Genomic DNA, 144,179 nt, shown 5'->3' with positions numbered 1-144,179 from the left:
ATACCTGATTTTCTAACTATGGTTTAAACTTGACTCTTACATGGAAAAATATCTTATTTGAAGATGGTAATCTAGTAAATACATTTCATACCTTTAATTCAACTCAAGCTGAAGAGATTTATTCAATTGTCACTGCTAACCACTTTTGGTCCCAAATCTCCATTGAATTTTGATTCAAATTGGTCGGAATTCTCTGAATTTAGAAAGTATCGGACAGAATTGGTTATGAAGAATTTGGGTTATAATTGGTATCAAGTTCTTTTGATTCCAAGTGAAATAGGGTCGAATATGATCCTGATTTTAAAAACTTCGATCCAAACCATAACCTATTTCATTTCCCCTTTATTTTTTTAAAGATTATGGAAAAGGGGTAGCCAGGAAGTGCAACTTTTTCTTTTTCTGTTTTTGGGACATGTGGGTTAGGCAAGATCCTCTCTAATTCTTTAATCTGTCAATTCCTGACAATACCACCTCCGTTGTGCGACATGTAGCACACAAAAATCGTGTGGTGAAAATTAATTTGTTCCATTTCATGAGACCCAACCGCAGTTGACTTCAGGATCATATCAACCCGATGAGATTCTAAACCCAAAACCGATGAGATTCTAAACCCAAAACGCAGAAAGTAGGAAAAAAAAAAAGAAAAAGAAAACAGGGTACACACTTTCAAACCTCGACTTTCCCTCTCCCTCTCTCTCGGTTCATCACTTCATCGCCTTCCCTCCCCCCCTTTCTAATTCTGAACAGAAAAAAAAAGATTAAATAGTAAATAGAACCAGATTCACCAGATCTATTGTTGTGTTTGTGTTTGTTTTTGTTTTTGGAAGTACAGTTGATGATTTGAGATTTGCTGTCTTCTTTGATCGGTTGTAAAGTTGATTGAAGGAGTTGAGAACCTGAGGTGGATTTTAGAAAGGAAAAAAATGAAGCGACTGAAGCAAGTAATGTAAACGAAGTCCTGATCAGTGCAGGATTGTTGGCCTTACGAGTTTTGTTGAACACGTTTGTGGTGTTTGACTTTCTCTCTTTTTATTTTCTCCCTCTTTTGGGTTTTGGTTCTTTGTGAAAATCCAAGATTGATGAGGAAAGGTCCAACGTCTATTGGCTGTTGCTTGAGGGTATTCATCTGATGGGATAGAGATCCAGGCGTGCGTCAGTTGAATCTATGAGCTTCAAGTTGCAGAAAGCTCCTTGAAGTTTCAGGGGAATGAGGGATTTCTCAGCTTTGTGTTGCCACGTTAATTTAGATTGGAGGAGGAGATATGGGTAGATGAAGATTATGAGTTTGCTTAGAGAGGGTATCTAAGGATTCTAAGCTCACTCGACAATGGTTTCTGTAGAATAACCGGATATCGTTTTTGCAGAGCCACGACTCTGGCTTCACCAAGAAAACGGTTTTCGACTATGGCCGCATTTCCATAGGTGCTTTCCTCCATTGCAGTTGCAGCGGTAGTATTGGGTTTTGGTTTCACACCTTGAAGCTCTCCAATGGTGGGAAGGAGGGAAGGAGATGAACAGAGGGAGAGAGGGAGAGGGAAAGTCGCTGCTTGAAACTAATCTCCCACTTTCTTCGTTTTTTTTCTTCTAATTTTCTCTGTTTTGGGTTTGGGTGCTACCCGGGTTAGTGGTTGCCAAATTGGGTTGTAGTTCATGAAATGGTGCAAATCAATCCCTACCATACGATCTTAATGTGCCACATGTCGCACAATGAAGGTGGTATTGCCAGAAATTGCCAGATTAAAGAATTGGAGAGGATCTTTATCCAAGTGAAATAGGGTTGAATATGATCCTGATTTTAAAAACTTCGATCCAAACCCTAACCTGTTTCATTTCCCCTTTATTTTTTTAAGGATTCCGGAAAGGGAGTAGCTAGGAAGTGCCACTTTTTCTTTTCATGTTTTTGGGTAGAAGCTAGGAAGTGCAACTCATGTGGGTTAGGCAAGGTTTTTGAAAAAACAGGCCCAATCCATGGTCACAATATGCCTAATCCAAGCCTAGTTCGGTTATGGAGAGACAACTTGGTCGGTAAATTATGACCCATGTTTACCCTGACGCCATGAATAGCTAACTTCCAGGAAAACACTTTACTTGTGGGGACTTGAACCTGGGACCCGTGACCAAAACACATCGTCCTAAACCAGGCAGGCAAATGTAGGGCTAGGGAGGGTTAGGGTTTGGTTTAACAAGTTCTTTAAGAAGTGCATATTCACTTGAGCGAATTCTGGGGAAGTTCCTGCCTGGAGAAACTCCACTTCCATTGCTGAATGCAATAAAACCTTATCATCCCATATCCTGATGATCTCCTGGAGGGGCATTCAGCTAACGAGGGCCCAGATGTCAATATCTCCCTCTCCCTAATATCTCCCTCTCCACTTATTTTTCAGGTATGCGTGGAGATTTAATTATATCAGTGGTAGATAAACAACTCTTGGTTCTTGCATTGCATGGCCCACTTAGGAATAGGGGTGTAAATGAATAGCTGAAATCCGTTTCTGTATCCGTGTCTGTATCCGTTTAGCACTATCCGAATCCGTCCGAAAGCTAATCGGATGCTGATACGGATAGGCTATAGCTATTCGAAAAGCTATATTTACATGTAAACGGATAAAATATTCGATCCGTATCCGTTTAGCACTATCCGAATTCGTCCGAAAGCTAATCGGATACAGATGCGAATATAGCACTATCCGAGCCAAATCCGATCCATTTACATCCCTACTTAGGAAGGGTTTCCTATATACATATGCAGCTTCAACTCACTATCTATCAATTACATGGTCGTTCGTGTAGGGCACAACTTTTTTTAACAAATAGACCATATGATTCCTTAGAGCGAAAAAAAAATCCTCTCCAGCACGCCAATGAGTGTAGTGCGCATCGAACAGTTGAAGCTGTCCTTGGGCTTAAGGATTCTTACAGATCAAATTTCAATCTGAATGGATTTTCCCAAGTGAAAACTAGAAGAATGTACAATAACGGATAGAGAATCAATAAGCATGCAAGGACAGACAAGAGGATGCCTCCCAAGATACGTAAGAGCATGGTTTAGGATTCGGTAATAATAATATTGATCGACATCGATACCAATAGTTGGTTGATACAGGATCAATGATACAACAGGGGAAAGGGGTAAAATGGTCAAAATACAATATGATATCAATATCTTTGAGGGTAAAAATGTTTGATACAACCTGTTGCGTCAAGAACCGTATCAGAGCATCCTGTTCCTGCAAGACAGAATTAGCAAGAGAAGGTCGGGCTATGCCAGTGACTCCACTCCGATGCCTAAGTCAGAACTCTTAGCAACAGATGAAGATAATGGAAATCAGATGATCATGGAAGAATTTTACCTCCTTATTTATAGATGATGGTGGGCAGAATCGTGCCCTAGTAGGAATGTAGAGTCCTCGGAGTGGAGTGAGAGATTTTAGGAGTGATTTTAGGGATGGCGTTGATCTCTTGATTTTCTTAGCGCTTTATTAGGCGTTGTATGGGCAATAATCTCGGGCCATGGTAGTTCATGGCTGGCTCAGCGTTAATAGGTTGAAGTATTAAGGTCGTCCCTTCCCAGTAGGGGTCAGGTAGCCCTTACTAGGATGTCAACCTAGCGACTCCTCGCAATGACACGAGATCCGTCCTTGCGCATGCGCCTTGTGAGGTCCGTCGTTTACCAAAACCTCGTTCTTTATGAGCCTGGTCAACTCGCCTCTGGCCTACATGGCCTTAGCTCGTTCCATATACACGTGTCGAGTCCTCATTGAGGGGCGACATCTTCTAACATATCACGAGCCCCCCACTCCTTGGGCGTTCTCGCTCAGGGGAATTGAATCAATTTTGGGTTTTCATGTCTGGTCTCGCACGTGCGGATGAGATGGTTGGCAGTTGGGAGATGACTTGATGTTCCATCTCCTACCTGACGCGTGGCAGTAGTTATGATGGTGCCTCAATCAGGGCTACCGTCGTTTGAACTCGACGACGTTTGATGTTCCATATGTCTTTCGACGAGTGGCTCTAGGCATTATGTTATCTAGGGCAGAGCTACGGTAGCTCGAGTTCTGTCGCCTCCAATGCTCCACTTGTTAGCTGACGCATGGCCCATCTTTATGATGCTTCAGGCATATCCACCGTGGCTCGTTTCTAGTCCTTTGATGGGTTTTGCCTTCGACCGTTGGATTTTGGCGGTTCTTCTTCTTCTCTTGGTTATAAATTTGGGGCACCTGCACCTTTACCTTTTCTATTGTTGTCTCTGAGTTTCCTAGCCTTCGTCTTCTTCCTGCTACTTTATTCTCCTGCGTTCTTGTGTTCTCTTCTGTGCTTCGTCAGTGCCTTCAACAAGTTTTGGTTTCCTTCGCTCGCATTGCTCCCTTCGTTCGACCATCGTCTTTTGCTTCAGCGTGCTAGCTTTACCTCCCGTTCTTGTGCATTTCTCTTCCCAGTAAGTTCTTTGCAACCATGTCTTCATCTTCTTCCCGGCCAAAGCCCAATAGGGGTTCTGGTGACATTTCTGGTATGAGTGGGGGTTCTGACCCCGAGGTGAGTTCTGAAAGGACTCACGATGAGTAGTCTGTACTCTTTGGGTCTAAGCGTTTTACTGCCCAGTACGGCCATTTGGCCAGTTCTTCTTCTGTCCCTCCTAGTGGGAGTATTCCAAACCCAGCCCAGGCCTTAGAGAAGCGGGCTGCCGATGGCGGTGATGCCCTTGATGAGGAGGAGGAGGATGGCGACTCCGCTTCTGAGGCCCCTGAAGAGGGTACCACGAGGGTGGAGTCCCATGAGAGTGTTCTGACCGAACGATCTCTGACTGCTTTGAGGGATCAGTTCAGTTTCCCTAAAGAAGTGCGTGCCTGGGTCCCAAAACCAGGGGAGAGGGCGAATGCCCCGCCCCAGGGGACCGTAAGTCTGTATGAGGTCGCATTCACTTGCGACCTCCATCTACCTGTCTTGCCTTTCGTGGCGGAAGTCTTTCGCCACTACACCCTTTCTCTGGGTCAGCTGGTGGCGAACTCGTGGAGGCAGATCTTTGGCTTCTACCTCTTCTTTGCCCAGCTCGATCGTAGGCCATCTGGGGCCCTTTTCGCCTATTTCTTCATGTTAAAGAAGGCATCGGATGAGTGGTACTACTTGGCGTTGCGCGGCCAGAAGGAGTTGCTGAGGGCCGTGCGATTTATAAGCCACATGCCCTAGTCTGCAAAGAAGTGGAAGGACCGCCTTTTCTTCGCGCGGATAGTTGGGAATCCCTTTAAAGCAGAATGGGAGAAGATCCGGCTGAGGACTGTGAACATCATCCCCAAGCTGAGCTGGTACGATCGAGATTCTCTCAACTTGTGCCTGAATGGCAAGGCCTTCGACATGCGCGATTTGAAGAACGAGGGTCTGCTGGTCTAGTACGGCTTGAGCTTAGCTCGGGGTGAGTGTCCTTGTTTTAAGTTACCGATCTTTTCCTGCATATTTTTCACGAGTTGAGCTTCTGACTTGTGTTTTATGTTTCCTGCAGTGGATTTCAAGGTTGACGTGAGGTCGCTCCAATCAAATGCTTCGGACCAAAAGAAGAAGGCGACCGAGGAGCAGACTCAGCGCTCCAAGGTCCCAACCATGGGCGGCCCTTCCAAGGTCCCTCCAAAGGAGAAGGTCGCTCCTCCTCCCCCTTCGAAGGTCCCTCCCAAAGACCAACACGTTCCTCCCAAGAGAACTTGGGATGATATCATCAATCTCGAGAAGGGGGTGCCATCGAAGAAGACCACCCTCGAGAAAGCCCCTCTCACCGCCACCCAGGGTGCCAGCGGCAGCAGCTCGTCCCAGGTTTCTGGGAAGGGGGCACGATGCCAGATAAACTTTCGCTGGAACATTTTTTAGGGTGACTCAACTTTTGAGGACCCCAAGGTCGCCAAGGAGTGGATGGACCACGGCCTGCCCCCGGATCTGGGGGTCATCCGGGGGCTATCGAACGAGGAGTTGGTCAACTAGTTTGCTTCTAATTTCGCACGGGTAAGCTTTGACGCTTTCTGTATTATCTCTCTTTTCTCTATAGTATGCATATTTCCTGACTTGGGTTTTCTTTTCAGGTCTCTGGTAAGGCCAGCGAGATCCGACAGAGGATGGAGGTCCTCATTGACCTCTATGAGGAGGAGAAGAGGAAGCACAAGGCTGCAGAGGAGCAGCTGCTGGATGGCGGGACTCAGGTCTCGAACCTTGACTTCAAGGTCAAGAATCAGGAGGGGACGCTCAAGACGCCGATAGAGCGTAAGGACGAGCTGGAGTAGGAGGTCCTCACAGAGAGGAAGAAGGTCCAGGGTTTCCAGAAGGCCCTGGTCGATCAAAAGGCGAGGGAGAGCACGGCCTGTCTAGAGGCTGTTGAAGCTTTCAAAAGGTCGAAGGAGCTGAAGGACTTTGTGGATGGGAAGGTGAAGGAGGGCTACAACTTCGATGTAAGCGACACGGTTGGTTCCGTCCTCAAGGAGACCCCTGGCTATAATTTTGCCAAGTTTGATTACTACGTCCCTCCTCCTCCGTCGTCTCCAGACCAGGTCATCATCGTCGACGTCGCCCCTCCTCCTCTCGAAGAACCTACAGCTCCAGTTGACCCTCCAGCTCTGGTCGATTCTCCTATTCCTGATCCTGCTCTTCCTGCTGAGATTGCCGCTCCTACAGATCCCCCACCAGCTGAGAACTAAAGATGTTTATTTATTTTTATACTTGTACCTCTCCTTCTTTTTTTTTTTGATGTAAGTATTCTGGATTTCATTTAATGAAGAGATCTTTTGTCCCCGGCTTTGGTGTCGCGAATACTATTTCCTTCTAAATTTGGCAACTTCATAGGTCGTTCTCTTTTAAGTATGGAGGTTGTGTAGCCTGCTAGGGTCACCGTATTGACCTGTTAGGTCACTTTTTAGTGCCAACTATTGGAGTTGGTCTTTTGTGTCGATCATAGGGGTCTATCTTTAGTGCCAAATATTGGAGTTGGTCTTTCGCGTTGATCACAGAGGTCGGTCTTTATTGCCAACTACTAGAGTTGGTCTTTCTTGCAGACTACAGAGGTTGGGCTTTGGCGCCAACTTTAGGTGATTGGTCTTTTAGTATAGAGACTCAGACTGTGACAGAGACTTTGCTCAAATCATAGCTTTTTATTGAAGGAAGTCGTTCTTACAATAGCTTTACTAAAAAAATTTTCTCAAATTCTCTGAGTTCCACGGTCGGGGTACCTTGTTGCCCCCTGGGGTCTTCAAATGATATGTGTCTGGCCTTATCTGCTTGAAGATCACATACGGGTCTTCCCAGTTCGCGTTCGATTTTTCTTAGTGTTGAGGCTGTGAGGCACTGGTTTTCCTTAGCACTAAGTCTCCAGCTCTGAATACCCTTTCCTTCACTTTTGAGTTGTAGAAGCAAGCCATCCTTTGTTGGTAGGCTATGTTCCTCATTAGGACATCTTCTCTTATCTCGTCCAAAAAGTCTAGGTTCACCCTCAGTCCGTCCTGGTATGTTCTCTCATTGAAGCTGAGGTTCCTCAGCGACCCTGCTAGTATCTCGACAGGTGCTAAGGCTTCTATTCCGTAGGTCAACCGAAATGGGCTCTCCCCCATTGGAGTTCGAATGGTAGTTCGATACGACCACAAGACACTTAGCAGCTCGTCCACCCATTTTTCTTTTGCTTCGATCAACCTTCTTTTTATCCCCGCTAGTAGTGTGCGGTTGGTGACCTCTACTTGGCCATTTACTTGTGGGTATGATATCGACGTCGTCCTCAGTACTATATGATAGCGCGCACAGAATCCTCAAAATTTTGGGTTGTTGAACTGAAGTCCATTGTCTGTTACCAGTACCTTAGGTAGTCCGAACCGATAGATGACCTTATCTCTAAAGAATTTCTCCATCTGTTGTCGCGTGATCTTTGCCAGCGGTTCTGTTTCTACACATTTGGTGAAGTAATCAATCGCGACAACTAGGTATTTCCTTCCTCCAAAGGTTGGGGTGAAGTTGCCTAGTGTGTCCATTCCCCACATGGCGAATGGAATGGGGCTAAGTACTAAGGTCAGCTCGGTGGCCGGTTGGTGAGGTATGGGCACGAATTTTTGGCATTGTTCGCACGTCTTCACATACTGGATCGTGTCCTTCTGCATGTTTGGCCAATAGAAGCCCAATCGGAGTACTTTGTATGCTAGATTGCGACCTCCTAGGTGACTGCCACAAATCCCCCTTTGTACTTCAGCCAGAGTATATTGGGCGCGACTAGGCGTTAAGCATTTTAGCAAAGGGGATGACACTGACCTTTTATATAATTCCCCTTCAATTAGGGTATATCTCGCTGCCCGTCCTTGTACCTTTCGTGCCTCGATCCTATCCTCAGGCAAGGTGTCATCCCTTAGGTAGGTGATGATTAGGTCCATCCAGCTTGGCTCTATCTCGATCGGCAAGACCTCTTTAGTTTGGTGGGAGGGCTCAGATAAGTTTTCAATGTACACCGATTCGTCCAACTGCGCTACTGTCACGCCCCCATCCCAACAAGGGATAAAATACATTATAAGGGGTGACTAGGACGACGCTTGTCATCCTACTAAGCTGCCAGGATCACTGACACAGTGTCCCAATGCACAGTTATAACTAATATTAAAACAATATAATATCAGAGTGCGGAAAGGGAAATATTACATTCCAAATGATCAATAGTTTTGCGGAAGCGTATAAAATCAATAGTTACAAGATGATCAAAGCCTAGATGATAAATACTGTAGTTAATCTATTTTTCATTACCATCTAATAATGATCAATAAGGTTATAACAGTAAATGTTTATACATGGGCCTACGCCCTAAAATAAACAAAAGGGGAACAAGTCCCTAGAATTCTCACGGCCCGTAGGCACAATTGTCACAAGGACACCCGTTGCCATGTTCCTCTAACACAGCTTCTGGCTCCTCCGTACCTGCATCATAATCTAAAAATTGTGTACACGAGGGGGTTAGCTCTCCACTGAGCCAGTGAGGGGATGGGGATGCACAAACACACAATTCACATAGTCCAATGATGCATACATATGTTAAGTAAATTTTCCACCTAACATCACAACTAAGTCAGAGGTATATGCTACTGTGACAACTCGGGAGACACTGTGGGTCACTTAACTTATCGCCACAATAAAACCTCAATTATCACCTGGGACCTACGCCGATCGAAGCCTCCAAGACCACTCAGTGGCAGACCCCTGATAACCAATACTACCATGACTTGCCTCTCCCACCTCCATAGAATCCGGTGTACTGATTACCCAACACCTAAACCCCTGTTGGTAAGGGTCGTAGCATAAGGGTATAAAATCCTAGCCACAGTTACATGCAAGTCCTATCGTCCCGAGAGGTAATTCGGGATCAACAACTTTTCATCTGGTTTAGTGCCCGGTTACCAGCACGGCACGGCGCATACAGTTCAGTATGACATTCAGCATAATTTCTTCATAAATGTATATAGTATCCGGGGTTCCGGCACCGAGACCCATCAAAGTAAAGCATCTCCAATTAACATCATAACATTAATATATAAAAGTATGCAATATGCGCAAGCATGCTTAAAAATTTATAATGATGACATAATATACAATGCAATAATAATATCAAGCCCAAACAACCAAACCCACTCACAATATGTGTTATGTCCCGATGTTATGAGTTGTCGCCGAAATCAAGTAACACGTCACAAGATGAAAACTTTAAACCTAAATAAAGAGTGAAAATAGGGTTAATTAAGTAAAGGGACGGATCCCCAAAAGGTCTCCCATAAATCATTTAAGTATAAAGTTTCAGAGGCAGGGTGGTTTTATGGGTGGTTTCATGCCCAATTCCTGCAACCACATGTAAATCCTAGCTAACCAGTGGCTTAGGAAGGTCTCTGCCAAGGGCGGTTGCAGGTGTGGTTTCATGCCCAAATGCTGCAACCACAGGTAAATCCTAGGAAACCAGGGGCTCAGGACAGTCTCAGTCAAGGGCGGTTGCAGGAGTGGTTTCTCAGGAAATGAAACCACACATAAATCCTAGCTTTTCAGGGGCCTTCTCAGGGAGGTAATCTCAGGGTGGTTTCTTGCAGGTCTGAAACCACATGTAAAACCACATGTAAAACCACATACCTGCAGAACCGAAATTAAAAGGTTTCTCACCCGGGATTCCTTTTCCAAGGGATTTAAAGGTAGGAGAACATCGAAGAAGCTTCCCCTTTAGGTCTATTAGGGTTCTAAGACCTCATTAGGTCCATATAATCCCAAGGATTCAAGAGGGAAAGCAAATATAACCTAATTTATGACATAATAGGGTAGAAACCTTAAATTTCTCAAATGGAAAGAGATTGCTTAGGCTTAGAGCTTGTAATGGAGTGAAATAACTCCACCATAGTCTAGGTTTAGAGGTTCCATCGATTCCTTGGGTTCCAAGAGAACCCTAGGTCGAATCTCTCCCATTTTCCAATCCCCAAAACCCAAAATAGATGTAGAGAGGTGGGTTTTAATGGCTTACCTTCCCCAAGGAAGTGGTGCTCCACGTTGAGGGCTCCAAGAAGTGGTCTTCAAGCCTCCAACCAAGATTCTCCACCCTTCTTCCTCCTTTTCTCCTTCCTTCTCCTTTCCTTCTTTCTTCTCTCTTCTTTCTCCTTTCTCTCATCCACGATTTAGGTTAGATGGGAGAAATAAAGAGAAAGAAAGCTTCTCCCCCCCATTTGTCTTATTTATAGAAAATGGACCTTGGGTCCTTTAAGTTAAATGGGTCAAGAGTTAAATGGGTGGATCCAAGATAAATGGATCAATAGGCCAAATGGGTACTTTAAGTTAAATGGGTCAAGAGGGCTTAATGGGTTGACCCATTAGTTGTACTTGGTTAGAGAAAGGAATACCCAACCTTGGGTCAAATAGAGTTAGATGGACCCTTAGGTTAAATTACCACTTAAGCCCAATGGGCCTCTTAAGCTAATGGCCTGCCCACTAGTTATAATTAGGAAAGAACCCAATTAAAAGATGAGCCCACATGATATGGGTATAATTGCTCTTCACACGTTTTCCCAGGATAAGTGGGACCACAAATAAAATATTTCCAACTCAACTAAAATAGCCCAGGCGATCCAAATCTTGACCCGTACTTCGAGGGCATCGAGGAAAAGGGTAAATAAGTAAAATTAAGGGCTAGAACTTACTATTTTCTTGTCATGGTTTGTCCCCCATGACCCCAAATAGTTTCCTCCACAGGTAAACCCGCACTGTGGTCAATAATTTTGTAGATGGGTTTGACCACCAATGAAAACAGCTCACCAGCATATGTGGCAGTGATAACCACACGTCACGGGGAAGAAATAATAAATAAATTTTGATCCGGGGTGCGAGTATAACAGCTAGCTCCTCACTCGAGAGGCGTGAGAGCGCATCAGCTTTGGGATTCTTGTTCCTCGGTACTCTTCGCATCTCGAATGCCTCGAACGAGCTTACCAGTTCTCTTACTTTGGTCAGGTATGCTGCCATGCGGTCGTCCTTTGCTTCATAATCCCCATTCATCTGGTTCACGATCAACTGAGAGTCACTCTTTACTGTCAATCTCTTGACCTGGATGGCCTTGGCAGTTTTAAGTCCTGTTATTAGCGCTTCGTACTCGGCCTCGTTATTGGATGCTGGGAATCCAAAGTGCAGCGCGAACTGTATTTTGAAGCCTTTTAGACTTGTCAGTATGAGGCCCGCTCCGCTGCCCCCTGAGTTACTCAAGGCATCTACGAACATAGTCCAGGATGGTTCAAAATCGGTTTCTTCTTCGTCTCGGTCCTCTGGACCTCGCTCGGTCTCGCCCAGCGTACACTCGACCATGAAATCGGCCAAGGCTTGGCCTTTGCTGGTCTTCTGTGGTTTGTATTTGATCTGGTACTCGTTCTGTTCTACCGCCTATGCTATAAGTCTTCCTGACACATCAGGTTTGTGCAGTACCTTTTTCAAGGGTTGACCTGTCATTACCGAAATGGGGTAGGCCTGGAAGTATGGCCTCAGTTTCCTTGCCGCTTTGACCAACGTAAACATGAGCTTTTCAATCTTCGGGTAGCGGCTCTCCTCCTCTAGTAGGACATGGCTAAGTAGATCAGTTTTAGTGACCCGTTCTCCTCCTTTACTAAGGTCATGCTCACCGCTATGGGCGATGTTGCCAAATACACCAGTAATTCCCCCTTGGGGTTAGGTCGTGCCAATAGAGGTGGATTGGCCAAATATTTCTTCAAATCTTCAACGGCCCTTCGACAGTCGTCAGTCCAGGTGAAGTCCTTTATCTCCTTCAGATACTTTAGAGTCTTGAAGAAGGGTAAACACTTGTCTCCAGATAGTGATACAAATCTGGCTAGGGCCGCTATTCTTCCATTTAGCCTCTGCACTTCACGAATCGTCCTGGGTGGGCTCATCTCCTGGATGGCTCGTATCTTGGCGGGGTTGGCCTCGATCCCCCTCTGGGATACCATGTATCTGAGGAACTTTCCTGAACTTACTCCGAAGGTGTACTTGGATGGGTTCAGCTTTATTTAGTGGGCGCGCAACACTTGAAATACCTCATCGAGGTCGGCTAAGTGATTCTCGGCCCGTACGCTCTTGACTAGCATATCGTCCACTTACACCTCCATATTTTTTTCGATTTGGGTTTTGAACATCTTATTGACCATCCTCTGATAGGTCGCCCCTGCATTCTTCAAGCCAAAGGGCATAACTAGATAGCAAAAATTCTCTTGGTCTGAACGGAATGTTGTGTACTTCTCGTCCCTTTCTTTCATCAGGATTTGATTATATCCTGAGTACATGTCCATAAAACTTAGCCTTTCATGTCCCGCCGTCGCGTCTATCAGGAGGTCTATTTTGGGGAGAGGGTACTCATCTTTGGGGCAGGCCTTGTTGAGGTCGGTGTAATCTACACACATCCTCCACTTCCCGTTCAGCTTTGGTACAATTACCACATTGGCCAGCCAGGTTGGGAACTGCTCTTCTCAGATGAAGCCCGATGCTCTCAGCTTTTCTATCTCTTCCTGCATCGCGGCCTGTCGATCCGGGGTGAAACTTCTTCTCTTTTGTTGGACAGGATTTCTAGTAGGGTCCACGTGCAGGGCGTGCTCTACTATGTGGCACAGGATGCCTGGCATGTCGACAGTCGTCCAGGCGAATACATCAACATTCTTTCGAAGGAAAGACTTGAGCTCTTTCGCTTCTTCTTCTTTTAGTAGGGCCCCAATCTTCACATTCTTCGTGGGGTCGTGATCGTCGATTAAAATTCGACGAGTTCTTCGACTGGCTCGCCCTGCTGATAGCGCTGATCACCTTCGCAATTGTCACTGACTTCTACTGCGAAGGCCATCCCTCTACAGTTGCCTTTAATTTGCTTCAGGAAGGCAGTGTGGCATTCTCGCACTTTTTCTACTCGGTTCGGCACTCTCCTACATCGTTTGGAGTAGAGAACTTGACCTTTAGATGCTTAGTAGAGACCACGGTCCCCAACTTGTTCAAACTCGGCCTACCCGGTATGACATTATAGGCTGTCGCGACCCGAACTACCATAAAGTTAACCTTTATGGTTTTTTGGCAGGGGGCAGTTCCCACTGTCGTTAGGAGTTCGACCGACCCCTCGATTGGGGTGGGTGCTCCTGAGAACCCATACAAGGGCGCAGTCTCGGGCTTCAACGTTCTGGGCTCGAACCCAAACTGTAGGTAGGCATCATATGACAACATGTCTACTGACGCCCCCGTATCCACCAGAATTCTATGCACTGGTCAGTTGGCTATAACTGCCTGAACCACGACAGCATCATAGTGTGGCCAGCTTAGGCCCTTGAGGTCTTCATCAGAGAAGGTGATTATGGGGTCCGTTCGTGATTTCTTCTCGGGTACTTCCGCTACAGCCACAAACCGTGCCTTAGACTTTGCTTTTCGGGACGACTCCTATCCTGGGCCTCATAGAATGGTAAGGATAGCTGGTGCATTGGAGGTATTGGCCTCGGTGCTAGTTCCTCTATTATCTTTTTGGTCCTCCCAGCGATCTCGCTCATCTCTTCCTCTGGGTCGATCGTCCCTCTTGGGATCACTTTCTGCGGACCTCGAGGATTATCCTTTCTATCCTCCTTGACATATCACCGTAGATGGCCCTTCTGGATCACGTCCTTGATCTCTCCCTTCAGCTACCGGCAGTCCTTAGTGTCATGGCAGACGTCCCGATGGAACTTGCAGTATTTCTTCTTGTTCCTCTCCTCGGGCTTTGAGAACATTGGTCTAGGCCACTGCAGTAGGCCCTGATCATAGACTTCCATCAAGATCTTAGTCCTACTAGTATTCAAGGGCGTGTAGTCCGGGCTCTGACCTCGGTCCAAGTATCGATCCGACCTCTACTTCTTGGTGTCCTTCTTTTCCTCTTTCTCGCTCGTCCTCTTCTTCTCTGTTGCCTTAGGGTCAGCCGTTCTTCGCACTTTCATGATGTCAAACATGTTGGCAAACTGATAACATCGATCGAGTAGTTGGGACATGGTGGTGACTGGTTCGAGGGTGAACGACTTCACCAAGTCATGATTGGTTACTCCGTTGTGCAGGGCATTGAAGGACATGGCATCGTCCAGATCCTTGATCTCTAGAGGTTCTCCATTAAAGTGGGTGATGTAGTCCCTTATGGACTCATCGGGTCGCTGTTTCATCGCCAACAAGTTAGTGGCCGTCTTCTTTTGCTTGACACTGCTTTGGAAGCGACTCACAAATGCTCTGGCCAACTCCATGAAGCTTCTTATAGAGTTGGGTTTTAGCTTGGCGAACTAGAGCGTTGCTGGTCCCTTCAAGGAGGTTGGAAAAGAACGACACGACACGACGTCGGACCCGCCATATACTATCATCATCGTATTGAAGTAACTGATATGATCGTTGGGGTTGGTCTTCCTGTCATAGGCCTCGAAAGAAGGAGGTTTGAAGCCTCGGGGGAGTTCGGCCCTCATAATCTCGGCTGTGAAGGGGTGCTGGCCAGGCCTGAAATTCTCCTCGGGGATGCTCCCTTTCTCCAAGGCCTCCAACTTGGTGTTGATCTCTCTGAGCTTACAGTCAAGCTCGCTTTCCACGACCTGATTTGCTATCAGCTTGACCTGTCTATTGCGTTCATTCACTTCTTGTCGGTGGTCTTGCCTGACCGACCTTTGTTGGCTGACCCGCTCAGTGCGTGTGTTTGAGTTCTTAGTATGGCTTTGCTCTGTTCTACCATAGGTCCCTCTGGGTATTAAAACGGACGGCTCCATTACGCGAGAAGGATTGTTCCTCGTGAGTAGGTCTCCGGTGCAAACGATCCTTGGAGGGGGAATGTTCCCTCGGGAGGGGTGAGATGACCCGACCCAGCTTCTGGTTCTATGTACCTCTTCTCTCGGAGCCCTCTCATCTTCTCGCACCGGTCTTGGGAGAACCGGTGGTGGGGGTAAGACCTGTGCTGCAACGGGAGTAGGATTAGCCGTTCTCACAGCTTGCAATTCTCTGACCACTTCCATGAGGAACTCATTTTGCTGAAGAACTTGTCGCTGCAGGTAGTGTATCTGACTCACCGTAGTCGGTGCATCTGGGTTCATGCTCACTGGGATGAATCCCTTCGGCAATGGAGGTGGGGGTGGTAGAGCTCTCGCGCTTTGGTTGGCCTGAACACCTTCTGGGACTGTGCTTGGTCTAGCCGCCATTGCTGCTGATGGCTGGGACCCAGCTACGGCCGTTGCGGCTACCTGCGGCCGGGATCTAGTCGCTGCTATTGTCGCCTGGCGTGCAGTTTATTTCCCTACCTATCCTCCTCCGCGAGTGTTCTTCATTGTTCGGTGGACTGCTGGATTCTCAACAGGCTGGGGAACTTCGGGATTGGTGGGAACCACGTTCTGTTCATCGACCATTGTTCTTGGTTAGTTTGTAGGACTTTGTGAGGCATGCGATTGTTGTTCCCATTGACGGCGCCAATCTGTTGCGTCAAGAACCATATCGGAGCGTCCTGTTCCCGCAAGACAGAATTAGCAAGAGAAGGTCGGGCTATGCCGGTGACTCCACTCCGATGCCTAAGTCAGAACTTGTAGCAACAGATGAAGATTATGGAAATCAGATGATCATGGAAGAATTTACCTCCTTATTTATAGATGATGGCGGGCAGAATTGTGCCCTAGTAGGAATGTAGAGTCCTCGGAGTGGAGTGAGAGATTTTAGGAGTGATTTTGGGGATGGCGTTGATCTCTTGATTTTCTTGGCGCTTTATTAGGCGTCGTATGGGTGATAATCTCGGGTCATGGTAGTTCATGGCAAGCTCAGCGTTAATAGGTTGAAGTATTCAGGTCGTCCCTTCCCAGTAGGGGTCAGGTCGCCCTTACCAGGATGTCAACCTAGTGCCTCCTCGCAATGACACGAGATCCTTCCTTGCGCATGCCCCCTGTGAGGTCCGCCGTTTACCAAAACCTTGTTCTTTATGAGCCTGGTCAGCTTGCGTCTGGCCAACATGGCCTCAGCTCGTTCCATATACACATGTTGGGTCCTCATTGAGGGGCGACATCTTCTGACATATCACAACCAATACATATTAGATACGATATTGGTTTTGGAACTGGTTGATACCCATTTTGATATCGTGCATTAAAAACTATGCATAAGAGTATTTGATTAAATTAGACTCTAAAATTTGACATATCATTAACCTAAACCATTTTCCTCTCTGTACGACTATAAGGATAGCCACATTATCTCTCCGTGTGGCAAAATAAAAGAGGGGTGTACAAAAACCTTTTTTGCTCAGTTGAGAAAACAAAGAGGATTCAAAAAGAAATATGGTGTTGGAGAAGACCAAAATCCACGTAAGGGTGTAAAAGGTTTGGAATCGATTATTTGGTTCAGTTCCAGAGAATGTTGGTGTTATCTCGAGAATTGAATCAGTTCTGAAATTCGATACTTAAACTGAACTTTGATTCTATTTGGTCTTTACACGGTTTAAAGCTGGTTTCTGTATTTGGTCCATATACTATAATATAGTATAATATAATAATCGATTATATTATAATATAATATAGTATAATAATCGAAGTATAGGCAAGAGGAAGTGTGCGTCTCTTAGGGGTTTTTTTTCCTCTTTTTTCCACCGAAGTGTGCGACTGCTCTACTTCCGCCGCCGAGTGTGTTCAATCCTCCGCCTTAGTGCTTGTTTAGATCTCTGCCTCAGTGCGTGTTTTCGTTTCCTTTCCTGTTCTATCTCCACCCCCGTCCGTCATGATCATGGGAAGCGACAGAGCAGAAGACGCCAATGAAGACGACGATTCAGACGCTGATAAACCTGCCTGGGGAAGATGCCTGATCCCTTGCTTCTACTATCCTCACTGTTGTATCGCCCCCCACCTTCGCCTCAAGGAGGAACAAGCCAGGTTGAACTTAGCTTCGTCGGAAACCATCAACGACCTCCTTCCAAGCTCCGCTCTCTCAGATGTGACAAAGCTCGAGCTGCCGGCGGCTTCTCTGAAGGTGGAGTTGCAGCTGAATCGGTGCTTCCCGTGCCGGATTCGTATGGGGCTGACTAGTCTCAAGTGTCGTTGTCGCTGCTGCGGAGATCACCGGTACCCCGACTGCAGCTGGATTTGGTCTGTCAAAGAAGGTTTGTCGCCGCTGCAACTTTGTGGGATCTCCAAATCTCAGGCCAGTGCACTCCTAGCTGCCCCTAGAAGATGGATTTGGTTTGTCGAAGCTGGTTTGTCGCCGCTGCAGCTTTGTGGGTTCTCCAAGGCTAAGGCCAACGCCCTCCTTGCTGCTGAATCCCTGAAGCAGAAGGAGAAGCTCATCAATCGGCAGGGGCTCTCTATTCGTGTCTAGTTTGTTGGGGGGTTTTCAGCAAAAGTGGCCTTGACTTCAGCTGGACTTTGTTTGTCCTACTTGGGTGGTCGCCGTTGCCATTTAGTGAGATCTCTGCGTCTCAGGGTGCGCACTTCGAGAGGACAACTCCAAAGGGGGGCTCCCACACGGAGGAACGTCCGCAGATGCATCCCTAGTCCACATTGCTCCCCCTCCCCCTGCCTCCATACCATTTCCACCCACCCCCTTACCCTTGTGGTTGTGTAGTTTTTGCAGGTTCCGGCGGTAATGGCGCCTTGGATTTGGCTGGAATCGAAGCCCTTCTCCTTTTCGATTGGGCGGTCACCGTCGCCGGCGATGGTGAAGCTAATCGGAATGTGCGCCCTAGAATCAATGCAACGACCATCAAGAACTTCATTGGGCCTCGTGCATACTGTGACTTTCCCTGTCTCCCAGGGGCGAGTCTGGCATGTGGCATAAGAAATGATGTTTTCTTTTTGTTTATTGTTGATGTATTCAATTTTTATGGCACGTTCGTGCATGCACTCTATTATGTATGGTGTGTCTACAACGAGTTTTCTTGGGATGTAGTTGTTACCCATTCCCTCCCCCCGACTGGTCCCGCCTATAACATGTATGTCAGGACCATATGTCTCTCCGTGGTTTCTGAACCTTGTCAATTTCGAAACCTTGTGTATCACATGTCAATTATCTGCCTTATGTTTCTTGTTTTCTTTCCTTTGGCGTTGGGCGCGCATGAATGAATAACCCTGCTTTCTATCCAAAAAATATATATATAATAATAATAATAATAATAATATAATAAAATCTAAAACGAAAATTAGTAATATATACTATGATATATTAGTATGATAATGTATTAATATTCAAATTTAGTTTTGAAATTCAGTTTGTATGCTGGATGCGAAACCTAACCGTGAACTGAGATATTCAAACCTAAATGGAAATTTATTAGGTCCGGTTCCAGTTGGGTTTTCGGTTTGAATTTGACACTCTTTCATCCAGGATCCGAAACTCAAACAGAGTCGATGCGCACTAAGCACATAGAGTTGGAGAAGGCTCACCTTCTGCGCAGGACCGTTTGATCCAGCGACAGTAGATCTGCGCGTCGGAAATCCAGGAAGAAGCGGTCCAGCCGTCCAGGTGTGTATCCCAAATTCCAATCCGCCGCGTGTCAGAATATCAACGACCCAGGAATGGGGATGTACGGATTGCGTCCTCACCCAGTATCGCATCGAACTAACAAGACACGTAGCGGTCAAAGGAAGGATCCGCGTTTACTGGGGAGTACTGGGCGAGTGGCGAGAGCCGCGACACTGACGACTTGGGGGGAGGGGGGCGCACTGTCGTGGTTTCGTACTCACACTGACCGGATAATGGCGGTTTCCTTCTTGCGGGGCCCATGGGTGTGAAAAGGTTGCGCTTTTTGAGTTTTTATTTTTTGTGTTTTTAACTTTTAAGGGCTACTTTTCTCCAGCAAGTTTTGTGGTGGAGAATTGAGATGGAGGGACTCTGGGACTCTCTCTCTTCCTAAGAGGAAAGCAAAAGAGAGGCCAAGGAGACTCTAGAGTCGTTCGAAGCGAAAAAGCGCATTATCTGCTTCTGCTAACTTGCAACCCACCACTACGGAGATGCCATTTGGCATCATCCAGTGAAGCCCCTCCCAGTCGACGTCGACTCCCCATCTGTGTCCCCCCTCCCCAGCGCGGTGACATTTCCTTCCATTCCAGCCTCAAATTTAAGCCTCAACCCGTTTTCCTTAGAAAATATTAAAAAGGCAAATCCACGAGTGAAAAAATAAAATTGTGGCTGAGGTTGCCTTTCGCTCTTCTTCTCACTCTCTTGATGGTGTCAGCTGGTTTTAGGTCTCACCACCGAAACGCGAAACGCGAAACGCGAAACTCGTCTTCTAATTCCTGTTGCTCTCTCTCTCTAGCATACTGTGCCGCTACCTCGTCTTCAGCTCAGTTCCTGTACTAGTGGACATAGATCTTTTCAAAATCGTGTCTATAGCATTGCCTGCACATCTTTCTCTCGCGGCGTGTCTCCGAACGAATTGTATTGAACCTCCTCCCCCATGCGTGATCGGGTTCGAGGTCTGAGTAACGTCCGTTTCGACTTGGCGATGGCGGCCTTGCAAGGTAATTTCTTCTTCTTAAATGGTATGTCCAGTATTTTAATTGCGATTTGGGGACGGAGATGATTTCATAGATTAATGATGGTTCCTTCTAAGGATTGTTATTTATTACTGATTCAGGTTCTTTCACGTTCTAAGGTTTCGGCGACCTCCGGTTCGTTTTGGTGAGAATTCTGATAAATAGAATTTTCTTTTAGTGGATTTATTACACTAGTTTCGGATTCGAAGAGGCTTCTCTACCGCGGTGTATTCTGAAAAACAATTGAGAAAAAATGATTTTTTTCTCGGATTGATAGTGGTGTCGTCTTCCTTCTTTTCTTTGATGTTCTTATGCGCAGACACAGACCCCCATCGCGGTCTTTTTTTCTTTTTCTCTTCTTTGCAGTAAGATGAAGTAATGAGCTTTTCTTCACGACAACGAGAGTTCATTACTTCCAGAGAGATGGGACGAGGAGACTGTACCCCCTGCTTCTCACTGAGGATTTGAAGCAGCGATACGCTACCAGCGTCCAGTAATGGACGTATATTCTTCTGGAGAAGAGCTCATTATAAAGGTGATTTCTGTATCTTGCCTATTCACCCTACTTCGCTTTTTTATTTACCATCCAACGAGAAGAGAATTCCCGTTTTTTGCTGTACGTTTCTGCTTTCTGATGTCTCTTTCTCTCTGTCCGAACGCCCCCCCAAGAGCAGACGAGAAAACCATATACTATTACTAAGCAACGTGAAAGATGGACAGAGGACGAACACACCAGATTCATAGAAGCTCTGAAGCTGTATGGCCGAGCTTGGCAGCGTATAGAAGGTTATATTTTGATTGGACTTTATGATCCTCTTCTACTTTATTTTGGTATGGTGCCGGAAGTTATGTAATAGATACAGATTCGGCTTCAGATGAATTGTTTGTGTATGCCACCCGTGGTTACTAAGATCGTTCATTCATTTATTTTATTTATTTATCTTCTTGTTGTTTTGAGCCTTGGATTTGGATCAATGCGAGCCTTTGTGTTTATGTAGGAATGACATGACTCAGTACATGCTGTTCATTTTCATTTTTCTCATACTTGGAGACATGCTCCTTCTCTCCTCTTTTGATTCTTGTGGTGTGCAGAACACATTGGAACAAAGACTGCCGTGCAGATTAGAAGTCACGCACAAAAGTTCTTCTCAAAGGTCTTTCAGTAGCCTCTCACCATTATGCCAATCTAACCATATTATCTCTCTGCTTCGTATTAACTAGTTTTTTACCAATTACCAAGATGGTGGAACAAAATTGTTGCTTTGACCTGCATCCCTCAAGGGTTCTGAATTTCTGAGGAGTGTTTGCACTGATAGAGAAGGTCCAAATTAAAATGAATACAAACCACTGTTATTGAGCCATGTGTTTGCTAACCTCGCAATTAGCTCATTGCCCAATTTGAACATGTCAAATAGGATATTGGGATCGGAAAGCCCATAAAATAAGAGGTGGGGGGGGGGGGGTAGGGGGGTTGAAGAAATATCACAGTTATATATGTCATAAGATTGTGATCTCATAGGATCTGTGTGGTTAGCTCCTGGGATCAAGGTTTCAAGTCCTGGTTTCAAGCTTTATTTTGACAATATTTACATTGTTTCAAATCATAATTTAATTGGAAATTTCCAGTTCCAGTTAAAATTTGAAACAGATCAAAGATATAAATAACAAATGCTAGTTTATCATTCCTGCATTTTCTCCATGCATCATACCTTATTCTTTGATCCTTCCCATGTTTACCTACTTCTCTTCTCCGCTTCTCCTTATCCCCCCCTTCTCTTACCAATTCATATTACTGCTTGATGTGACCAATCACACTCACCCTTGATCAATACAGAACCTCACATTTCAAGATTTGTCATTATTTAAATCCTCTCTTGTGGTGTTTGTATGATTTTGATATCCCTTGATAGAACTTTTGCTTCTTTTTTTTTTTTTAATAGATATCATTTTATAAAACTTTTGCACACTCTTAAGAGCCTGCGATGCCATTAATTTTAACTTTAAGAAATTCATTTTAAATGTTATAATGGATAAGTTTTTGTAAATTTAGTTCTGTACAATAATTGGCAACTAAGAGAAAGGCCAGCAGAGTTTGTTTTCATTTTCTTCTTGATTTGTTTTAGTTGCTCTCAAAAGAATAGAATTTCTTTTGTTCTGCAAGATAGGTTTGCTTGCTTTTTATCCCATGTTTCGCATGTGTGGAAAGATTTTCTGTCTTCTATTTTCAAAACAAATGTAGCTGAAGGGTACATAAAAAGTCTGGAACATACCATGTCTCTTCCTAGGAGCCTTGCTTACTGGAGAAAAAAGATAAAGAAAGGCAAAAATGTGTAGTATCATGATTGGATGTTGCTATATCATGTTATCTTTTTACAGTGAGCAGTTTCATTGTTAACTTTCTGATAAATAGTCTGGGGCAAAAAGATCCCCATGCCGACAGTGTGGAGATGCTTTCTCATGTTCTTTCACATCGGTACCATGTGGGTGCCGCATTGACACTCTTTCTCCTCCTTGACCATGTGGGACCTCCTATTGGACGAAACTGTTTCCCGTGCCTTGAGTGAATCTAGTCCAATCACCAATCCATAAACAAAGGAAGCCAATGGGTCACTCTATTTGGTAATCCATCCTCTCCTGGCAACAATAATGGAACAGGTTTAGTATGGCCTTGATAGTAGTAGAAGAGGTTTTGTTTGACGAAAACTAACCCAAGTTAGGTTCAGGGTACATTAAGATGTCCCAAAATCTTGCTATACCCATAGCCCCCAGGGTTCTCTCAGTTTGGTGGATTATATATAGAAAACCTAATGGTAGAATAAAAACATCTTGTTTTCTTTTCCTACTCTCAATGTGAAGCCTTGAACAACAGAGCCCACATGCTCTTCTTGAAAAAGTATTCGTAAACACCTTATGCCTCCCTCTCTCTCTCTCTCTCTCTCTCTCTCTCTTACCACACATGCATGTGGACTTGCCTACATGTACATGAGAAAAGATGAAAAAGTTATCTCAAGGTTGCCTTCTTTCTTTGCCCCCTGGCCCTTTTCGTGGTAAGATTTAAGGTTTCTTTCTCTGTGTACAGCTTTAAGAAGCTTGGTTCTTTGTTAATTAATGTAGCATTTCAAGTGTTTATAACCATACCTCCATCTCTGGGAGACGAATGACCGGGGATGGCCAATGCCAGTTTTGATATCCATTGTTCTTCCTGCCAAGCTGCTGGGTCTCTCCATCTCTCCTAAACTTCCCCCGGTCTTCGGCCCGAGCTGTATGAGGCAGAAACTCGTCCCACGTTCGGTTCGGAGGCCGAGCCCCACCCCAGCAGTAATGGTGCGGCTTAGGTCAACTGACACGGACATTATTTTCCCTTTTTAAGCCTTTTCTTCAGCTCTGAATTGTGATATTTTTCTTCTCCTAGTATTTTCTTTCTTAATCTTATGCATTTTATGTTTTTCTCTTAAGAGTTCAATTCAGTATGTAGAGCCTGTAAGTTCCAATCCAATGGTTTTAACAGGCCAACAACAGCACAGGGCACACAGTAATATTTCTTCTTTTAAGTTCATGTCCTACTGAATGAAGATGCATCGCTGACTGTCTTTACACAGGCTCAGAGTGAAGATGGTGGAACGGAAAATGAATCTTATCAGACCCGTTATTTAGTTCAGTCCAAACTCCAAAGATCTTTTGATTAGACATCAATCTGATCAGCTGATCCAGACCTTGAAGTATGAACAATTAATGGAATAGATGAGATTTCATAACCTGATTTCATGATCATTTTGTGTAACGGATCTCCTCTTTTTCCTGCCCAGTTTAGTTTCTCCAGATCTCTTCTTGCTCTTTTCTGATCTGCCTCTCATTCATGGTGCTAACTGGGCTAGTGCTAAATTTTGATTCAATTCAGTCAGCTTCAGAGGTTGCCCGCCCTGAACCTGACCCATTGTGATTCTTGAACATATAAATCCTTGGGTTTCAAAAGACTCCCCCCCACCCCCCACCCCCAAAAAAAAAAAAAAATTAGAAATTGTTAGCAACCTTTTCACTAATTTAGGGATTTCGCTGTTAGTTCAAAGGACTTGCACCTAAATCCAGTTTTGAAGCAGTGGAAATCCAAATTTGGCTTTTTTTTTTTTTTGGTTTATAAATGAAAATTTTGTTGAGGCTCCGTTTGTTTCGGCGTAAAAGTTTACTTGGAAAATTTTAAAGTAAAATTTTCACTTAAAAAAAAATTAGATGTAAAATTTTAAATATTGGAAAGTGTTGCAAATTTTATTTTTTTTATGGAAACAAACATTAGAAAACTTTTCAACATGTAAAATTTGCTGTGGGAAATTTTCCAGGTAAAATGTTACGCCAAAACAAATGGAGCTTGAGGGGAAAAAAACCACTGAATATGGCGATCTTAGGCTATACATAATTGTACTGGTTACTGAGGAAGTTGTTTGAGCAGGAGCTACTATCAGTGGAAGAGATCCCAGAAAGTTTTTCACAAGCTGGTGACCTAAAAATTATCAGATCCTTAGCTTTCCTGGACATCCTATTTGCTGGTTCTCAGTGAAGTTCTAGCATCATGTTAGTCCTTTTGTTGTATACACCACTACAACATATAAGATCCTGAGTTGCCCATGCCTTGTCGAATTGATGAGTCTCAATCTAACTTGTTTTTGTTCATAACGATGCACACAAATTTGGCCAAGTCATGTATCAACGATTAAGCATGTGGTGAAGGATCTGTTTGCCATGTTATATACGTAATTGGAGCATTTTTATTCCTCAAAATTCAAAATTCGAAAATGGAGAAATGGAACACTTAAACTTATTTCTAGAGTTGCAAATCTAACCTCTCTCCATAACAAACGCTATGTTCCGTTGACTACCCCAAAAAATTAAACTGGTCGACAAGACCTTCATTTGTTCTCTTCTCCTAATCTCTCCCTTCCTTTGTGCACTTTCTAGTTTTGTCATTTTGTATCAATTGTTGGTGACCATTTATGCCTTTTTGGGGTGTTGGATGACTGATGCATGCCTAAGTTGAGCTCTACCAGCAAGTCTGTTGCCTTACTGCAACTAGACAATGGCTGAGTCAAGTTGCTAGGTCTGACTAGTTGATGACTTTTGTGGGTTCATCATTTCGACCCTTGACTTCATTATTTGATTGATACTTAATATTTGTTTTGTGTTAGGCATTTCCCCACTGAACACATGATTGTTATTGGCTCCCATTAAATTATATAACCTAAATACTTTTCAGTGATGAAAATCTGTTGCTGGTCAACAAAAATAATAAAAGAATGGAGGGAGAAAAAAGCATAGTGGACTAATATTTATTAAATTTATTTGAAAATAGTTGTTCATTGAATAAAGATATACAATAAGTTTTGCATGCCAACTAACCAAATAATGTGATGCCAATTTCTATGGATGTTTCTAGCCGTGATCTTAGTAAAAGTGCATCTTCTGTTTTCACATACTTGAAGTAGCAAGGATATCATACGCAAAAGTGGAAAGCTTAGAACTTTTTTCTTAGTTTTTTTTTTTTTTTTTTTTTTTTTTTTGTGTGTGTGTGTGTGGGTGGGGGGGCATTGTCTTCATAAATTAATTGGTTGAAGGGTTTTTGAACAGTGAAACAGATGAATGATTACTACTTCTGCACATGAATCTATGAAGATTCCTTCAAAATTTCTCATCTTTTGAGGCCTAGCTTTGAAGCATGTAGAACACCCAATCCCCCTTCTTACATACATATTTATTTATGTGCATATGTATGTGTTTTGTCAAGATAATAGATATGCTAAAGAGGTAATACATATAAATGTTTCTTTGAGAATCTTTATCATTGCATGTACCCATTGGAAGGAGCTCTTGGGGCATCGATCTTTTTGGGGAGAAAGGATTAGAGTACTTCGTGGAGACTTATGAGTAACTGATTCATGAAGTATGAACTAGCTCAACTGTCAGTTGGATTAGTAAAGTCTACTTTGTAGAGATAGTTAATGATGGGTGCAATAAAAAAACTGAAATTCTACACATGAAAAATTCAGTACTTCTATGGAAGGTTCCAACTGAAAGTGCTGCTCTCTGTAGATACAAGGCCTTCATTTTAGAATAGATGATAATGAGGTGCTAGTCATTGGCACTCTATTCTCTTAAAGGAATCAATGACTCTTATTCGACCGATAATCAGCTAGCAACATGTCGATTACACACTGGAGGTTGGTAAGAGCTGAGGGACAATCCCCCCCTAACCTAAGTGGGCCTACCAGTGAAGCCACTGGTACTTGATCGGGCGAACCCTCATACAACTCTATGCAAAAATCTGTAATTTCTTGGAACGGGTACTGCTGATTATTCGGTCTTCAAACCTTACTCCCCCCATAAATACTCTCTCGATGCTGAAAATCTGTAATTTCCACTTGGATTGGATGAATACACTTTCGTCCAATTAGTTGTGAAACGAAATGGGGGAATTTTTTTTATTTGGGTCAAGGATGGATCAATATCACTTGCAGGCTTGCAGCCTGTTTTTTGTTTTCTTTTTGCAGTTGATGAAGTTGATAGGGGTTAGAGTAAGTATCCTTCCTGTAGATCCTTCTTTTCCTTATTGAAAAACAGGTCTTCTGTTTTGGCTAGAAACAAAAGGGAGCTGTTTGGCCCAGCCAGAGGATACAGGTTCATGGACAAACATGTGCTCTTTGTGTAGTATACCTGCAGCCTTTATTTTACCTGAAGCGCTTTGTTTTGGACATAACATGATCTGGTGTTGGTGAGGGATTCATTTCAGATCTTTGAAATTCTTTTATGGGAGAGGGTTCTCTGACCAAGCAGGGTACTCTCTACACTCTCACATAGACATTGTTTATTCATTAATTGAAGGAAAGAGAAAAAAACAATAAAAAAATGGGATGTGAGGAGGCGCAGTGTATGCCTTAGGCTCAGAGAGCCTTTTCCCTTCTTTTATTTATTCCTTTAAGTTATGGATTGGGTACTTTATTATTTGGATACACATCCAACATAAGCTATGAACTAGGATACTACAATTAGAAGTCAAATCTTGAATATATGGATTGTCCTCATAGTTACATCATAAGTCCTTTTATTAATTTTATGCCATAAGTTCTTATTACATCATTTTGTTACTTAATGTTTTTTTTTGGCTATCTTGCCTACTTGGAAATTGCATATTGTTTTATGCATGATTTGTCCATGTACCTATGAACAAATCATAAGCGGAAAAAAGACACATGACCTAAAAAATTAACCGCATGAAATAACCTAATAAATTTACTACATATCACAGTAAGAGCTACTCCTACTTAATTCATGTCTTGAGTTCTCAAATCACCCTGAGTATCAATGTTACGGTGAGCCAATTTATTGAAATATGTATGGAGGCAGCTGCAGGGATGGTTTTGAGAATTCATTGGATTTGTTTGTGACACCTGTGAGTATCACTAGGAAATGTCTAGCAGTGTGTACATGATACATGCATTATAGTATGGGCCAAGGGGTTACGTGCATGGCAGACATCATGGTGCATTACCTTCTTACTTCAGTTATTTTTTTCAGTTTCCTTTAGTTAGAGTCCATGAACGCATGTGGGAACATGTCATGTGTAATTTTTGAAGGAGCGAAGCATTATGTGGGCAGTTATAGGGGAGAGGTAGTGTGGTGTTTGGTTGATTATTTGATTTGGTTATTCTATCTTGTAGTAGGATAAATATGGAATGGTGTTAATAGCATCGTATCTTTTGAACCTAAATTAATCTACTCTTAAGTAGGGTGGTCAGGCTTCCTCAGTAAAGCCATTGTTCTTGTGTAATTGCTTGATTTCTCCACTCTTACCTTCTTCTACCAGCAACATAGGTAAGAAAGGCAAAGGTTCTGCTCAGTATATACCAGCATGGTACTAAATCTCATTTCGTTTTGGTGTTTCGGTCTGACCGAAATTTCCGAGATACCGAAATTTCGATGAAATATGGTATTTTTCTGTCGGTGTAAAATGCAAAAAATGACCGAGATTTCCGAAATTTTCGAAACGAGATTACTGAAATTACCGAGATTTCCGAAATTTCCGAAACGAGATGACCGAAATTTCCGAAATATTCGAAATATTGCATTTTTTCATATTGGACTTGCGTTTCGTTTTGGACAGGTCGAGATACTCGAAATATTCGATATCTCGACCGAAATATACCAGTACTTTTGTCAGTTTTCCGCCATGTGATTTTTGCTAGATTTCTGATTAGCTGCTTTTTAAACTGAATGCTCATTGCATAATTGAAAATCCAGGGTTTCAGTTCTCACAGTTGATTACTTAATTTCAGATGGAAAAAGAGGCTCTTATCAAAGGCATTCCACTTGGAAAAGCTCTTGACATAGAGATACCTCCTCCACGTCCTAAAAGAAAACCAAGCAATCCATATCCTCGAAAGACCAGCACAGGGGCTCCTCAGTCTTCTCCTGTCAAGGACGGAAAACTCTTAACACCAGCTTCGCATCTGCATACCAGTAAACAACCATTGGACTTGCAGAATGACTCATCTGCTGAGGTATATATCTTAGTTCTTCAACTCCGTTCTGGTTATGCTTCAAGTTTCCTTATTTCCTTTCTGATGCACTGTCAGAAACCTGCTCAAAGTGTGAACTCTGCTAGAACAAAAGAAATTCTGAATGAGAACAATCGCTCAGAAGCCCTTACTCTTTTCCAAGAGGTTCCCTGCACTTCCTACTCTTCTGTAAGCAAAATACCAGCATCTTCTGCACCCAAATGCTCATCTACCTTCAGGGAGTTTGTACCCTCAATGAAAGATATAGAGGACCAGGGTGCAAGTGATGAATCCCATCTCACAGTCAAAACCAAAGTGAATCAGAAATTGGACAGAACCAATGCCGACTGTAAAGACATGAATAATGGTGTAATTGGGACCCTGAACTTACAGACATCGAGCCCGAGTTCACATGATGAACTGGTCCAAGGAGTAAGAACAGATGAACCGAAGAAGCCTGAAATGCTTGGCCTGTTCTCAACAGATGAAATGCAAATAAATCAGAATTTCCCAAGGCATGTCCCTTTGCAATTTGTAGATGGAATCTCAGGAACATGCATGCAAACTGTGGGCCCTGACATGACATACCCTGCATCCATCATGCACGAACATGGGGGAGCTCATGGAAATCCAAATATGTTCACAAACCCAACCGCTTCTGCAAGTAGTGAACACTATAGTAACATGTCAAGGTCTTCTGTTCACCAATCCGTGCCAACTTTTCCTTCCCCCTTCACCCCAGTGTGCAACAATCAAGACAATTACCAATCCTTTCTCAACTTCTCTGCTACTTTTTCAAGTCTTGTTGTATCTGCTCTGTTGCAAAACCCCGCAGCCCATGCTGCAGCAAGCCTGGCTGCTTCATTCTGGTCATGTACTAATGTGGAAGCTTTGGTAGATTCTTCTTCTGGTACTCTCGGAGGGTTTCCATTAAGACAGATGAGCCCACCTCCTAGTATGGCAGCAGTTGCTGCTGCTACAGTTGCAGCTGCATCTGCATGGTGGGCAGCTCATGGGCTGTTGCCATTGTGCCCCCCTCTTCACACTGGCATTAATTGTGTTCCTTCACCCACCGCTGCAATTCCATCCACAGATACTGGTCAATTTACTGTAGTCAACAAAGGTAAAAAGGACAATAATTCTCAGGTTCCACCTTGGGAAGATGAACAACTGGATCCAAAATTCTCCGAGGCTCTGAAAAGAGACTCGGCTTCCAAGTCTCCCCCTGTGTCATCAGTAGATTCTGAGAGTGGAGCTACAATGTCGAATAGCAGCAAATTGAAAGATCATATGCAGAAGCCCATGCAGGTTCCCGGGTTCCACGACTCCAACAAGGCTAAGACAAGAAAACAGGTTGACCGTTCCTCATGTGGTTCCAACACAGCTTCCAGCAGTGAAGTAGAGATGGATGCATTAGAGAAGCATGTGAAAGGTGAGGAAGAGTCAAAAGAAATTGATTTAAGCCATGCATCTGGTGAGACTAATTACCGTTGCAGTAGAAGTGCCAGCAATGTGACCGAGTCATGGAAGGAGGTCTCAGAAGAGGTGATCAGACAATTCTTTCTGGACATAGATTTCTGATTTGTATCATCTTGAATATTTACTCTCTTAAGTTATTTTTACTTTTGTCAGGGTCGGATTGCCTTTCAAGCACTCTTCTCTAGACAAGTACTGCCACAGAGCTTTTCACGTCTAAATGATCTGAGCAATGGGCATCCAAAGTCAAGTGATGAAGAAAGAAATGAGAAAGGTGAAGAGGCCACTTTGCAGCTAGACCTTAGTAGCAAGAAGACATGGGGTACTTGTCCAGATCATCCAGGGGCAGAAAAACCTGAATCACTGAAAAGCAGTAATAATCTTGAGTTAGGGTCGTTGATGATGGGGTTCGGACATGCAAGGCTGAAAGCTCGTCGAACTGGATTTAAACCGTACAAAAGGTGTTCAATTGAATCCAAGGAAAACAGGGTGGGAAATGGTAGTGACCCAGGGGAAGAGAAAGGTCACAAGAGGATACGTGTGGAAGGGGAAGCGTCAGCTTGGTAATGCATGCAATCCTGCAGCAAGGGGAACCTTTGCTCATTGCATATAATTCTTAGTTTTTCCCATTTTTCTTATTCTTATTTTAAGTTGTGAAGTAAACGGTTCGTGTCATTGTGTACTCTGTGTCTACTTTTGCTTGATTTAAATATGCAAATGCAGGGAGAGGGACTCCGTTGAAGATATTTAGAATGGCTTGCCCACACACCTTCCTGTCTTTGAGTTTTGGTGAAGTTTGTTTCAGAAGAAAAGCTTTTTTGCCAAATCACAGAAATGATGCTTGGTGGGAGTATACAGTGGTTGAAATGGCTAAATCATCCCTTTACGTAATGAGTTGCCTCAAATCCTTTTCCCAAATATAAAGGCAAAATAAGTTACGAGGTTGGCAAAAGCTGCTTTGGCACGCACGACACCTTAAGTGGAAGGTGTGCCTTATTTAGGATGCCATCCATAGTTGTGTGAGGAAGGATGCATGTTACCCCGGGTTTGCACCAATTATGTCAGTAAGGATCATGTTAGAGACCCCCTGCATCAGCAGATCTGGTCCCCAAGTACCAGCCCTAAATCCTAGCAAAGGATCCACAGATGTGCACATTTCTGGTTGCATGTCTTTTGAGCCCGTCCAATGATACGAACATAAATTAGCAGCTAAACGTTAGGCTTCCAAATGCCAAATTTACAAATAGGAGGGGAGAAATAAGAAACCAACTGAAAAAACTTTATAATTCTCGTCTTTCTTTAAAGATCAAGTTCACTCCTTGTGATTACCTGCAAAATTGATTGATATCTGAATCGCTGTAGAAAAATCAGGGGTCGATAGGTTGACTGAGGGCTAATTCCAGTTTCAGGAATTGGATTTTGAAGGTTAATTATGGAGGCTAAAATATGGAGAGCTAAAAAAATTCCTGAGTTAGCAGACCTAGGACCCCCTTTTATCTTTCTTTCTTTTTTTGGGAAAGAGGGGGCTGGGAAACTGCCAAAGGGAAGAAGAGCTACCAGCGCATCATAGAAAAAAAAAACAAAACTTATACTTTCATTAAAATTCCAGATTCAGTAAACATATAGCGACGTTCTGTTCAGATTTACATCTAAAGAATAGACAACATTATCTACAAGAGCTCATATACAGTCAGTCATCAGGTCACTTTAGATCGTCAGTAATATGCTTCAGTTTGAGCTATTTCAAAGTCACTTTAGTCTCATCTCTACATGAAGTTAGAATATCAATTATGCTTGTGACCATATTCCAGAGACGGCCTGTACTATTTGACAGCTGTCCATGAAACTGAAATAGAAAAGAGCCCCCAGGATATTTTTGGGGTCATTGCAGTGTTTGGGAGTTGGTCTGATGGCCTTTCAGGATGAAAATGTATCTCCGTATTCGCTGTTCATCAACTGCAGTTAGTGAAAATGGTGGATTCAATGGCAGTGACATCGCTTCCTCCACAATAAATGAAAGCAGGACCATTGCTTTCACGTACAAAACCACAGCACTGCTCCTGTTCCCCATAAGTTCATCAACCTGAACAAAAGACAGGCCCATTGAAGCAAATCCCAAGATCAGGCGTACAAATTCTTGTTGTTGGAGGGGGAGGAAGATAAAATTAGTATCATAGAATGGTTAACTTACAGCACCACTTTTTCCGGCAGCAAGAGCTGATTGAAATATTATTTCCATAGCATCTGGCATTTCCACACCACCTGAAATTGATAAAAAGTTTTGACATTTTCTGTGCACAGCAACCATGAAATTTTCTGTGCAAAACTATCTTACCATGTGATGAACAAGTAAACAATCAGAATAGGTGAAAATGATCAACTAATACACTCACCATCTATATCACAAAGTCGATTTGATAAATTCTCTGCACGATCCAATGCAACAATGAACCCTCGTTCAGCCCACTCGGAAACAGAGGAAGGACAGCTGCAGTCAATACTGTCCTCCAAGAAGAGAGATAGGCAGGCAGTTGTCTCATCAGGCATACATGTAGCTGAACAACTCCCAGGGTAATCTCCCTCTGCAGTGGAGGCTACGCAATAGCCGCACAACCCAATAGCTTCCTTCCACAGAGCTAAAGCTACCAGTTCAATAGCAAAAGATTCAAGAAGCATACCTGCATTAAGCTGCAAATAACCATGCAATTAAAATTTCAATTACTAGGTCCACTTAATAATGGAAAATGCAAGATAGCCTTTCAAAACTCTTCTGTTCTTTTGAGTCGGTCAATTCCGAGTCAAATCACCCAATTTCTATCCAATTTTTGAAACTTTGGTTTGCATAAATCTGACCCAGAGAAAATGCTTATAGCAAAGGACGGTCAGAACATCAAACCTGTGGCCACACATATTCAACAGAGACAAACTTAAGTACAATCAAGATAATCTGAAGGTATGTTTCCTTTCTCATTTTCAAGAAAGCTCTCTGAGGAAGGACAGCATCCTTCCCTTAGGACAAAAACTACCTTACCTTCTATTCCTGTTTTGAGCCTATTTTTTGTTTGTTTTGCTAGAGTCCTAGGAGAGGTATCATGGTCTGTTTTAATTTCTTTATTTTCTCGTCCTGTCCAGGAATGGCTCTAGCCTTTCCTAAATAGAGAGTTCAAGGGCACAGCCCATTCCCATAGATTTTTTTAAGTAAAGAGAAGCTGTTGCTTTGCTGGTCTGTGGATTTCAGGCTTAGACATCTGTGGATTCAGGGGTGGTGCTCAGTGGATTATGAGTGGGGTTGCTATGGATTCAGCGTTGGAGAATACCAGGACAGGTTCTGGAGGATTCCAAACCTTCCGTTTGGGTAGATTTCCTGAACTGGACCTTCTATTCTTTCTTCTATCTATTAATTCTATTCTTCTTTCCAATTTAAGGTCAGGTTTTCTGAATTTCTCATACCTTGTGGCTTCTAGTTTTCTCATTCCCTTTGATTCAGTATTGCTTGCTGATATAATATCCTGCTAGATATGTTTCTGCTTTTCTCAACTTCTGCTCACTACTATGACCCTAAACTTAAAATCATTTCAGAACTCTTACTTCAAATCTGCTTCTTCAAATTCTGGTTTCCTTAAATCTGATTTTCTGTTTCTGATTTCTGGTTCAGTTTATTGTTTAATCCTTGATATCAGTTAACCATTGATTTCTGATCTAGAACCTTAAATCCCTGCCATCGATTCTGCTATTTTGGGTTTCTACTCAAGAATCCTAGTTCCAGTAGGATTCCTCAAAAACTTGGAATCTGATTGTCAGAATGCCTTAGAACTCTGCAGTCCTATTTATCCATTCAAACTGAACACTCAACCAGAAATTCAGACCTTCCTGAACTGTTTTTTCTAAGCTTCTGAATGTAAAACTGGTTTCTTTCCTTACCAGCGGTTCTGGATTTTCTTGGGTTTTCTAAACCTTAATCAGTTAGGTAACAAGAAATCCCATTAACGGGCAAACAAGGGTCTGGATCTGCCAGATGATCAAGCAGCATTTGGAAGGTCAAGACAGGCATACTGCCATATAAACTTTAAACTGCTGGACTTCGACAATGGTATTGTGTTGCTGGTCCCAATTGCAATGGGCAACTCTGAGATGGAAAAGTGACAAAGGTGATGAATGAATTAGAGTATAATTCTCGCACATTATTTTTTTACAAAATAAGGGCATTTTCATCCAAAGAAAGAAGAGGATGAAGCAATCCTCTTGGACGAGAGATAAGCATTCAATACACAATTGAAGGAGCATGAGATTACCTTTTCTTGTGCTAATTCTGAAAGAGCATGAACATACTGATGTAATAGCCGTAGCCTGGTTGAAGGATGCAACTTAGATGATCCTTGGACATCCCTTAATTCAGTTGATGCATGTGATCCTCCTGCTAATGGAAGTGAGGCATGGATCCCTTGACTTGTTGCACACCCAGCAGAACTAGTAGCCAGCTTCCCAGTTTGCATTGCAACAGAAACATTCTTGCCAATCTTCTTTGTTGGCATGCAAAATCCTCTTGGAGCTGAATGATCTTGCAGAGATTCCTCGAGGGAAGAAGAGAGAGTCTCCATAGAAGCGAAATGAGAATTAACAAGCACATAATCTTTCTCAATAGACTCCAGTGAATCAGCAACTGGATGGGTATATGCCAAATGAGTCATCGTCTACAAAAGAAAGAGCATAACAACATGCAACTAACTAAACAACAAATCCTGACCCTTTGAAACATTTAAGGCACAAAGCTGCCGGTCCAGACTTCCAGAATTCAAGCTGCACAAATCTGATGAATTTGAGCCATCAGCAACAACAGCTACTTTTGAGACACTGATGGCACAAAGCTGTTGGTCCAGACTTCCAACCTTCAAGCTGCACAAATCTGATGAATTTAAGCCATCAGCATCTACAGATACTTTTACACCATCACATGTAGAATTTAGCTCAAAACCACAAATATCTTCAATACCACTAGATGATGATGCTTTGCAAATGCTATCTTTTCTAGATAATAGTTTCTTGACCTCAGATGAAAAGGTTGACTTTGGATTTCTGTTAGATGTATTCAGCAAATGTCTTGAATGCAAATGAGACCTTGTATCATAGGCAAAGGGTACTCTGTCATTTGTAAAGTACTCAGATTTCCCAACTGGAGGTTTCATTTCTGGAAGTAGAGAGGCATGATCAACATCCATCGTCGGCCTACAGATTGCAGCTGAAGAAGTTCATTGAAGTACACAATTTACAATACCCTAAATTATGTAGAGAGAGAGAAGTAGAATGACTGAAGAACTGTAGCATGCCAAATGCAGCAGCAAATTTAAAGAGAAAAGAGGGACTAGAGCCATTAGCACCTTGTCATTGCCATAAACCTGTGATTGAAGAACTCCTCAAATGTTAGTCGTTCAACTGCAAAACACTTTAAGGCTCAGTGAGCTTGAAGCACTGCATTCCAAAAATTCATATCATATTTCAGTAAAATATTTTGTTTTGCCTCCAGATCAATAGAATCCTTTTGCTTTTAGGTAATTCCTGTAATATATTTTCCGTTGAAACAAATGGAGTCTAAAAGAAATAGTTTGTTAAGGATGATTGTGTATCAGATACCAGACCACAGTGAATGGGAAAACCAAAGACATGACAGAGTCAAAATAATTGATTCACCTGGGTTTTGGCGTAAAAGGCTTTTACAGAGGTCTACACAATCAGGATGTAGTTCTACTAAAGCTCCTTGAGGAAACCGCAGCTCATTAGATGTCAAAATATTCTGGAAAAGCTGTGGATAATAGAGGAACAAAATAAGGGCAACAGTAGCAACTAAATTTAGAGATCTTTCAAAATTGGAACTTTCAACACCCCGATGTTTGATAAGAACCTGGAACTGATTATTGCCATCAAATGGTGGTTTTCCAGTCACCAGCTGGAACAGAATTGCTCCAACACTCCATAAGTCAGCCTGCAAGAAACCATCGATAGAACTGAAAGACATAACTATTCCGCAGACTGCTACAATAACCATTGTGCTAACAACTAAGACATGTTTTATCACCTTCGCATCATACTTTTGATTCTGAATGATCTCAGGAGCCATATATAATGGTGAACCACATAATGTGTCCGCCAACCCTTGAGGTGTTAGGTACCTTCGAATAAATATGAAACACAGATGTATGCACAAATGAAGAGAAACCCACTCAACCAGTGTAATTGTCATAAGCACTATAAACCACATCAACAATAATGAAGCTGGTTTAGTAAAATACTTTTGTATGCAAGAATTGTTGACAGGGTTCACATATGGGATACTTATATGATGGATCTTACCTAGCAAAACCAAAATCTCCAATCTTTAAAACTGGAGTTTCCTCATTGGTTGACAAAAGAAGGTTCTGCAATTAACACAATTTACCAAATAGATGCAATTGAATAAAAAAAGGAAGTTTACCTTGGGCATCAAATAATGATTTCAGAGATGTAGAAAGTAAAACGTCAATCAAGAAATGCTGGCTTCAGCTAAATCAAACCACCAATGCCAAACACTAAGAGCATTAGAAGATTCTAAAGATTTCAAATAGAGTGTTTAATGCACCTCCACAAATTGTAATGGTGTTCTACTAACTCTATTTTAAGTACTCGTAGTTTAAACCCATTCGGTGTTTCCTCTCATAAGCATAAGAAGGAGGTAGCCCAATAAATACAAAAGCAACCCACAAATAGAAGGCTGTGAAAAAATACCTGTGGTTTCAAATCTCTATGTATGAGATTGTTTTCTCGGAGCACTTTCAATCCAGAAGCTGAACAATATAATCAAAACAAAAGAATTCCTCACCTTTTCTGAAGATGCATAATGGAAAGAAGGCCCCGGGGTGGGGGATGGGGGAGATAGGAGCTAAATTGAACGGGCACAAATTATATGAGATACCCAAATGCGTAAATCGAGAAAGTACTCGTATAAAAACCTCTACATCGGTGGTGAAGTTTACCATACCCAATTGCCTCATAAAATGCCTCGCCAGGGCTTCCGAAACTTTTCCGTGACGATGAATGTAAGCAGAAAGATCACCACCACCACAGTACTCCAGAACAAAATAAACTTTGTCATCAGCCTGAAGATCAAACAATTTCTCCAATCACTGCCATGCGAAATACGGAGGAGGGCACTCAAATATCACCATAGAAACAGAGCGGAAACTAAGTCAAATGAAAAAGGAGGAAAAAAGAGAGGAGAGCGACCCACAGTCCCAGATACCTCGATGACTTCATGAAGACGAATAATGTTGGGGTGCCTGATGTTGCTGAGAATGTAAACCTCCTTGAGCAGATTATCGTTCACCTTGTGGGAGAGGTGCTTTCTGTTGATCTCCTTCACGGCGACCTCCAAACCCAGATACCGATGTCTGGAGCGCCACACGACGGCGAAAGAACCCGACCCAATTTTGGGGCCGAGGATATAATCGCCGATCACACGGCAACGTTCAACCTCTCCTAGATCCATAACATATCCAGTTTTTTTTTTTGGATAAACCAAAAGTAAAGTAGCTGGTATTGTTGAGAAGAAGAGAATCTGTTGCTGCTCAACGTCGTCCGATTCTGTCACTAATGGGTTTATTGTTCTTTTGACAATTTCTTCGCCTCCTCCTTCTTCTTCCTCTTCTTTTTCTCATAGAGCATAGCTAGCATAGGCCGAGGCTCAACATTACCCATGACGCTATGCTCTGTAGGGCCTAAGCTTGCTTTCTTCTTACATTATTAATTGGATTTAAGATGGGTAGTGGACTGATGGAGAAAATTATCCTCTTCAATTCTTTTAAGTTTGGCATGCCATAGGGTTAGGTGGAGATATCGACACTTGGCAGTTATCGCATCCAATCAAACATATCAATGAGTTCAGATCATTGGATGCAACGGCTGTTAATATCTCTACCTAGCATGACCTCATTTTAGGAATTGAAGAGGATAATAATCCGGACTGATGGTGGACTGTCGAATGGTCCGCTACAAACCCTGTGGCACTACTGAGGAGCCCAACGCCTCCAACCGTTCTACTTTAAGTATCGTTTAATCCTATATTAAGGGGATGGAAGGTTGTTACAATTTCATGAATGCTTCACCATAAACTCTTTCTTGGGATCTTTATCACCTCCAGTTGGCTGCCCGGCCCAGTTCCCTAGTTTCTCTAACAAAGAGGGGCTGAAATGACCTCTCTACCCATGCCCAAACCCTCTGTCCGGGTGGGGTCCACCATCCCCCTATTAGAGGAACTGGGAAACTGGGCCGGTCAGCAAACTGGAGGTGATAATTTTCCCTTTCTTGCGTAGAAAACGGCGCCGAACTCACTCTGCACAGTAACAATAACGACAACTTACACGTATCAAGCATGCGCTTTTCTCGTTTTTAATAATATATAGATTTAATCGTATATTAGATTCATGATCAACGGGTGGAAGGGGAGGGGTTGCCGGGTTGGGGACCAAGGAGAGAAACTGTTGGGGGATTTTGAGACCTTCCCTCCTTTATCTCACCCTATTGATTTCGTTTCCTTTCAGACTTTACAAAACACTAAGATAGAGATTGGAGAAGGAAGCCTATTTTTTGTTGTTGTTGGATATAATCAAAATCGAGGAGGAGAGAGGAGGAAGAAGACGATGACGAGGAGGAAATGATGTTAACAGGATTGAATATTTGGTCCATCAGTCAATCCCCGCCAAACAATCCAAAGCTGTGACCCTCGGAAAATATTTTGTTGCTATTTGTATGGTTGTACCCTTGCTGGCAGCTAAGGAAATAGAATAATTCACTTTCTCTGGGTTCGTAAATTCCCTCTTAGGTCTTAGGTTTTAGTTTTTTAAAAGTACCCTTTAAGATTCCATTTCCTTGGCTGCCAACAAAGTAGTAGGAATGCTACTCAGGTAGTAGTAAAATTTTGTTTGTGACCCTCCCTCTCTCCGGAGTCCGGACTCCGGGGTTAGTGAGACTTTTATTTAATCACAATGAATGAGAATCCATTTGCCACGGGCCGAAGGATGGGCATTAGGGCTACAACAGGATCGGGTTGGGCCTAGTTTTATAGAACCCTAGCCCAAACCTAAGTCCCCTTAGCTGGGCCCAGGCCCGACCCAACCCTGACTCAAGGCTAAAAAAATCCAACCTTGACCCGCCCTCAAGGCCGGGTCGGGCTGACCCTGAGTGGCCCTGATCATGGGGAAGGGGAAAGAAATGCATGGGCTGGAATGGACTGGGAACACTATAATAAAAAGTATTATATCACTTATTGTCTTCATTTATAAGATATTATATAAAAAAATGTGGGTGACATTTAAAGTTTATAATGTATATATTATATCAATATATATTTTATAGTATAACTTAAACCAGGGTCGGGCCGGGCCGAGTCAAGCTTAACCAGAGCCCTCAACCCTAACTCAACTCGATCCTGACTCAGGGCCAGAAATTTCTAGCCCTGACCCGCACTCAGGGCCAAATATCTTAGCCCAGGCCTTATTCGGGCTCAGGGCGGGTTCGGGCCGACAGGGCCAAACTTACACCCCTAATGGGCATGAATAGGATTGGAAGGGCACTTTGGGAATTATACTAAAATCCTATAGGGGTTTGTGAACTTTAAGATACGGTGGTGGGACCTTTATCTGCTCCAATTCCTGGGTAGGTCCATTTTCCCAAGTTCCTCTAATAAAGGGGGCGGAAATGACCACCCTACCCCTACCCAAACACACTACCTGGGTGGGATCCACCCCCCTCTATTAGAGGAACTTGAAGAAATGGAGCAGATAAAAATACTATGGGGGTGAAGGTTCACCCCTTAGTGAAAGAAAACGTTCTTTTCTTTTCTTCTTTTTGGATGCTCATTTTGCACAGAAAGTGCTTGTCTTGTACAAAAAGTAGAGGTAGAGATTTCTTTGTTCAACAAAGAGTAAAAATGATAACCATTTTAAGCTCTATTTGGTTAGAGGGGACTTAGGTGGGGTGGGAGAATTGAGGTGAAAAATTACTGATGTAGCATTTCAAAATCCCACCCCAACCTTGTTTGGTTATCCTGGGGTGGTGAATTTACAAAAGCTCAGTGAGCATCATTAAATGGTTTCTTTGTTGATGTGACATTTCAAAATTCCACCATTTTCCTATTCAAAGTCCCACCAAATTGGTGGAACTTTGATTACTGATCATGGAAAAAGTAACTTTACCTCAACATTTCCACCCCCAACAGAACTCTATCAACATGTGGATCTCATCTTCCCAACAATTCCACCCCAATCTCCCCACTAAACAAATGGGGCCTTAAGGAAAAGTCTGGCAATGCTAGCGGCATATTACTCGATTTCAATTGACCTTTGTTAAATGGATTTTTTTTATTGACACCCTTCAAGTGTCAAATGTCAATAAGTTCGTAACCTCTATTTTTAGCCCATACTCATCCTCGTATTGTTGGGGAAATAGAATCTGTTGAAGGGGTAAAATGATGTTTCTACTTGAATACATTTTTTTGTCGAATAAGACTTTATTCATGAATTGCGTGTGAAACTCATGGCAGAAGTATAACAAATCTTCTAAATCCATGGTTTGGAATTGGGCTAGACCATTGTACACATCACCGATAGTGTCTTCTTAGCCAAGCTGTTAATTTCCCTTGGAACATAGTTGAAATTAAAACTTTCAAAAGAAGAAAAAAGAAACACAATATCCTCAAGAATATATCTGATTATCAGAGGAGAAGATATTATTCCCTTTTAGAGATAGGAAATTATGAGGTCAGTGAATACGTTTCATGATATTATCTGCTTTAAGCTGCACATCAAAATTGGCTTAATGTCTATGTCGCCCTCACAGTTTTAAAAGGCCTCATGAGGGAGCGAAGACTCCAATCCTTAGTCACCCCTGAGGCTAGTTTTTACCCACAATAGAGGCCTCCCAATGAAGGGAAGAGTCTGTGGCTAATTTTTATCTGCCCAAGTAGGGGTTCCCACATACGGCGCCCATGATGAGGATAGGGATAAGTCTCATGATATTATCCACTCTAAGCTGCCCACTGAAGCTAGCTTAATATCGTCTTCATTGTTTTAAAAGGCATCATGAGGGAGTGGACTCCAATCCTTATAAGGACCACGGTCTTTCCTTCACTCACCAATGTGGGACTATCTTTAGTCGCTCCTAAGACTTGTTTTTACCCATAATAGAAGAGAAGAAACCCAGTTACATCATTAGATAAGTCCATCTTTTGTTTAGTACTCCTAGTATTAACTGCTAACTGATGAGCTAGTGTTATAAGAAGTCTGTCCTTTTTATTTAAATACAAAACAAAGTAAAAGATTTCAAAACGGATTTGATATCCAATAAAACCAAAAAGAGGTCCCATAGCCATTGGTGAAAGTCATGTGTCACCCAGTGAACCAAATTCTCACAATCAATCCAAACGTCGATGTTGTCAATATTTAAGTCTCAAGCTTTTTGCAGTCCCTGGAGCAACACTTGCTTCGGCTTCTTGTGCATTTCCTGTAAATCCAAAATCCATACAAGCTGATATGAAAGCATTATTATCAACAAAAATTAAGGACCAACCCACCTCACAGAAATCTTTATCAAAACTCCCATCACATATAATTGTAATAAAGGCAGGTGTTGAGTGCTCCAAAAAGACAGCTACTGATAATTTGGGCAATACAGGATGGATCTGGATCCTCTCCAATGAAGGCATCGCCCAATGAGCATCTAATGGTTGGGCTGCCTGGGGTGTACATCGGGATGTGTGCCAAGCAACCCAGTCGTTAAATGTCTCATTGAACACTCATTGGAGAGGATTCCGATCCATACATGAGGGGGAAGATAATGGACATTAGAAGGAAAAAGGAGGAGATTTAAATCCGCAACCCATTTAGAAATATTGGACATTTTCCTATAAGGATTAGGGGGACAGCTAGATGCCAAACATTGGTTCCTTGTTTGCCACAAGAAATAACGAGTAATAGAAAAGACTTCAATAAAGAATGGCTTATAAAAATTGGGCTAGAAAGAAAAACAACCAGAATTGAAAAGAGATCAAGGAGATAAGAAGCACAGAGGTATTCCGATTGAAGCCCCAGTATACCTACTGTTAGAGCCTTTTAGAAAAAGGACAAGCAATGAAAAGGTGACATTTAGTCTTATTTATTATGACAAAATACACAAGAGCTATCAATTCTCAGAAATTGTTCAAAATAAACTTTTGTCATCACTCCACCATTAAGCAATTTCCAAAGAAAAAGTTGAAACTTAGGATGGACTTTGGTTTTCTAAAGAATTTTCCACAAGCAACCTCTCATAGCCTTCAGAAATTGCCTCAAAGCAAAGCAAATCGAATCGCTAAAGCTTCACCTTAAACTAGTTCTTGAAAAGTGAATGGACTAGAAATAGCAATCAGTGGATTACCATTTGAATCCTGAAAGATAAACCCGATTCCACCTTTGTCGGAACCCGCAGTCAAACTCACGTCACAATTGAATTTGATAAAATCAGATGGTGCAACACTTGAACTTCTGCAACTACAAGTCATAGGAGCTGAGGCATCTTGACTTAGACACATTGTACCTTGGAACTCTAGGAAAGCATGTTTAGAGACTCTAATCACCTCTTCTAGCGTCCATTGGTGTTCCTTGTCAACCAAAGGTACCAACACATTAAAGAACAATGGGACTTTAATTGTTTACTTATAACCTTACCATGAGCATAAATATATCCCATCTTTTAATCCAAGAAGAGAAGCAAGTGTAGGTACCATGGCCTTCGGATGCAGGTTCCTTCGCCTTGTAGGTGGGATCCGTTAGGTTTTCGTGGCTCCTTGGCGACGAGGGCTTGTGGATGGCATCACATTTCGATGTATCAACATAAGGGATTGAGATCATGTTTCAAAAATTAAAATAAATGGAGTCGCCACCTAGAGTTCGGGCCTGGGACTCAATGGGTGTAGGTCCATCCGGGGTGAGCGGAAAGAACTATGTGATTCCATATGGTCTGGTCAAAAATTCTGGGTAAATGGTCAGGTTACAAGCTTGGGAAGGTATTAGCACTCCATCTTGCCTAGTTAGACCGGTCTTTCTACTAGATGTTAGATTTCGAAAATTCCCCCTTAATAACACGTCCTATACCAACATGCAAGGCTATATTATGAGGCATCAAACATAAGAAAAAAAGAACAAAAATAATTTACTATGTACACCAAAGGGAACTACTTTAATGGTCTACATTGTGTCAGAAATAATGAGAAATAAAGAGACAAATACCTATCAAGAAACAAAAGAAATAAAGAAAAATGTACTAAATATGAAATATACGATGTCCCACGGCTCAGGTGGAGACGGACGATCGGCTTGTCTCTCTCTTGTCGGACAGAGTAATGGCTATGTAAAAAGGGATTTTGTTACTCAAATTTCGAACAGAGTAATGGTTGTATATGAGATTTCGCTATTTGTACTTGGAAAGAGCAACGACTATATATGGGCTAAATGTGGGTCAAAAAAGATTGAGGGAAAGCAAGACTTTGAGCCTGAACAACTTTAGGTAGGGTAATCGAAGGATCTACCCATGGGGAATGATGATCGAAGCTAGCAAAGGGGAATTAAAAGGGATGTGAGAAGGCTCAAAAAGAGCAAAAATGGAAGAAAAATGGGGGTGGAACATGTCCTTGGGGCTTTCTAGCTTGAAAAATGAGGGTGGGGGTCATCCCTATTTATAGGGTTAATCTGGTCATTCACGGCACCGCATAGGCCTACCGCGGCGCCATGAGCAAAAAATGTCGCGGCACCGCAGTCGATGTCACTTGGCTGATGAAGGCCTGCAGCACTGTACTTTCTGCGGTGTGGTACGACTTTGTGTGGCATCGTAGCTTAGCCATCCACGGCACCGCGGTTATGGCATCCCCTCAGCCCTTGGGTTTTTGACTTTTTTGGGTTTTCAAGGGTTTTTTCTGGATTTTTCCCTCCCTTCTAACTCTTCATAAAATTTTCTGTCAGGGGCTCTGCCCCCTACACCCCCAACAGGGGGGCTGCCTGTCCCCCTACAACCCCCACGGCTCGCTAACTGGCTAACAAGACCACTGTGGTCAAGGAAGGTGAGCAATACTTCCTTCAGTATTTGGTAAAAAGGTCTTATAAATCATTTTTAGGGATGTGCGGGTAATATGGCTTGGGTGCAGGGGCAAGAGTCCTTCTTGAGAAAGATACCGATGTCTGTGCGTGTCCTATTGTCATCATCACCTGGAGTGACAAAATTTAGTGTCTACAACAAGCATCGCCATGTTTAGGTGTCGGATATCCTGAAGAGCTCCTGAATCATACCGCCCGAGCAAAGGAACAATCCAATAAGATATAGGAAATGGATTCCTTACATCCAGACCTGCTAAATAGAAGATCTACATGAAGATTTCTGCAGTGGAGGTCTTCACAACTTGCAACCCCCAAAGCATAGCAAAACTAGAGGAAACGTTGAATCTTCGGTATAGTTGGGCAGAACGAGATATACTTCTACACATACATATATTCCCCCCCCCTCTTAATTAACACATTAATTTTGGTAGTAAGGGGTGGTAGGCTGTATAGGGGTGCCAACCGATCGTGCTCGATTGACTGGGCTTATCCATTTTCAAACCCTACACCATGACTACCCATTTAGCTAATTGGGCTCACCTTGGATGAGCATGGTATGGTTTACATACGGTTGGTCAGTATCAGGCTACTAGAATCGGGCCTTAACCGGGCCTCAAGCAGGCTATAGGCCTTTTAACAATGGACTTTAAATGGTGCAACCCTAAAATTGGCCTCTAGAGTGCGCTTGAAGGGGATACCAATAAAATGAGGGCCATAAATTTCATTGAGATCCACCCATCATTAGATCTTAAGGTTTTTAAGGAGTGTAAGATTGTACAATTGTTTGGTATTTTGATAAATACCATGACAGATCTATGAAATATTAATGAACACTGAAAGAGAGTATTTCTCCATTGTCAAGCATTGCAACATAATGATGGGTTGCATCAAAGATTAGCAACCATAGTTGCACATGCCATGCATTTTTGGTGCTTGGAATCTTTAGTTTATGGGCACTGGAGAAAAAAAAAAGGGAATTTCAGATAATATTAAAGGACCAGGCTAGGTCAAGCTAAAAAGGTTGGTTTAGGTCGGGCATATAATTGGTTAGTTTGGTTGGGCACTTGACAGGCTAGGATCCGACACCGGGAATGATCAGCCCGACACGTTTAATAATCAGGTTGGTCCGGGCCAAGCTATAATCGGTTGGGCGCAGTCGAGCTTGCTAGGCCGGGCCTGGAATTAACATCCCTAAGGCTATAGGCCAAACTCAAAATAGTTCAAAAGGGCCTCCAATGGTTTATCACCGCAAGATACAACCTCCTTAAAATAATAAGAGTAAATTACTTGTACCCCCTGAAACTAGCCCAAAACTCACGTAACCAACATGTTTTGAAAAATTACAATCACACCTAGCTTGAATAACAGTGTTAACTTAAAAGCTTTGGACAAAAATAAAAAGACCATTTTAAACCTGTTAGATCCCTCCATATAAACCTATTCCCCTTGTTTCATCTCTCTTTAATTTTTTAATCAAAAGAATGGGGAAAATTTGGCTGCAACCCATGTTCCTGCTACCCCCAATTGTAGGCTCCAACTTGGAATAATTCCCTTCCCCTTTGGGTTCACAAATACTCCCTTAAGTTTTAGTATTTTCTAAAATACGCTAAGGCTCCGTTTGTCTAGAGGGGTTTGATGGGGTGGGATTGTTTAGAGAGGGTAAGGTTGTGGTGCAAGGTGAAGGCGTTGGGGAGAGGGATGGAGGGAGGAATAGGAGTGCGATAGGAGTGGTTGCAGGGGGTTGGGTGGAAGAAGAGTGTTGCAGGGGATGAGGCGACGGAGTATTGCAAGGAATGGGGGATGGTTTGGTGCTAGATGGAGAAGCAGAAGAAGAAAAACAAGGAGGTGGGTCCCACTATTTGATTTAAAAAATTAAAACGATAACTTTACTCTTCTTCAAGGGTAGTTTGGTCATTTAGTGAAATCTAACTTGTTGACGTCATCACTTAATGGGAATCAACTAATAGAGTGGATCACTCTGATATTAATTTGTAAAAATTGGGGAGATACGCACATTTGTTTCAAAACATGGGGGTTACATGAGTTATGGGCTAGTTCTAGGGGTACAGGTAATTTACTCAAGTAATAATGATGATCTTCCCAAGGTATATGTTGCATTTGATTCTAAAATTTGGTAAGAGTCCTTCAAGTATAAGCCATTCCTTCTACTCTGCTAAAGTACAACCCTCCACTCCTTCCCTCCCAAAAAGAAAGGAAAAAAAAAAATGAAGCCATAAGTATTATGTATCTCACATTCAAAGGATGATCAAAACCACCTTTTGGATGTTTGGATGGGTTGTATGATGTATCCATAGTTTTAAAAGCCAAGCTGAGCGGCTGAGCCAATGGTTGACCTAGAAAAAAAAGATTTGAGGACCTTTTAGAATTCGTTGAGTTGGGCTCACGTTCAAACAAGAATGGCTCTGAGCCGTTCAGATGGAATCCACCTTATGGGACCCACATGGGGTGGATTCATGGGGTGGATTCCATCTGAATGGCTCAGAGCCATTCTCGTACGTTCACGCATGTGAACGTGAACCTGGCTTGAATTCTAGCTCTAATCTAGTTTTAAATTTTAAAAAGGAATGATGCTTGGTAGCGTGGCTCTTGCGCCCAGATACAGGAGTATGCAAAATTACCATCCAGCCCCTCTTGAAATAAAAATGCCATTTGTGTTGATGCCCATGCACACACTCTTAATGGTCCTCGCACTGGTGTAGGCACTACATGACCAAGCAGCAATCTCTTACCCCTTTTAAAATATGAACTTGCCCCAATGCCTTAGTCATTCCATATGAATGGTTGGGTAGCAGTCCTCCCCACACCCCCTCCCCCCTGAAAGGATAAATTGCATTTGGGGTTGTGAGATTCAAAGCAGTACCTTGATCTCTAAATAGTGATCCTACACAGATATGGAAAACTAACAAATAAAAGAGAAATAGATTCATACCTTTTTTGTTGAAACTTGTAGTAGATCCCCAAGCTTGAACTTCTCCCCAAAAGCCTTCCACAACCTTTCACCTTTCTCTCCCGTGAGTAGGAATAATAGAATAATCAGAATGACGGTTGTGGGGACCTTGGGTTGAATATATAGCATATTCCCTGACCCTAATCATATCCCCACAATGCGTTAGGTCAGTTATGCCCCTGATTAACTAGAGTGGGTTAATAACCTTTATGGGCCCAATCAAAAATATTTGTGTTAATGAGGCCCAAAACCCAACAATCTCCCACTTGGGCAAAATAAACAAACATGTATCTTCATTGGAATTGGCCAGAGTCCCATTCTCCACTCATATAACTTTGATTCTGTCAATATCCATTTGTGTCGAACGACAATAGAAGATATACCTCAATATACGGCATACGACTTTCTATCATCATAGCCACAATTGATCTATCAACGCGAACCACTTTGGGCATATGTATAAACAAGGAAACTAGAGCATGACGAGTGATCAACAAGTGATGCTCTTTCCCTGTAGGTCCTCTACCTTGAAAATCCTCATAGGTAGCATACTTTGACATTAACTCATATTTGGGCTAAACTGCCATAAACTTGAGTTAATACCATGCTTTGGCTAACTGCTTGTGGCTTATCCGCCACTTAAGAAATTTTGGCTAAATACCGCCTATGGCTAATTGCCATTTTGAAAACTTCTGCTAATTACCACCTATGGCTAATCGCCATCTCGCAAGACATCTCAAATAAGAAAACATAACCAGTAAATATATTAAAATAGCAAGGAATACAGAAACCACTGGTTTGAATAAATGAGCTCAAAACAAACTTTCATTTAAACAAGTACATCAAAAAGTCTCCCACTAGACAAGCATATCAAAACACTCTGCAAGTCCCATGCTAGCAACATGACCTCTGAAAACTCCCACTGAAAGAGCCTTAGTGAGAGGATCTGCCACCATCTTCTCTGTAGGGATGTGTACCACATCAACCTCTCCCTCAGTCACTTTCTCTCTGACAAGAAGATACTTTATTTCAATGTGCTTTGAACTGTTGGACTTCTTGTTGTTCTTTGAGAAGATGATTGTTGAGTTGTTGTCACACCATAGTCGCAACGGTTTGGAGATAGAGTCAACAACCTTCAGTTCTGCAATGAAGTTTCTCAGCCAAACTGCCTGCTTGGTTGCCTCAAACATTGCCACAAACTCTACCTGCATGGTGGATGAAGCAATAATTCTTTTCCACGAAATTGTGCCTCCACCCATCAGGAAGACATATCCAGAAGTTGACTTCATGTCATCAGTACAACCACTCAAATTAGAGTCTGATTATCCGACCACCTCTAGTCTCTCACTTCTTCTGTAAACAAGCCTGAAATCTCTGGTCCTCTATAAGTACCACATTACCTTCTTAGCTACCGTCCAATGGGCCAATCTAGCATCAGATTGGAACCTCCTGAGCATGCTAACTGCGAAGGCAATGTCTGGTCGAGTACACACCTGTGCATACATCAAACTACCAACAGCTGAGGCATATGACTTGTCCTTCATGGAGTTTCTCTCAAGGTTATTCTTTGGGCACTGTTGCTTGTTCAACTTGTCTCCTTTACTAATAGGTGCATCATTCCCTGAACATTGAGACATGTTGAATCTCTTCAAGATTCTGTCAATGTAAGCCCTCTGTGACAGACCAAGAAGACCTCTCTTTCTATCCCGACTTATCTCGATGCCAAGTACATAGGTGCTCTCTCCCATGTCCTTTATCTCAAAGTTACTGGATAAAAACCGCTTGGTTTCCTGAAGTAAACCAAGATCACTGCTAGCAAGAAGGATATCATCAACAGAAAGTACCAAGAAAATAAACTTGCCCTTGGTAGACTTCATGTAGATGCAATTATCAATCGCATTCTCAGCAAAACCAAAAGAAGTCACTATTTGATCAAACTTTAAATACCATTGCCTCGAAGCCTGCTTCAGTCCATATAGTGATTTCTTCAGTTTGCAAACTTGATGCTCCTTCTGTCACGCCCCCATCCCAACAAGGGATAAAATACATTATAAGGGGTGACTAGGATAACGCTTGTCATCCTACTAAGCTGCCAGGATCACTGACACAGTGTCCCAACGCACAGTCATAACTAATATTAAAATAATATAATATCAGAGTGCGGAAAGGGAAATATTACATTCCAAATGATCAGTAGTTTTGCGGAAGCGTATAAAATCAATAGTTACAAGATGATCAAAGCCTAGATGATAAATGCTGTAGTTAATCCATTTTTCATTACCATCTAATAATGATTAACAAGGGTATAACAGTAAATGTTTTTACATGGGCCTACGCCCTAAAATAAATAAAAGGGGAACAAGTCCCTAGAATTCTCACGGCCCGTAGGCGCAATCGTCACAAGGACACCCGTTGCCATGTTCCTCTAACACGACTTTCGGCTCCTCCGTGCACCGCATCATAATCTAAAAATTGTGTACACGAGGGGGTTAGCTCTCCACTAAGCCAGTGAGGGGATGGGGATGCACAAACACACAATTCACATAGTCCAATGATGCATGCATATGTTAAGTAAATTTTCCACCTAACATCACAACTAAGTCAGAGGTATATGCTACTGTGACAACTCGGGAGACACTATGGGTCACTTAACTTATCGCCACAATGAAACCTCAATTGTCACCTGGGACCTACGCCGATCGAAGCCTCCAAGACCACTCAGTGGCAGACCCCTAATAACCAATACTACCATGACTGGCCTCTCCCACCTCCACAGAATCCGGTGTACTGATTACCCAACACCTAAACCCCTGTTGGTAAGGGTCGTAGCATAAGGGTGTAAAATCCTAGCCACAGCTACATGCAAGTCCTATCGTCCCGAGAGGTAATCCGGGCGCGTCAACTTTTCATCGGTTTAGTGCCCGGTTACGCAGGGCCGACGGCGCATACAGTTCAACATGACATTCAACATAATTTCTTCATAAATGTATATAGTGTTCGGGGTTCCGGCACCGATACCCACCGGCACCGAGACCCATCAAGGTACAACATTACCAATCAACATCATAACATTCATATATAAAAATATGCAATATGCGCAAGCATGCTTAATAATTTATAATGATGACATAATATACAATGCAATAATAATATCAAGCCCAAACAACCAAACCCACTCACAACGTATACGCCACGCACCAAGATTATCAGTTGTCGCCTCGATCAAGCAATAAGCCACAAGATGAATATATTAACCTAAACAAAGAGTGAAATAAGGTTAAACGAGCGAAGGGAAAGGATCCCCAAAAGGTCTCCCATAAATCATTTAAGTATAAGGTTTCAGAAGTAGAGTGGTTGCAGGAGTGGTTTCATGCCCAAATTCTGCAACCACATGTAAATCCTAGGAAACCAGGGGTTCAGGACAGTTTTAGTCAAGGTCGGTTGCAGATGTGGTTTCAGAAAACTGAAACCGAGTGTAAATCCTAAGAAACCAGGGGTTCGGGACAGCTTTTAGTCAAGGTCGGTTGCAGATGTGGTTTTGAAAATCAAACCGAGTGTAAATCCGAGCTTCACAGGGGCCTTCTCGGGAAGGTAATTTCGGGGTGGTTTCTTGCAGTGCCGAAACCACATATAATTCCTAGCTAACTAGGGGCTTAGGAAGGTCTCTGCCAAGGGTGGTTGCAGGTGTGGTTTCTCAGGTCTGAAACCACATGTAAAACCACATACCTGCAGAATCGAAAATTGAAGGGTTTCTTACTAGGGATTCATTTTCCAAGGGGTTTAAAGGTAGGGGGGCTTCAAGAAAGCTTCCTCCTAGGTCCATTAGGGTTCTAAGACCTCATTAGGTCCATGTAATCCCATGGATTTAAGAGGAAAAATAAAGATAATCTAATTTATGACATAATAGGGTAGAAACCTTAAATTTCTCAAATGGAAAGAGATTGCTTAGGCTTAGAGCTTGTAATGGAGTGAAATAACTCCACCATAGTCTAGGTTTAGAGGTTCCAAGAGAACCCTAGGTCGAATCTCTCCCATTTTCCAAACCTCAAAACTCAAAATAGATGAAGAGATGTGGGTTTCAATGGCTTACCTTCCCCAATGTAGAAAAACTCCACGTAGAGGGCTCCACAAGGTGAGGTTCCAAGCCTTCAACCAAGCTTTTCCATTCCTCCTTCTCCTTTTCTCCTTCCTTCTTTCTTCTTTCCTTCTTTCTTCTTTCTTCTTTCTCCTTTCTCTCCTCTTTCTCTCCTCCACGATTTAGGTTAGATGGGAGAAGAAATGAAAATGAATGCTTCTCCCCCCCCCCTTTGTCTTATTTATAGAAAATGGGCTTGGGTCCTTTAAGTTAAATGGGTCAAATAGCTAAATGGGTACTTTAAGTTAAATGGGTCAAATAGCTAAATGGGTGGATCCAAGATAAATGGGTCATTAGGCCAAATGGATAGTTTAAGTTAAATGGGTCAAGAGGGCTTAATGGGTTGACCCATGGTCTTATTTAGGGTAAAGGAATGGGTTAACCCATCTTTGGGTCAAATAGAGTTAGATGGACCCTCAGGTTAAATTGCCACTTAAGCCCAATGGGCCTCTTAAGCTAATGGGCCTGCCCACTAGTTATAATTAGGAAAGAACCTAATTAAAAGATGAGCCCACATGATATGGGTATAATTGCTCTTCACGCGTTTCCCCAGGGCAAGTGGGACCCACAAATAGAATATTCCCAACTCAACTAAAATAGCCCGGGCGGTCCAAATCTTGACCCGCACTTCGAAGGCATCGAGGGAAAGGGATAAATAAATAAGCCAAGGGCTAGAACTTACTTCTCCATTGCCATGGTGTGTCAATGGTAAGCCCGTATCATGGTCAATAATTTGTAACTGGGTTAGACCACCAGTGAGAACAGCTCACCAGCACGTGGCAGTGATAACCACACGTCACGGGGAAGAAATAATAATTAATTATGATCCGGGGTGCGGGTATAACATCCTCCCCACCTTACAAGAAATTTCGTCCCCGAAATTTAAGGCAGCTAAGGTCTCAAGTGATAAGGACTGTTGGATAACAACATCCCAAGTCACCCACATCTTGAACTAAGTCAAAGGTCGGGTCAAGATGAGGCGGTGCCTACGTGGCACAAGCAAGTCAGTTCCACAATTCTCTTTTCCTTACAGGGTCACATTACCACAGGGGTGTGGTTCACAATAACCCTAGAAAACAGGGGTTCCAACTACTAAGTTAAGTCTCAAGGAACAGAGTTCCCTAAATCTTCCGGATCGTGTGATACCATTCTAGCCTTCACTACTCATCGGTCTTGGGTTACAGGATTTAACTTGTCCATGTCCCAACATAGGGTTCACATTCTAAAGGCTTTCACATCTGGTTGTCTCATTACCTAACCCAACTTTAGAATGATTTGGAATATTGATGGAATCTCCTATTGTTCACTCCCAGATCAGGAGGAACGCATTTGGTGATCCATTACCCCATTCATATCTGTCGTTGGAGAAGGTTTTGTTACATCCTTCGTTTTAGCTTTCACAACCTTTAAACCTATAACACGCTTATCCCACAGGAAAGAGTCCACATCAGTCCTCTCTTTCGAGAACCAACAACCTTTACTAGCTTTTGTCCAAGTCAACTCTTCAAGCAGTCTCCATAATTCAACCTATCCGGTCATTAAATTCATTATTCATTACCCTAAGGTTTGGTCAACCAAGGTCGGGCTCCAACTAGTTTCACAAAGAAGGTCGAGGTAAGTCATACTTGTAGTACCGGAGAATCACTCTAGTCACACAAGTCCAGGGTTCTAAGGGATATCTATATATATTTATCACACCAATATGTAGGCATAGATTCAATAATTACATTCAAATCCCTATGGATATATCTGTCATTTAGGTCAATCCACAAGAACAAGAAGTTCTCAGGTACGGTTCACTAAGCCTTTTTTTTTTTTTTTTTTTGGAAAGTCAAATCACGGTGTAGGACTTTCTCTATGAGTCTAAACAAGGTTTGGATGGACCAAGTAAAGTTCAAATAGAGTCGTCACTAGCTTGAGGTGTTATGAATGACTTCCAAATACACGTGACCTTCATGGCTTACTCAAATAAACCAGTCTATTACTTTCCTTTCCTACGCACCCCATTGAGGGTCTCTACCCGTATAGGTTTAGGTTTCTCCATCCATAAGGTTCGGGTCTTTAAATTCATAGGATCGAAGGTCTTTATCCTCAAAGGTAACTCTTCTTCCTTTATGTAAGAGAGGAGTCACAGCGGTTACCAATGCCTGCTACTTTTTATTAGCTGGCCCAGTCGGGTACAAGTCCTAACCTCTTTCAATTCAAGGTATTGACTAGACTTAGGTGGTTCCCACAAATGGGTCACACAACGGGGTGTCCGATCTAGGGTATAGGCACATAATCATCACATATAAGTGTAGTCAAAGGTCTCCAAAACAAGCTAAAAAATCCTAAAAGAAATCGGGTGGACTCACGAGCGGTGTCAGTACTCTGGGTCCGTTCGTGGCTCCTCCGCGAAAATAGGGAGAGCAGACTAACGGGCGGATGTGGAACGCGAATCCGTTCGTTTGTCCAATCTCAAAAGTCTCAATGGCCAAGAGGGTTTAAGTCAAACGGATTTACGGACGGATGCATGAGTGTGGATCTGTTCGTTGATCCTCACAGATTTATAATGATAATTTCAAGTTTTATGCGGAGCGGATTCACGATAAGTGGATTCGCTCGTTCGTTTATTTGCAGAAATTTAACATAACAGATCCGCGAGTTTTAAAACTCACTTTTGGCTCCAAAGAAAGGAACATAACCGCAGGGAGAAAAAGCTCTACAGGGACTTCCGTTCAAGCTTCCCTCGGGTGGTTTTCTTGTAATCTTAAGCCTCAAGATTTAACTCTCACTTGTTCAAGATATGACTTTCTTCCCATTTCCAATTTTTCTTTTCTTAGATTTGGGATGAATCATCTCAAGTTGTGATCATGTCTTGATTTTGCTTGTAATCCCATAGCCATGTACACCAAATCCATACCAAAATTGATTGGCCGAAACTAGGGTTTTTGGGTGTAATCAAGTCCTATTTGATCGATGGCACTAAGTTGTTGGATCCTTGTTTGATTATTGCATCTTTTATAAATTTCAAGTCTTTGCAAGTATTTTAGAGATTACCACTATACTGTCATGTCTAGTTAAATTTTACTTGGATTATGCCCAGGTTTTGGTTGTGGTAAAATCCTCAATTCATAATATTTTGGAGAAACTCTTCAAGTTCAAATCTAATTCTTTTACATGCCATAAAATTTCATAGAAATTTATCACGTTGTCTTATCTTCAAGCATATTCTCTTGTATACATAATTATTGATAAAATCCTTAGAATCTTTCTTCTTTTCCTCAAATAAATAATTCTTGTCTCTTGTTGGGGTATTTTCATCCAATAACTTGCTTGTTTGATATTGGTTGGGATGTAAAGTAGCCAAAAGTATATGTTGTTCACATTGATCTCATTATTCACATCCACGCATTAGGAATCTCACATGGATTTTTACATGTGCATTGATCTTATTCATTTCTCTTCACTCCAAACATCTTCCTATGGTTATCGTGTCTCATTTTCCCTTATATGCTCTTGTCACAATATAATTTTCACATCTTGTAGACATTTCACTTCTATACTTTTATTTGCCAAGATAAAGCTTAAGTTACCGGGGTAAGATATGCCACAAGAGGGGCGAGGGAAACATCAAATAGAGGTAATAAAAGCCTAACATAGGTTGGTTCATCAAGACAGGGCAAGAAAATCCTTTCTGGCTTGGGCGGTTTTAGGTGTGGTTTCAGTAAGTTGCAACCACAGGTAAATCCGAGCTTTTACAGAACCAAATTTTGTTCTCAGAAATTCGTGGATTCTCAATGGGTTTCACAAAATTGAATCCGCGGGTGAAACCGCATGGCCCAAAAATTAAAATTTTAAAACCCGCAACTTAGGGGTTTATTTCCCTCCTTCGAAACACAATCCTAATACATTTGAAGAACCAAAAGCCGTGATCGTTCTTGCTCTCTCTTCCCTCCTCGGTGGATTTTAGTGCTCCAATTTACCCCTTAACTACATCCAATCGCATTCACGTAAGATCTCTCTCTCTCCCATCGATTTCTCTCAAGGAGAAACCCCAAACTCGATTTCAGGTTTTGAAAACTTGGGGTTTTACTTCCTTTTGCTCAGTAGGCTGTTCACAACCTAATCTTAACCATTTTCTCACCATAAGCAACCTATACAAGGGCTTGCATACAATCTTGGCATCTAACTCAAGGATTTAGGTTGGATTTTGGAAAAACCAAAACCTACTCAAATTTTCCTCTTCTCTTTTGCCATATTTGATTTGGTCTTACTTGATAGGGCTTAGTTTACATTCTCAGAGTTGTCACAAATCATATTTACTTGTTCCTTACGATTCAATCTCCCAACCACAAAATCTGAAAATTCTTTTTGAAGCCCAAGGCATGCTCCATGATCGAACAAGTCTACTTCTTGTTTGAACTTACTACTTTGTATAAAATATCATGTCCTAGGCATAATATGACCATGAATCTTCATTATTTATCATGTCCTTCACATAATGGCCATGCCTTTCCTTTTTTTCCCCAACTTCTTAGATCACAATTGGATAAAATCAAAATTTTCTAGCCTAAGAATCCTACTGAAATTTAATTTGCTTTGGAAGGAAAATCAAGGGCTAGGTTTTGAACTTCACAACCTTACATTGATCATCTACTTAGGCCTTAGCATTCAAGGTACAGATTTGCTATCAATCTTGGCTTTTAGCTGCAGGTTAAAACAATCAATGGCTCCAAGCACATGGCGTGCATGCGTTGAACAAGTTGCACCAACTGTCCTAGATCCACTATGGTTTCAAAAGATAGAGGACCAAGAGCTTTACCAAGATTACTGCCGCTTCAAAAATATAGTGGAAGGGCGGGATGTAGTGTTGGATGATCTCAAAGCTTACATGGTGGGGCAGAGATTCGAGGCATTGGGGTGGATCAACATTCTCAACCTTCCTGAACCATACTACCCAAAACTCATTCTCTATTTCTATGCAAATCTGAACACCGGGAACCCGGGCACACAAAACTATTGGGTTGTTTCATATGTCAAGGGGATTCCTATAGCCTTCATTGCAGCACAATTGGCCGGTGTTATCAACTTGTCCATTGGAGGAGCAAGGACCTATTGTTCACTTAGAAGGAATCCCTATACCTTAATCAAGTGGGAGGTATTGACATTCTGACGACCATCAGGCGGCTAAACCTGCGAGTGGTGGATGGCTTCGATGAGGTCACGAAGCAACTCTCTAATCAGACTTGGCGCCTAGAGGGTATTGAGAGAGGGGTAGATGACATCGACAGCTTTCTTGGTCGCGATGGTGGCGGTGGTGCAATGTCTAGCTCAGCTTTCTCTCAACAATTAAAGTTATCCCGGATCAGTTCTTATAGTTCTTATCTTAGGATGAACAACTGGGAGCTTTTAGAAATGGTAGACTTGTATATTTAATCTGAGATGAACAGAATCAATTGTTTTGAGTTGGAACAGATGAGATCTTGCATTTTGAGTTGGGAAAGACACAGTTATGCCGAAGCAGAGAATCTGGAACAATCATGGTGTTTAGATTAGTATCTTTTGATTGAGCAGGATAGAATCATATGTCTTTGTTGGAATAGATGAAATCATGAATGTTGAAATGGGAAGGATATGATTGCCTCCCAAGAAGATTTGGAATAATTGAATATTTGTAATTAATCTTATATGTATCTCTATGTATTTGCTTAATTCTCTCTTATTTAAATCATTGTTGATAATTGTGCTTGATTATGATTGATTCATTATTGTTTATGAATTATAACATATAGTTACCCATTTATGACCTACTTAAGGCTCAACCAAGCAATTATATAGTTGTAGCTTAACAGCCTATGGTTCAAGTCCTAAGTTCCATGTTACCTATTATCTTCTAAGTTCTTGTTTCACCACAATCAGTCTTCTCCTATGTCTGCACACAATCATTTATGTTCTTGAAGATTTTTAGTTTAGAACCTAATTGTGGAGAGTAAATCAAGAGTCCGCGAGGCGTGGTCGGTGCGAGCATCATTGCTCGATACCACTCATCACGCCCCATCCCAACAAGGGATAAAATACATTATAAGGGGTGACTAGGATAACGCTTGTCATCCTACTAAGCTGCCAGGATCACTGACACAGTGTCCCAACGTACAGTCATAACTAATATTAAAATAATATAATATCGAGTGTGGAAAGGGAAATATTACATTCCAAATGATCGGTAGTTTTGCGGAGCGTATAAAATCAATAGTTACAAGATGATCAAAGCCTAGATGATAAATACGTATTTAATCCATTTTTCATTACCATCTAATAATGATTAACAAGGGTATAACGAGTAAATGTTTTTACATGGGCCTACGCCCTAAAATAAATAAAAGGGGAACAAGTCCCTAGAATTCTCACGGCCCGTAGGCGCAATCGTCACAAGGACACCCGTTGCCATGTTCCTCTAACACAGCTTCCGGCTCCTCCGTACCTGCATCATAATCTAAAAATTGTGTACACGAGGGGTTAGCTCTCCACTGAGCCAGTGAGGGGATGGGGATGCACAAACACACAATTCACATAGTCCAATGATGCATGCATATGTTAAGTAAATTTTCCACCTAACATCACAACTAAGTCAGAGGTATATGCTACTGTGACAACTCGGGAGACACTGTGGGTCACTTAACTTATCGCCACAATGAAACCTCAATTGTCACCTGGGACCTACGCCGATCGAAGCCTCCAAGACCACTCGGTGGCGGACCACGATAACCAATACTACCATGATGGCCTCTCCCACCTCCACGAGAATCCGGTGTCTTGATTACCCAACACCTAAACCCCTGTTGGTAAGGGTAGTAGCATAAGGGTGTAAAATCCTAGCCACGACTACATGCAAGTCCTATCGTCCCGAGAGGTAATCCGGGCGCATCAACTTTCATCCGGTTTAGTGCTTACCGACGCGCCGGCGCATCTGATTCAACATGACATTCAACATAATTTCTTCATAAATGTATATAGTGTTCGGGGTTCTGGCACCGATACCCACCGGCACCGAGACCCATCAAGGTACAACATTACCAATCAACATCATAACATTCATATATAAAAATATGCAATATGCACAAGCATGCTTAAAAATTTATAATGATGACATAATATACAATGCAATAATAATATCAAGCCCAAACAACCAAACCCACTCACAACGTATACGCCACGCACCAAGATTATCAGTTGTCGCCTCGATCAAGCAATAAGCCACAAGATGAATATATTAACCTAAACAAAGAGTGAAATAAGGTTAAACGAGCGAAGGGAAAGGATCCCCAAAAGGTCTCCCATAAATCATTTAAGTATAAGGTTTCAGAAGTAGAGTGGTTGCAGGAGTGGTTTCATGCCCAAATTCTGCAACCACATGTAAATCCTAGGAAACCAGGGGTTCAGGACAGTTTTAGTCAAGGTCGGTTGCAGATGTGGTTTCAGAAAACTGAAACCGAGTGTAAATCCTAGGAAACCAGGGGTTCAGGACAGTTTTAGTCAAGGTCGGTTGCAGATGTGGTTTCAGAAAACTGAAACCGAGTGTAAATCCGAGCTTCACAGGGGCCTTCTCGGGAAGGTAATTTCAGGGTGGTTTCTTGCAGGTCTGAAACCACATATAAATCCTAGCTAACTAGGGGCTTAGGAAGGTCTCTGCCAAGGGTGGTTGCAGGTGTGGTTTCTCAGGTCTGAAACCACATGTAAAACCACATACCTGCAGAATCGAAAATTGAAGGGTTTCTTACTAGGGATTCATTTTCCAAGGGGTTTAAAGGTAGGGGGGCTTCAAGAAAGCTTCCTCCTAGGTCCATTAGGGTTCTAAGACCTCATTAGGTCCATGTAATCCCATGGATTTAAGAGGAAAAACAAAGATAATCTAATTTATGACATAATAGGGTAGAAACCTTAAATTTCTCAAATGGAAAGAGATTGCTTAGGCTTAGAGCTTGTAATGGAGTGAAATAACTCCAGCATAGTCTAGGTTTAGAGGTTCCAAGAGAACCCTAGGTCGAATCTCTCCCATTTTCCAAACCTCAAAACTCAAAATAGATGAAGAGATGTGGGTTTCAATGGCTTACCTTCCCCAATGTAGAAAAACTCCACGTAGAGAGCTCCACAAGGTGAGGTTCCAAGCCTTCAACCAAGCTTTTCCATTCCTCCTTCTCCTTTTCTCCTTCCTTCTTTCTTCTTTCCTTCTTTCTTCTTTCTTCTTTCTCCTTTCTCTCCTCTTTCTCTCCTCCACGATTTAGGTTAGATGGGAGAAGAAATGAAAATGAATGCTTCTCCCCCCCCTTTGTCTTATTTATAGAAAATGGGCTTGGGTCCTTTAAGTTAAATGGGTCAAATAGCTAAATGGGTACTTTAAGTTAAATGGGTCAAATAGCTAAATGGGTGGATCCAAGATAAATGGGTCATTAGGCCAAATGGATAGTTTAAGTTAAATGGGTCAAGAGGGCTTAATGGGTTGACCCATGGTCTTATTTAGGGTAAAGGAATGGGTTAACCCATCTTTGGGTCAAATAGAGTTAGATGGACCCTCAGGTTAAATTGCCACTTAAGCCCAATGGGCCTCTTAAGCTAATGGGCCTGCCCACTAGTTATAATTAGGAAAGAACCTAATTAAAAGATGAGCCCACATGATATGGGTATAATTGCTCTTCACGCGTTTCCCCAGGGCAAGTGGGACCCATAAATAGAATATTCCCAACTCAACTAAAATAGCCCGGGCGGTCCAAATCTTGACCCGCACTTCGAAGGCATCGAGGGAAAGGGATAAATAAATAAGCCAAGGGCTAGAACTTACTTCTCCATTGCCATGGTGTGTCAATGGTAAGCCCGTATCATGGTCAATAATTTGTAACTGGGTTAGACCACCAGTGAGAATAGCTCACCAGCACGTGGCAGTGATAACCACACGTCACGGGGAAGAAATAATAATTAATTATGATCCGGGGTGCGGGTATAACACCTTCCCTTTCTCCTCGAAACCCTCGGGTTGTCGCTTGTAAACCTGTTCAGCCAAATCACCATTCAGAAAAATCGTCTTCACATCCATTTGATGTAGTTCAAGGTCAAAATGAGCTACTATGGTCATGATGATTTTGAATGAGTCTTTTGAAGATACTGAGGAGAAAGTCTCTTTAAAATCTATGCCCTCTCTCTGTGTGAAGCCCTTTGCCACAAGTCTGGCCTTGTAGAGCTCTATGTTACCCTGAGAGTCAGTCTTGGTCTTGAAGACCCATTTTGATGCAACGGCTTTGTAACCCTATGGAATCTCAACCAGCTCCCACAAACCATTGTTGTGCATGGATTGTAACTCCTCCTTCATAGCTTCCACCCATTTATCTGACTCCTTACTATTGATTGCCTGCAAAAAGGTAACAAGATCCTCCTCCTTATTGATGTCGAATTCACACTCATTCAGGTATGTGACATAATCTGGGCCAATGGTTGATCTATGAGTCCTGATAGATCTCCTCAAAGGCTCTGGGTTGGCAGTAGTGACCGTGTCGACTGGTGTCGAATCATATGCCTGAGGTGGTGGCACATCCACTACTACGATTGCAGGGGTAGCAGGATCAGTGGGCACATCCATATCAATATCCATGTGAGAATCATAGTCTAAAAACAATAAGGGCCTACTCGACTCCGGTGTTACAACAGATGTTCCACTCTGTCTTTCATCAAACCTCAAGTTACGGGACACAGAGCGATCTCCTTCTGACTCAAGGAACTTGGCATGGGTGGTCTCCACAATTCTATTCCCTGTGCCTGAGTAATAGAATCTATACCCTTTAGATCTTTCTGGGTAACCCACAAAATGACAGCTCACAGTTTTTGGGTCCCAGACTTTCTGCTTAGGATTGAAGAGTCTGGCCTCGGTAGAGCAACCCCAGACTCGAAGATGCTTCAGGCTAGGTTTCTTACCTATCCAGAGTTCAAACGGTGTCTTGCACACTGACTTATTTGGTACTCTGTTGAGAATATAGGCCGCAGTTTTCAGTGCTTCTCCCCATAAGGACTCTGGAAGGCTGGTGTTACTGACCATGGTTCGCACCATGTCTTTCAGAGTACGATTTCTCCTCTCTGCTACACCATTTTGTTATGGTGTACCAGGCATTGAGTACTGTGGAGCTATCCCGTGTTCCTGTAGATACTTAGCAAAAGGCCCAAGTTGCTACCCTGTATCTCCTGCTCTTCCATAGTATTCTCCACCCCTGTCAGACCTGACAGACTTTATCTTTCTGCTATGGACGAGTTCAACTTCAGCTTTGAAAAACATAAAAGCCTCCAGCGCTTTTGATTTCTCAGCTAGCAAGTAGATGTAACCATATCGGGTCCAGTCATCAATAAAAGTGATGAAGTAACGCTAGCCTCCAAGTGTAGGAGTAGGGAAAGGTCCACATATGTCAGTGTGAATAAGATCTAGAGCCTCACTGTGTCGAAAAGCATCCTTCTTCGTAGAAGAAGTCATCTTCCCCTTTATGCAATCAATGCAAACTTCCATGTCCTGGAAAACCAACTCATCAAGTAACTTCTCCTTGATCAACCTATCCATTCTCTTTCTAGAGATATGGCCTAATCTTCTGTGCTAGAGTACAGAAGACTTCTCATCTACCAGTTAGCATTTGGTGCCAACATTCATAACCCAAGAAGAGACACAGTTTAGTCTATACAAACCATCCGAACAATATCCAGAAACAACAACCACAAAATTCAAAATTAAAGTGAAACCATCTTTATTCAAAACAACAGAATAACCATCTGAAACTAGTCTTGAAACTGAAATCAAATTCTTCCTCATGGAGGGAATAAAAACTACATCCTTTAAAGTAATGAAATTGTCTGAATTCAAAGATAGTGTAACTAATCCTATGGCCTTCACTACTACTTCCGCTCCATTCCCGACGCACACTGTCACCTCACTCTTGCTTGGTACCCTCCTACTTGTGAACTCCTACAAGGAATGAATGACATGAATGGAGGGTCCAGAATCTAACCACCAAGAATCTATTGGTGCATCTATAAGAGAAGATTCATAACAGACTAAAGAGGTACCCTTACTAGTGCTCTTCTTGTTCTCAAAGTATGCCTTCCTCTTGAAACAGTCCTTCTTCATATATCCCTTTTTCTTGCACCAGAAACACTCAACCGCATTGTTTGAATCTTTTTTCCCTATATTGCCCATGTTGTCCTGCTGTGTTCTGTTACCCTGCTCAGTTTGGTTCCCGCCAGTCCGGTAGGGTGCAAACCTGCCTCTCCTGGAAAATCTTCTGTTATTTCTGTGAGGTCCTCCAGATGAGGATCTCTTGCCTTGTGTGAGATTAGCACTCTCCAATTTCCCCCTTTTCATTCTTGCCTCTTTCTGTCCAGTTATAGTGATCAACTCATCCATGCTCCATTTATCTTTCAAGGCAATGTAGGTGCTATGAAGGTGCTGATACTGCTCTGGGAGTGAATTGAGTGCAATATTAACTAGGAAGTCATCATCAAAGTTAATCTCTAACTCCCTATTCTTGTTTCCTAAAGAAACAGGTCCCAGAAGGTGCTCCTTGGTACTACCATTCCCATCAAACTTTGCATTGGTCAGTTTGCCCATCAAGTCACCTAACTGAGCCTTCTTGGAAGACTCAAATTTAACTCTAATAGCTTCCAAAAATTTTGTGGCAGTATCTTTCACTGTGATACTATCCTTCAAGGTCGGAGGGATAGCATGCTTGATGACCTTTAGACATTTTCTATTTGCAACTTCCCACTTCTCAAGTTCTATTTTCTCTGCCTGAGTACTGTCAGGAGTGAGTGTTGTAGGCTTGGGCTCTCTCAAACAAAGATCTAGGTCCCTAAGGCATAGATACACATCTAGATCCTCATACCAACTCGTATAATTTTCACCAGAAAGTTTCGGAATGTCCGATAAATCATGACCTAGAGACATCTGCCATAAGGACATAACAGAATCATATATCTATCACACAGAATAGAATATAAAATACAGGGTATTTCAATACCACTAACTTGTGCTGGTTGTATAAACTAATGTACCAACACCTAACCAAGAGTGTCAACCGGATCTACATTCCTAACCTTTGGGTTTTTGAAATCCACTGGTCCACTCTTATACTTTACAATTACTGCGGGATAACACTAACCTTTGACAAAATTGTCACCTTTGGGTAGACAATAATTTCTAGATTAGTTTCTCCCTATAAGTGTGTGTGTATTTTATTTTGGTCTTGGATAGTGCTACCTTTGGATGAACACCACCGTCCTTTGCTGCCATAAACATGAACCTTGAGTTATTGGGTATTATAACAAAATCAGATTTTACCACTTTTGTGGATTCCATCTGACCCTATTAGAGTACCCAACCACTCATGATGCAGCTGTGGGATATTGGTATTCAAATTCAAATAATTTAATACATGAATTTTATCACACACAACAATTCTATAAAATTTACTATTATTCTTCATTGCATTGTGATATAATGTTTCATATAGTTTCCTATGGTCAATAGTTTAAACAAGGAATGCAGAAATCCACATTTAAAGAATTGCATAAACACTTTAAAAGCTCACTGTGGGTCCCAGTAGCCACATTTGGAGCAACTGAGGCATACACGCGCGTAGGCCTCGCAAAATCAGACACAGCGGAAAAAACCCCACGTCAAAAAATGCTCCCACGGCCCGCTTGAATCCGGCGCGTGATATCACTCACGGGTAGGTCTGGGCCAGTCAAACCGATCCGGTCCGACCTGATTTGGTCCGGCCCGGTCACTGTTCGGGTCAAACCTGGGTTGGGTCTGCCCAGATTCTTCGAGTCGGGTCAACCTCGTTGGATCGGGTCTGGACATCCGGCTCGGGTTAAGATTGACCCACTTGTGTCAGTCCGGGTCTGACCCATTTGGGTCGGGGCTAGGACCGGACCACTTGGGCCAGGCTAGTCCTGACCCATTTGGGTAGGGCCTGATTTGACTCATCCGAGTTGGACCGAGTTGACCCAACCATCCATCGGGTTGACTTGGAAACCCTACCGAGTTGACCCAACGACGAATCGTCCGCCGCCAACGTAAGTAACCTTTTTTTTTTTTTTTTAAACGCTGCTGGCGCATGAGATTCATGCGTTTTTTTCGACGGCGCATGCCGACGCATCGGGAAGATTTCGGTGAAAAGGCTTATACCGCCGTGATCGTCTCGTCGTCCCCTACCATTCCATATAAAAATATTTGAATTTTGGTGGCCGGAGACCACCGACAGTGGCCGGACAAGAACAATTCAAAACCCAAAATTTTTTTAAAAATTAAATCTGTTTCCAGATCTATGTAGGTTGGCTCTGATGCCACTTGTGAGATTCAAAGCAATACCTTGATCTCTAAACAGTGATCCTACATAGATATGGAAAACTAACAAATAAAGGAGAAATAGATTCATACCTTTTTGGTTGAAACTTGTAATCGATCCCCAAACTTGAACTTCTCTCCAAAAGCCTTCCACAGCCTTTCACCTTTCTCTCCCGTGAGTAGGAATAATAGAATAATCAAAATGACGGTTGTGGGGACCTTGGGTTGAATATATAGCATATTCCCTAACCCTAATTACATCCCCACAATGCGTTAGGTCAGTTATGCCCCTGACTAACTAGAGTGGGTTAATAATAACCTTTATGGGCCCAATAAAAAATACTTGTGTTAATGAGGCCCAAAACCCAACATGGGCACCTAACATTTGGAAAAACTATGCTTGAGATACATCACTTTTGATATATTTAGGTTTGGGAGACATTTTTTCATATTTTCAACTTTGCCCAATACTCTAGCCATTAATGTGTACTCTCTCAATTATGAATAGGAACTTATAGTTTCGATAAGCCTAAGAAGAAAGGCTTTCATGTGAGCAAAGGGGCAAAGTTAATAGGTGATAGAATTTTCCATTGGATTAATACAACGGATCAAAGAATAGAAACAACAATGATAAGTGAGATTCAAATAAGTGCTATACCCGGATCTATATCATTTGTCAACGAACTTGTCAAATGCTCCTCTCATCCTTGTTAGTCTTGTCTACTCCATGTTCTATACAAATTATGGTAATAACTACTAATGACCATAGCTATCAACCCAAAGGCAAGGTTGGGATCTGGCTCTTGGACATGGAACAGTATCCGAACTGTACTCCCTACACTTAGGGGCATGGTCCGATGGCAAATTGGTGATGGCTCCAAAATAAATATTTGGGAGGACCCATGGCTTCCCTCCTCTTTGTTTACTTCTCTTAATCAGGTGGTGGAGAGGAATCCTCTGTTTAATAATGTTAGTGATCTCCTACTTAATAGATCGTGGAACTTACCTCTACTCACTTCTCTTTTCCGTCAAACTATTTGTAACACAATCCTCTCTTTACCTATATCTGACCATCCTTTCAATGATCACCTCTTCTCTCCAATATCCAAGACTGGGAAACTCACTACAAAGAAGATTGCATCCATTTTAACCTACCAACTTCACTCTTCCAATATTACTACAGATCCACTCTGGAAGGAAATTTGGAAACTGAAAATACCACCAAAGTTTCCACTTTTTTTTATGGAGACTGCTCCATAATGGTATCCCCACTAAATCCAAATTGTTTTGGCTACATTCAGACCGTGGGTGGTGTCCTCTTTGTCCTCTTTGTCGATCTAAACCTGAAACTCCCTGGCACCTTTTCCTTTCCTGTGACTTTACCAAGAGGATTTGGGCTGCAACCCCCTTAGGTATTTGAACTGAATTTCTCACTGGGGAATCCTTTTTGGACATTTTTAACACTTTTTTAACAGGTGGAGGTATATCTAAATCTCATGCACATTGCATCTTGAGCATTGTTTGCATTACTATGTATTTTATATGGGCCCTTAAGAACCAAGTCATTTTCCGTAACCACCTGGCCAATCCCCACACTGATTTAAATAATGTTTATAGATGGATAAGTGATTTGAATCTTTCACCATCCTTTGACCAGGAATTTCCTGCCCACCCATCTAATACCCATGCCAATACCTCCTTGTCCCCCCATTGTCAATCACTTTAGTTTTATTTGGAGTTGGGGAAGGAGGAGAATTGTATCATTATTTTGGATGGGAGTTATAGCCCATCAACTTCTCAAGGTGGTTGGGGTTATTTGATTATTCATAACCAAAAATTGTTTGCTTCTTCTATGAATCATGGATTTGTAGGGTCAGCACAAGAAGCAGAGTTGCGAGGACTCAAAGGAGGGCTCCAAAAGGCATTTTCACTGGAATGTCAATAGATAACTGTGTGGATTGACTCAGAGGAGATCAGGAATTGGCTTACAAGTCCGATAGACAATCCATGGCCATACCATGTCATAACTTGCCTATATGATACTTCCCACCTCATTGCTTCCCTTGGGTCTGTAAAAATTTTAAAACAACCTAGGTCTTATATTGAACCTACTGATAGGCTCTCTCGTTTTGCTAGGATTCGGTCCTTATCTTCTAAATGTTTGGATGAATTTGTACAAATTATGTTTGATCAGTAAAAGTTTCTTTCTTCACCAAAAAAACTACTAATGACCATAGCTATCTTTATATAGACGGAGAATGAGGACTAATATTGAAATAAGAGTGATTGAGTCTCTCCTATAAAATAAGGCCCAATCACTAATAGGCACACAATATACTTTACACTTTAAGGTAGTTAATTGAAACCCATTAACATGTTATGGAGATCACTCCAAATTGGTATTCCATCTAACCAAGCCTGCCAATCAACATACATCCACTAATCTGAACCTACACAATTATTGGATGCTAGACCATACATGATGAAAACATTACATTCTCCCACTTGACCAGTAGGAAGTCAATTCGCATACGATTGTAAGTGTCTAGGCGTAGGACAATGCAGGTATACGCTGCGCTATGAGACCGAGTGGCATTCCTTTTTCCTTTTAAGTTTCATTAAATCACAGTGTAAAATCAGGGGTAAAAGTGGTTATTTGGCCAAAAAAAAATCAACAAAAAACCATGGTTTCCAGTAGTGTGAAATTCTAACCCATGAAACTAATAATCTGTTTTTCATTTCTGGCCATTTTTCTAACCATCTGAGACCTTAACCCTATGAACCGTGAAAACTAGTCGGACAATAGAACGATGTGATTGAAATCTTTGATGAAACCTTATCCCTTCAAAGGTGGAGGTTTTGGGCTTTGTTGTGACTTGTGAGAGATGGATGGGATCATCCACCATCTACATCTGTATGCATGCCGTGAATCATGATCATCCTTCCTGGGAAATGAAACAGATAAATTTTTCCTATTTTTATATAATGGTAAAATTGGTTAGATAACCAAAGACCAACCAAGTCCCAAAACCCAATTTATTATCCACCTGCTGTCTACCACAAGTACTACCTGCCCTAAGGCCTAATACCTAGGGGGAACTTACTTGCTCTGTTTGAATTCAATCTTATTAAGGTTTAATAATAGGGTTATGGAAAAGATCTTTAATTTTCCCCCCAAAAAAAAAAATTAAAATAAAAAAAAAAGTTTCGCAAGTGGTGAGAAACAAAGGCATTGGGGCTTGCCAAAGCCGTAGGCCACGCTCCGAGTCGGGGCTTCAACGAGGTGCCGAGACGAGATTCCAACTGATGCAAATCTATTAGTCCTCTCCTCTAGGACTTTGCAAGCTGCAAGTTTTAATGGAGTCATGACTCAGCATCGAGTCTCACCGATTCACACTCTCTCTCTCTCTCTCTCGCGTCCAACTTACATTGTGGTTCGCGCCAAATATGCTCATGACTCGTGACATTCCGAAATTCTCAATTATCGAACTGCAATGCCAATGCACTTTCATCGGCTTCCATTTCCAATCCCCCCCCCCCTCTTCTCCCCAAATACTCTCGCCCTGGCCTCTCCCTAGTTGCCATAGCTCGCCCATCTATGTGCTCTTGTAGGGCAGTCCACAGACCGATCTTCCTCTCTGTCTCTCTCTCTCTCTCTCTCTCTCTCTGTGTGCTTGTGAGTCTGTGGGGGTGCGTGTTTGTACTTGTGTCCCTTCTTCTCAATCGAAGGGCACCGCAGCACAAACAATTAACAATGGCACATGACACTTCAACAAAGTCCTTTCCTCCAACGCTTCCCTCTTTCTCTCCTCGCCTCTCGCTCTTTTACGACCCACAAAGCCCACCCTTTCGCCGACCATGTCCGTTTTCCTTTCTTCCCTCCTCTTCCATTCCATTCTCGTCTTCCTTGGAGTCGCAGCTTTTAACCGCCTACCCAGCTCCCATTCTCTTCCACAACTCCAACCCATTTCCTTCTCGAGTAGAGGTAGATACGATGATAGATGCGGGCAGTTCCAGCAATTCCCATTCCCCTTCCACTTGAACGCTTCCCTTGCTGCAAACTTTGACGCCTTCCGCCTTTCCTGCTTGAATTCCACTTCGCTTTTCCTCACTATCGCTTCTCAGAGCTATCGGGTCCTCAATTTTTTCTCCGATGGTCTTCTCGTGGATTTTCCCACCGACTCCTCCTGTCGTCGCTACTCCGATTTGAACTCCTTTAGTTTCGAGGGGAATGCCTTCTACGGCTTATCGATTGACAATGTGATTGGTTTATACGATTGTGACGATTCTTCGGTGTGCAAAGCCGATTGTGAGAAAATTTTGTTGCCAGGCTGTGACCAGGACGGCAACGTTAGCAGCAGCAGCAGCAGTCTTTCTACTTGCTGTTACCCACTCTCAGATCACAGCGTCTGGGAGATCGGAGATGGATTCTCCGTGTTTTCGGAGTTTGGGTGCAGGGGATTCTCCAGTTGGGCTGTTTCCCGTGGGGTGAATTCGGGGAAGCGTGGGATCAAATTGGAATGGGCCATCCCTATGAATTCTTCTGACCGACTCTGCGCCAGCAACGCCTTCCTTGTCAACGCTACCACGGTTAAAGCTGGAATTAGATGCATGTGCCAGAACGGGTTCGCCGGAGATGGATTTGCAGCGGGAGTTGGATGCCTAAAATGTAAGTTATCACGCCCACTCCAATTATACTATTTTGTTGTCTTTGATTCCATGATGACTTCACGAGGTACAGGATCTTCTTCCATTTGTTGGAGACTCGGGAGCAGTTTTTCTTATCTGTTCTAGTTGTCCGAGTGCATTTCTTTGGGTCAAACACTTCCCATCTTCCATGTTCTGTGACTTCTGTCCACCGGCCATATATGAGCAAGTAGTATCAGTTAAATGGAAAAGACAAATTGGCATAGAAAGTCTTCCTGTCAAACTATATTCTAAAAAGAGATATCCACCATAGGAGAAGGGTAGTTTCACATTTTTCTTCCCCCATCATTTGGCATTTGGCATTTGGCATTTGGCATTTGGGGATGAGGAAGATTGTTGTTGGGTGTGGGGGTGGGTTGCTATAAAAAATAACTACTCCCACCAAAAAAAAAAACCCAAAAATTATGGCGCACCTACTCTGTTCAAAGAACTTGCAAGGTGAACCAGCTGGCACCTTCAAGATTACGTTAAGAGGTTGAATATATACAAGTAATGTCATAATATGAATTAAAGCTGGTTTTGCATGGGTTGATAAATGACTGAACTTGGCCTAATCGAACTTGACACTCATTTCTCATGCAATCTTCTGTCCCTCAAATATAATCAAGGATGATATGTTTCCCTTCACAAGCAGAAATTGATTGGCAAAGATATGCACCTCTGAGATGTTGGTGATAGATTTACTTGAGTCTCTCACCTGAAAGAAGTTATTGCATGGAGGAGGCACTATAGGTATCTATCCAGCAGCTTATGGAGTTCATTGTGCCCTACTGCTTGAAGATAGAAGATAGGAGAACATAGTCATAATTTGGTCAAGGGACTGAATGATCTACCCCCTAGAGATCTCTCAGTCAACATAATCCACTCGTTTTGGTAAGTTCACTTGAACAGTTTGTTGTCCAATGGCTAAGAATATTACCTCTGCACTGCATCATTATCTAATGCATTGACCTAGCCCCCCAAAATCCAGCCCGACTCCCCCCACCCCACCCCACCCCAACCTAAAAATAAATAAATAAAAAACTCTAATGCATTAACATGATTCCATCACATGATTGCAAATCTTTATTGCCTCCTTCTACCTGTCTGAATTTGTGTTGTCTTCATTTTTCCAGTTCCAGGCTTGTGAAATGATAGGATATATGATTGTAAGAGCAAAAAAAAGTTTACTTTTGGGTCAGAGAACCTGGTTCTCTTTCCAGATAAAGAAAGTAGGCTCATATTCTGTTTGTCTTCAACAGCTTGCACGAAGAGTGGTCAAGAAGCATATGGGGAGGACTGTTACATCAAAAGACATAGCAAAAAGAAAGTGATAATCCTAGCTGGTAACTATGAAGAAAATGAACCTGTTTTTTTTTTTGGGTAAATAAGAAAATGAAACTGTTTTTGCATTACCTTTTGCAAAACTTCAGTTGCCCATTGCATTTTAGGCTTACTTTGATTGTAGCTGCTGTTTATGTGACTGATCTTTACATCTCTCATAAGTAGGTTGCCTCACTTCGGCATTCATTATCGCCTCATCAGTTTCACTTTATGCTCTATTAAAGCGTCCAATCAGGTCCAGTTCATTGGACCATGATCCAGCTGATTCTCAGGGTACCATTTCATTCCATAAGGTCTGTAAGACGAGGTTATTCACATACAGGGAACTAGAGGAAGCTACAAAAGGATTTGAATACAGCCAGAAACTCGTAGATGGCACAAATGGAACAATTCATGCTGGGGTTCTTGGTGATGGATCACATGTGGCTGTCCAAAAGGTGCAGTGCGAGAATGAACGGGACTTCATGTTGGTTTTGTCTCGAGTTGAGGTTCTGTCTACAGTTGCACACAGGAATGTGGCCCGTATCCTAGGATGTTGTATCGACTCAGACTATACACCATTCATTGTCTACGAGTTCTCTGCAAATGGTAACCTGGAGGAACACCTGCATCAAGAGAGAGGGCAAAAAGGTTGTCTAGACTGGTACATGCGTTTGAAAATTGCTGCAGAAACAGCTAGTGCTCTTGCATACTTGCAGTGTGAGATATCTCCTCCCATTTACCACCGTTGTCTCAAATCCAATTGTATCTTTCTAGACCAGGATTATTCAGTCAAAGTGGCTGGGTTTGGGCTACTAAACTCCAGCATCAGAGATGGGTCCTGCTTGGGCCACAATTTTGAAGGTACACATTTCTATAGAGGTGATGTGTATGACCTTGGAGTGGTTCTGCTGGAGATAATTACAGGATCAAAACATGTAGATCTTCCAACCATGGCTCTCACAAAGATAAGGAGTGGGAAGCTAGAGGAGATCGTTGATCCGCTACTTTATTATCATGAGCAGCCGCCATGTTGTCGAGAACAAATCGAGATAGTTGCAGACCTAGTGACACGGTGCTTATTGTTTGGTGGGGATGGTAGATTGGTTATGGTGGATGTGGCTAGCGAGTTGGTACACATCACAAAAGAGAACTTGGATGGTAACAACAATCGGAGGGGACCTGCATTGGAGGAAACATTCTCCAATTCCAGCCTTCTGCAGATGATCTCGATGTCTCCTGAGTCTATTTATGTGCCCTGATCATCATCAATTCTTGTTGGACCGACCGTGATCATCCAGCAACTTTTTGACTTGTGGGTGAGTGAGTTATATTTACTCGTTGAAACAAAATATTGCGAGCAAAAACACATGTCCGGCCAGAGTTATAAAATGTTCCCTCCAATGCATGATTATTTATTCATGAATCATATGCATTGGGAGGAAACATTTTGTAACTTTGTTTCCTCGATCCTTCAAACGATACCCAAGATGTCTCAATAACTCAAAACTTAATGTGCCTTTTAATTGTTTGCAGGATGGATCAGAGAATCGGTCAGAGCAGAGAGAGCCAGAGCCCAAAATATAGGAATTCATTCTAATTATCAACTAATGCTAGCTAGCTACATGATTTATGATCTACCTCATTGTAATTGTATTCCACTTCTACATTTGATCTACTTAAGTAAGCTGGTGTGTTATAACTTATATTAGATAGAGAAGCAACCAACCAACCAACCAAAAATTTCCCGGGATTTTGTTTTCGCCAAATCTCAGATCTGTGGGAGAGTGGGGAGGCATTAGGAAGGAGTGGATGAATTATGAATTATCAATTATCCTTGTGGCTTCGTGATGGAATGACATTAGGAAGGAGTGGATGAATTATGAATTATCAATTATCCTTGTGGCTTCGTGATGGAATGAAAAACTCAAAACGTTTAGCAGATTTAACGGGAAGAATCAACTTTCCCCAATAAACAAAGTTGAATAATAAATGGGAGAGAGATAGAGAGAGAAAGAATAAATATGACCACCGCCAGCGCTGGGACCAATGGGGTTGCACAACCTACCAAGCATTCAATATGGTGGACAGTGTGGTCATTTCACCACCCATGTGTCGTGTCTGGGTGCAAGGGGGTGTGACCAAGAAACCTTCCTGGTTAAATCGATGTTCCACATTTAAAATTGATGCATCCTCGTCACTGTGAGTAAACGTGGAGGCAACGTGGTCACGTCTCCACTCGGATGAGGATGACGATGAGATAGATTGTTGGAGCTGGACGAATGCACCGGCACCGACCAGGGGGTTGAGGCGATGCCTGACTCGTCACCATTCCTATTATTATGTTAAGAAGATAAAAAAAAACCCCAAAATAAGCCTACCCACCGTCGACTGGGCTACTCGATTCGGGGAGGGAATCAAGGAAATGCCAGAGACTATAGAGAGAGAGAGAGAGAGAGAAATGGAAGTCAACCCCTCCCACTCCAACAAGAAGATGGTTTTCTCAGAGTAAGAAATATAAATTTCTATAAATATATGGAATTAACCACCACCACCAATCCATCATACTTGCTTTCTAAACCTTTTTCGCCTGCCTGTGCAAGTGGAACAGAATCCTACCCCCATCCCCTTCTCTGTATTCAGTGTGTTGCCTCTGTCGTGTCTCTCGCTCTTCTAACTTGCAAGGTGCGTTCAGCTCTTCCTGCTTTTTGCGGCTCTCTCTCTCTCTGAGGGGTTAATTTAGGCTCCTCCATTGCACCTTTTATTGAATGATAATTGATCTACCAATTTAGCTATCTCATTCAACTTGATTTTATTTTATTTAATTTATTTTTTTGGCCGAAAAGGGGTTTCCAAAGTGAATGTTGTTGTTCCCCTGTGTTTCCATGACATTTACTCTGCAAAAACTCCTAAAATTCATCCCCACTTTTCCCACTGCTCTACTACTCCCGTAAAGCAATATCCACATAATTGAGACTCAGGCTGAAGAATCAATCAGACAATAATAGAACATTCAAATTTGCATTTTCAACCCTCTTTTATCTTATTATGTGTGTGTGGGTGTGTGTGTGTGTGTGTTCCTTGTCTTCTCTGTTCTAGAAAAAGAAAAATGAGTGAAGAAGAGGCGGTGAATGGAAACGGAGTTTACCCCAAGAGTACAGTCCCACGTCTGAGTGAAAGGATGCTGTCAACCTTGTCAAGGAGATCCGTAGCCGCACATCCTTGGCATGATCTTGAGATTGGTTGGTGTACCTACATCATCATCGTTATTCAATTGCCAATACCTACCTACCTAACTACCTGCATAGTAACATCACAAAACTAATCACCACTCTCTAATTCTGATGTGCAGGACCTGGGGCACCCCAAGTTTTCAACTGCGTAAGTTTTCACTCATCAAGTAATCTCTGTGGATTACTGCGAGTCGTTACAGTATTAAATAAATATGGTTTTGAGTAATTCCAGATGGAGAGCAAGATCGATGTGATATAATCATGGGGAAAATGGAAAAAAATAAAAAATAAAAAATCTCCTTTTTGAAATTCGATCAATTTTAATTGAATGTTCGTTCCCTTGTGTGTGTGTGTGTGTGTGTGTGGGAATGTATGTATATATGCGGGGTTCAACAAACATTATACAAAAAAACTACTGGGTACAGGTTGTGGAGATAACTAAAGGAAGTAAAGTCAAATACGAGCTCGACAAGAAGACAGGGCTGATAAAGGTGTGTTGTGTGTATATGCTTCAATTGTGTTTTTTTATACATTAAAAATTAAAAATTGGCATTTCATTTCATGACTTCTTTCCAAGATTCTAAAAGCAAAAAAAACAGGGAGAGGTTTCAAAATTCAAATCCTCTGTTATTACTTTGAAGAAAGGATCTAGTAAACTCCATTACAATACTGATGGTATATATAGTTAGTTCCTGACTGTTTGTTGAAATGGATGCCCAGGTCGACCGTATCTTGTACTCATCGGTGGTCTATCCTCACAATTATGGTTTCATACCCCGCACACTCTGTGAGGACAATGACCCAATGGATGTTTTAATCCTCATGCAGGTAATTGTTGTAATATTATTTTATTTGCTCTCTCTCTCTCTCTCTCTCTCTCTGTGTTTGTGTTTTGCCCGTACGGTGGAGGGGACACTATTCAGTACTCGATCAGTCGATTATTCAACCATACGGTGACATTAGATTGATCATTGCCTGAGCGACCCTTTAGACCCTTCTCTTCTTATTTGCTGAAATCTTCTTTAAGCATAAGGTTTAAAGTGATAGTGTTATGTTGCAGTTCTCCACTCCACTCACTATGCTCTGTTCATTAAAAAGGTTGGGAGGCTAGCATGGGACTAGAACCCAAAATATCAGTGGTTGTTGGGACAGTGGTTAATTAAAGATGATCAGTTGAAGGTAGATTCCGTCCCAAAATTGAATCCTTTTTTTTATTTTTTTTTATTTTTGCCGGGGAGCAGGAGCCGGTCCTTCCTGGTTGTTTCCTCCGAGCCAGGGCAATTGGACTCATGCCCATGATCGATCAGGTATGATTGGATTGACTAACCTGTAGTAGCATTGGTACAATTTACAGAATTAAAAAGTACCTCTTTAATACTCTTTTAAGTTGAGGCATGTGATGATTTTCCTTCTTTTTTTTTTCGTAAAACCACAACAGGGAGAGAAGGACGATAAGATCATTGCAGTGTGTGCCGATGACCCAGAGTATAGGCACTATACCGATATCAGAGAGCTTCCCCCTCATCGTCTTGCTGAGATCAGGCGTTTCTTTGAAGACTGTATCCTTTATGGTTTTTATCTTCCACAAAATGATAGTGTACCTTCTCATAAACAAAAAAAAAAAAAATGATACCCGTACCAACCACCAAGGCTTTGTTAACAGGCCAGGTAATTGATACTTGATAACTGTGGAAGGAAGGAAGGGGGCAGATTGAGTGATTTCTTGACGACAAACAATTCAGATAAGAAGAACGAGAACAAAGAGGTTGCCGTTGATGATTTTTTGCCTGCAGAAACTGCTCACAGGGCGATACAGTACTCCATGTGAGTTTTTTTTAAGAAATAAATAGAACTGGGGCAGGACTGAAATCCCTAAAAATGTAAAGAATATAACTTGTACAGACTCCTAATGTGGTTTTGTGTTTTGTTGCAGGGACCTTTACGCTCAGTATATCTTGCAAAGTTTGAGGCGTTAAGCACAACGGATTTATTTTAGTACCTAAATAATCCATTCAAATTATTGGAAGGTTCTATGTGTTTTATGTTTGTTTGGTTAAGCAGTTGCAGATTGGAAATTAGTGTGTTCATTTTTTTAAGCAAAGGTAGTAGTTATCCATGTAACAACAGATATATCACTGTATTATTATTCTATTCTTTTGCTCAGCAAATTTGGATATCATTTGGTTTTGCAAGTATGGTCAAAGTAAATACGTAGTACAGGTTGCAGAGGGTGCTGTGAATGTGTGATCTCCTTATGGTCGTATAAAGTTGTCTCTCACTCTCTCCTGCTTCACCAAGTGCATAAAGGCGTCGCCCCTCTTATTACCCTCTGCGCCCCCCCCCCCCCCCCCTCCCTCCCACCATTTACGAATTGCTGCGCCCTCGCCCCTCTTTTAATCCTCCGGTTCCTCCCCCCATCATGGGCAACAAAGAGTAAGCGCATCTGCCCTTCATCAGCAATTTGAGTGCACCCGCCAGGCCGCCACCAATGGGCCAATTAACAAAACTTTTAAACTTCTAGAACCTTTTAATTAGTTCCCCAATCATTCTTTTCTTTTACTAATTTCTTAACCATTCATTATTTTGTGTCCAAAGATCTTCCATGTAGGATCTTGTTACCATTTCATCCTCTATTATTTCATGTTAATGCCGCAATTAAACTCAAAGTTTGCCACTATGTTTTATGCTTCTCATAATTCATGACTTACCTTATGTAACCCCCACCCCCCACCCAACAACACAAAAAAAAAACAAAACAAAACAAGATCTCTAAAAAAAGGAGGTAAATATGTAAGCCTTTAATACACCTTTAATACACATATAAATGGATCAGCACTAGTCTCTTTTACTGTCTAAAACGTAGCAAGGATAGATAGAATTAGGAAATGCGAAATTCTCAGTCTATAATAAAATGACGAGATCAGTCGAAGGGGGTGGCAAACAGTTCGGTCATTCGATTTCAGTCAGGCTGACCGACCTATTACTCCCCTGGCCCTGTTTGGGTCGGACCAAAACAAACTGAACAAATATGCCATAGGTTTTTTTTTGGGTAGAAAAAACATCTATTGATAAAAACGGGATGCACGCCTGTCATCAGTGTTACGTGACAAAGAAACAAAGATCAAAAGTAGGCCAAACAGTCCTACCCGCCACAGACTACCCAATATGCCAAAGGTTATTAACATGAAAACTGAAATCAAACGCTTTCAATCCTATCAGTTTCAGTCTCCTACCGGGTAAGATATCAATATAAAATTAAGGAAAAAAGAACGCTGCTTCGTCACATGGCTCCTTTGCCTAGATACAGGAACACACAAAATTACCACCCAACCTCCTAAAATGAAAAAATTCCATCCGTGTTGCAGGGGCTACACGACCGAGCAGCGATCTAATGCCCTAACAATAATATAAAGAATATATAAATTTCAATTTGAGGAGGAATTTTTCCGCAGTGGGCGACTGCAAACTGTGAATGACTGAACAAGTAATTCTTCTTGTATGAGCATCTATTTTTTTTTAAATAATAAAAATAAAAAATAAAAAAATCCATTCTGTACTGAGTGACAGTAATTGCTCTCAAACGCAATGCATAAAACTATAATTATCCACATAAATAAAAAATACATGCTTACAAATACTTGGTCCGGAAGGAAAGGCAAGTTGAAAAAAATTGACCTTTTTCTCCTCTTCAATTTAGTGCATCCAAGCTACCTGGATATTGTATGTATGTGTGCATCTGCATCACTTAAGAATGCCCATACCATTTATTAAGAAGCTCCAGCAGAAGAATTGCTGCAGAGTCCTTCGCCTTCTTAACACTGGGCATAGGCTCTCCCACACAATCCTCTGTCCATCCCCTATCAGTTGTATTCACACGTACAGAATATGTGAACCTCTTTGCATGTGCAGGACCACCCTCATTTACACACCTAAGGATGCCAAATTGACACGTCAGATAGAGAACCAACCTACCATTTAAGTAGACTTCATACATGAAAGGAATTAGTTAGAAGAGAAGGGTAAAGTAACAGCTTCTCTCACCGATACTGAGGCATTGGCCACTGCCTCCGCAAGCATATGTCATTCAAGGTCTGTCTAGTGTATGTCTGGGTACCATTCTTCTTCTTCCCATTCTCCTCACTCTTCTGCTTAGCTTCAGCTATTTCCCTATCTTTCAAAACAACAAGTGCATTCCTTGCAGCTAATTTCTGTGCCATCTTCTTTTGTGGATTCTGAGCAATACCGATCTGGACACCATCGATGTAGACTTCAACAGTGGCTAGATTACCATTTCGGGTTGCTTTGTATTCCAAGCCTTCAGCCTGTTGCTGGCATCGCTCCTGGAGTTCCCTCACTGGATGCATTGGAAGTGTTTCTGGGGTCACCATTGGATGCAGCAAGGGTTGGAAAACCTGGGAACACCACCAATGCAGTGAGAACAGCATGTTACACATAAAAAATTGTAATTTGAAATGAAACTCGAAACTCAAATCTCAATAATTGATCCACAGAGAAACAAGTGACATGAATTGAACTAACCCTCCACACAACAGCAGTATCACGCTCACTGTCCAGAAAAATTGCACCTGCAATGGATTCAACAATGTCGCCAAGCACTTTGGGAGCTTTGCAATCTCCCAGACCAAAGGAATTAAACCCTGGCTTTGTTAATTCATCTTGCACGTCCTTCACAAAGTCACGAATCTGAAATTTGAAGAACCAAAGTGTCAAAGCTGACTCCCATGGCATAAGAAATTAAAGATGCAAACACTAACACACTGCCATTCACAAGAATAAAAGCTACCAAGGAATGGATAAAGATGAACCTGTGCTTCCAAGGCACTGGATCCATGCCGAAGGTGCAGATGGAGTTTGTTCTTAACAGCTACACGAGCAAAGTTTTCATTGTTTACAGCTGCTGCTCGCAAGTCAGTCAAGCGGCCAGGGGGTAAATCTGTGTATGTAAAGAACAAATGCTTTGTAATTAAATGATCCAAGACTGCATCACCAACAAACTCCAAACGCTGGTAACAGGAAATTCCCGATGATGGTCTTGAAGCATGGGTAATGGCTTCCACCAAGAGGCCCCTATCTTTAAATTTATAATTCAAGGCACCTTCTAAAGCATCAAAATTAACAGTCCTGAGTACACTCTCTGGAACATTGCATGGCTTGTTAGTGCACTCTACCTCTTTAGGATCGAATTCTACTTGAATCCCAATCCATTTCATGAGATGGTTTGCAGCATTCCTCCCACCTTCAACATAGTACACACCAATCAATGCTTCAACTACATCTGCCAGCGTTTTGCTAGACAGAACTCTATAGCAACTTGAATCACTCTCCACCTCACCATCTTCCATGTCATCCTTTTCATAACCATCAAAATAGAAACTCTTCTCCGATTCAGTGTCAGCAGGCATTCTTTCATCTCCAAATAAGGGAGCTTCAGTTTCCTTGATATCCTCATCGAAGACAGGCAGCACCCCAGGAGCAGCCCATCTAGATGGAGCAAAGCGATCTGCTTGGATATACGATTGGAGACCTTTACTAAGGGCATACTGATACAAAACCATATTACTCACCATCTGTTGCCTCATCCTAGTAAGCTGACCCTCATGCTTCTGGGGGTATTTGAGGAAGAGGAATCTACTAACCACCCACTTAAGGTATGCATCTCCCAGAAGCTCTGCTCTTTCATAGCAAAATGTCTCCTGACAAGAAGCAGCAGTAGAGGCTTCCAGTATCTGTAACGGGAGACCACACATCAAATTAAAAGGAAATATTAGAAGTGGCAACTCTGCAAGGTTCACCACTTACAAAACAATTATGTGCAAAATAGTACCACCTTGGAAGCAGGAACAGGATAATTAATTGTATCCTTCAGCTGAACTGCAAGAAGCATACTCTCAACCCTCCTCATTATAGATGGCAATCGCTGAGCACCTCGAACAACTGAACCCGGAAGTGGATGCACGAAACACAACTCAGGAGGCAGAAACACGTAGTATGTTTTATCAAGAGTGTCTTCAGACTCATTTTCACATGCTACAACATCAAAATGTGCCCCATGTCTTAAGCTTTAACAGCCAAAAAGAGGTGAAACAACTGCCAAATTCCACTAAAAGGAATAATTTATCTCAAAAGTGTAATAGCATACCTTCAGAACGCTCAAATCGAGGAGAAAGAAGGTTCTTGCAATATGAAACCCCACGTCCTCTTATGAGAGGTTGTTTCTTATAGATCAATTCCACCCCATATCTGTAAGTACAGCAGAAATGGATAACCAAATGCACCTTTCTGTCGTGGAAGAAGAAAAAAAGCTCCAACAATCTATTTTAAGGATTCATGATCAGCTGCCATTGTGAAATAAAATGAACATAACCAAGGGGCCAATGTATTTCACATCTGACAGAATATCTCTGCTCCTTATATAGATTGCAATCAGCTTTTCTGCTTCTTCAAGCACAACAGCTCAGGTGCACTATAGCCATCCATTCCTTACATTGAAGAAGCAAGATCAGAAAACTAGCAATTGATGAGCAGTAAAGCAATTTTGTTCACAACATATGGCAGAAAATAAAATTCACAATTCAACAGGACAGTTCAGGATGCAAAAGCAAGACATACTTTTGCCTGTAGTAATCAGCATATGAGCTGTACTCTAACGGGCCTAGATACCCCTCCTTCCTTGGAAATGAGTTCTCTGCATTCATATCATACCGCACTGAATCCACATAAAACCTCTTCCCAGAGTGAGCAGCAGTTACAATCCTCCCCACAAGATCTTCTGCATTAAAGCAGGAATCAGCCATAATCAACTTGTCTTGAGCAACATCTTCATTTGGATTTACCATGGAATCCCGATTAGGGACCAATCCAAAAGCTTTGACAACATCAAATTGTGCAATAGCTCCCCTGATCCCATATGTGGGATGGGATTTCTGTCCAAAAGCCATGCCATGACGCAATTTCCCAAAACCATACTCTCTTCGGTCTCCACCTAGTGTTCGCTCATTTGTGCCCAAGTAAACATCAGGACGAGCCCTCTGGAGGGGATTGTTCCATGCATCTATCCCGATTATATTTTCAACAAGATTCCAGTCGATTTCTTTGATAGGATCTAAAGATTTCTCACCAACTACAGGGACAAATAGATATGCCTTTGCAGGATCCCATGGAGTGCTGGAAGGCTCAACATCAACATCCAGCACAATGCTCATCATTCTAACATGAAAGCTCTTCAGGGAAACCAGCTGCACAAGCACAAACTCCATGAAATAACAGTGAAAAAGAAAACATTTCTAATTTGATCAACTCATCAAGGCGGAGAAACAACCAACCTGACTTTCTGTAATTTCTATGGATCCCTGGTAGACGAGGGATGCCTTTGTTATCATGGTTCGAGCAACAAAGAGATCCATCGACATCGATAAAACCTAATAACAATCAGGATGAAGTTTTAATGGTATGATCTTGGAATTGCAAGGATGATATGAATCAATAATTCAGAGTACCTCTGCATCCAGCTCATTGCCAAAAAGCACAGAAAAATCCGAAACTTGAGTCAAGAACGAATCATTTGAAGTACCATCATTCACACATTTTACAGCATACATATACAAATGGACCAATTTGGAGCTGTGGCAACCATTTATACCAGTCAAAATCCACTCTCCCTGCAAGGCCATGTAGGGTTAGCATTTAGCAAACATGTTTTAATTTCACAACATCATTCAATAAACACAAAAGGTTTTTAAGAGTCTTTTCTTTACCTGTAACCAGCAGAAATGAAGAGCATATTGTGCACATGGATACATGCACATGACAACCCCCTCCCCCCTTTAAAAAAAGAGCCCACTACGTGTGTGAGAGTTCTTCTCCTTCAAATTGAACAACATCAGATGGCTATTTCTACTTTTTAAACTGAATGACCAATGAAAGTAGGGGTGTAAATGAATAGCCGAAATCCGTTTCCGTATCCGTTTAGCATTATCCGAATCCATCCGAAAGCTAAACGGATGCGGATACGGATAGGCTATAGCTATCCGAAAAGCTATATTTACATGTAAACGGATAAAATATCCGATCCGTATCCGTGTCCGTATCCGTTTAGCACTATCCGAATCCGTCCGATAGCTAATCGGATGCGGATGCGGATATAGCACTATCCAAGCCGAATCCGATCCGTTTACAGCCCTAAATGAAAGAGCTGCTTTTCTCTTTCTCCTCCCCCCCCCCCTCTTTTCAATGATGAGCCAAGCCAATTCATATCAGCAAAGCAGTTCCCTACTGTGGGCCATGACCAAAAAATCACTGGTTTTACTCATTCAAAAATATATGGCAGACCATAAAATCTGTTGTGACCTCGGCAATAAGATGGACTCTAATAAACCTCCTGACTAGTTTCCATTACCAATGGAGTTTTAAAACCTGGTGAGTCAACTCGGGTGTAAGCCGATACTCCCGATTGTTCTTTCACCTGGTTGACTCGCCCTCTTCACTTGCCTCCTATGGATCTGATGCGGATCCAAGAGATGACCTGCTGCTAGTGGTGGGCAGCAGAGATAAGAGAAAGGAGAAAAGGAAACGTGTGGAAGGGAGGGGAGAGAGACGGGAAAGGCAACAGCCTCACTTTGAAATCTATCTAATTCTTAATCCATTCATTCAAATCGTGTTTGTTGGAAGGGGGATGCAAGCTTTAAAATGTATTATAAAGTTGTAAAATAGAAGAAAAAAGAAAATAAAACTAGACTCTGAAACTACCAATCAATGGGCTTAGGTGGCAGCATATCCTATCCTAATAATCAGAAAAGATGAGGAAACTTCCTCCACCCGTAGTCTACTTTTGGAAGAGTTCCTAACTAACCAAACTCTTAGGCCCCGTTGTTTGACGGGGTTATACGGGGTGGGATTTAAGGGGTTGAACAATGCCAACCACTTCTCCCATAAAATGTAAATTCCATGTCTGTTTATTTCGGCTTGTGTTTTCTCCACCCCAGCCCCTTCCAAAGTCCCACCAAATCGGTGGGTCTCTTCAGTGTTCATGGAATTTGCACAAAGGTTACATTTTTTCTTCTTGTTCAATCGTGCTCTCTCTTGCTCTGTAAGTAGAGAAGCTTCTGTTTAAGCATCTGTGGCCAAGGCCATCTGCAGAAATCTTGTATGTTTTTCTTCTTGAGCCTATCTGCACCTTATGCCTAAGGCCATCTACAGCCCAGCTCGTCCTTCTGAGGCTACCAAGTGCCACTCCTAGCGATGATTTTATGGATTCCGTAACTTTGTCCATTACCTGCCATAGCGGTGATGGTGCACTGCACTCCTTTTCTAACATGCCAAGCCCGAGTGAGAGAGAGAGAGGGATGTTTATGTACGATAACAATAGCTGAGGCGAGAGCACTTTTGGACGGTATTAGAATTGGTAAGGAGATGCATCTTTTTGGGTTTGAGGAAGAAAGTGACTCGTTGCTTCTGGTGCACATGCTCCAAAAAAAAGGTTCAGCCGGTTTGGACCTTAATGTATTAGATAAAAGCTCTCTCGAACCCCCCTTTATGATCACACCGTGGAGCTAAAACCCCGCTTTGAAACTATAGCTATTGTAACTACTGGTACAAAAAGAACACAAACCAATGGAAATAGGTCTCACGACGTGTGATATTATGTATATGATTAGGCAAATGAAGATAACACCCAAAATTGAGAAACAAAATTCAGATCAGAACTAAGGAAACCAATTCACTGAATCTGATTCTGTCCCAGAGAGGGGTGAGTGTCGGTGGCTAAGGAAGCGACATGAGACCAAAAAAAGAAAAGAAATGATGAGAGCACGCGTACCTTGGGTGCTTGTTTCAGAAAGAAAGAGTATAGGAAGATAACTTGTTCGTCACGAGCTCAAAAGCATAGCCCAGAGCAATGACCTGTAAGTGGAAAACAGGAGTTCCAAAGACTCTTTCAGGGGATGGATACCAAGCAGTCACCCTTACACAGAGAATTGAAAAGCAGAGAGAGCTCCACGGCAAAGGCAGCTAAGGCATTCACCGTTATCTGTGAAACCCACATCGACATGTTGGGCCATTTGAAGGCATTCTCCGTATACACCCTCTATGCATATCTGAGCTCAACCTTATCCCTCCGCCCCTCTCCCTTGTCTATCCCCCTGCGCAACACTTTGCCCTGCCATCTCTCTCCTAACTGCCACTCTGTTTGGTAGCGACTGGGACGAGGGGCTTCCGCGCTTCCTCTCCTGATTGAACGCATAGCAGTGACTGAGATGAAGCAATCCTCCCACTGATGGTTATCCACCCAACTCTCTACATCCATTCCCCCACAGAACAACCAAACGTCATTGGGGTGGAAAAGTAAAATTTTACCCTCATTTTCCCATTCCTGTCATTCACCTCTTTACCATGTGGGTCCCATCCCCACAACAATAACACCCCATATTCACTACTAAACAAATGGGGCCTTAAAGAAACCAAACAGAAAAAGGAAAAACTCCTCTAACATTGAGTCTACTATTACAATAAATAAATAGAGAAATAAACTCCTACAACTTGGACAGAGGATAAGTTTGCTGAAAATAAGGAAACCACCGACCCCAAACCTTAAAAAAAGACTTCAGCGAGGCCCCAAAAATTGATTGACAATTTATCTAATAAGATAACTTCCTAACTAATAGCTAATGAGCCACACTACTAAGACTAACTACCAAACTAAAATACGGATCTCGTGTGCCCCCTTTGGACCTAAAATTTGAGTCTTATAGTTGAGTCTATTACAAATAAAAATACTTGAAACAAAAGCCCATAACCATATACTATCAAAACATGACAAACAAAGATCAAATTGCATCCAATGGAGGTGATCATGCTTCTGCACTAGGATCAGACTTGGGGTCTGTGGATCAGCCGACCGAACCAAAAATTGGCTGTTTGGATTGGGAGATCAACAGATTTATTTTTGCTGTTCATTGGCATCAAGTTTGGCCACAACACTGCCAAACCCAAACCACCCCCCCCCCAGTTAATCTTCTCTGGAAAATGATGCCCGTTGAATCATCTTCTCTGACAACACTGAAGATATATAGATAAAATAAACCCCAAAATTGGAGCCCTAAATCCTTTCTCGGCAACATACCCGCCCCAACTTGCAAATCTAGGAAGAATGCATGCAACGATAAAAACCTATCACTGTATCGCGTGCATAGAGACAATCTAACTACCTCATTGCCCTCTTCCCAAACTTATTTTTTCCTTTTTTTTAATTTATTTATTAACCACTCTTAGTCCCAGTTTCTCTCTTTTGTTGGTAGACCCACTTAGCTTCAATGAAAACAACATGCAGCAAGGGGCATAAAAATGACATTAGCAGAAATGCATGCCCAGTGGCCAACAACTGAATGAATAGGTACACAGCTACCACAGGCCAAGCCCGAGCACAAGGAGGGAATGGAGTTTATTTGTGCCGTTTAGGGATAGGATTGGGACATTGGAATTAAGAAACAATTTGTCCTTGCCCCTTATTTTTAGTCATTTTTCAAATATAATATTACTTAACATTGACTTGATTATCCCATTCAAATTGGCTGGCCACATGAGTACATTTCATAGTAATGAAATATATAAAGTAACCATGCAGACCCTGGGACAGTTAGCATGAGAAAGCCAGTATATGGGTCACGATGCCCAGTCGAGGCCCAATGTCTGGGCCACAGAAAGGACACATGGAATCCATGTGAAGCAATGTGTATGGAAATGGGAAACAATTATCACAAAGGGGCCCACCAGATTGAGCCAAGTAACAAATCAAACTACAAAAATAAGACCAATAATTCTGACATGATTCCGAGAGCTGCTCTCTAATAAACCTCAGCTATTAACATTTGAATAGCAGACTATTTACACTGAGCAGCAATGATAGAATAGAAAATACCTTCCATGATGAGTAATTCAATTCAATATCATAAAAAAGCACCATTCTTGGATGTCATGTATATACTATTACATAAGGTAAGACAAGTGCAGATATCAGTAAGGAGGAACTTTTAGGAGATAACATTAACAATAAAATATTAAGAGATAACATGATATTACACCAGAGATCACAAAGATACTTCATACAAAAGCACTCAGATCCACAAAAGGCATACGAGGGGACATGCCTCAGCGAAAGTAGTGCCAAGCACATCTATGTACACAACTGAAATACAGACAAGTACAAACTCTATTCAGTGCTGTTGGCTCCGGTCAGAAACAATGATACAAGTAACTCCCTTTGGCACAGGCACTCAGCAATTCAAGTCAATTCAGATAAGGATTAAGATATGACTAGTGCATGATAAATATTTCCAATAGTGCAAAAAAGACCTTACCCGTAGAATATCAGCTACACCTTCAGGATAGAACTCTCTATGCCTTGCAGTTCCAGGGAGAGGGTCACCTTCATCATTCTGGTTAACCTTTTCTCCTTCTTCCCCACTTCCCTTGTCTGGCAAGAGCATGTCAGTGAATGCCCCCATCTCATGAAGTTTCTTGCAAGCAGCCAGACAAACAGCCTGAGTAATTAAAAAAATTCTTGGATTAGAACATAGAGGAGATGATATCATAGAGAATAAAGATATTTTTACGAGGTTTTATAATAGAATAGCATGCCTGTTGTGCAAGGCGCATTGAACTACATAAAGGACCTTCAAGCTTTTCAAATGGTGCATTACAGGGGAGCTGAAGCTTGCACGAATATTCTGTGGAGCCACCTGGCTTCTCATGCCGCTCCATGATAAACTCAGGACGAAGAATTGAATATCTGTATACAGGATGATGGAGACTTCAATAAGAAAAATCTGTGAAACGTTACATGCAATTCTCTTAAAACTGATATCATCAACTATTGACTTGTGCTAAAATGGCCCACCAGAGGATGACATCCTTCCTGTGTCTGAAAGCAACACCAGGCGAAATATGAAAAAGCTCAAAAAAAAAAAATTATGATCATCCCATGGCAACAGTATATTTCTTGATCAATTGTATATTCTGTACCTGTCACTAGGTAGCTGGGAGCAGTAGAAATGGATGAGTCCAACTGCAGAATTCAGACTCACAACAGCACCAGTTGATTCCACCTGATACACTGTTCCTGGTACCGTTTCCACTGAATTTAACCTTGAAGTACCCTTCAAGTGACTTAGGTCAGTTCTCTCTATCGCCTCTTTACGCAACCTCTCCTCACTATTCCGAGCATTTCTAAGGAATGTTTCATGTGATAAATTTCCCCTGAGAAGACAAGTTTGAATCCGATTACTCACATCCCATTTAGTTCCAAACTCCTAAAATAGTTAAGATGGTTGTGGACCATTAGTATCACAAGTACCTCTCAGCCATCAAAATGTAATCAGACCCTGGCTTCCTTGCACGACCCCTAGACTGAATGTATGCCAAAACAGTTTTTGCAAGGTCAAAGCGAATGACAACATTGCATTGCCGAATATCTAGCCCTTCTTCGGCAACACTAGTGGCCACCAACAATGTCACCTGCAAATCAGATACATTCAGCCTTTTAAGGAAGAAAATTTCCTAACCAACAACAGTAGCAGGGTTGACTTTGATTTTAGATTCTAAACATACTCGACCATCACGAAACTTGTCGATTGTGTCCTGCATCTGGCATGTACGCATTTCCTGACTATTGTTGTGCCCAATCAGGCTTGCACACTTGACAAAACTTAGAGATGGAAGCTCCGCAAAAACCTATATACATGGCAGGAGATAATACATCATACTTCTAAGACCATTTAATGGAAGGAACAAAAGAATCAAGAAATACATGACAAACATTAGACATCACATGTAGGCATTCTCATCTCAACCTTAGGAAGAACCAAGGCAGCAACAACCCGCTCTACAAAAATGATTGCACGAAAATCTTCAGTATATTGGTACTTGAGAAGAATTTTAATCAACGACTGCACCTTTGGAGTCACTTTTCCATCTGCTACAGCTGCTCCAATTATCACATCCACATGCTCTCCACCAGAAACAACTAAACAATACATGATTCATCAACATGGAAAGACTGTCAGCTAGTTCTAATACCATGCAGAAAGAACAAATGGAAAGAGGAGGGGTGGAGGTGGGGGTGGGAGAAATACATGTTAAGACTAGATGCAAAGCGGGGATGAATGATATTGGGTGTTTCCAATCAAACACAATTAAATTCTTTACGGTTTTCTTAATCTAAAATGATGAAGCATAAGCCACGATCAAGGCTTAGCTTCACTGGAACAGCTTCACAACAAAAGGAAAATTAAACAATGAGATAAAGAACAGAAATCGGCTAAGAATCCATGACGAAGTACTATTAAGACCAATAATCCTGCTTCTTTTTCAACTTTGGTCACATTGAATGAGTTTGATCCAGTTCCACAATTCCAATTAACCCACTGAATGAGTTCAATGCAGTCCCCCAATTCCAATACAACTACTGCTTTGTGAGTAAATTAAAAGCTCAGCCCATTGCTCATAAACTATTTGCAGTAAACTAAAACAATTTTTCGGGCAACTAAAGTATGCAAAGGACACCTCAAACCGAAGCAAGTAAACCAAAAGCAACCTCACATTTTCTTCTTTTCCCTTCTTCAATTAAGGATCAAAACACCATATGCGTGATTTATGGAAATGGTTTGTCCTCAATTCAAATGACTTTGTCCCTGCTAGCATATTTATTATGTAACTAAAAATACATTAATGTTTTACTCACATTTTTGGCATCTTACTACAACATGTATTTTATCAGAAAAAGCTGTGCAACATTACAGTAATCCATTTTATTGTCTCTTCTTTGTACAAAATGTCACTACATCTCAAGCCTATGCCCTCCTCTTCCATTCTGCGAATCAATAAATAGATTTACTGCATTTGTCACATAATGAAGACACCTATTTTGTTTTGTTTGGATCCATGTAGCTGACCCCATTAAGTTGGGTTAAGGCTGTGTTTTTTGTTGTTGTTGTTGTCACATAATGAAGACATAGCTCAATGGGACTATGGAAGTCACTGAATTAAACTTGTTATCATTCTAAATATGCTCATAAAGAAAATGTAGAGTTCAACGGAATACACTTTGACACCTGAAAAAAAATAGGTGTACCCAGTGCATGAGGCTCCGCCACTGCAGGGTCTGGGGTGGGTCATAATGTACGCATCCTTACCCCTGCTTTCGCAGAGAGGCTGTTTCCAGAATACACTTTGATTCATGAAAAGCATAAAATTCTAATTCATTTTAAAAAGAGAATAATTTGATTAACTAAATTAGAGCCACAATAATAGTACTCACCATGACTGTCGGGGAGCTCCCCCTCCTCAATCTCGTCAATGTTAACCCCATCTAGAGCACCATCACTCTCTGCATTTATACTTTTTGCATCCTTATGAGAAACGGCTCCCTCAGACAAGTGACATTGTAAGAGAGAGACAACTTTACTCAAGTACGATTCTTGGAACTTCACATCAAGCTGGTAATTTGCCCTTTCATCATTTTGTAAGGCCGTCAAAAATGAATGTGCAACCTGAAGAAATGGATGAGCAGATTATTTACATTTATGTTCTAAAAGGACACAAATACAACGAGATTTACTACCAGAAGGTACCTTATAAGCACACCACTGTCCCAATTCTCCCAAAGCATAGTTTATGGCCCTCAATTTCTGAATTAGATTAGCGGCTCCATCACTTTCCGTTCTTTCAGAAACACCATAAACAAGGCGTAGCTCTTCTTTTGCCCCAGCATCTCTAGCCCCCATAAATTGCCATTTACTTCTTCTGGAACTTGCATGGGCAGCTTCTTCAACTGCCTGTTCCATTTGCTTTATTTGTTCATGAAGGGACAACAAAGTAGCTGCTTTGTCATATTCAACAACAATTTCTGAAGGCATTGGGACGTATTTCTCCAGCTCTTTACGATCTTTTATTGTACAAACTACAGAATCCAGCTTGCTTTCAAGATTACGAATCTTAATAGCACAATCCTCTTGGCTGGAAACACCTGTGCTTGGAAGAATCATTAGTCGCCTAATATGCTGAACTTCTTTTTTTTTGGGTGGGGGTGAAGAAGATATGTACAATACAAGAGGAAATAACTAAGAACAGAAATTAGAGATTCCTGGTAGAAAAAATAAATTGAATAGTGATTACAAATTTTTTGGCAAAAACCATAGTGAAGTAAAGAAGGTGAAAGGAGGGATGAGGAAGAAGGACAGGAGAGAGATACAGATAGAGACACACCAAGCCATCGAATGATGGAAACATACCTTTCAAATTTACAGGAGAGGCTGTCATCCCAAAAACAGATGGTCTCTTCTCCTTTGTAGTTGTATGATAGAACTCAGACATCACTAACGAATAAGGATGTTTCTTCACTGCATGATGGCACTCGTCCAGAATAAGGAGATGAATGGCTTCCATTTTGATTATGCTGTGTCGGAGAATGTTCAATAAAATTTGAGCGGTCATTACTAAAACCTGCAACAGAAAGAAGTGGCTACAGTTACATGGGAAAATGAGTCAGTTATCACTCTCTCCCTCTAGCACATGCAGGTCATAGAACCTAACAGACGAGTAACGATTAAGTTAACTGCTGACGACCCATACCAACAATGTTTCATTAGGTAACCTTAGCAACCTTTAAAAAATCAGCTCTTTTAATAGTTCTAGGATTTGTTTTTTATCTGTCGATAATCAATGCCCAACTTGCAACATTCTGAATTGCAAAAAAAAAAAACAAAAAATGATGTGAATAACAACTGCAACATAAGTGAACTGATGACTACAAACTGCCAGTTGCAAAGAATGCCAACTCTATATGAAATAGCTATAGTAGTCTGATGAGGCTGGAAATTGCGATACCATCATACTGGAGATATGTATACTTGGGAATTTGAAGGAAATGTTTTTCACTATAGAATTTGGTATCTATTCCCAAGGTTGCTTTTAGTTTACCACTGTCAGGATCTGATGGCTCTTAGCTTTGGAGATGTACTGGATCCAGAGGAAGGGATTGGTTTACAGCCAGGATAATTCACAGCATCCAGATCACCATTACATAAAGGAGATTCCAAATTTTTAGTTCCCACAATGAATTAGAAAAAAAGGCATTACGTGTAACGAAGTGACGATTCATGCAAATGAAGTCAAAGCAACTAGGAATCATGTAAATAAGCTTAACACTGACACATGCACAAAATGCATAAGATACCTGTTTTGATTCAAACTCACGCTGCCACCTACGGGCATCCCAGAAATCTTGGCCCATTTCACCACAAAAGTGGCCTACTTTGTAACCTGTTCTCTCCCGAATAACCTCCGCTTGCTGAATTAGAAAGTGCAAGTGATATCAACTCAAGATGCAGCACAGGAAAATGTATGAGTAACAAATGTAAACTCACAAGCAGACGAAAGGAAGGCAAACACTCGTTACCTGATAAACAAGCGGGACTTTGGGGACCAAAAAGATGGCCAGCATTTTCTTATTTTCTCGGAGCAAATCATTGCAAACACTCTTCATAAGGAGGACGGCTATCAGAGTCTTTCCAGCTCCAGTTTCAAGAAAAGCTATTGTGTTTTTCTTCTTGGCCTGTTCGAGAACATCCAATTGGTACTTCCTGGCCTGCTCCTCAGCTGGTTTCTCCTCCTTCTCATCGGGTTTTTTCTCAATGCTCTCAATGTGTTGCGGGTTTTCTTCCTTAGTTCTCTTTGGCTCTCTGTTATTCTCAGCCTCCCAAGAACCAGAATGAAAAACAACCTTTCCAGATCGATCCCTCTCCCAATAACCTCTTCTTTCTCTTTCCTTGCGGTCCCGCTCCCTGTTGTCCCTCCTGTCACCACAGTAACGTTCCCTCTTACTACTTCGAACTGTATCCCTGCTTTCAATCTCTTCCCAACGGGACCTCTTCCTGCTTGAGCGTACCACCCTCGACAGATCATGCCGGGTAACAGAAAAGCCCCTCTCATCACTAAAGTCACTAGGACGAGGCATTTTGATACATCTGTCTGCATCGCCACCCAAGCTACCTTCTTTCTTAACATCAGTATCCCGACCTCCCCGCTTACGGACTCTTCCATTGTCTTTAGGAGAGGTAACGAGGACTCCATTCCCGTTGGGAGTACCATTGGAGGAGATCTTCTTTCCATCGGATTCATAATGCCTGTCGGTAGAATCCCAGCCAACCGGCCGAGCTCCGTCCAATAGCGTATCTCCTGCAATCGTCCCATTCAACTCCTCATATGATGTCGCACCTTGGGGCCCAACTTCACACGCGGAATGACCATCAATAGAACTAGCAACAACAGTCCCATCCTCGACGAGAGGCTGCAGGCCGCAACCGCTCTTGATACTATCAAGGATACGATCAATCCCGCCAAAGAAACAAGCATCAACAGCCTGACTAGAAGAAGCGTCGACTGTGTCTGGAGCAACAGAATCGAAATCGACCAAGTCAGTAATAAGGTCGCATGAGATATCCTCACAAGCATCGAGCCAGTAAGAAGCCCTAGCATCGTCGGGGGAAAGAGTCACTCCGTCACCAATGCTTCCAGAAACCCTAGTCTCCTCCATTGATGATGAACTACTCCAACAACAAATCCAACAAAAGTAGCAATCAATAAAGCAACAAAACTCGTAGAGGCCGATAGAACAAGAAAAGCGAAAGAGAGCCAAACATAGAAAAGCACCAGAGCCTCAACTTACAAGGGCAACAGAAAGCAAAAAAAATAATATATGTATGGACAAAGAAAGAAGGAAGAAAACAAAAAAAAAAGATAACGAACAGTATATGCTAGGTTTCGGCGATTGTTGGCTGTGAACTCCTCTTTCCCCCTCACCGCCGCAGATGCTTTTATTGGTGCCCCACCAACAAAATGTTGCAGAGAGCGTTGATAGACCGTACGAAGCACGCAATTGTTACTGCGAAACAACACAACTGAAACTCAACTGAACTGAGAAGTTGGAAAAAGAAAACCCTTTCTTTTTTTTTCCTTCTAAAACCCAAAAGGAGCCAAGTGTGAAGATTCGAACGGTCTATCGACGCGACTCTGTTCCACTTTCTTCCTTTCTCTCTCTCTCTCTCCGTCTCACAGTTTTCTTCCCTCCTCTCTCTCTCTCTCTCTCTCTCTCTCTCTCTCTCTCTCTCTCTCTATTCTTTGATTTCTTTCGCACACACACAACAGGTTCAGGCAGACAAATAAAGGCAGAGAGAGGGAGAGAGAGAGAGAGAAAGAAGGGGAACAGAGCAACATGAGATATATATGGTGAGTGGTCACACAGACGAGCAAGGAAGAGCCCTTAAAAAGTGGGTTTTATCGCACGTGTGATCGCTACCGTCAGCCGGTTGGCTTTTTGTGATCGTACAAAATCAGATTTCCGTGTGGACTGTGGACCATGGTCACCTACCACCAACCAGAGTGTAATAAGGATCGTTGTAATTGGAGATCGAATTTCCAGAGAGAGAGAGATTAGAGGGGAGACACCGACGGGCATGCATCCCACTACCGCAAGGGTTCAAGGAAGAAAGGAAGGAGAAGACCTACGTGGTTGACCCATCTTTGATCTCTGCATGCAAATCATGAGGGAGTCTATTTGATGGATGGCTATGGCAGTACAACCTCGGTATCTTTGGTAGGGCTGGTCTGGTGCTGAAAAGCCATTAGTAAAGTGAGCTGAGAATATTATTATTTTTTATTTTAATTTTTTTTTGCTAAAAAAACTCATGAATATTAAAAAGAAAAAAAAAAATAGAATAGAATCAAAACTAGAAAAAATAGAAACACCAAACAAAAACTCCCAAATGAGATTCCCACCTACGACATTATCATCAGTAGGGGATCAAAAACACACTGGAGATAAATAACAAACCACAAAAGCCAAACTAATGCCATCGGAATCTTGGTCTTCCTTGAACATCAAATCTGAAAATCCTCATCAACCGACAACGACCAAGAATCAATAGGAGTTGAAGTTTCAAACTTGGCAGCTGATTTAGCAAGAAAATCAGTTACCGGATTAGCCTCACGAAAACAATGGGTAATTTTTCATTCAATGCTCCCAATAAAATCTTGGACACCAAATCATTGTTGCCGAACAAACCATTGTAGCATCAGCTTTGACATCATAATCACCACTGCAGATGAGTTGCACTCAATCCACACCTTTGTAAGGCGAATCCCTCTAGCCCGATCCAACCCCATAAGCAGTGTGCGAAATTCAGCCGTGAAGTTGATAGTAATACCTAGAAACAATCTAAAAGAACATAGAACCTCGGCAAAAGAATCCCTTATAACTCCACCTGCACCCGCCATCTCAGGATTGTCAAGCGAACATCCATCAATATTAATTTTAAACCATCCTGGCTGAGGTGGGCACCAATAAACCTTTAGAAGAAACTTCGGTCTACACTGGGGGGATAAGAATCTTCAAAAATCTAGAGCACATCACATCAACAATAGAAGACACTTGTCCTTTGAAATTAGGAGCCAGATCCTTGAGAGTCCGAAGAATTAAAGATAAAACCTGCCTAAGATTCCTTGAGATATCATTATACCTCCTTATGTTTCTTTCTAGCCAAATGAAATATGAAATCAATATAAAGCCAGCTGACCATGCATCTTTAAGGCTCAAAAGCGTTTTTTTTTTTTTTTTTTTTTGCATCCACCACTTATACAATAGTCGAAAGTTATCAAGGGTGTCATTCCATGCTATGCCAAAAAAACACTTTGTGAAAGCTTTCCAGATGCAAGATGAGAACCGACAATTCATAAAAATGTGGAGAAAAGATTTTTCCTACATAGAGCATAATTCACACCTCGAAGGCAACCAAATGCCCTTCCCCTTAACTTTATCATCACAAGGTAATTTTGAGCTGAGATTATTAAATGACCCCATTTATATTATAATTAGAATGGTCTACATCGTTGTCCCATCTTTGGATGCAATTCATGAGTCTTAGTTGAGGATTGGGCTCGTTACTGTGGAAGATTCTTTGGTAATGTTCAAGCCAAAAATAAAATAGGAAGAGCTGGCTTAGGATACGGATACATCGTATGGGAATCTAGAATAATGTTTCACAAGAAATCCACTAAAGTTTGAACTGATTCCATATAGGTCTTTGTTATTACAAACTTTAGCAAAATATTTCAGAAGTGACTTAATGTCTGTCAAAATTGAAAAAAAAAAAACAAAAATCCCAAGGCCATTGGTATATATGACTCTTGTTTCACCCAAGCAGTCAATTCCTCACAATCAATCCAGCTGTCGATCATAAAGATCGTGCTTTGTGCAACCCCTTGAGCAGTCCCCTTGCTTCTTCTGCTTCTTGTGCACTTCCTACAAATCCATAATTCATACAAACAGCAATAAAACATTTCTTGTAAATAATGACAGATGCCCATCCAACTTTAGAAGAATCTCTAACAAAGATTACATCCTTGGCAATTGTTGTAAAACCAGGTTGAATAATCTCTCGACAATCTAGCATAGGCGAGGAGGAAATAATAGGAAATAGAATTTTTTATCCATTAAAGTTAGTGAACCTGAAAATATTCTGATCAACCATCCATTTGTTAATAATATTGTTAATGACCCTTTGAGGATTTAGTTGATAATGGTAAAACAAACACTGATTTCTCATGTTCCACAAAACAAGTAGCATGTGATACAAAACCTAAACCTCCAAGATTCTTAAGAAGACAAAAAAATCCCAAGACACAGGAGTCCATCTTTTAGACCCACATCCAACCCTCTCCAAAAACATGCACTTATAGAATCTAACTGTTTAAACACAAACAAAGGGAAATTAAAACACAAATATCCAATAAGTAGGGACCAAATCAAGATCAAACTTGATTAAAACTAATCGGTCTGCCTATGACAACAAGGAGGCTTTCCAAACACCAAGTTTTGCACGAAAATGATTTAGAACTTTATTTCAGATTGTTCGTTTATGGGAGAGGGTTCCTTACACTGCCCAAGTGCAATTTTGGGCGAATGAGGGAACCCCATTTAGAATCTAACAATAAGAGAAGGAGCATTTATGACATATCACTCTCTCACATGAACAGTGATATGTGAAGGGGCCGGTGTGCAACTTCATTTTTGAGTTGAAGTTGTGCAAATCTTTTTCCCCACTTTTATTTAATATAGTGACCAAGGTCGTCCCAACATAGAGAGCCCTCTTCCATGGGATCGAGCAACCCCTAAGATCTTAAATACCTTATCCCTATTGAAGGGTATATTACCTTTACTAAAAAAACCAAACACTGCTTTTGGAAAAATTCACATGTCACGCTGACAAATCCTAGAAATTATCTAAAATAGTCCATATGGTGGAAGGCATCTATCTTAGTAGCTGCATAAAAAATCAAGGTATCATACGCAAAAAGAACGTGGGCAATTCTAGGGCAGCCCCTTCCCATTTTAATCCGTTTAAACATGTTCAGCTCACGATGTGCTTGATGCAATCTAGAAAGTCCATCTAGCTTGACAGATACCTCCAGAAGGTTCAACAAAAACAAAAACTACTATCATGTAGTTCAATTGTATAAAAACAACTAGAAATCAAATAACTAACCATGTCACATCAATGTTGAGCAAATCCTAAATACTCAAACAAAGTCCACCAATAACCCCACTCAAACTTATCATAAGTTTTAAACATATCCAACTTGAGGGCCATCCAACCCCTTTTGTCGTCATGACGCTTAAGAAAATCAAGGTTTTCATGGGCAATAACTACCTTATCCTAAATTTGCCTACCATTGAGAAAGGCCACTTGGAAGGGGAAGATCATTTTTTGAAGAAAAACCTTAAGTCTAGCGGCCAAAACTTTTGTAATGATCTTTGACACAACTATAAATAAAGTAATAGGTACAAAATCTTCCACTTTCTCAGCACCATCTTTTTTGGGGATTAGGGAAATAAGAGTATGATTCGACCCAAAAGGAAGAAACACATTGAAAAAATTATGAACATAACCTATGATATTGTTTCACACAACATCCCAACACTTGTGAAACAAGATGGCTGGTACTCCTTCATGACCAGGGGCTTTAAAAGTCCCCATGCTAAAAACAACATTTCAAATTTCATCGTCTCTAGGAAGAGCCATTTCGACACTAAATTCTCTTCATTATAAACTACTAGATCAAAAAGGGGCTCAATAAATAATGGATATAATGAATTAAAAGTATCATACATACTGGCTAAATGTCTAGCAAATAATTGAGCAAATCATAGGAGGATCATACGCTTTATCACCTGAATCATTCAAGATAAACCTAATACTTCGAGTTCTAAAATACCTAGTATTCTTATCCCCTTCCAATGAGAAGGAAAATCTAGATTTCTGCATCAGAAAAACCTCCTCAGCCCAAAAGATCTAAGTGGAAACCTCATTCAGAGGTGAAAATTTTTCAAAAGTTTGAGGCAACGACGATTCAAGAAAATTGTATTTGACAAATAAGAACAGTTTCAGTTGGAAAATATTCCCTAACACATTTTATTCCAAATATGAAACGGAAAAAAAATTTAACCTTGCTAATTTTCTACATAAATTTTGGGTGCTACATTCCATCAACTTATCTTCAAAAAACAAAAAGAACTATGTCCGCTTAAACTAGGTTGCTTGAAAATGAAACACTTTATTAAAAGAACACAACCCCGAAAAAATATCAAGTAAATCGGACAATGATTTGAAGAAGAAGCCAACCAGGCCATAAAGAGAACCATGTAGGATTGGCCAAGCATCTATATAAACACTCCTTAATCAATTTGGGGGGAGGGGTTGTCGCTTATTAAACCAGTTTAAACAAGATCCCTAAAGTAAATATTAATAAGACCAAATGAATCAATCAAACCCCTTAACATGGAAGAAACCAGGCACGAAGGTCAGGCACAGACCCTCCTCCCCACTTTTTCAAAGTCAAAAAGAATTTGACTGAAATCCTCCAATTACAATAAAGCGATCGTGAATAACGAAAATTCCCCAACTCAATCCAAAAATGGATTCGACAGGACACTCAGGGGAGAGGGGGAGGACATTTATCTGCTCTATTTCCTAGGCAGTTTCATTTCTCCAAGTTCCTTTAATAGAGGAGGCAAAAATGAGCATTCTACCCTTGCCCGAACATGCTACCCAGGTGGGATCCACATCCTCTATTAGAAGAACTTGAAGAAATGGAGCGGACAAGAAATGAAGCAGAACCTATTCTAATGATCGGATGGTTCGAATCCATAAACAATGTACGTATGTTTTTACTTAATTTAATTTTTTTTCTCATAAAAAAAATCCCTGATTGGCAGATTGTATTGAATTATAGTCACTGCTCTATCGAGTGTATTTATTTTATTATATGTCCATTAAATTTCAGCTCCATTTAACTGTCACATTCTACTCTTCTACATAATGAAATGTTGATGGGACTGTTGACGTATCCTTAAGGCTCCATTTAATTTTTCAAAGAAAAACAAAAATTTCTCGTAATCCATTTTCTTATCTATGGTTGCTGAGAATTTATCTTAAAGAGACAGCAGCAGTCGCCTGCGATCCTTGATGAATGGAACTAATTTTGCTACCTAGGATAGGATAGGATAGGCTAGGCTAGGCTAGGCTTGGCTAGGCAAGGCTGCTCTAATGCCCAAAACGCTCCCCCTAGTACTCTCATTCTCGTACTGTGGAGAGAGAACGAAATCCCTTATCATTGTAGAGAAATGTATGTTTGAGCATATTAAAAGTGAAGTGACGATTCTTGATCTCCTTTAGCCAAGGCCGCATGTTGAACATTATCGGCTCCATGGAACAGAGGCACCCAAGATTTTGCAATCCCGTAAACCGGCCCACTATCTGTAACTGTTAGTTCTTTTTCCCCAGTATCCCGTTTCAGGATAAGATATATCTATCCCAGGCCCCAACCAAAGCATGTTGTCCCAAAGCTACCAAAACTGCGATTACATTCATGCAACACAGGTACCTCTTCAGCACAGCAAAAATTATAGGGATAACATCTACAAGCACAATAATGTTGGATTGAATCACAGTCACAAGATGAAAAAAGCTTACATGTGTGCATGTCTGTGGGGATTTTTTTTTTTTTTTTTTTGGGAGGGGGAAGAGAGAGAGAGAGAGTATAATGTTCTTTTGGATGGCCAAATGTTTGGGAAAGAGAACTAGATCAGCTAAGATTAGAGCTTACTGTTCAAGGAGCAAACATTAAGAGGTTGTAACTGTTTCTCTAATCAACAAAACCAAAAATAAGGAAAATCCAGACGTTTATAAGAACTATGTCACGTTAAATATTTAAATGAACAATTTTTGTGTGAACCAAGGCTCATGGTGAGCTTCAATGATAAGAACCCACAACATGCACTCTATGATGCAATTCCTCTGAGATTTGGCAGCTACAAAAGATCCTCAAGGGATTGAAACCTCTAGCGTGGAGAGGACAGAAGCGCTCGACTAATAATACCCGTGGCTTCAAGGTAGCGATCCACACATCTTGAAATGCAACTACTTTCACTCCCACTCAGGCTTGTCCCTGGCTTTGTAATGCACTTTTCAAAGCACTTCCCTCTTATCGTCTTCGGTATAATCACAGCAATAAAACAGAATTAGGACAATACACTTTAATGCTTCAATCCTAATGATTAAAGGGAGAAAATAAGCAAAATAAAAGGATCACAAAACGCACAGGCATCAAATAGTTGTGTTAAAATGTGTGATCATAGTTTTCCACAAAGTGTAGGTTGGTGATCTTTCAACAAAGATGGCTTTCCAACACCACATTTTGTGTTAATATATGTGATCTTTCAACAGAGATAGCTTTCTAAATTCTAACACCACATTTTGTGTACCTTTTTCTAATTCACTGTACACACAGATATATGACAAAATTCCGAACCAAAAAAAAAAAGAATTTATTCTTTTGAACCAATAGCTTTCCTACACAGTTCCCAGAAATATAAACATGGGAGAAAGTTCTGTCCGGAAGTGTGGCCTATGCCAGCACTCTCATGAGTCTATCTCTCTCCTCCCCATTTGAAAAGACACACCTGCCCCCTTGTTTTGAGGAGGAGAGAGATAGACATATAGGAGTGCTGGCGTAGGCTGGACGGAAAACTATTTCCCTATAAACATATAGATGAAATGATTCACCAAGGGAAGCAAGAATGGTGTAGGGTCAACGAAAGCAATAGTTGAACAGATTAGGAGAAGTGTTAAGGATAGACAAAACTGGCCTCCACATAGTATAAAAGTAGAGAATTCGTTCTACAAGCAATAGGATCATCAATACAACTATTCAATACGAGGACAGCACCACATGTGGCCAATCTCATAGAATCATCTTCCTGAACAGAGAAAGCAGAAGCACAATCTGGCATTTAGGCCAGCAGGGACAATTGAATGCAGACAAACCAGAAAAAATCCATGATGTTAATTGGGTTGTACTTGGTGACAATAGAAACCAACCAAACAAAACAAACAATGCCTCACAAGGCCTCAATAGCTCTAATAGGACTGAGAAATCAGATAACTATTTCTAATCAACTTCTAGATGCTGAAATTTTTGGCAAACTAGAGTCGTCTATGACAGCTACTAGGGGGAAAATTATCAACTCAATTTGCCTGTCCGTCAATTTCCTCAATTCCCTCTAATAGAGGGAGGTGGACCCCACCCGGGCAGTGTGTTCGGGCAGGGGGTAGGGTGGTTATTTCCGCCCCCTATTAGATGGAATTGAGGGGCAGGTAAATTGAGGGGATAAAGATCCGCTACTAGGGAAGCAAAAGATCAGAATTCTTCAGTGAGATATCAGACAAGCATGCACCCTCTCCACAGTCTATGTCTTGGTGTGCACCTTCTCGGTAGTCATGGATTTTCAAAGATTTGTTTTGCCACTTGGCTAATTCGATGAAACCTGACGTATTAGGAAGGGGATCATAGGGTCTAGCTGTGCACAAAATTTAGGCCCAATCTGTCATGCCATGTAGCAGATGAAGCCTCCTCTGGTAGGCTAATGGGGAGGGTATACCGTTAAAGAAAGTGGGGAAAAAAGGCGGGGGGGAGGGGGGTCAAATATTTCTATCTACCCCAACAAATTCTTAGATACCAAATCCCAATCTATTACATGCTTATCAATGTTAGCACAAGTTCTTAGGAAACTCTAGAGTAGTTTTCAGAAAACCTTCTATTCCTCTCCTTCCATAACCCCTAAACGACAGCATATGCCAGTAACCTCCAAAGACCACTGATTATTCCTCCAAGGACATTAAAGGCTGCTGTAAATAGTTTGACAACATTGAGTTATTAGATATATGTACCCCAAAACACACCAAGAAAATATATCCATTTTACTCACTAAATGTTCCCGACAGATTAAGAGTTTGCACCTCAACTTTCTATCATTATATGTTTGCTACAGGTTTGAACTCACTTTTCCTTGATCTTCTTGGTTTTAATGCAGTTTTTTCTTTGGCATAATGAACTTTCTTAGAGCATGGCATCTACCACCTAGTCCAAGAGGCAAATTTGTTCCGGTCTTGAGCAATTGGTGGAGGGCCAGTAGAGAATTGGGAGAAATTTGAGAAGGAACTCAGAGTTGCAAGGGGGAAGAGGGATCACAGTGTCATACACACAATCATGCCACATTCACATATTGAGCACAATCCGATCAATTTTCTATTCAATTCTGTCCATCTTGTTGGATACATGCAAGTATATAAAGAGAAAAGTAAAGACTCTTTATTAGACTCTAAAAGTGAAAATAACTTGCAACCAAACTCTATCTCTCTCTCTCTCTCTCCTGCATATCCTACCAAAAGCAAACATAAGAGAATAAAAGACATAAGATTAAACAATACTACTTCCAACGCTTGTTGGACTAAAAATACCTGTTGGACAGGTTCCGTCTGGGTTTGGGTTTCCAAACTTGGTCATGCTGGTCCAACCAGTCAAGTGCTACTGCATTAATTCTCCTCCTCTGCAAAACAACTCCTCCGTCGAGATTGGACAAGGACCGAGGAGATCATCTGACTTAACATGCTGGAGGAGAAAAGAACCTGCTGTCTGCTGAAGCTTTGATTGTCGGTAGATACTTAGCTGGGAGGAACTTCATTTTGAGTCCACCGTGTTTGAAGGAGTAAGTGTTCTCATAACCACAATGTTGAGACTTCCTATTAAACAACCACGAATGCCCCAAGAGGATGTGACACACCTTTAAGGGCAGGACATCACATTGTACTTTGTCAATCAACCCACCAATAGAGTACATGAGCAAACATCAATCATTGATCTTGAGATTAGTGTTGTTCACCCATGTAACTGTGTAGGGGTTAGTTAGGATGAGGCTCTATCTTTAAACCAGGTTTGCGAACGTCTTCAGAGACGGCATTGGTACAACTACCATCGTCGATTACTATGGTGCACAGACTATAGTTGCATCTCACTTTGGTTTGGACAATACTATTTCGACGCCAATCATCCTCATCAGAAACCTTGTGTGTAGTCAAAAGTAAACGAAGAACGCAACAATGGTGCGGCTCTACATCACTATCTAATGTGGTCCTAGATAGGTAGGAGACCTACTAGGAGCCAATAAACCAGGATCTGTAAGCTGCTGGTTCGATGGGGGGCAGAATTGAGGTTTTAGGTCAAATTTTAAGGTTAGGTCAATGAGAGTGTATCTTATATGGTAAAGTTGGGCAGGTGTAGGGGAGTCTAATGAACTAGGTTTTATGAGTTTTGGATGGGTAGAGGTAGGTTAGATGGATTTGGGCAGTAACTAGGATTAGGGTTTTGAAAGGGGGAAGATGAGGGAATCTAGGGCTATAATAACAGGAAATCAGGTGGTTGAATGGGCTGAATATTTAGGTCGAGTGTGGGTAGGGTAGAGGGGAATATATGTTGAAAGTAACAGCTAAATCAAATGGTTAGATCTGAAATTATGGAGGTTTCCTAGTAGAAATAGGAGAGAGGGGTAAAAGTGTAATTTCAGACAATCGGGTGGGTGGATGGTACTAAAATTTGAATCAAGTCTCTCTTAGGGTTGGAGGAAGATTCGATCAAATTTTTAGCAGGTTCTAACGTTTAGATTTGGCTGGGCAGAATTCTTACGAAAATCACCTTGCATGTGACCTTCTAGAAGGGGAGAAGAATAGTTGCAGGTTTTAGGTTTTTAATGGATCTAGGGTTTTAGTTTGAATGAAATTGGATGGTGGAATTATGCTGGACAGAATGTAGACGGTCTAGGGTTTAATAGATTGATGGGTTTTAATGGTGGATAACAAGCGGAATCGATGGGGATAGATAGGGCTTAGGTTGGAGGATGAGAAGAAGGTTGAATGCTGTAAAAGTAAACTACTTACTTGAAAACTGATCTTCAATGGCAGTAGCAGCTTTGAAGATGGATAAGAGAGCTTCCTAATCTTAATAGATGCAAGGAGTCGATTGGAGATCCACCAATCCCTTATAACAGATCCTCCTGGTCTACAAGACGCAAGGAGTCAACTGGAGATCCACCAGTCTCTTTACCTTGATATGACTCACAAGGCAACACTCAACAGAGCAGAGCAGCAGCTATGGCAGCAAACAAAAGCTTTTTCATTAATCAAATTCGTATTCAATGTTTGCCCCCCTTACAACCTTATATAAAAGACTCAAAATTAGACTCCTACACTAAAAAGGAAAGGCCTAACCCAATCCTTAACCTATTAGGCAACTTAAACTGACTAGGAAACTGAAATACTAAAGGAAATAGACTCAAAACATGGCTGGTCTTATAGAGTCCTAATCCAACCCAACTTACATCACATGACCACTTAACCAAGTCACATGATCATTTAAGTGATCACATGACCACTAATTACATAAAAATAAAAACTAAGGAATTAAAACAGCTAATCCCGTATGCAACCTAATTACCCATATTTTAGGCCCATAAAAGTGACATTTTACATTAAAAAACCCATGGAATCAAAGACCCAAAATGTATATAACCAAACCCTAGACTTATTCTTAATAAAAGAAGCCCAGTTTGGTGATAAATCTGCATCACTATTGCTGTCCTTGGCTTAACTAAATTCATGATCGCACTCTTAACTCCAAAAGTACTAGATTCTTCCTCAGTGTCTCTTCCGAATCAGTAGCCTTTAATTCTTCCTTATAATCAGCGAAAGCAACTAGACAATTTGCACACTAAGCAGAAAAGTGTTTGTACCCCTTGAATGAGAAGTATTGATTCAGCGAGACCAACCTTGATTCAAATCCCTCCAAATTCAAGACCAGAGTTCGACTGCATAATGGAAGAACAGCCTTGTTGGTTGTTGGAGAACGATGGCGTGACAACATCATGCCACAATCCATTGTGGATATGTTGTCTCAGACAAACGAGATAGTCATCGAGCCTACCAATCAAGTGATCATTGAATTTGAAATGACCTCATACTATGACAGTGCCCAATGCCGAATCTTTCCAAGTTCAAAGAAAATTATTAGAATTGGTCGTGATTGGCTAGACCATCAAAAGGGTGAGATTGATCCGATTGAAAATATTTGTATCCTAAGACCCTCGCATCTACGCAAGACTTAAGTTTTGAGAGGATTAAAGCCAGTAATGACTAATGACCACACCAACCATGCAACCACAAGAAGAACCGATTGGATCAACACATGAAGAAGAAACAATGATTAAAGCATCGTCAATGACAGTTGATCAGATCCAAGATTCTACTGAGACAGCCTATGTTGAAGAAATTCAAGAAGAAAACCAAGCTGAAACACTAGATGAGAAAATGATCGATAAGTTCAGCACTTCCAGTGAAGCAAAGATTGTTGATGCAGATCCGAATATTTCAACGGATACTTTTTCCACTATTGAGATCAAGAATAGTGAAGTAGTTTCTAAAGAATATGTGGTTACTCCCTTCGTAACTGAGATTGAACCAAAGGTGGAGACTGAAAATATTTATTTTATTTTTCTGCCAAACTGTTTTGACAAACGGTGAACCACACTTGCAAGACTATACATCAAGCTTCAAAGAACTACAATAACATTATTACGGGCTGAAGTCTGATCTCCATCACACCAAGCTGATTCCTTCCTTGGTCTAGTTTTTTCTAAGAATGGGAGAATTGATGCTGGGAGAAATTGGCTCACAAAGTTCTTTTTTAAGAACTTGATCCACATGTTGGTCCAAGAACAGCACCAAGCCCAAGCCCAAGCCCAGCCCATCATTTTCAGCCTAGGCTGCCACCTATATATCTTCATCTTCAACTATCATCACCCTCATCATCTCCATCATCCATTCCCTGCAGTTACCCTCCATCATACCTATCCATAACCTACTCAAACCAGATTCAGATGAGAACCCTATTCCAGATTCGATCTTGGCTTGCTTACCCTCTCGGGTTTGCAGCAAATGGTGCAGCCCAGAGTCTCACTGGTTGATGGAGGGTGGCTGTAGAGAATGGATGATGGAGATCATGATGAGGATGATGATAGTTGATGAAGATATATAGGTGGCAGCCTAGGACGAAAATTATGGGCTTGGTGCTGGTCTTGGACCAACATGTGGACAAAGTTCTAGAAAAGAACCTTGTGAGCCAATTTCTCCCTGCATCAAGTACTGTAGCTCAGCTCATGGCTTTATAGGAGGTCTATCGGAACCACGCCGAAATGAAGAATAAGGGCGGTTTAGCCTCAAAGGTGCCATAGATGAACCGCTAACATGTGGTATGTTGAATGACTTTCCCTATGGAGAAGAATTGTTGTTGACTGAAACTATCAACCTTGGAGAAAGTATGAGTAAAAGTCTTTCGAGGGTATGGCCGCTTCAGACTTTCTTCTACTTGATATGCCACTTGTACAACATCATGCATTGTAAGTAGTCGACTGGATGCTGATGCAACACTGATTTGAGGGTCCAAACCATTGCGGAACTATGCCACCCATACCTCTTCATCCCACTCAAAATCAGATCGAGTGGCGAAATAGTAAAATATGACAACAAACTCCTCAACTGTCATGTTTTCTTGTATCAACTGTACAAACTTGAGATGCATGCGCTGTTTGCAATCAATAGGCAAGAATCTTCGGTCCATGGCTTCGCTCATCTCAACCCAAGTAGTGACTAACCCAATGCCTCGAGTCCAATTCTATACTTGTTGTTTGATCCACCAGACTCGACTCGTGCCCTTCAGTTTAGCCTTTGCAAATAAGATCTTTCTAGCCTCAATCAACCTGTACCATCTAAAAATGTCTCCAAACAGTATATCCAATCAAGGTACTGTTCTGGATTGTTATCCCTATAAAAATCGAGGACATCTAGCTTTGTGCCTCTTTCAGCTCCATAAATAGGATCATCATATCGATGAAATCCATATGGTGGTAACGATGGCATAACATGGACGGACTTTGTGGGATGGAACTGGAAGAATCTCCAGGCTGTAGAAGACTCTTTCCTTTATCAGAAGCCACCAATCGATCAATAGAAGCTTGCATGGATGTCATCATAGTATGGAGGGAACTGACAACTGCGGTGAGGGTATCGACACGTTCAGTGAGTGTGTCAATTTTTGGAATGGTTTCACCTTTATAGGAGTTGAGCTGTTGGAGAATCTCACTATTGGCCACCATGGTTAAGATATTCATAGAATCTCCAAATTGGTGGCGATCTCCGGTTCAGAAACCTTAGTTAGAATCGCTATGGGCCCTAAGGGTGTCAAAACCAAACTGAACTGTTTAAACTGAAACCAGTAGGCCGTTTAGTTAAATGGTCCGATTATGGTTTTAGAAATGACACAGTTTATTTAATCGGTTTGGTTTAGATCGATTAATCCAAAGGTTTCAAACCATGTAATCCAATTAAAACCGATTATAACCAAACCGTCTAACCGTTTAAAAACCTCAGTTTCAGGGGAGCTATTGATTCGTACTGTTATGTACTTTAGGGTCTCTGCATTTTGAAGCTCTAACCATGGCTTCCGTTGTTCCTATTTCATTCTTAATTTTTATACGTGTCTTCCTTAATGGGTTATGACGCTATGTACACTGCCAAAGGCCCCCATTTTCTATTAAAAAATGCAGCAGGTAACCAGTGTAAATTAGGGGTGTCAATGGGTCGGGTTGGGCCGGGCCGGGCCTGCCCTTAACCCTAACCCAACCCTAGGGGCCATAAGTCCTTAACCTAAACCCAAGCCCAACCCAACCCTAGCAGGGCCTAAGAAATCCTCAACCCAATCCGACCCTGCCAGGGTTTTCTCTATCCCGACCCAGCCCTGATTGACCCTGATTGACCCTGTCTTAACCCTGACCCTAATTAACACCCTTTCTTCTGTTGAGGATGATTCCATTGTAAATTTCTGAAACTGCTTGAACAGTGTTAAAACCCAGAAGAAAAAAAAAAAAGGATGTTAAAACCTGCAACTTTCTTTCATTCATGATTGAGAGAAGTGTAATATAGAAGCAAGTTAACAAGAAGAAATTATTTACATATTACAAACACCATCAACCATAAGGGATTCTTTTTTTGTAAATGAAAATCTAGATTAATCCACCTGAGATGATGAGAATGAATTACAGTAACTAAACTTGGTTCAGTTGCATGTTAAGAAAAAAACTGAACAATAAAATACTAGCAACCAAATGTAAAATTAAGATTTCAAGGTTTTGAATTCTTATGCCCACTATGCAGACAGGAACAAGAGGGTTTCAATGTATATTTGTTGAACTATATTAACCGATAAAACAACTGAGAAGCTTGTCTTCTAGCTGCCTTCTTCCTGAAGCAGAAGAAATAACAATTATGGGAGCACTCTTTTGTGAAGAAGGAAAGAAGGGGAAGCAGAGATGAGATCGAAAACAGATTTGAGTACCTGGAGGCCATAACCCATTCAACAAGTAAACACAAAAAAAAAAAAACACAGATTTGAGTACCCGGAGGCTGGAGCGATTGATTGTCAAGGGAATCGAAACAGCTACAAGGAAGTGATTCAGTGAAGGAACTCAGGGAAGGAGGAAGAGGAAGGCAGCGGCATCCTTACTCTCCTCTCTCATGACGACCTGACCAGACTCGACGGTGGAGGTGGTTTCCGTCACCATAAAATGCATCCTCACACCGGCGCAGCAATCTCATCCTTATAGAGTATTGCACCCTTGGATTAAAGTTCTAGTTCTCTGTGGATTCTTTTTCTGTTAAGCTAATATCTGAGGACAAAGTATAGGATGGATGATCCCGTCTGCTGTCTTGTGCTGTGTCTGGATGATGAATGATACAGGAAGTGATTTAGCTACAAGGAAGTGGTTTAGTGAAGGAACTCAGGGAAGAAGGAAGAGGAAGGCAGTGGCGCCCTTAATCCCTTAAGCCATTTAGCGATTAGGATTGAAAGGCGAAAACTCAAAACTCAAAACTCAAAACTGAAAAGGGATTTAGCCATTTAGGGTTCATATGTGCCCTTAGGGCTTTTTTGTCTTTTCCTATTAATTTTCTCAGTTATATGACTTATATCTATAATATATATACAGTAGTATATACTTAAAACTAATACAGGGTCAGACAATATCATAACCCTAACCCGCCCTTCGGGTTGACAAATCAGGGTCGGGTCCAGGCTGGGCTCAGGGCGGGTTCGGGCCATCCGGGCATCATTAACACCCCTAGTGTAAATTAGACTTGGTAAATGGTTTATGAAACCATCTAGTAACTGTCTAACCAAAACCGTGTAAAACCGTTTAAAAACCATTTAACCGAAACCGTTTACCAAATGGTCAATGTTTTGATTATGAGACCATTTAGTTAAACAGTCTGGTTACGGTTTCTACCCTCAAGCAGTCAAAACTGAACCGAATAGAACCGTTTAACCAAAACCAGACCATTTAACACCCTTAATGGGCCCACACAAGCAAGAGAAAACTCAAATCAAAGTATCAATGCAAAACGATAAATATTTGAAGCTTATAAAACTAGTGGCAAAATTGTAAATAAGAGGAATCTGAAATGACTGTTTAGGGAAAAAGGGTGGAAGGACCAAGGATCTGAAACTCGGAACTCGACCATGTTTCGACCTTGAGAAAAACCGAGTTGTCTCGAGACATCTTAAGATCTCAGTCGAGTTGGTGCATTTTTTTTTTAAACTCGAAACCTGGTTTCGGTGGGTTTTAGACCTAATTTAGGTCTGAAACTTGGTACTCAACTTATTTTAGGCCATTTAAACACAATAGCACTATCAAATTTTGCAAAAACAAAGTCCATATAGGAGTTTCACTTAGTGGGGAACTAGGACAGATACTTATACCAAAAACTAAGACAGACACTTATTTATGCCTAATATCATTTAAGTAAATGATATTTCATTTACTTGAGATATTATTCATAAATAAGCAAATACCACCCTATTTGAATCCAATAAAAATAGTTAAAAAATCAAATTCCAAAAGGAAAAAAAGTCAACCCCCCTGTTCAAGAGCAAAAACTGGATTTTCGACGGTAGGTGCAATTTTCAACTTTCTAATGCTGGGGTTTTTTCTCAAATCTAAAAATTCCATAAGTCTTAATTGTTGAGGAAAAGTCCTCATACATAAACTCCAATCATCTATCATGATGATATAAATGTTTTGATGATAACAAATAAACCGAATTGTACTAACTCTTGTTTAAGATGCATAGATAAGAGCATGGCACCAAGTGAGGGGGAGCACTCAATTCAAGAGATTGATGCTCAAAGCAAATTGAACATTTGTCCAATCTTTCAAGGCATCAAAGAATCATGAAGAATGGAGAACAAGTTTTGAAGACAAAGATCAAGACAAGTTAGAGGAACTCATATTGAAGACACTCATGTAAAGAAGTGAAGTTCAAGACTTGAAGAAGATTGAAGACTTAGAATTGTACTAAGTTGTAAAATCATAATTAAAGTCACAAATGATGTAATGCACACACACAAGCATGCATTCATTTAGATGGGCTTTAGGAGGTTAAAATTAACCCAAATTCATGTGACCAAACCCATTTGGAATCACCAAAGTAAGTCCAACAAAGGACTAAACATATTTCAGCAAAATTGGCTGATCCGACATACCAGATCATAAAACGGCATACCGGATCAGTTGCAATCTCAGGAAATGCTTGCAGTAAGCTTCCAGCATACGCCGGATTAAGATCCAGCATACCAGATCAATTTTTGCCTTGTTTTACCCTGATCCAACATACCGGATCATGATCCAACATATCGGATCATAATATGACCGTTTGTTGACCGTTGAGTCAAAGGCTATTTTAAGAAATCTGGTGAACCGGCATACCGGATTATGAAACAGTATACCGGATTAGCTCTGTCTTATGAATCCGATCTTAAGACAGATTCCTAATTAGTTTGAACTGCCTAGCCTATAAATAGGCACCTGTTTAAACTCTAATTAAGATCAATTACCATCATTAAGAGACTTTACTATAAGCTCTAATTGCAATAGCCTCAAGTGAGCATTCAGGCATCTACTCATCCCAAGCTCACACACTCAAGCTCCTCTACCTCATCTAGCTTCAAGCTTCAAGCTCCAAGGTAGCATACACACTTACTAAGGTTGAGGTAACCCTTTCCTAATAATTTTTTACTATATGTTTTAATTGAGTCCTCTTGCTCAGAATCAAGAGTAGTTGGTTGTTTGAGTCCTCTTGCTCTTAATCAAGATTTGTACGAGTTCTCTCGCTCACTCTCAAGATTATTTTTAGTGGAATTCTCTCTAAGGTGAGAGGAGTGGATGTAGGCAAGTTTGGCCGAATCATTATATATCTTTGTGTTATTTGTGCATTTGTCTTTTAATTTGTATTATAACACTATTCCGCAAAAGATATCATTATCCACTAGTATCACCTATTCACCCCCTCTAGGTGAATTCACATTTGGTATCAGAGCGGAAGCTCAAGACCTTGATTATTTTCAATCTTATTAAGAGTTAAAAGACCATAGGATGCTCTGCCAATCGAAAGATTGAAGGATACAATATTACTAGACCACCTTTCTTTGAAGGAAAAGGATTTTTCTATTGGAAAAATCGCTTCAAAAACTGTGTGTGCTAATAATATTGATGCATGGGAGGTCATTGAAAATGGACCGAATGTCATCCACAAACCCAAAGAAGAATGGATTATCGCTGAAAAAACAAAAGTCCAATTTAACTATGTAGCAATTAGCTATATTCAATGTGCTTTGGGAGAGAAAGAATACAATAGAACTTGCATGCGTGATTCTGCTAAGGAGATGTTTGACAAACTTGTTGTAACCTATGAAGGTACCTCGGAGGTCATACAATCCACACATGCTAGTAAATGAATATGAATTATTCAAAATGAAAAATGATGAAGATATCTATGCTATGCTAACTCGTTTTACTAACATTGTGAACAAGTTGAAAGGATTAGGTAAGATCTATACAAATGGAGAAAATGTGAGAAAGATCTTGAAATCTCTTTCCAAGGAATGGAGACCCAAAACAACGGTCATCAAGGAGTCAAAGGATATCGACAAGTTGAGCCTAGATGAGCTATTGGGATCAATCCAAACTCACGAAATGGAACTCAAGCAAAACACCAAGGAAGATGAACCAAAAGAGTCTAAGAAGAAGGTCGTGGCTTACAAATCATGTTACGAAATTAATGACGATGAATAAGAACTCTCTGATGATGAGATTGCCTATCTCTCAAAGAAATTTTCAAGGTTCCTGAAGAACAAGGAAAAAACCTCATTCAACAAGAGGAGATTCTAAGGACCAAAAAAGTAAGAACATTTCTAAAGAAAATGTTGATTCCTCTTCAAACGACATTGTTTGCTTTGAGTGTAGAAAACCGGGACACTACGGGGGAGATTGCCAAAAATAAAAAAATACAAAAAGGCATACAAAGTCGAACACTCATTTGACTCAAGCGATGAAGAAGAGGAAGACGAAAAATCTCAAGAAGAAGAGTAAACCAACTTGGCACTCATGGCTCTTGAAGATGAGGAAAACCAAAATGAGGTAACCCCTACATCTCCATCTCATAAGGATAAAGATTACTTAGAATTAGAAGAAGCATTTGAAGATCTTTATCAAAATAACATGGAATTGGCAACCACAAAAAAGAATCTCTTAAAAGAGATCAATTCCCTTAAAGACCAAAACATAACTTTGATTTCTCAAGTCGACGACTTAAGAGGAAGAAAAAGAAAAATTGTGGAAAGCCTTAGAATCCTTTACAAATGGTAAGAAAAACCTTGACATTTTACTTGGATCTTCATCCAAAGTACCTTTCAACAAGGAAGGGTTAGGCTATGATGTGAACAAGAATTCAAATCAAACCAAAGAGCCAAGTTCAAGTAAAATAGCAAGTAAGGGAGTAAAGAAGAACAAATATTGTAATCATTGCAGAAAGAAGGGACACTCTTTTGAGATTTCTATTCCAAGAACAAAAGTCCTCAAGTTAAGAACCCCAATCCCAAAGGAAAATCTCAAAGTCTAAAAACCCCTCAAATTGTTGTATGCAATAATTGCAACAAAAAAGGACATTCAATTTGGGAATGCTATCATATGAATCAAACATTTTATTACCCTAGAAGACCTTATAATGGTCAAAATAGGAAAAATCCTCCAAAGATGCAAGACCATCTAGAACTCCACCAAAGGTGCAAAAACCATCTAAGAACCAAGGATCATATAGAGTACCCCAAAACCAAAGACCTTGGAACCCTCAATCATACATCAATTGGTATGGTAACCAAAAGGTAAATGGAAACCAAATGGTTTGAAGACCAAGAGGAATATATGATACTAACAATAACGAACCCAACACACAATGGAAACCAAAATTTTATTAAGCATTGTTGTTTTGTAGATGCACAAGAGCAACATGGAATGGTACATCGATAGTGGATACTCAGAGCACATGACATCCAACCCAAAACTTTTCTCTGAGCTCAAGAAGCAAAAAGGAGGATGGGTATCCTTTGGAGACAACAGCAAAGGAAGAATCATTGGAAATGGCTCAATCAAATTTAGAGGTACAGTAATCTCAAATGTTAGCTTAGTTGACAACTTGAAGTATAACCTACTAAGTGTAAGTCAATTATACAACAATGGAAATTTTGTGAATTTCAATACCTCTAAATGTATGATTAAAGATTCTGATGATAATGTGATTCTTGAAGAATGTAGAAGAAATAATGTTTATACTTGCATATTTAGTGTAAACTCACATGATGCATGCTTTATATCTAAATTTGATGATGCTAGCTTGTGGCATAAGAAATTGAGACATATAAATGCTAAAATAATTAAATCTCTATCTTCAAAGAATTTGGTGAGAAATTTACCAAAGTTGAACTAAGATAAGCAACACACATGTGGTGCATGTCAAAGAAGTAAACTAACAAAGGTTTCTCACAAGGCCATAAACTTAGTTGCTACTTCTAGGTTTTTGGAACTACTCCACCTTGAGTTATTTGGACCTATCCAAACTACAAGTTTAGGAGGTAAGAAATATACTTTTGTTATAGTAGATGACTACTCTAGATTCACTTGGACCCTCTTTCTCATAAAAACGATACATTTGAGGAATTTGTATCTCTTTGTAAGAGAATACAAAATCAGAAGGGTTACTTGATCACCTCTATCAAAAGTGACCATGGTGGTGAATTTGGAGACTTCTGTAGAAAATAAGGTATAAATCATAACTTTTCGGCTCCTAGAACACCACAATCAAATGGTGTAGTTGAAAGGAAAAACAAAATAATCCAAGAAACTGCAAGGACAATGCTCAATGAGTACGCTTTGCCAAAGTATCTTTGGGCCGAAGCCGTTCATACAGCATGTTATGCGTTGAACCGAGTTTTAATAAAACCTATTCTCTTGAAAATTTCTTATGAACTTTTTCATAATAAACTTCCTAAAGTTGATTACTTTAAAGTTTTTTGTTGTGCATGTTTTATTTTAAACACAAAAGACAACCTAGGAAAGTTTGAAGAAAAGGCCGATGATGGTATATTCCTAGGCTATTCCACAAATAGTCGAACTTATAGAGTATTCAATAAGATAACTCTAGTTGTGGAAGAGTCTATGAATGTCAAATTTGATGAATCTATGGTCAAGGAAAAATATAAAGACTTAGAAGAAGAAGATGAAGATGAAGTACCTGAAATTAGGAACAAAGTTGAAAATGTCTCTTTGGAAGAACCTAATGATCATGTACATCAACTTCCAAAGGAAATAAGGACTATCAAAGATCACCCTCTTGACCTTGTTATTGAAAACTTAGAGAAAGGCATACAAACTAGAAGTAAAATTCAAAAATGTTTGTTCAAATGTAGCCTTTATCTTTACCATTGAACCTAAAAATATAAAAGAAACCCTATTGGATAGTAATTGGATAATTGCTATGCAAGAAAAGCTCAATCAATTTGAAAGAAATTAAGTTTGGGATTTATTGCCAAAACCCATGAACACCAAAATAATTGGAACTAGATGGGTATTTAGAAACAAACTTGATGAAGATGGAAACATAACTAGAAACAAGGCTAGATTGGTTGCTCAAGGCTATAACCAACAAGAAGGTATTGACTTTGATGAAACATATACACCTGTACCTAGACTTGAATCCATTAAAATGTTACTTGCATTTGCATGTCATGAGAATTTTAAATTGCATCAAATGGATGTGAAAAGTGCATTTTTGAATGGTTTCATTAATGAAGAAGTACATGTTATTCAACCTCCCGGGTTTAAAGATTCTAAGTACCCAAACCATGTCTACAAACTCAAGAAGGCTTTATGGTTTGAAACAAGCCCCAAGAGCCTGGTATGATAGGTTGAGTAAGTTTCTTATTGATAATGGTTTTTCAATGGGTAAGATTGATACAACCTTACTTGTTAAGTATAAGAAAAATGATTTGATTATTGTTCAAATTTATGTGGATGACATTAGTTTTTGTTCAACTAATGAATTACTTTGTCATGAATTTAGTAAATCAATGAGTACTGAGTTTGAAATGAGCCTTATGGGAGAACTAAACTTCTTTCTAGGACTCCAAATTAAACAAACTCCTAATGGGATCTTCATTAGTCAAACTAAATATCTTAAGAAGCTCTTGAAGAAGTTTGACTTCAATGGACAAAAATCCTCTAGTACTCCTATGAGTGTATCAATTAAACTGTCCATAGATGAAAATGGTACTCAAGTTGACTTTACAAAATATAGAGGAATGATAGGTAGTCTATTGTACTTAACGGCTAGTAGACCGGACATAATGTTTAGCGTCTGTGCTTGTGCTAGGTTTCAAGCCAAACCTATGCAATCCCACTTAAGTGCTGTCAAAAGAATATTTCAGTACTTGAAAGGGACCCCAAGCATTGGCCTTTGGTACCCAATGAACAATGACTTTAATCTTATAAGCTTCTCCGACGCCGATTTTGCCGGATGTCATGTTGATCGGAAGAGTACGGTGGAACTTGTCACTTCCTAAGATCATGTTTGGTCTCGTGGTTTAGTAGGAAGCAAAATTCAGTGGCTTTGTCTACCACCGAGGCCGAATACATCGCAACTGGATAGTGTTGTGCACAAGTGTTATGGATGAGGCAAACTCTCCAAGATTATGGAATCAAGTTTGACACTTCCTCCATTCAATGTGATACCACAAGTGCTATAAATCTCAGCAAAAATCCGATTTTACACTCTAGAGCTAAGCATATTGACATTCGTTATCACTTCTTACGTGATACAGCTTAAAGAGGTGAAATCAGACTTGACTTTATAGAGACCAAGAAGCAACTCGTAGATATTTTTACACAACCCCTGAGTGAGGATAGATTTTGTATGCTAAGAAGAGAACTAGGGATATGTAACCCCTTTGAATGATTAATTGTATCTTTATTTTCTTTTCTATCCCCACTTTTTGATAATTCCAAAGGAGGAGAGAAATGGGGAGAAAAGTTGTTATGAGAACAAAAAATGGATGTAGTTTTCTCTTTGAACTTATTATGCAATTAATGTTATACATTTCTTGAATATTACATTATTTTCGGTTAATATTTGTCATCATCAAAAAGAGGGAGATTGTTGAGGAAAAATCCTCATACATAAACTCCAATCATCTATCATGATGATATAAATGTTTTGATGATAACAAATAAACCGAATTGTACTAACTCTTGTTTAAGATGCATAGATAAGAACATGGCACCAAGTGAGGGGGAGCACTCAATTCAAGAGATTGATGCTCAAAGCAAATTGAACCTTTGTCCAATCTTTCAATACATCAAAGAATCATGAAGAATGGAGAACAAGTTTTGAAGACAGATCAAGATAAGTTAGAGGAACTCACATTGAAGACACTCATGTAAAGAAGTGAAGTTCTAGACTTGAAGAAGATTGAAGACTTAGAATTGTACTAAATTGTAAAATCATGATTAAAGTCACAAATGATGTGATGCACACACACAAGCATGCATTCATTTAGATGGACTTTAGGAGGTTAAAATTAACCCCAATTCATGTGACCAAACCCATTTGGAATCACCCTAAGTAAGTCCAACAAAAGACTATATATATTTCAGCAAAATTGGCTGATCCGGCATACCGGATCAGTTGCAGTCTCAGGAAAATGCCTGCAGTAGGCTTCCAACATACGCTGGATTGAGATCCAGCATACCGGATCAATTTTTGCCTTGTTTTACCCTGATCCAGCATACCGGATCATAATATGACCGTTTGAACTTGACCGTTGAGTCAAAGGCTATTTTAATAAATTTGGTGAACCGGCATACCGGATTATAAAACAGTATACCAGATTAGCTCTGTCTTATGAATCCGATCTTAAGACAGATTCCTAATTAGTTTGAGCTGCCTAGCCAATAAATAGGCACCTATTTAAGCTCTAATTAAGATCAATTACCATCATTAAGAGACTTCACTACAAGCTCTAATTGCAATAGCCTCAAGTGAGCAATCAAGAATCTACTCATCACAAGCTCACACACTCAAGCTCCTCTACCTCATCTAGCTTCAAGCTCCAAGAGTGGAAAGTAGCATACACACTTACTAAGGTTGAGGTAACCCTTTCCTAGTAATTTTTTACTATATGTTTTAATTGAGTCCTCTTGCTCGGAATCAAGAGTAGTTGGTTGTTTGAGTCTTCTTGCTCTTCATCAAGATTTGTACGAGTTCTCTTGCTCACTCTCAAGATTGTTTTTAATGGAATTATCTCTAAGGTGAGAGGAGTGGATGTAAGCAAGTTTGGCCGAACCATTATATATCTTTGTGTTATTTGTGTATTTGTCTTTTAATTTGTATTTATAACACTATTCCGCAAAAGATATCATTATCCTCTAGTATAACCTATTCACCCCCCCTCTAGGTGAATTCACATTAATATGGTAAAACATTGCTAAAAACCAAAAGTACGGTAAAAAATTCATTTGTTCTGATGTCTAAAAAAATATTTTCATTCCGAGTGATTTTGACAACATTCGAGCACACCAAATAGGGGGGGTCTTTGCTTATTTATGAATAATACTTAAATGATATTAAGCATAAATAAGTGTCTATCTTGGTTTCTGGCATAAATAAGTGTTTGCATACCAATTTTTGCATAGATAGGTGTCTGTTTACCAAGACTTCCCACCGAGATCTCAATATCTGGAACTCATACAAAGGAGTTTGGGTCGAGATCTCGCCGAGAACTAGAGATCTCTGGCAGCTCAAGTTATTGTAGTTTTATGTTTCGGATGCCATTCTCGTCTCGAGCCATGGAAAAAACGAGATCTCGCGAGACCTAGTTCTATGGGAAGGACATAAAAGGAGTTATAATTAAAGAGGGGGTGATCTTGGAACAAAATAAAAATAAGGTATAAGAGAGGAAAACAATGATATTATTGGAAACAAAAAGAACCAAATAAGGAATATAATGAAATTGTGAAGAGGGGGTACGGGGTACTGTCTTCTACGGACAGGGACGAAACCAGCAGGAGTTTGGTTGACGAGTACTATTGACTATAAAGAGGGAAAGAGGAAAATGGTTTGTCTCAAACCTTTGATCGAGAACAGAATTAGTTGGGGGGGGGGGGGGCTGCAACTTCGACAGAAGAGCGCCAATGCGAAGGAGTCGACTACTCCGAAGGACGGGGAGTTGACTCGCAGTGGGAGATTCTGAACCAGGTATGTTCTATTTCTCTTTCTCTCTCTTGCGCTCTCTCTGTTGCAGTGCAGGCCCGACGATTGGGCTTCAAAGAGGGTTCAAGTCTGGCCCTTATTTTGAGGCTATTGATCCAGTTGATTTCTGCCCAGGTTAACAGCATCGATTCTGCCAAGATATGCCATCAACCAGCCAGAGCTATATTCCATATTTGGATAGATGTTGAATTCTGCCCATTCTGCCATATCGACCAACTGAGTTGTAGGTAGGGAGGATTTTGATTTTTGAGAGAAATCAGTAAGAACCTGTCAAGGTTCATTCCCCCCCCCCCCCCCCAAAAACGAACCAACACATTTGGGAGATTTTCTTCCAATTTGGTGCCACCTTGCGTGGAGATATATTAGGAGGGCAGACTCTTGTTTTGTATGGAGATATTTTTAGGAGATTATTTCCAGATCTTATGGGTCCCATGGTCAGTTGTATTGGAGATCAAGTTGAAGACCAAAGGGATGTGCGTGGAGGATCCTTACAAGGCAAATCGAGTTGGTTTTGGAGTTTATTTAGGATAGTTTTTGGTTTTTTGGGTGAAGGTTTTATTAGTTTTTCTTAATCTCTATTTTTTTTATTAGATTGCTTATGTAATAGGACTCTTTATAGTGTTAACCTATTGGGGATTGGGTTTGCTTTTATTCTGAGATATTTCTAGAAGATTGAGTTTTGTTTTAATAGCATTATTATAAATAAAGAACAAGACTGATCTACAGCCAAGTTGAGTTTATGAAAATTTAAGTTTTGGATTCAGCTTGAAACCTTGTTAATGGCTGTGAGATGTAGTTGGGGTGAGATGCCTATGATTGTAAGAGGGTGAGAGGCCCAAGGAAGATTGAGAGGCTTAACTCGAATCTATCTATCTTTCTTCTTTCTTTTATTTTATTTTAATATTTCATGTTATTGTGTTCCTGAAATCTCATATTAACCTATTGTTAGCTAGAACCTACGATCCTACTTTAGGTTAGGTTTATTTGACCTAGCCCTACATTACTATCTCTCTTCTTTTTTTTGGTGGAACCCTGGTGGGTGGGGGGGGGGAGGCTCGATCGAGGTTACAAAGGGGAAGGGGAAGGAGGGCAGTGGGGGGTTTTGCCGTGGGATCAAAAGAAGGAGTTGGGGTTTCAATTGAAGCAGTAGGTTTGGGGGTTTGCTTGTGGGAATCGTAAGAATGGGGTTGGGTTTTCAGTGAAGGCAGTAGGTTGGGGAAGAAAGAGACCGAGCTCTCTTTCTCTCTTTTTTTTGGGTGGTAATCTATATTGCTGGGGTGAATCACTTAGGGAAAGGAAACAGTAATGGGTACTTAGCAGAGGGAAGAGAGAGATTGATGGGGAGGAAGATGAGAAACTTCGGCTCTGATACCAAATCGGTGGAAGGCCAGTAGAAAATTGAGAGAAATTTGAGAAGGAACTAAAGAGTTGCATGGAGGAAGAGGGGTCATACACACACAATCACGCTACTCACACATTGAGCATAATCCAATCAATTTCCTATTCAATTCTGTCTATTTCATTGGATAAATGCAAGTATATAAAGAGAAACTTTGGCTCTGATACCAAATCGGTGGAGGGGCAGTAGAAAATTGGGAGAAATCTGAGAAGGAACTTAAGAGTTGCAAGGAAGAAGACAGGTCATACACGCACAATCATGCTACTCACACATTGAGCATAATCCAATCAATTTATATTCAATTCTATCTATTTCATTGGATACATGCAAGTATATAAAGAGAAAAGTAACTCCTAATTAGACTCTAAAACTGAAAATCATAGTTGTCACGTTGTCACGGCGATCCAAGTCGGTGGAGGAGTGTCATGTCGATATATCGACATGTCCCCCGCCATGGCGTTGCCATGGCAATCATATAGACCATGTTTTATTTTTTATTTTCTCTATTTTTAATGTCATTTAGTATGCTATAATATATACCCTATAACATCAAAAATTAACATGAAAGTGTACTACTAATCTACTATGGTTTAATTCATAAAAGTGTAATATCCATTAGTGTATATGAAATCATGAATTATCAAATAATTGATAGCAATAGTCTTGCTGATAATAAAGTTGAAGAATCATGAGAGTTGAGATATGATTCATATGAAACTGACTACAAAAGTAACGAAACAAAAAAACAATTACAAGAAAGTAATTTATATTGAGTGAATAAAGCTAATAAACAACCCATCTAAATTTTAAAAAAAAAATTGTTGATGTGAATATGTGATTGTGTATTAGTCAATAGTGTATTAGTGTTTTCTGCTTGATTTTTTTTTATGCTAAGGAAAAAGCATTAAAATAAAAAATGATTAAAAAAAATTATTGTTAAAAAATTAAGTTTTATAACTTGACACAACTATGTCGCCCGATATGGCCATATGTCGTGGTATGGCGTCCATGGCGACGACATGGAGGCCATATCAATCAATATTCTTACATCATCCATATTGGTGGTCGATATGCCCACTTCTCCAGCGATATGATGCCATGGCGGCTATGGCGACGCCATGACAACTATGCTGAAAATAACTTGAAACAAAACTCCATCTATCTATCTCCTATGTATCCTACCCATGGAAGAAAAACTCGACCATAACCTGTCGAAACCACCGAGTTAACTCGGTTTCGCAAGTTTCCGAGATGAGTTGAAGGGGGATTTTATAAAATCCCTAGATTCGACCGGGTTTCGATGGTTTCGACTGGTTTCGACACATGCACATCGAAACTAGGGAAAACTTGGCTCGAAACTAGAACAGATAGGTATTTATGCTAGAAACTGGCAGAAACCAGGCCAGACACTTAGTTTATGTCTCATATCATTTAAGTAAATGTTTTTACATAAGATATTATTCATAAATAAGCAAATACCCCCTATTTGAAACCTTTATAAAAATTTAAAAAAAATCAAATTCCAAAAGGAAAAAAAGCCAACCCCCCCCCCCAAATTAAAGAACAAAAACTGGATTTTCGTCGCTAGGTGCAATTTTCATCTTTCTAATTTTGGGGTTTTTCTCAAATCTAAAAATTCCATAAATCTTAATATGGTAAAACATTGCTAAAAACCAAAATGCGGTAAAATATTCATTTGTTTTGATGTCCAAAAAAATATTTTCATTCAAAGAGATTTTGACAGCATTCGCGCACACCAAATTAAATTTGACTGGCACATAACTCCTTCAATATAAATCAGATTTAAGCAATCTTGGACTTGTTGGAAAAAACTATCAAAACAAAGCTTTCTAACAAATCCAAGATTGCTTAAATCTCATTTATATTGAAGGAGTTATGTTCCAGTGAAACCTTATTCGATACCATGTCCAAGAACAATATACAATATCAAACTTGGATCAAAACACAAGTAATATTTTTTGTGTTCTCTATGTGAAACTAATGCATGGATTGAGTTTCAAATGTCAAACATAGGCAAAACAACATGAATTAGGACAACAAAAAAACAACTTTTGGGCCTCTAAACCAAGGTTCGAGTTAACCTGGAGAAAGTCCTAGGTTTCGACTGAGATATGGTCAAAACCGAGACGAACTCGTTTTCTGACTGGTTGAAACCCGAGTTTTAGAACCTTGATCCTACCGATGCAGATTATTACCAAAGTAGGCTTCTTTGCTTAGGAATAAGTCTAGGGTTGGGTTATATACATGTTGGGCCTTTGATCCCTAGGATTTTCAATGTAATAGGTCACTATTATGGACCTAAAATATGGGTAATTATGTTGCATACGGGATTAATTGTTTTAGTTCCATACTTATTTTTATTTTGGTGTTTTTGTACATAAATTGAACCGGTTCAATTTAAGTGATTTTAGTAGTTTTCTTTTAAGTGTTTAGTGGGGAGTTTTTTATATAAGGTTGAATGTTTAGTCCTAGATAGGATAGGATCCTACTAGGAGCCAGGTGAACAGAAGTTCTGAAACTGCTAGCCGATTGGGGTATTTTAGGTCAAATATAGGGTTATACTTGGGAGAATGGAGTTGGGTTTTATTTGGTAAAACTAGGCAGGTCTCTAGGAGTCTAATGATGTAAGTTTGGTTAGATTTAGGTAAGGTTTCAAATTTCAGAAAATTAGGGTTAGGGTTTCGGGTTTTGGGAATGAGGAAAAGAGGTGAAATTAGGGTTTTAGGAGGGGAATCTGGACAAGAGCTTCTGGCCGAGTGTCCTAGACAGTAAAAGATTGACTCGACTGGAGTTTAAGCTGGTTTTGATGGTTGGATATGCTGGAATGGGATTTTAGGGTTTTTGGGTTTATGTAGAGATTGAGGGAAACTAGGTTTTAAAGATGGGATAGGTCTGCAACCTAGGTCGAGTGTGGGGGTTATTGTTATGAAGTGATGTTTGAAATTTAAATGGATTTTGATGGGGGAATGAAACTGGAAAAGGAATTTAGGGTTAATGGATCTAGGGTTTAATGGACATCGATTAGGGTTGGGTTAGAGAATTAAGAAGAAGGGGAATGCTGAAACAATAAACAACTTACTAATTTAAGAAGATCTTCAATGGCAGCAACATTAAAGACAGTTTTGAAGAAGAACCTCTCGATCTACAAGATGCAAGGAGTCGTACGAGATCCACCTACCCTTCCATCTTGATATGACTCACAAGACTCACTCTCAAAGGAGATAACCAGCAGCAACAATGGCAACAGCAAAGAGATTGATTTTTTAAAACTTGAATGGTGGGGGAGCCTCCCACGTTTCATTAATAAATAATATGACCATAGGCCAATTCCTAATACAAATCTAAATACCTCTCCCTCTAAAAATCGTGGAGGGATGGAATTAAAACACTTTAAAGAAAGATTCCCTAATCTACCAATAGGAAATAAGCTTTAACAACCAATAAGAATTAATTACTTAAATTGAACCAAAACTGAACCGGTTCAATTTAAGTTACATTTAAGCTGAAAAATAAACTAAGTATAGAATAAACTAAAGCTAAAATAAACTAAGTATGAAACTGAACTAAGGCTCCTAACTATGGCCCTATGATTAGTGTGGCTTCTTCAGCTCATGGAGGCTTGGATCTGCATCAGTTGTAAGGGGGGCAAACATTGAACACGAATGTTGATATTAATGAAAAGCTTTTTGCTGCTCTTCTTCTCCATTGAAGATTTTTGTCTTGTGTTTGATCAAGGCTGGTGGGATTGGTGTTTGATCCAATCGACACCTTGCGGTGTGAAACCCGGGTGGTTCATTTAAGCTCTCTTTGTTCTTTTGAAGCCCTACTTTCAAGTTCAATTCAATATTTGATTTTTATTCAATATCTACAATCAAACAAGCTGCTACCTAGGAAATTCTGCAACAACAGTGAGTTTGAATCATCCCCATCCCCAACAATTCTTCTTCTAACCTTCCATACACCCAAACCCAAGAATTCCCCCTTTTGCTTTCAATTTTCCCAATACCTAAATTCTGCCCAGACCAAACCCCAAATCACACCGAACTTTGATCGAATTCTCCTCTCATACTAGGGAAAACTCGATCCAAGTTGCTCCCTCATCTGACCATCATAAACCCTAAAAATCCATCTTTTCCTCTTTTAAAAAACCCTAAAACCCTACCGATTCTAATTAAAAGGCCTAGACTTGTTAAAACTCAACGCAACCTTCACCGATAGACTCCCCTACATCAAATTCACCTAAACCTACCATCAAACCTTAGGTCCCATCAAACCCTAACCCTAATCCCCTATTTTGACCTAACCGAAATACATATTCAGTTCAGATACTGGTTATTGGCTTCTAGTTGGTCTCCTACCAATCTAGGACTACATTACCTACCCAAAGCAAACACAAGAATATAAAAGACAAAAGATTACACTAAACTACTTCCATCCATTGTTGGACCAAAACCCAGGTTGGACCGGTTCTGTTTGCGTTTGGGTTTCCAAACTCGATCATGCTGATCCAACCAGTCAAGTGCTATTGCATTTGAGATATTTGAAGCATGTGGAGAAAGAAACAAAAAGATTGTCAAGGATTCCTCACGAACAATGTACAAGTGGTAGACACAATGATTGGTTAAGGGCAAGTTAGACCTCCATAGTGGGGGTCTTCAAAGGGAATTCCATAAGCCTGTATAATCAGAGATTTGCACAATATCATCCACTCATTACCAGCTTAAAACTATTTGTGGGACTCTGGGATAATTAATGCAACCATCATTAGGGATTTATCAGCTTAACTCTAAAGGAATCTCTTCAACAATTCAACCGGCAGCGATAGGTGTTGCTATCAAAGACTATCATTCTAAGGTTGAGGTATGTTATTCAGTCCCCATAGGGAGTAGACAGGTTAACTGGAGGTTGAATTCAGAGCTCTGGTTGAGTGGTTATTTGACAACTAGTGAAAGGAAGAGTGGAAGACATGCTACGTTATTCACTGTCAATTGGAGACACAGGTTTCACAGAGGTTGAATTGAGAGATATCGGATATGGTTATTGAGCAACAACTAGTGATAGGAAGAGTGGAAGACATGCTATGTTATTCACTGTCAATTGGAGACACAAGTTTCACCGAGGTTGAATTGAGAGATCTGGCTATTGAGCGGCAACCAGTGAAAGGAAGAGTGGAGGACAAGCTGAGTCAGTAATCCTAGAGCGTGATTGACACCTGCCAAGTTGTTGTGAGGTGGATGGCTGGCACAGTAAGGTGCCTTTGGGGATCACAAAAACTGATCAGATAAGCTAAGACCAGTGGGCTCAGGTATGAACATTTCACCCTTCAACCATGTAACTCTATCGTTGACAAACTCGTGAAAGCTGGAGCAAGGAGGGAAACAAAGTACGTAGGAGATTACCCTCCACTGAAAAATTAATGCGGATCCGGGGTTCAAAACCCGATTTGGATCGCTTATATTGCGTTTGGTTGCGTAAATTTTTGGATGTCTGCATTGATTCAGATGTTACATCCATAGATTAGAGTATCTGTGGATTTGAAATTCTGACAGAATAACTGTTTGGTTACCCTGATTCTGAAACCTGAATCTACCAGAATAACTGTTTGGTTACCCTGATTCTGAAACCTAAATCTACCTAAAAAACTGAAGCGGCAATTGCGGTTTGCAAGAGTGACGTTCAAGGAGCTATGGCAGATCCGATGAGTTTGGAGAAATATCAATGGGGATTGGGTCATGTTTACTACAGAATGCAAATAAAATAAAAAAAGAAATAAAACATATAGGAATATCAAATGGGGATCGGGTCATGTTTATCATCTGTAAAAATATAGGAACAGAGGACTAAAGATATGCAATCACAGAAAATGGGAGACAAAGATCACAGAGATAGTACATTTTACATCTAAAAATTACAAAATCAGAAAAAAACGAAAAGGAGAGGTGCTCACCTGAACCGGATGTTCGAACGGTGTAGATGATCTTGCAACAATGGATCGCCTCAGAGGAAGAGAGGACTTATTGCAAACCAATCCTAAAAAGAAATTACAAACAAAATTACAAGAACTAAAAGGATGGATCTCTGAAGTCTGAAGATTGTTGATCGTGATCCTTGATTGATGCAACTGCAGTGATCGTCCCTGATTCAGAAGCTTTGAACGTCGGTGAAGAGGAGACCACTGATCTAAGATGAATCCTCAAACAGAGCTCTGAAAATCGCCTAAGAAGTCTCCAAAAAATCCAGAACCAAAACCCCAAATCTCACTCTGTTTTCTTGATGTCTCTCTCAATCTTCCTTTTTTCTCTCTCGCTCCAAAAAAAATAGGAGAGAGAGAGAGAGATTCTTCCAGTGATATTGCAGAGGAGCGCCGGGCAAGAGTGACGTTCAAGGAGCTAAGGCAGACCCGGTGATTTTCAAGGGGTTGTTAGGTAAGTAAAGAGGAGAGGATATGATAGGGATTGGCATTTCTTGTTCAAGGACTTTCACAATTTGGACATAAGGGAATAAGAGAAGTGAGGGGCAATAAAGGAAATTAAAGAAATTAAATAAAGCTAAGAGAAAAAGGAGGAAAGTGTATCATCTTCTTTCTCCCAATTTCAACAACCAGCAGAGCACCCAAACTGGTTTCAGGTGAGGTATCTTTGTCAATAGCTATCCAAACCACACAAAATTTTAGGGGGAAATTCCTAATCCTTAGGACTATTGAAAGGATTCAACAAATACCCAAATTAATAAGCAAAAGATTAATGTTTGATGACTGAAACTGAACCTGGCGATAAGAACAGGTTTGGCTCCAGTTGCAGGTCGGATTCCCTCTGCAGGGGATGATTTGGGGGAAGGGGTCAATATTCCAGGATGTGGATCACTTTATGGGTAGAAACAAACCCCAAAATCTCAGTCTAACCTGTGATATGTCAACTATCTTCTATTGGATTTCCTTCAGCCCAGTGATTACGGTGGTAGCAGAGTAGGAATAAAATAATCAACACAGGAATTAATTGAAGACAATAAGATGAAGAAAAGGAATAAGGAAAAAAGAAGAAGAAGAATCATCATATAAGAAGGGACAGGGAACCAATCGTATGGAAGAGGGAGAGGAGAGAGAGAGAAGTAAAGAGGAGAGCACACACTCACATTCGGTTACCAGCAGGTAAATTCATTCTTCAAATTCAATTCAATCCAAATCTTGCACAGGTTACAAATTTGTATTCAAAGAAGGAAATAAAGACTCCTAGCTAAACTTAAAAACTGAAATTAAACTTGACTCTAACTTGGACTCATAAACTGAAATAAAATCCAAAATCAATTCCACCAATAATTAACCTATTAAAACTAAAACAGAAAATTACAAGATAAATCCAAATAATGAAAATTTAAATAAATACATAAACTAAGATATCCTATTGGACCCAAAATCAATTGGAACCGGTCATCTCCATTTGGGTTCCGCAACGGATTTGGGTCGGTCCAAGAAATTGTCCATGTATAAAAAACTGTCAGTTCTGGTGAAGTATCCCTCTACTTTGAGGTGGGTCTGTCCTTTTATGCTTGCTTTGGGCCTGAATGTGGTTTGTCTTTGTACTGCTGGTGGTGTGGGACCATCCTCAAGAAGAATTTCTATGGTTCAATTGTTAATTATAGACCATTATATCAGTTTCTATTGACTAGAAGCAGTGTCTTAAAGTAAATTTGGCTTATTATCATCACTTTGCCTTGTGGATACTGATATTCCAAGCTGTATTCGGAAAGTCATGACTACTTTATCAGATTAAGAGCTTTGTAATATTCTAAGGTGTATTTGGAAAGTCAAAACTAATTTATAAGATTATAAGTTTTATTTGGAGTCTATAACTTAATTTAGTATTCTTATTTATATAGGAAACGGGAAAGCACTCATGGGAGTTACTAAATTGTAACTGAGGTCGTACTAAGAACTTTCTGCCAGAGGCAAAAGGTAAAATTTCGTGTAGGAAGCTGTGGGGTTAGTAATTACCTATATAAAGCCTCCAACCAGCATATTTTGAGTGGAATCGTTTGGTTTTTGGTCATGGTTAAGAAAATGGTCCTGTTCCAAGTGGTTTTTGGTCAACCCTTACATTGGTTCATGTTGAACAAGCCCCTTCTCTCTTCTCTTCAAAATTCCGTTTAAAGTTTTAGTTAGGCCCATTAACACTGGTTCGTAAATCTTCATGCATCAACAGGATTCCCTTTTTGTAATCTAGCTATGGTTATTCATAATAAAAACAAGGGTGGGGGAGAATAGATGAAGAAGATAGTGAATATAACATGATTCAGTTTTACACGGAGCATAATTATCAAGGCGTCGCCTAGGTGTCCAGGCTTCTTGGGCGCCTAGGCAGGCCTTGCCACTATTTTGGACCCTCTCCAATGCCTTGGTTGCCTTGCCGCCTTGATAACTATGGCACAGAGGCCCCCAATGATTCCATACCAACTTCAATTCAAGGTATCAACGAAGTTTTCACCATCTGTACAAAATGGGCCAAGGAATAACACAGCTTTAAAGAAAATCCAAACTCTTATTTACGTGTTAGCAGAACCTGCCTTTTCTGAGTTCAAGTCTTCTTTCAGGCATCAATGAAGCCTTCACTACGAAGAGAAAAATGTTGTTTTTTAGGACTGATACTGCACAGGAATGAAGATGGTATCTTTGAAAGGTAACTCTAAAGCGGAATGGGAAGAAGTAGAGAAACGAGAAAAAGAAAATGACTTAGAGCTCAAGAAAAACGTGCATAAACTAAATTTCCCAAAAGACCAAATCATAGATTTGGCATTAAAAAAAATTTGAAAAATTGGGAGAAAACAAAACTAAACACTAAAATAAAGATGAATAGGTATACTGCTGGAACTGCCCATCTGAACTGGTAGTCCTATGCGGCTGGATGGTTGATGGGGCTATCTAGAGCTGCCCTTCCATTAGCATGAGCATTATTACATGGAAACTGAAAGTTTAAAAGTTCCATAAAAACAAAAAAAGGGGAAAATAAACGGCCCAACGCAGAGGGGAAGTTCATAAATCTCATGGTTACCTCAACGAACTCCTCCATGTAAGCCTGGGCAAGCTGAGTCTTCAACTGGTCCATGATGGCCTCTGTTGACGGTTGGGACGACGACCCGCTCGAAGGCGATGAAAATGGATCCATCTTTTCTCTGCGTCCTCTCTCTGTCTCTCTCTCTTTTGCAAGCTCGACTGCCTTGGCCGTCAACAAAATTAGAACCCTAATTCCGTAAGAACAAAATCTTTGGGCCTTTGGGCTTCAAGGCCCTTGGGTTGGATGGTGCGAGTTGGGATAACGGATCGCAAGAGGGCGGTTTTCTTGCAAATGCGTGCCCGGTTTCGAACTGACGATGTAAGTCTGTTTGGTTCTGTTTTATCGGTTCGATTTCAGATTATTTGTTTGAGATGTAACAAAAAGAAGGGGCGCTGTTCTCAGTGCCGCAGCACAGGCTGAGCCCAGGCACATGGGGTGGGCGCAATGACCACCCTGCCCCCTTGAGTGGCAGGTCCATTGTAAGAAAAAGAGTTCTACAAGCATCTCAAATAAGGAATTATATAGTTCTAATCCATGAAAAACAAAACCCTAAATAAGAATTATTTATCTATAGATTTTTCAATAGAAGAAAAAGGAAAAGACATACCCTTTTGAAGATGTGAATCTAAATACTTTGTTGAATGAGTTGAAGAAGAAAACTTGAATCTTTCTTAGTAAATTTTAGAAGAAAGATTGTAGATGATCACAATTTGATAAAGCCACTAGAATTTTCATGGATCTCACAAGCAATCAGGGTGCTCATCCCAGTTGGATAGGTATACCACAATCCGGTATTTTGAGTTTCCTAAAAGATCCCCTTGCCTGTGTGACTTTGAGATATTTATATCTCTAGGGTGGAAAAGACCAGTCATAAAGTCCAACCCTAAGTGAGATGCTAGCCACCTAATATCTATATCCAGAATGCCTCTTGGGTTTACCTTGACAATTACCAAAAATGCCCCCAAACAAAAAGGGAATAAAAATTACAAAATTGCCCTTACTAAAACAAAATCAAAAAAAGGTTTTGCAAATATAGAAAATAAATAATATTTTTATATCAATAAATAAAAACATTTTCACAAAATCATATTGACGATAAAACCTTTTATATTGGTAGTTTGTAGGTACGCGTACACTTCCGTAATTGTAAAGTCATTGGCAATGGAATATTAGTCACTAAGATCAACAATCAACGTACATGAGGTCTTTCCATGGATGGACTCCACAAACCTTATATGTACTAACCATCAAGAGACTAGTCTTAATGTCTCCAATAGTCTGAGCAATTTTGACTTGCACCCCTCAAACCCATCACAGTCCAACAATGCATACATAAACATGTAATACATCATGATAGGTGCGGTCAAGTCAAGGACTACAAAGTGGCTCATCAGGATGATCATCCAAAACACCAGTCCACTAGCCAAGGAGACCAAAAACCATGGTACCAATTTAATTAATTTTACAAGCCACAAAATATAAATGCCACATGACATATGCCACAAAATTATAATATAGAAATGTCCAATAATATGCAAAAATTACATAAAATAAATTTGTGTTGGGCCACACAATTCTAATAGTCTCCCACTTGACCTAACACAATCCCAGATTCATTACATGTTTCTCAAATACACCAAAAGGCAAACCTTTTGTAAAGGGATCAACCAAGTTAGACTTAGATGACACTCTCTGAACATCTACCTCTTTTTTCTTAATCACGTCACGAATATAGTGATATTGACCCTCGATATGCTTAGCACGAGAGTGGCACTTTGGGTCTTTAGTGATGGCAATTGCTGAATTATTGTCACATAATAAGAGAATAGGTTTTTCCACATAATCCACTATCAGGAGTTCTGATAAGAACTTTCGAAGATAAACCGCTTCTTTAATTAGCTGCAGCATTTAAAGCAATATATTCAGCTTCCATAGTGGATTGAGCAACACATTCCTGTTTCTTGCTTTTCCAATAAATTGCACCACCACATAAAGTAAATACATAACCAAAGGTAGATTTTCTGCTATTAACACATCCTTGATAATCAGAATCAGAATACCCAGTGATATTAGACTCATTAGAATGATAAGTCAACCTAAAGCCTTTTGTTCGCTTTAGATATCTCATTATCCATTACACAGTAATCCAATGCATTCTACCAGGGTTACTTTGAAATCGACTGATCATACCAACTACAAAAGCTATATCTGGGCAAATACAAATCATTGCATGCATCAGGCTTCCAACAGCAGAAGCATAAGGATATAAGGCTTCATTTAAATTTTCCTTCTTAGACTTAGGACTATCATCCTTGGAGAGCGGTCTAAGATGATTATAAGGAATCTTTCCACTCAAACAATCAATCATGTGAAATCTCCTTAATAAAGTATCAATATATTTCTCCTGAGACAAACTTAACTTCCTTTGCTCACGATCTCAGTCAATTTTGATACCCAAAATGTAGGAAGCCTCACCCAAATCTTTCATCTCAAAAGTATTAAAAAACCTTTGTTTTATATCTATCAACATACTTACATCATTTCCTGCAAGTAGAATATCATCCACATATAATGTAAGAAATGCAACCTTGTGACCTTCTTTCTTCACATAGATGCAAGCTTCAGAAGTATTTTGTGTAAATCCAACTCCAACAATTGATTCATGAAACCGTAAATTTCTTTATCGTGAAGCTTGTCTCAACCTATATATAGATTTCTCTAACTTGCAGACTTTGTCTTCATCTCCCCCAGAAATAAAACCTTCAGGTTGATCCATAAAAACATCTTCATTAAGGTTCCCATTTAAGAATGTAGTCTTTACATCCATTTGATAAAGTTCAAAATCAAAATATGCAACCAAGGCCAAAATAGCATGAACAGATTGTATCCTCACAACTGGTGAAAAAGTTTCATCATAATCAACACCATATTCTTGAGTGTAGCCTTTAGCAACAAGCCTTGCTTTGAACTTCTCAACATTTTCATACGCATCCTTCTTTCTTTTAAAGATCCACTTGCAACCAACAACTTTAGTGTTCATAGGTCTATCAACCAGTCTTCATACACCATTCTTATGCATAGAGTTGATTTCATCTTGCATTGCAACAACCCACCGTTGAGAATCAACATCTGACATAGCTTGAGAATATGTAATAGGATCCTCAACAACTTCATTAATAGACAGTCTTTCATATGTTTCTTCCAAATAAACATAATAATCTGACATGTCTAGAGCTTTTGATACCCTTTCACTTCTTCTTATTGGCTGAGGAGGTTCCTTACGCTTATTTTGGCTTGAAGATATAATAGGATTTGAGGATCCCTCATCCATAGGGTTTGGCTGACTTTCATCAATTTTAACTAATTCCTCCAAAACTTTTTTATCAACGTCATTTGTATTCCCACTATCAAAACGATCCTCCAAGAATGTCACATTCCTGCTCTCAATTATCACTTTGTACTCAGGATCATGCAACCTATATCCTTTTGAACGGTGAGGATACCCAACCATAACATACCTTCTAGTTTTGGATAACAATTTATTTCTATCCGGATCAGGAATCAAAACATGAACAATACACCCCCACACTCGAATATGAGCAATACTCACTTGCTTACCATAAAACATCTCATAAGGGGTTGAATCCACTGCTTTGGTGGGAACCCGGTTAAGTATATGCATAGCTGTATATAAAGCTTCCCCCCAAAAAGTATTTGGCAAATTTGCTCTAGCCATCATTGATCGAACCATATCAAGCAAAGTTCGATTCTGCCTTTCTACAATCCCATTAGCTTCTGGAGTGTGAGGTGGAGTGCGAAAATATTTAATGCCATTTTCAAGACAATACATCTCAAAATCATCAGATAAATATTCTCCACCTCTATCTGAGTTTAGTGACTTAATCACTTGCCCAGTCGACTTCTCAACTTCAAGTCGAAATGTTTTGAAAAACTCTAGGGCTTCAGATTTATGTTTCATCAAATACACAAAACCAAATCTAGAAAAGTTATCAGTGAAAGTAATAAAATAGCGAAAGCCACCTCTGGCAGTGATGTTCATAGGTCCACATACATCAATATGTACCTTTTCTAAAACACAAGAACATCTTTCACCTTTTGGATAAGACTTTTAAGTCATTTTTCCATAAATGCAACTTTCACATGTTGGAAATTTTTCTAGAGTTACTCCAGTTACTATGCCAGACTTAATCAATTTGCCAATTCTATTTATATTGATGTGCCTCAGTCTCAAATGCCAAAGATAAGTAGCATTATCTTTCACAACAACATCCACATCACACACAATATTACCACATAATTGCACTTAATACATATTATTGTTTCTAAAACCATGCAAAACAACTTTACCATCTCTACTCATTAAAAATCTTCCATTTTTAAAATAAAACTTATATCCAAGTTTTTCCAGCATTGAAACAGATAACAAATTTTTCCTAAGACTAAGAGCATACAACCATTCAACTAGATCAAAAATTGTTCCATCATTCAACTTTAATTCAAAAACTCCAACACCTTCAATCTCCGCCTTGCCATCATTTTCCATGTAAATGAAGCTGGTATTATCACTTATTCTCCTTAGCTATTTGAACCCCTGCAAGGTATTGGAGACATGTACAGTTGCTCCAGAATCAGCCTACCATGATCCAGATTTAATAATGGTAGTATTAATCTCATCTAGAATCAAAGTAGCAAACATACCTTGGGGTTGTTTTCCGACAGTCCTTAAGAAAGAGTAGCATTGAGACTTTTTATGTCCAGGCTTCTTACAGAATTAACAAACTATCTATCTTGATTTAAACTCAATATCTTGTTTCACACTGGTTCTCTTTTTCTTTCCCCAATCTTGCTTTCTATTGTTAAACTTTTTATTCTTCTGATATTTCTTTTCATTAGTGGGTCTATCTGATTTCTGCTCTATAGCATTAACTACAAAATCCCTTTTTCTCAGCTTAGCATCTTCATGATCAGTGACCTTGGATAAGAGGTCATCCACAGACCAATCCAAATCAGAAACAAAATATATCTCCCTTACAGTTTCATAAGAATCAAGCAAAGAGGATAAAATAGTGGATATCTTTATTTTCTCATCAACTGGTCTTCCCTGAAGACTTAATTCATCAGCTATGGCAATCATGTTGTTCACATGCTCTCTAGCATCTCCTCCTTCAGATAATTTAGTTCTAATGAATTTTTCCCATAAACCTTCAATATGTTGGCTGATTTCTTCCCAAATTTCAGTTCAAGACTATCTAAAATAGCTTTTACAGATAGACTATTCATATAGCCAACCATGAGAGAATAAGTCATGTATCCCAACATTAAATATTTTACCTTATTATCAGCCTCTGTCCATTTTTTATAAGCAGCCTTAGCAGATTTGGTAGAATGCGCTCCCGGCATAGGAGGACAAATCTTTTTAGTACAAACAGAATAATTATGAAATCCAATGTACAAATCAATTCTGCGCTTTCATTCAGCATGATTGGGTCCAGTAAGGATGTAATTTTTCTTAATGTCAGACATATTCAGAGAACTAGAAGAACTAGCCATCTGTCATAAGCATACAACATGTATGATAAGATTGGAGACTAAGGCCCATTACAATTTTGCACAAAAAATAAATTATTGGACATAATATGGTAAAATCAAATAGTCCTATGATATCTCAAATCCTCCCCGTATCCGATTAATCAAGAATCACCAAATATAAATCAATTATCAATCCAATAATAAAGTAAACCCTTCTCGTATCCGATGGGCGTAAGGAAGAATTCAATTAATTAAGGATCAAATGTGTCTTATCCGATGGGCATCGACAAAAAAAATAAATTTCATGCCTATTCACAATCCTATCTCATCCATGTGATTAACCGATGGGTGTCATCATGTGTGAGCATCGAAATAGTGAACAAAATATGCATAAACAAAAATTACATCAAATGCCCAAAGCCATCCTCCCACTGAAACCAATAGGATTGGGTATATGTAGCACTTGAATATATCATAACCCATACTCTTACAAAAATTGAGATAGGTACATATGGAACAAATTTATTTTATTTAATTTAATTCAGTCCATAATAAATTTATCCAAATGAAATAAGTTAAGCCCAATATAAAACCTAAAAATATTTCATAATATAATAAAAAAAACTACAAAGAACAAAAATAGCTTCACCAAAAAATGGTTTGAGTCAATGACTACATGCCAATAATATGGCTTGATAAGCTAATAATGGTAGGTGACTTGAGATGAGCCAAAATACATTATATGGCTTGCAATGAGCCAAAAGCAATTAGATGACTCAGTACAATGTATCGTATGGAAACAAGAAAAACTTTTCATCATCTAACACAATCTATTAAATACCAATGTCCTTTTGTATATATCAATAAGACTTTTCAAATTCCAAGAAGATTAATTAAGTTTCAATAACACCTTTTTCAAAAGTCATTATTGCTTTTCAACTTCCAATATAACTTTCAATGACTTTATTAAGTTTTGCAAAATCTCTTCAAATGTCACAATCATTCAATAAATGTTTTATACAAAGAATTATCTTATTCTCTTCTTTCTCTATACATAGAGGACTATTCAAGCATACGGCGATTACGGGAGTGTCTTCGACAAGCCTTCCTTTTCCTAGTCATATTGAAGAACAATTGGCTCGTGATGCTATGGGTTTGCCTAGATACCGGTTTCTGTAATGGGTGGGGGGAGCTAGCTGGCCGTCTCAACCAGTGGTAGTGTTCTTCGTTTCTTTCCTGTTTCTGTTTTTGGCTCTTTGTCGTTTAATATAATGATCTTCTAGCAAAAAAAAAAAAAAAACTTCATAAACAAAATGCTTAAAGAAACATTATTCCTTTCAAGATCAAACCAAAAGTATCCAAGAATATATGCAAGTATATAAACAATTATCAAACTCAAAGAAGAACATATACAAATTCTTTTTAAAAGAAATAGACAATTCATAGAACATGAAAAGCAAACGAAATGATCTAGGACACTAGATTAGCAAAGCCATCATGCTTGTGCTGTAAGAAAAAGAGTCCTAGAAGCATCTCAAACAAAGAATTATATAGTTTTAATCCATGAAGAACAAAACCCTAAATAAGAATTATTTATCTATATATTTTTCAATAGAAGAAAAAGAAAAAGACATACCCTTTTGAAGATGTGAATCTAAATACTTTGTTGAATGAGTTGAAGAAGAAAACGGATCTCACAAGCAATTAGGGTGCTCACCCCAGCTGGACAGGTCTACCACAATCCGGTATTTTGAACTTCCAAAAAGATCCCCTTGCCTGTGTGACCTTGAGATATTTATATCTCTAGGGTGGAGAAGACCAGCCATAAAGTCCAACCCTAAGTGAGATGCTAGCCACCTAATATCCATATCCAGAATGCCTCTTGGGTTTACCTTGACAGTTACCAAAAATGCCCACAAACAAAAAGGGAATAAAACTACAAAACTACCCTTACTAAAATAAAATCAAAAAATGGTTTTGCAAAGATAGAAAATAAATAATATTTTTATATCAATAAATAAAAACATTTTCACAAAACCATATTGACGATAAAACCTTTTATATTGGTAGTTTGTAGGTACGCGTACACTCCCGTAATTGTCAAGTCACTGGGAATGGAATTTTAGTCACTAAGATCACTAAGATCAACACTCAACGTACACGAGGTCTTTCCATGGATGGACTCCACAGACCTTATGTGTACTAACCATCAAGAGACTAGTCCTCATGTTTCCCATAGTCTGAGTAATTTTGACTTGCACCCCTCAAACCTGTCACAGTCCAACAATGCATACATAAACATGTAATACATCATGATAGGTGCGGTCAAGTCGAGGACTACAAAGTGGCTCATCAGGATGATCATCCAAAAAACCAGTCCACTAGCCAAGTAGACCAAAAACCATGGTACCAATTTAATTAATTTTACAGGCCACAAAATATAAATGTCACATGACATATGCCACAAAATGAGCATATAGAAATGTCCAATAATATGCAAAAATTACACAAAATAAATTTGTGTTGGGCCACACAATTCTAACACCGATGTGCCTAGGCGCAGCCTACACTGCGGCACAAAGAACATTCTCCCTAAAAAGAATTTGGTCAGGGGAAGAAGGTTGCACATTGTAGTTCTGATGTATTAGCTAAGGAGAAAGATAGATGGGAATCGACTTTGGTTGGGTATGTCTTTGGACCCAAGCCTTTTTTCTCTTCCATGAAAATGTTTGTTAAGGAAAAGTGGGCACATGTTAACTGGAGAAGTTGAGATGTTTGGTCTTGAAAGTGGAATCTTTATTTTCGATTTTCAAGGCTTTGATTTGAGTCACCAGGTCTTAGATGAGGGACCATGGAGTTTGGGGACTCGTCCTTTGATTCTGAGGCCTTGGACGCTTGAGATACCCCTTTCTAAAAATGAGGAGACTGAACTACCATTGTGGGTTAGGCCCTACGGTCTAAACCTTCATTTTTGGGGACTCGATCCTTGGGACGAATTGCTAGTGTTCTGCAGCGTCCCATTTGTGCTGATCGGAGGACTTTGAATCGTGAGCAGCTTTCTTTTGCGTCTCAATCAAAGCCTCAGATGGATTACCAGATAATATTCCCATCCTACAAGATGATGGGACGATATTAGAGCAGCTTGTGGTGTATGATTGGGTGCCCCCAATTTCTAATATGTGTAAAGTTGTTGGACAAGGAGATAGGGTGTGTCCTATCGCTGCCTCTAACCAGGTTCAGAAACAAGGTGATTCTCAAATGAATGCTATGCAGGTTGAAGATCAATGGCATACTCCTTCCAGGTGGCGTTCTCGCGGTAAACACTCCCTTTCGCCGGAATTTTCCACCCTTGTAAAGCCAGAGTTCTCGAAGCTGCCGCAAGGCAAATCTGCAACCTCCAGTGTTGCTCATGGTGCAACTGCTTCAACCGCCAAGGGGAATGATGGGGGTACAGCTGGCAAATCTAGTGGTGCACAAGTTCCTGTGAAGCATATTGGTAGGGCCACTCCAGTGGTCATGGCTGACGTGGCTAAAGCAACTAAGGTTGGGCCTATAGTTAACTCCACTCCTGTAACAGGTAGTACAGATCGTGGGAAGAAGGTGGTTCAAATTAGTACCGGTAATTCCTTGGAGAAGTTACAGGAACCTCCTTGGTCTGATATGGAAAATAGCCAATGGTTCTAGTTTAACCATTGTGGAGGGCGGCACGGAAACTTCAAAGTTAACTGATGGTTCTGGTTTAACCATGGTGGAGAGAACTCATAATTCCACGTCCTTCAATCAACATGGCACCTCACTGTCTGGTTCCTCCCTTTTGGGTAAAAATTATGCTCAAGCTGTGGCACCTTCACTTGAGCCAAAGCCATCTGGTAGCAACCGTTTTGCTATTTTGCAAGCCATAGAGCCCACTGTTCTCGCTAATGGAGATGGAGAAGGTGATGGTCTTGAGGCACCTGTTCGTGAGCATGATCGTAGCCCGGGTCGAAGCAACCCATTGCAGCGCTTCTCCTCCCCAAACTCTAAATGATTAAGTTTGGAAGGAAATACTACAGATTGTAACCCTTTATTCTAAAATTTATTAATATAAGTTCCCTTTTATCCAAAAAAAACAGAGAATTTGGTCACGCCGCACCCCCCTACGTCCAGACACAGGGGCGACAAAATGACCACCTCACCTTCCATGTCAGATGCTTGAGCATGCTCTTCCATTGGCCTCCACACTGGCACATGGGCCATTCAACCAAACAACTTTTTATATATCCATCAAAATTGAATTAAGAATCGGTTCCAATTGTACACAATATCATAGTTGGAAAACCAGGTTTTGATTCGGACGAGTAAAGAATAATAAAACCTTTTTTTGGGTAGAGAAAAAAAATAAAAAAAACCTGGCCAAGAGTTATGAAGATTCGCCAAGTATTAAAAATAACCAGACCAGGTTCAAGTTTATTCGAGTTACAAGAAATTCGGTGTTTTTACTGAGTAAAATGAAACTCAGCTGAGTTGGGTAAGTTTTTAACCCCTCACTTTCTTCCATGGTATCTTCTCCGACAAAGGTCATTCGCAGGTATTTATGAGTAAGGATGGGTTCCAGAAACAATCAAAACTTGTAAGTCTCTTCTCTCTCTGTTTGGATTATTTTTATCACTGAGTTTCGAAACCCAAAAACCAATTGCATTCACCAGAGTAAATGGGGAAATTTCCAGCCGTAGCAGGCCTACAAGTGACCGGAAGCTCTCTCTCTCTCTCTCTATTTTTGAAAAGAAGCAATCTTTGTTTCTGATCTTGGAGATGGGTAGTGAATGGCTCATTTTGGGTCTAACTTTCTTAAGCACCAGGCCTGATTTTTTAGTTTAAGATTGTGGTTCCTACCTCTAATGGCAAATCCAAAGAACCTAATCAAGTCCTCAACGATAATCAAACATTTGATTCCTAGGATTTCCTAGAAAGAAGAGCATCACCACACACGACTCAGCCTTTACCTGCATCATTGAATCAAAGACACTTGATTTGATCTCTCTCACTCAAAGTATCTCTCTCTGTTTGTCTAATTCACAGTCTCTCTACACCATATTATGTCTAGCCATGAAGTAAACAGGGCATGTGAGCCCAAAATCTAGTTCGCTGATGTTGATTACTCCTCTGTCTCTCATCATCAACATTTAGTCGTCGCCCAGAGTTCACATGAACTTGTTGCGGAAGTGTGGCCCAACATAGTGGCGGAAGAAATATTAGGTCAAGGATGAGAGGTTGGAAGAGATCGACAATTTGTTGCAGGCAGGTTATGTCTCTGAGTGATTTGCTGCATAAGGGTAGATGAAGAAGTAGAAGTCGTAGAGAGATACACATGGGTGGCCTGATCTTGACCGTTCATAGGAAAAGATGGCATATATGCGATGAACAGAGTATACCAATAGAATCAAACATGGAAACGGAAAACCAATTATATTTTGAGCTTCCAAACAAAATGTGGCGTGACTCATCTTGATCAGATTTGACTCATCCGAGTCACCAAATTTTCAAGAAAGCGACTTGAGTCAAAAAACCTGATTTTCCAACTATGTGCAATATAGGTATTTTTCAATTATGATTTTGTTTGGTTTTTAATCGGTTTTATCAGTTTTCAAACTAATAGTTTGTTGTTTCAAAATCGAACCAATACTTAAAAACTCAAAATTACAATTACACCAATTATTTAATGGTTTGATTTGATCTGGTTTTAAATAGCCGGTTTCGATTTAGATTTTAACACCTTTTTTATCAACAAAAAGAAAATATTATTTATTCAAAAAGAGAAGAAGCAAAGCCTCCTCTCAAGGAAGGTAACAGAAGTACACGAGGTCGAGAGAACCACCAAACTTGGGAAATTCCCAAACTCGCATAGCCCCTGAAGCTATCAAGTGAGCCTCTCTATTAGAGAATCTAAAAACAAACCTAAAATTAATATTATGAATGGACACCAGTCTAACAATATCCTCTACAACAGATCTAGCAGCTCAATCTATGGATGATACAACATTATTCAAACCATTAACTACAAACAAACAATCTGGATAGACAATTAAAGAAAACAAGTCAAATTGTAGAGCTAACATAATGCCATCCTGGATGGCCTTCGCCTTAGTAGCAGCCGCAGAAAAACTAGATCCACATTCGCATCTAGCGGCCACAAAAGAGCTTGACGTTGTGTGAAAAAAAACACCCCTGCCACCTAAAAAGGGCCCAGACGACTTCCATGCCCATCCGAGTGCATAGCAAAGAAATCAAAAGAAGGATCAACTAAAACCGAAGCAGCATTTGGTCGAGGAAGAGTTGTACTTGGGCAGGGGTGGAAACACAAAGATGCCCTTCCATGATAGAAATAATATATATATATATATATATATATATATATTGGATTAAAGTGCAAATCCATAACAGAATATAGCATATTTTAATAATCATTAAGTATGAGTATAAGACTATTCTAATTTTGGTTTCCTGATCTCATAATGCTAGATTGAAAACCTGAACATCTTACATGGCTGAGAATTGTTCATCACACTATTGCAAATTTTAACAATTCTTGGATGTTTTATCTGATGGATTGACTTTCCATGGTCAACCTATCAAGTTGCTTTAATTCAATATGACAGAACACCAGGTATAGGTCTATAAAAGTATAATACAAAGCATTACACTTACTTCCAATAATGATGCGTTGTCACAAGATAGATCTGAGCATATTTACATTGTTTTGGGGTTTTTTGTTTTGAAGCATCTGTACCCAGTTTTTGGGGAATTTTGCTATATTTTTAACTAACCATTGTAGTTATATGTTAATGGGGATAAAGCTACTGTTGTTGATTTAAGCTTGACATCTAAATTGTACCATTTGGTGATGCTATTGGTCATATCAAAGGTTGAAGTGTCCCTGAAACATTTAACACAAATTAATTGATTATTTACATTAAGTTATTCAATTGAATGTAATAAATAGTTGTTCATGTCTCTGTTCAAGATTATGATTAGTTGTTCATGTCTCTGTTCAAAATTATGATTATCGTGTAACTCTCTAGGAATCAATAGAGAAGGTAATCCATCGTGCTATTTTCGTAGACATGGTCAAATTAGTTAATAAGTTGTTACTTGTGGAAGACTCTTCGACCTTGCCCCTGCTTTTGCTACTTGAACCTGTGACCAATTGGTCACAATGGAGCAAGACTCTTCGACCTTGAACCTGATTTCGCAACTTGAACCTGTGACCAATTGGTCACAATGGAGCAACCTTATTGTTGCACCAAGGCCCGCCCTCTAGCATTTCAAGATTTATTAACATTCAAAAATACATTTGCACTTAAGTGAAAGTGATGGCTTCCTTTTGATCAATATGGCTAGGAATCTAGATTTAGAACGATGCAAGGGCTGCCGTGATTCATTCTAATAGTTGTGATTGGTTGCAGCTAACAAGAGATTAAGTTGTTTGTCTTGATATGTACATTCATCATTTGGTGTCTTTGTGGAGAATAAGATTGCAATTTATGAGCGGGAGTTGTTTAATTTTTGGACCATGCTTCACCCTATCAAATCGCCCAACCATCGTATCCTCCACTTCTATGGAAACTCAGCTAGAACTCCTAAACTGTTAATTGATAAACAATTTAAAACGGCAAAGAAGGGCAATGCTCATTAATAGTCTTCCCTCCATTCTTGCAACTAAAACCATAAATCCCACCTCAATTTGTACTCCCAAATAGTCCTTGTTAATATGATGCTTGTAAGCTTTCTCTCTATTGTCCTTACAAAGTAAATATGGATAGCTAGCATATGACTTAATCAAAGTATATGGACATTTTAGAAGGCCTTGTTGAATAAACTGCCAGGATGCACAAATATTGACCAATTGCTATTTCCTTTCCCCACAACTCTCTCACGTCCCTCTCTCTCTCATACACACACACATACATATTTTTGTCCACACGTGCATTTGCACGTGCATGTTTACTAGTATATATACATATATATATATACTAGTTTAGTGTTTTCAGCTTTTAAGCTTTCTGTCTTGTAAGTGTGCGAGTATGGTGTAATATTGTATGAGTGATATTTCATCCATTATTCAAGAAGTTTTCTCCAGTTGCGAGTTACGACGACTGTATTCTCCAACTTCTGGAGTCATTTCCCTCTTTTTGTTTCTTCTTATCTCCTCTGATGGATTCTTATTGTCAAATCCATATATAAGTTTGAATTTATTACTATGCAATCTAATAGTATGATAAGATAAAAAAATTTGCTAAAAATATTGTTCACACCGCTTATTCAGATTACTGTTCATCCCAAAAAATTTACCATTAAACTTGTCTACTTATGGTATCAGAGCCTAGGTGGGAATGTGGGATTGAGTATCACCTAAGTCACAGTGACCTCCAACCGACGTTATTGAGAGTTAGACAAACGGCAAAGAGAGGACTGTTTCATGTTGACGGTTACCAATCTATTGTTCCTTATGGCTAACCTATTTAGATCAACCTCTAGGAGATTATCTATTGATTCTCATTCAAAAAATTATGTGCAAAACTATCAAGAAATAATATTTAATGATCTTAAGAAACATATTGAGAACTGAAGTACCCCTAAGATAAGTGAAACTGAGATTTATCACAAAGGAGCTTTTAAGTTCACTAGTGATTATGCAATCAAGGCATGTGAGAATACTCTCTCTGTCATCTCAGACCATGAGCAGTTTCAACTACTTACTGCTTCTCAAATTCAGAAGCATTTAAAAAAAGGATTCAAATATCTTCATGTTGGCCTTATACAAATCACCATCAAACCTTTAACAAGGTTAGGCTTAAATAATTGTGTTTTAGCAATTGTCCGAGATGCTCATCATGATGCTTTTATAGATTCAAAATTCGGACAAATTGAGAGTAGCCATAGTGAAGGACCAACCTACTTTCAATGTTATCCCAATTTCCCATTAGCTTTAACAGATCCACATATATTTAATGTTTTATCCCTTAATATTGCAACTCAAGGGTTTCAAATGAAACCAGGATCTCAGAAATTAGCCGTTATATACAAGGTCTATTACAAAGTTATGACCACTTTAGCACCAAATGCTAATTAAAGTTGTCGACACCAAAGGCCAAACCATGCTATTCCAGGATAATACAACCCGATCTAATGTTATGGTTCCTCGAATCAAACCACGGGAGAATATTACCCTTCCCGACAAATGGAAACTTCCAGTAGTGGCTATACCTCAGCCTCTTCAAAGGAAAGATCCTCTACTTATCAAACTATACCCTATTAGAGATGTTGAAATTCAGTTCTCCAGAGATAGTCAATCCTGATCTTTCTCAAAAAAGATCACTACCTTCGTCTAGAGCATCTTGTTCTTCAGTGCCATTGACTAAAAATGAAAAGATCTTTAGACGATCTAGAATGCCTAATAATCAGCCAAATATTCAAATCCAAGGTCTACATCGGTCAAGAACCACTCAGGTGGAGCATCCCACATTGCGTGGAAATTCCGCCATCAGAAGCTACTCCATCACAGACTCTTAATGAAGAATCAAGATTTTCAGATGCTAATAGCGAAAAAGATTCTTTGACAGAGTCAGATATGGGTATCAATGTGGATTTTAATTTTAAAATTAGTATGTTACACATAAATAAACCATTTAAAAAAAAAAAAAAAATCCTAATAGAAGAATTTAATTCTATAGAAATGATTGAAAATAGGTCAAAATTAATGAGTCAGTATGATGAGTTGTCAAGACAAGTTCTACCGACTCAATGGACGCAGTATATGGATCGGAGCATCATAGAGTCACTATCCCCTTTTTCTCATGGTTACATTTTTAGAGAGAACTTGGCGAGGGTTGTTTACTCCTTTAACGATTTTGAAGTCGAATTTATTGTCCTAATTAATCATTGAATTGCATAAACCTATGGATTTGCATGGGTTCAAAGAATTTGGATTGAATATGATTCATTGACAATGGTTGTCTCAGTTCAAGCTAAGGTGATTCCATGGCTTATGATGGAAGATTGGATATCCCTTCAACCTTTATTATCATATATTATATGAAAAATCTTGCATTGTTGTATAGGGAAG

At 40.5% G+C, this 144,179-nt stretch overlaps 6 protein-coding genes and 1 long non-coding RNA gene across 12 annotated transcripts; 3 read left to right on the top strand and 4 right to left on the bottom strand.

Annotated features, from left to right (window-relative positions):
• The first annotated feature begins 19,770 nt into the window (after positions 1–19,770).
• On the top strand, positions 19,771–30,674 carry LOC122658772 (protein LATE ELONGATED HYPOCOTYL-like). Of its 2 annotated transcripts, XM_043853888.1 has the most exons (8): positions 19,771–19,961; positions 20,096–20,121; positions 20,343–20,511; positions 20,651–20,762; positions 21,069–21,130; positions 28,295–28,519; positions 28,595–30,061; positions 30,149–30,674. In XM_043853888.1, exons 3-8 carry the CDS (start codon positions 20,473–20,475, stop codon positions 30,557–30,559), a joined length of 2,316 nt encoding a protein of 771 aa, XP_043709823.1. In that variant the 5' UTR covers positions 19,771–19,961; positions 20,096–20,121; positions 20,343–20,472; the 3' UTR covers positions 30,560–30,674. The 2 variants fall into 2 exon arrangements, with proteins under 2 accessions (XP_043709823.1, XP_043709830.1); XM_043853895.1 differs by lacking the exons at positions 19,771–19,961; positions 20,096–20,121; positions 20,343–20,511; positions 21,069–21,130.
• LOC122658808 lies at positions 20,116–21,901 on the bottom strand. Its single transcript, XR_006332497.1, has 3 exons — positions 21,890–21,901; positions 21,718–21,729; positions 20,116–20,240 (listed from the first exon to the last, which is right to left on the bottom strand). It is a non-coding gene; the product is annotated as an uncharacterized LOC122658808 (long non-coding RNA).
• A 960-nt stretch (positions 30,675–31,634) lies between the features above and the next one.
• Positions 31,635–37,611, bottom strand: LOC122658787 (serine/threonine-protein kinase ATG1a). 3 transcript variants are annotated; one of them, XM_043853914.1, is made up of 14 exons: positions 37,263–37,611; positions 37,002–37,119; positions 36,749–36,807; positions 36,338–36,402; positions 36,063–36,156; positions 35,889–35,969; positions 35,678–35,789; positions 35,368–35,422; positions 34,965–35,215; positions 34,737–34,829; positions 34,285–34,652; positions 32,386–32,680; positions 32,184–32,254; positions 31,635–32,075 (listed from the first exon to the last, which is right to left on the bottom strand). In XM_043853914.1, the coding sequence occupies exons 1-14, from the start codon at positions 37,506–37,508 to the stop codon at positions 31,875–31,877; spliced, it is 2,109 nt and encodes a 702-aa protein (XP_043709849.1). In that variant the 5' UTR covers positions 37,509–37,611; the 3' UTR covers positions 31,635–31,874. The 3 variants fall into 3 exon arrangements, with proteins under 3 accessions (XP_043709849.1, XP_043709858.1, XP_043709841.1); XM_043853923.1 differs by lacking the exon at positions 34,737–34,829 and adding an exon at positions 34,835–34,895 and having other exon boundaries at positions 34,285–34,654; positions 34,983–35,215; XM_043853906.1 differs by lacking the exon at positions 34,737–34,829 and having other exon boundaries at positions 34,285–34,654; positions 34,835–35,215.
• A 30,730-nt stretch (positions 37,612–68,341) lies between these two features.
• On the top strand, positions 68,342–72,158 carry LOC122659484 (probably inactive receptor-like protein kinase At2g46850). Of its 2 annotated transcripts, none has more exons than XM_043854596.1 (4): positions 68,342–69,268; positions 70,548–70,631; positions 70,795–71,923; positions 72,145–72,158. In XM_043854596.1, exons 1-3 carry the CDS (start codon positions 68,458–68,460, stop codon positions 71,868–71,870), a joined length of 1,971 nt encoding a protein of 656 aa, XP_043710531.1. In that variant the 5' UTR covers positions 68,342–68,457; the 3' UTR covers positions 71,871–71,923; positions 72,145–72,158. The 2 variants fall into 2 exon arrangements, with proteins under 2 accessions (XP_043710531.1, XP_043710525.1); XM_043854590.1 differs by having other exon boundaries at positions 70,792–71,923.
• A 1,119-nt stretch (positions 72,159–73,277) lies between these two features.
• Positions 73,278–75,869, top strand: LOC122641905 (soluble inorganic pyrophosphatase 1-like). The gene is made up of 9 exons (XM_043835234.1): positions 73,278–73,294; positions 73,716–73,850; positions 73,961–73,989; positions 74,267–74,332; positions 74,562–74,669; positions 75,083–75,148; positions 75,280–75,400; positions 75,584–75,665; positions 75,775–75,869. The coding sequence occupies exons 2-9, from the start codon at positions 73,718–73,720 to the stop codon at positions 75,815–75,817; spliced, it is 648 nt and encodes a 215-aa protein (XP_043691169.1). The 5' UTR covers positions 73,278–73,294; positions 73,716–73,717; the 3' UTR covers positions 75,818–75,869.
• Positions 75,870–77,575: 1,706 nt separating this feature from the next.
• LOC122661458 (endoribonuclease Dicer homolog 1) lies at positions 77,576–92,597 on the bottom strand. The gene is made up of 20 exons (XM_043856849.1): positions 91,309–92,597; positions 91,087–91,200; positions 90,143–90,353; positions 89,483–89,877; positions 89,170–89,401; positions 87,704–87,876; positions 87,462–87,584; positions 87,208–87,368; positions 86,877–87,110; positions 86,493–86,643; positions 86,213–86,395; positions 81,359–81,520; positions 81,185–81,280; positions 80,472–81,097; positions 80,002–80,102; positions 79,690–79,889; positions 78,668–79,588; positions 78,381–78,545; positions 77,883–78,253; positions 77,576–77,770 (listed from the first exon to the last, which is right to left on the bottom strand). Exons 1-20 carry the CDS (start codon positions 92,443–92,445, stop codon positions 77,587–77,589), a joined length of 5,940 nt encoding a protein of 1,979 aa, XP_043712784.1. The 5' UTR covers positions 92,446–92,597; the 3' UTR covers positions 77,576–77,586.
• A 6,545-nt stretch (positions 92,598–99,142) lies between these two features.
• On the bottom strand, positions 99,143–128,670 carry LOC122649182 (mitochondrial import inner membrane translocase subunit Tim13-like). 2 transcript variants are annotated; one of them, XM_043842556.1, is made up of 2 exons: positions 128,525–128,670; positions 99,143–99,456 (listed from the first exon to the last, which is right to left on the bottom strand). In XM_043842556.1, exons 1-2 carry the CDS (start codon positions 128,636–128,638, stop codon positions 99,307–99,309), a joined length of 264 nt encoding a protein of 87 aa, XP_043698491.1. In that variant the 5' UTR covers positions 128,639–128,670; the 3' UTR covers positions 99,143–99,306. The 2 variants fall into 2 exon arrangements, with proteins under 2 accessions (XP_043698491.1, XP_043698492.1); XM_043842557.1 differs by lacking the exon at positions 99,143–99,456 and adding an exon at positions 100,014–100,224.
• Between the last annotated feature and the right edge of the window lie 15,509 nt (positions 128,671–144,179).

This window comes from Telopea speciosissima, chromosome 1 (genome assembly GCF_018873765.1).
Source record: "Telopea speciosissima isolate NSW1024214 ecotype Mountain lineage chromosome 1, Tspe_v1, whole genome shotgun sequence".
NCBI classification, from domain to species: domain Eukaryota; kingdom Viridiplantae; phylum Streptophyta; class Magnoliopsida; order Proteales; family Proteaceae; genus Telopea; species Telopea speciosissima.
This window is presented reverse-complemented; position numbering and strand designations above follow the sequence as displayed.

Excerpts from the sequence above, each read along its gene's own strand:
- LOC122658772 (XM_043853888.1), top strand. The coding sequence starts at position 20,473 with ATGGACGTATATTCTTCTGGAGAAGAGCTCATTATAAAG. Across the intron at positions 20,512-20,650 it reads GAGAAGAGCTCATTATAAAG|ACGAGAAAACCATATACTAT; the intron begins GTGATTTCTGTA and ends CCCCAAGAGCAG. Across the intron at positions 20,763-21,068 it reads AGCTTGGCAGCGTATAGAAG|AACACATTGGAACAAAGACT; the intron begins GTTATATTTTGA and ends TGTGGTGTGCAG.
- LOC122649182 (XM_043842556.1), bottom strand. The coding sequence starts at position 128,638 with ATGGATCCATTTTCATCGCCTTCGAGCGGGTCGTCGTCCCAACCGTCA. Across the intron at positions 99,457-128,524 it reads ACATGGAGGAGTTCGTTGAG|ACGATAAGAGGGAAGTGCTT; the intron begins GTAACCATGAGA and ends ATTATACCGAAG.
- LOC122659484 (XM_043854590.1), top strand. The coding sequence starts at position 68,458 with ATGTCCGTTTTCCTTTCTTCCCTCCTCTTCCATTCCATTCTCGTCTTC. Across the intron at positions 69,269-70,547 it reads GGGAGTTGGATGCCTAAAAT|CTTGCACGAAGAGTGGTCAA; the intron begins GTAAGTTATCAC and ends TGTCTTCAACAG. Across the intron at positions 70,632-70,791 it reads GAAAGTGATAATCCTAGCTG|TAGGTTGCCTCACTTCGGCA; the intron begins GTAACTATGAAG and ends ATCTCTCATAAG.
- LOC122658787 (XM_043853906.1), bottom strand. The coding sequence starts at position 37,508 with ATGGATCTAGGAGAGGTTGAACGTTGCCGTGTGATCGGCGATTATATC. Across the intron at positions 36,157-36,337 it reads GGAGATTTTGGTTTTGCTAG|GTACCTAACACCTCAAGGGT; the intron begins GTAAGATCCATC and ends ATTTATTCGAAG. Across the intron at positions 34,655-34,834 it reads TGTGCCATCAGTGTCTCAAA|AGTTGCTGATTCACTGGAGT; the intron begins AGTAGCTGTTGT and ends ATATACCCATCC.
- LOC122641905 (XM_043835234.1), top strand. The coding sequence starts at position 73,718 with ATGAGTGAAGAAGAGGCGGTGAATGGAAACGGAGTTTACCCCAAGAGT. Across the intron at positions 74,333-74,561 it reads AGAAGACAGGGCTGATAAAG|GTCGACCGTATCTTGTACTC; the intron begins GTGTGTTGTGTG and ends ATGGATGCCCAG. Across the intron at positions 75,149-75,279 it reads TCATGCCCATGATCGATCAG|GGAGAGAAGGACGATAAGAT; the intron begins GTATGATTGGAT and ends AAACCACAACAG.
- LOC122661458 (XM_043856849.1), bottom strand. The coding sequence starts at position 92,445 with ATGGAGGAGACTAGGGTTTCTGGAAGCATTGGTGACGGAGTGACTCTT. Across the intron at positions 89,878-90,142 it reads CTCTCCTGTAAATTTGAAAG|GTGTTTCCAGCCAAGAGGAT; the intron begins GTATGTTTCCAT and ends TTCCAAGCACAG. Across the intron at positions 79,890-80,001 it reads TCGATTTGAGCGTTCTGAAG|CATGTGAAAATGAGTCTGAA; the intron begins GTATGCTATTAC and ends TTGATGTTGTAG.